We start from the raw sequence: 124,626 nt of genomic DNA, 5'->3' as shown, positions 1-124,626 counted from the left end.
TTTGTCATTGTTTAGCGGGAGGGGAAGTCCGGCCGGAAGTGGGAAGAGTCAGCCCTCCATCTCCATGGATGCAGCTCTGTGACCTTGGACACATCACTTCTCCTTTCTGGGCCTCTCTTTTCTCCTATTTATCCCTCATCCAACCAGCCTGTCCTGAGTCTCTATTCTGATTCCAGAAACGTTCTAGGTGCTGAGGACACAGCAGAAACAAGACACAGATCCCTCCCCTCGGGGCCCATGGTCCTCCAGTGGGGAGACAGGCAGGAAACAAATCGGCAAGACTATTTCAGGTAACCAAACACGTGATGAGGTGAAGAGCGGTTTGTGTGTGAGAGAATTTTTATTACTTTTTAACTGAGATGTAACTGACATCCAATAAAGTGTCCTCGCCTCAGGAACTCAGCTCCGGAGATTTGTTTTATTCTGTCACAGCTGTGTAGCCATCACTTGGAGCAGGTCAGAGACTATCAGCAGCATCCCTCACACTAGGGCCGTAGGTAGTGGGAAGGAAAGGAGGGCTCTGAGGATGGAGAGATTTAAGGGAAGACCTGGCTGAGGGCAGGGCATTGTGGACAGAGGAAGAGCAGGTGCCAGGTACCTGAGGTGGGACTGCGGTTGGCACACTCCAGCGGAAAGGAGGCCAGTGCTGTTGAAAGGGGTGAGAATAGGGAGGTAAAGGCAGGGGGAGACAGGAGCGGGTGGTGCAGTGCCTTGGAGGCAGGGAGGACTTCTGCTTTTGTCAAAAGTAAGCCGGAGCCTAAATAGGTTTGGCTCATGGATAGAGCGACGGCCTGTGGACTCAAGGGTCCCAGGTTCGATTCCGGTCAGGGGCACGTACCTTGGTTGCGGGCACATCTCCAGTGGGGAGTGTGTAGGAGGCAGCTGATCGATGTTTCTCTCTCATCGATATTTCTAACTCACTATCCCTCTCCTTCCTCTCTGTAAAAAATCAATAAAATATATTAAAAAAAAAAAAAAAGTAAGGTGGGAGCCATGGAGGGTTCTGAGCAGAGGAGGGATGGTCCTGACTCCGTGCTCACAGGCACCCTCTGGCCACTGTGAGGAGGACAGACTGAAGCGGCCCAGCGTGGGAGCTGGGAAAGCAGGGAGGCGGTGACTGTATTGGAAGCTGAGCGGTGAGGGTGGGGCCTGGGTGGGCCAGGAGGTGATGAGGAAAGGTCAGAGTCTGTTTACCTTTGGGCTGAGATGCCACAGGAGGCCTTTGGGTTTCCATTTGCCAGCAGTGTTCCTGGTCTGCAAAGGCCTGGGCTGCGAGGCCCCCACTCCCCCCCCCCCCCCCCCCCCCCCCCCGCACAGGCCCCGGATGGCAGAGCTGGATGCCCATCTCCCCACGGCTGCTGAGAACAGACTCCATGCCCTGAGTTTCCCTGCCTGCTGAAGAACCCGGGTCGGGAGGTAGGTGCGGGCAAGAGGGACGGTGGGCTGGAGGTCCTGACTCTAGGCCAGCTAAGACTCATGCCATGCCTGGCCGGCTTGGCTCAGTGGTTGAGCTTCAATCTATGAACCAGGAGATCTCACTTGGAATCCCAGATTTCAGGCTCAGTCCCTGGTAGGAGGTGTGCAGGAGGCAGCTGATCAATGATTCTCATCATCTCTCTCTCTCTCTCTCTCTCTCTCTCTCTCTCTCTCTCTCTCTCTCTCTCTCTCTCTCTCCCTCCCTCCCTCCCTCTTCCTTTCTCTTTGAAAGCAAAACAAACAAACAAATAAATAGACTGCACATCAGCTATATGGGTAGCGAGTGGTTACTTCCTTTGGGAAGCTCACAGCCCTGAATTCCAATCTGAGAGGCGAGTGCTTTTCACTCACTGTCCTCCTATGACTGATGTCTTACAAGGGTGTGTCATTGTCATGCATTACTTATCACTTGTGTGATTTTTCAAAAAGTGAAGCCCAGGCCAGCGCATCTCAGTTGGTTGGAGGGTCGTCTGATACACTGAAAGGTGGCTGGTTTGATTTCTAGTCAGGGCACATACCTCGATCCCTGGTCAGGGTGTGTTCAGGAAGCAACTGATCTCTCTCTCTTTCTAAAAAAAAAAAAGCTGAACTCGGTTTGGCTCAGTGGATAGAGCATCGGCCTGAGGACTGAAGGGTCCCAGGTTCGATTCCGGTCAGGGGCATGTACTTTGGCAGGGTGTGAGCGAGGTGGCTGATGGATGTTTCTCTCTCATCGATGCTTCTGGCTCTCTATCCCTTTCCCTTCCTCTCTGTAAAAAATGAATAAAAAAATATATTTAAAAAAAAAACAATAAAAAACTATTTAAAAAAAAAAAAGAGAGAGAGAGAGAGAAAAGTGAAGCCAACTAGACAAATATATGATTCTACTTGCAGGAGGTCCCTAGGAGTCAAATCCATGGAGACACAGAGTAGGTGGTGGGTGCAGGGCTGGGGGCGGGGGAGGGCAGGGCTAGTGCTGAATGGTAGGGGTCCAGCTGGGGAAGGTGAAAAGGCTGTGGAGCTGGTGGCGGTGATGGCCGCACAGCCATGTGAGTGTGGTGATGCCACTGAGCTGTACTCTTAAATCAGGGTTCACAGGGAAGGTTTGTGGTTATGTGTACTTCACCAAAATTAAAAATAGAACAAGTAAGAAAAAAAATAAAGAAATATAAAGGGAAGGGAGGGAGGGAAAGAGCAAGAAAAGGAAGGAAGGAAGGGAAAAGGAAGGAAGGAAAGAAGGAAGGAAGGAAGGAAGGAAGGAAGGAAGGAAGGAAGGAAGGAAGGAAGGAAAGAAGGAAGGGAGGGAGGGAAGCAGGAAGGGTAAAGAAAGAAAAGAGAAACAAAACAACCCTTTGTCAAAGCTCCCCCAGCCACACACTGAACCTTGGCTCCACAGCTTCTTGGGGCAGCCACAGCTTCAGGTTCTAGGGCAGCACACCGCCTGGGCCTCTCCCTCAGGACGCCCGCACCTGCTGCCAGGAGCTGCAGAAACCCGGGAGGAAAAGCCCACCAGGCCCCCTGGAGGCCCACGGAACTGGGCGCTCCTGTCCTGCACTCAGGACACAGGGTGCCTCGGGGCCTGCCTGCAGCCAGGTCTTCCCTCCTGGGTGAATGGATGCAGCTCTTGGTATTGGGTGCAGGTATGGGTTGGACACGGCTAGTGCCTGCAACTAGAGTGCCCTCCTTTTCTTTCTTAATTTAAAAAATGGATCATTGTGGCAAAATACATGACAAAATGTACCACCTTAACAATGTTAAGTGTACACTTCGGTAGCATTAATGAACACATTCACGCTGTTGTGCAAACATCACCACCATCCGCTTTCAGAACTTTTTCATCTTCTAACTCCCCATCCCCACCCCAGCCCCTGACACCCCCACCATTCTACTTTCTGTCTCCATCAATCTGACTGCTGTAAGCACCTCATGTAAGCAGAATCACACAGTATTTATCCTTTTGTGTCTGATTTATGCCGCTTAGCTTAATGTCATCAAGATTCACCCATTTTATAGCACGTGCTAGAATCACCTCTTTTTAAAAGGCTAAACAATATCCTGCTGGATGGATATACCACATTTTGTTTATTCATTCATCAATGGACACTTGGGTTACTTCTCCCTTTTGACTTTTGTTTTGTTAATCCTCATCTGAGGATATTTTTTTCCATTGCTTTTTCAGAGAGAATGGAAGGGAGGGAAGGGGAGGGAGAGAGAAGAGAGAGAGAGAGAGAGAGAGAGAGAGAGAGAGAGAGAGAGAGAGAGAGAGAGAGAGAGACACTGATGTGAGAGAGACACACTGACTAGTTGCCTCCTGCATGTGCCCCAATGGGGGTAGGGATCAAACCTGCAACAGAGGTAGGTGCTCTTGACTGGGAATCGAACCCTCGACCCTTCAGTGCAAGGGCTGATGCTCTGATCACTGAGCAGCCAGGCTCCCTTCTGGCTCTTTTGAATAATGCTATGAACTTGAGTCCCTGCTTCCAATTCTTCTGGGTAAATATTCAGAAGTGAAATTGCTGGGTCACATGGAAATTCTATTTTTAATTGTTTGTGGAAACTTCATACTGTTTTGTGCAACAGCCACGCCGTTTCACATTCCTTTTCTTTATTTATAGAATCCCAATCCTGTTTCAGACTATAAGGTGCCCAGTTAAAAATACGTTCCCAGAAGATGACATGATACTATATATATGGAATCCTAGAGAGTCCACCAAAAAAAACTCCTAAAACTGGTAAGTATGTAAGTACAAAGAAGTCCACAGCCTGGCTCACATGGCTCGGTGACTGAGCATTGACCCAGGAACCAGGCGGTTCTGTTTCTGATCAGGACACATGCTGGAGGTTGAGGGCTTGATCCCCAGTGTGCGGTGTGCAGGAGACATCTACTCAATGATTCTCTCTCATCACTGATGTTTTTCTATCTCCTTTCCTCTCTGAAATCAATAACATTTATATATTTAAAAATCCTATATATCCTTTGCCTAGATTTAAGGTTCAGATTAGGCCTTTCTTAATCAAAAATTAAGAATTTCAGCTGCAGCTGGGTGGTTCAGTTGGTTGGAATGCCATCCCATACACCAAAAGGTTGTAGGTTCGATTCCCAGTCAGAGCACATACCTAGGTTCGGGTTCAATCCCCAGTTGGGGAAGCATATGGGAGACAACCGATCAGTGTGTCACCCTCATGCCGATGTTTCTCTCTCATCAATTAAAAAACAAACAAACCATATCCTTGGGTGAGGCTTAAATAAAAAAGAATTTTGGATTTCATAATTGAGATAGAAAATCACTTCTAGGAGCCCTGGTCCATGTGACTCGGTTGGTTGAGTATCATCCATGCACCAAACGGTTGCTGGTTTAATTCCTCCTCAGGTCACATGCTCTGGTTCCGGCCTCAATCCCCTGTGGAAGAACTATATTTCTCCCTCCTCTCCTCTCCTCTCCTCTCCTCTCCTCTCCTCTCCTCTCCTCTCCTCTCCTCTCCTCTCCTCTCCTCTCCTCTCCTCTCCTCTCCTCTCCTCCTCCTCCCCTCCCCTCCCCTCCCCTCCCCTCCCCTCCCCTCCCCTCCCCTCCCCTCCCCTCCCCTCCCCTCCCCTCCCCTCCCCTCCCCTCCCCTCTCCTCTTCTTTCCTCTCCTCTCTTCTCTCCATCTCCCTTCTTCTTCTTCTTTTTTTTTTGAAATGATAAATGCATTTAAAAAATCATTCCTAGGAGAATTTGGTTGGTATAAATTATAATTGATAAACTTTAAAAAACTCCAGAAGTTTTCTGCTCCAATCTCTCAGATAACTATTCTATTGTCAGTAGCTGTTTTATTTCCATTTCATTTCATAGTCATACATGTCTTCATTTATAGACTTCTTCTTGAAAAAATATATTTACTATTAAACAGATTTAACAATCAAGTGTTCTAATAAAAGTGTAATGATGAGACAAAAAACAAACAACAACAAAAAAACTTTCCCATACTCTTGCTGCTGCTGGTTGGCCTGACACCCAGCTCTAACCAATGAAGCAAGTGGCAATTCCTGCCCAGGAAACATACAATCCGTGACCGTTTGTCCTGTGCCCTGTCCTCCCTCTGCTCCTGTCTGTGCATTACATTGGTGCCCGGAAGTGAGGCTGTTGTCCCGCCCACACAGAGGTGAAAGTCACACTGGAGAATGCTAAGAGCAGCCGGGGCCTGGACTGCCTGCCATGTTACTTTCAAACAATAAGACCCAGATATTTAAATCCGCTGTCCTCTCACATGCAGCTGAATGCAATCCTATCAAAAGGGTTCAAGGTAACGGCTTCAGGGACCTTCTGGAAGGGTATTTTAACTTTGCCTTGATTTTCGTTGGCAAAGAACCACACAGTCTGAACATAAACCCCGACTCTGCACTTCCTGTGTGGCCTTGGGCAAGTTACTTGCTTCTTTTGTGCCTTGATTTCTTCCTTTGTCAAACCGGATGTGCATCACGCCACTTGTTAGGACCAGCACCTGCTGGTCCAAATCAGTTAATAGTATTAGCTGCTCTTATTGTTATTATTGTTGTTGTGGGGATTCCACGAGTCCCCTGGGGAAACCAGACACCTCGTCCTGCCATTCAGGTCTCACCTCTCAGTCTGAACTTTTTAAAATTTTTTATTATAATTTACATTTATTTATTTTTTGTCGTTAATCCTCACCCGAGGATATTTTTTCCAACTGACTCTTAGAGAAGGTGGAAGGGAGAGACAGAGACAGAGAAAAACATCGATATGAGAGAAAGAAATCAATTGGTTGCTTCCTGCACACACCCTGACTGGGGAACTTGCAACTAACGTACCTGCCTTTGACCAGATTCAAACCTGGGACTCTTCAGTCCAAAGATCAATGCTCTATCCACTGAGCAAAACTGGCTAGGGCTCAGTCTAAACTCTTGTGCTGCCATTTTTCATGCTGTTCCCTCTGCCAAATGCCTTTTTTTTTTTTTTTTTTAAACTCCCCTTATCTAACCTTAGTAGGTGTTTTGTCTGCCCAGCAGCCATTCTACCTACAATACTTCTGGTAAGAGAGGGGAAGGAGGGACTGACCCTCCCTGATTCTCAGTTCTTGTGAGGAACAGCCAGTCTCTGCCTGTCAATCCCCAGGGATTGGCCACATGACTCCGACCTGACCAATCAGAATTAAAAAATCACCTTCAACCTTAGAGATTGATTCAAGGATGGGCATGTGACTCAAGCCAGCCAATGAGAGGATTGGGAAACAGGAGCTCTCTTTCCGGTGGGTTAGTTGGAGGATTGAGGGTGATGGAGCAAGGGTGTTATCTTCTCATTTGCCACCTCTCGAGGAGGACCTGCCAAGAAGGAAGCCCCCAGAGAGGAAAGAAAAGAACCAAGCACGGAGTCCTGCCCTCAGGGCTAGATATGAGCACCTAGATATAGCCATGCCTGCAGGCATCCCTTGGATTTTTTCAGTTACGTGTACCAGTATATTTCCTTTTGCATAAGCTAGTTTGAGTTGAATTTCTGACACACTCAACTATAGCTCCTAATAGGACAAACACACTCTAAGGCTCAGCTCAAGTATCATCTCCTCTCAAAAGCTCACCAACCTCCCCGCTCCATCATTGGTGACCTGAGCGTTCCTCCTATGCTCTGCCATGATTACCCATGCAGCAATATCGCCACGAGACCGGAAGCTGCTTGAGGGCAGGGACCTCATCACTCACGGCAGTATCCCCAGCTCCTAAGGGAGCTCAATAAACAATGAATGAATCAATGCTAAATGCAGCACTTTCTGAAGAAACCTTAGTAGGCAGTGGGCTTTCAATAAAGTAATCTCAAAGTCACTTAAAGAATGAGCATTGGTTATCTTTATTCATCTAAAATCTCCTGAAATGTGCATTTTTCTGGAGAGAGGGGTCCTACTTTTCATCAGATTCTCAAAGAATGAGAGGTTTACAACCTCTGCCTTATAAAGAAAAATCCGTCTAAGATGTGGAGGTCAATATGTTAATTCATTCTTAATTGTGTCCCATCTACACTAATAAAAGAGAAACATGCAAATTGGCCATACCTCCGCTACACCCATAAGCCATGCCCACCAGCCAATCAGGAGAGAGTGTGCAAATTAATCCAGCCAAGATGGCTGCAGACACAGAGAGAGCAGGAGGCTTGGGTTGTCCTTGGCTGAGTGAGAGGGGCCGAAAGAGGTTGGGGGAGGGAGAGTGTTTGGTGCCCAATTGGGCCGGCTGGCCGCTGCCACAGTGCACATCATAGTGACCAGTCATTCTAGTCATTCCAACGTTCTGGTCGCTTGGCTTTTATATATGCACCGAGTGCCCAAATTATTATAATCTCTGAACGTATTATAATCTGGCCATTCAGGATATACTTATATTATGCCTGGTGCATGAATTCATACATGGGTGGGGTCCAGCCAGCCTGGCCAGGGGGAGGGGACATGGGTGGTTGACTGGCCTTCCTATTGGTCAAAGTCCTTGTCAAGGGGACAATTTAGCCTTTTATTATATAGGATATACACTAAGTGGCCAGATTATTTTATGTTCAGAGATCATAATAATCTGGCCACTCGGTTTATAGCCCTGTCTTCCTAAGGAGAATATGGGCAAAAGCCAAAGCATTCCTTCCTCCTCTTTAACAGATGGATAAACTGAGGCACAGAGAAGGGAAGGGGTTTGCCCAAAGCCACAGAGCAGGTTGGTGGCAGAGCTGATCTCCCCTTCCTCAAGCTATGGCCCTTCCACCTTTATATTATCTGCTCAGCATCAGAATCCCTTTCCTGCATTTGGGTATCTGCCTCTCAGCTACATCCCATTTTGGACATTCCCAAGGCCAGATATTTGCTTCCCAGGTATCCACTGGAAAGAACATGAGCAAGTGGCTGGATTCAGCCAATTATGTCCTCACATCCCAGACTTTGACTCCAGAACCAGACTGCCGATCTGGCACCCATTGTCCTTTTTACTTTAAAACCACCTCATATCTGGTTTGTGAAGAACCTGCTGAATACAATGTCTATTAGATTAAAACTGAACTGAAGTAACCCATGTCTGGGGCTAGAAAAACCACTGGTATCACCTCAAATGTTTGGTCCCAGGATCTCCTACTTACAACGTTCCTCTGAGGTTGATCTGAATTTCATTTACTTTCATTGTTATCTTTGTTTAATTAGAGCAAGTACTTAAATGTAAAATCCTTACAAAGTAGAAAACTTTGAAGCTTCTGAGAAGAAAGCAATAGACACCCACAATCAATTCAATATGATCAGTTTGTATTTTGTGTCTTCTAGTCTCTTCTATGTACGTGTGTGTGTATTCTACAAATTTACATATATGCCCATTTAAATTAAATATATTTTATTTTATTTTATTTTATTTTTTAAAAAAATATATTTTATTGATTTTGTACAGAGAGGAAGGGAGAGAGAGAGAGAGAGAGAGAGAGAGAGCTAGAAACATCGATGAGAGAGAGTCATCGATCAGCTGCCTCTTGCACACCCCCTACTGGGGATATGCCCGCAACCAAGGTACATGCCCTTGACCGGAATCGAACCCGGGACCCATCAGTCCCCAAGCCGACGCTCTATCCATTGAGCCAAACCGGTTTTGGCTAAATTAAATATATTTTAAAAAATATAAACGTGTGTATTTTTTTTTTTTAAATATATTTTATTTTGTACAGAGAGGAAGGGAGAGAGATAGAGAGTTAGAAACATCGATGAGAGAGAGTCATCGATCAGCTGCCTCTTGCACACCCCCTACTGGGGATATGTCCGCAACCAAGGTACATGCCCTTGACCGGAATCGAACCCGGGACCCTTCAGTCCCCAAGCCGACGCTCTATCCATTGAGCCAAACCGGTCCTGGCTAAACGTGTGTATTTTTATGAAGTGGGATTATCTTCTATGACAATGTGGTAGTCAGTAAATGTGTTCTCTGGGTCCAAAAAGGATTGTTCTTTTTTTGTCCCCAAGTCAAGTTAGTCATGGCCATATGACTTGATTAGGCCACATATGCTTTCCTGGGTTGGCAACCTGTGGAGGCACATGTCAAGACAGAACCTCCATACACCTGGGTTGCTGAGTGACTGACTATTGCAACACAAACTCATTGTGTGGGGAAAAAAAATCACTCTTTGTTGATTTAAACCACTTAGATGATGGGGGTGTTTGTTATAGCAGCATACAACCAGCCTGTCCTGATGGACACTATTTTTTTTTTTCTACCCTTATTTTGAAATAATTATAGACTCACAAGAAGTTGTGCAAATAGTAGAGAGGTCCCCTGAGCTTCCTCCCCCATGGTTGGTAACATCCTACATAATTATAGTACTTTATTAAACCCAAGAAAGTGACATTAGTGAAGACTATAGACTTAACTCAAATTTTGTTGACTGATATAATTTTGTAGGTCCTTCCCTCCCTTCTGTCATATATAAGCCCTTCTTCACACTCATGATATGATGTTTAATGGCTGTCCTGTATCTTCTGAATGAATCCTGACAGGCACTGCCACTCCATTATTTTTTTATAATAATTATTTTTAAAAATATTTATTGTTGAAAGTATTACATATGTCCCCCCTTGCCTTGCCACTCCATTATTGAGCACTTTCATTCCCAATGAAAATAATACTCCTTCATACTTTTGTATCTTTAATGATTTCCTTAAGAGAAATTCCTGAGAAAAGGTTATAAATATATTTTTTTAAATGTTAAATTGAATTTAGAGAGAGTGTAAGTGCTTTGTTGTTCCACTCATTTATGCACTTACTGGTTACCCTTTGTTTGTACCCTGACTGTGCATCAAACCAGAAACCCTAGAAGATATTCCAACCAACTGAGCTACCTAGCCAGGGTAGGTATAACATTTATTTACTGATTTAAAAAATATAGTTTTACTGATTTCATAGGAGAGGAAGAGATAGAAACATCAATGATGAAAGAATAATTGACTGACTGCCTCTTCCATTCCCCCTACTGAAATCAAGCCTGAAACCCTGGCCATGTGGCCTTGACCAGAATCGAACCCAAAACACTTTAGTCCGCAGACACTCTATCCACTGAGCCAAATCAGCGAGGACATTTAAAATTAATCCTGTCAGATTGCCTTTAAGAAAGTCACATCCAGGAATAGTCGCTAATATGGGACCAGCCTCCCATCACCTTGCCAACACTGCATGTTATTATTTAACAAATCATTATGAATTTGCTAAGCTGAATAATAATAATAATTTCATCGCTTTAATTTGCATTTACTTGGTGGTTAATAGGATAACGTCTTTTTCACATACTGGTATTGCTTCTTTTTAAAAAATCCTCATCCAAGGATGTTTCTCATTATTATTATTATTTTTTTAGAGAGAGAGATCAATTTAAGAGAAAAACATGGATTGGTTGCCTCCCATACACATCCCTACTGGGTATCGAACCCAATACCAGGGATGTGTCCTGATCAGAAATTGAATCCACAACTTCTTGGTATAAAGGCTGATGGTCCAACCGAGTCACCAGTCAGGACCCTATTTGAATTTCTTCGTTTCGGTTCCTGAAGATAAGTAGCAAATAGAAAGAACTTAAAGTATTCAGCAAACAAGCTAACATTTTCCAGTTTCCACCAATTCCACTTTCCCATTCCCCTCCTGTTGGTTACTTATCAACAAGCCTTCATGGGTGCCCTGGAAAATGCTTTGAAAACACACCTTTTTAGGAATTTTTTAGGGAGAGCCTACATGCTTCCTCCCCTAGACTGTCTACAAAGTAAAAGGGAAGGACAATGATTTTTTAAAGTTCATCAGTGTCCACTTTCTTTTTTAATTTATTGATTGGGAGAGAGAGATTTGTTGTTGCACTTATTTATGCATTCATTGGTTAATTCTTGTATGTGCCCCAACCAGGGATCGAACCCACAACCTTGGTGCAATGGGATGACACCCTAACCAACTGCACCACCTTGGCCAGGGCAGGAGAGTGACACTGGAGATGAGGCTCAGGGGAAGATTTGCATTACGGGAAGAGGGACAGGAAGTCTGCAGTGTAAAATTTGTGTAGCTGAAGTAGATATAATTTGGCTGGAGAGATGCCAGACTCAGATGATCAGGGCCCCATGTGCACTCAGGAATGATAACAGTTTAGAAGCCTCTGGCCACATGGGACAAACAGCATGGCCAGGAACCATGGTGGAAGCTGGGGAACCAGGGAGGAGCTGAGGACACTGGTCCAGACTAGCAATGACTCGTGGTGGTGACTCAGATGAGGGCCAAGGATGGATTGAAGAATTTAAAGGCGAATGGGTTGAGAAGAGACCGACAGCTGTCAGAGGGGAGGCCGGGATGAAGACTGGGTGTAAAAGGTGAAGTGATTAAGCACAGAAAAAACCACCACCTCATAGACACAGACAACCGTATGGTGGTTACCAGAGGAAAAGGGGGGGAGGGGGGAGGTAAGAGAGGGCAAAAGGGGGATAAGTCATGATAGAAGGAGACTTGGTTTGGTGAACACACAATATACAGACGATTTATAGAATTGTACACCTGAAACCTACTATGTAATTTTTTATTAACTGATGTCACCCAAGTAAATTCAATTTAAAAATTAGGCTCTATGTTGTGATACGGAGAGCTGCGAGGTTCTAGAACTGCATGGAGGATGGAGGATGTGTGGCATTGTGTCAGGTATGCAGTCCCATAGTCTTCCTGGCTGCCCCCTCCCAGTCCCAGCTACGTCAAGGCACTCTGCGGGTTCCTTTCCTGCCGACACCTGACATTCCAGCCTTAAGCCATCCCGTGGAAGTCCCACCCAGGGCCTGCTGCTTCCCTGCCTCCCTGGACACAGAGAACCGCACCCCATTGCTCAACCGACCACCCTTTCCGTGGGGCCTTTTCACTCCGCCAGACCCAAGGCCTTTCCTCCTGACCCAGAGCAAGTCTCTGCTCCTGAGGACTTTTGTGGCCCACAAGCCTGGGCTCAAATCTGGGTGGTCTTGGCAAGCGCCTCACCCTCTCTGAGCTCCCACTTGTATCACCTGTGAGAAGGGCACAAAGTCCCCCACCCCTCAGGGTTGGTGGGAGGAAGGGGGAAGGCACTGACCAGCAGGGCAGAGATGGAGGGAGAGGCCATCCTCATAGAAGGGTGCTGAGAGCAAAGGCTGGTGGGGGTGGGAGGAGGCAGCGAACAGCTGTCACCAGGAGCCGCAGGAGTTGACTGATGGAGGCCCCTGGTTCGTGGCCAGTGTCCACATGAGCTTGGTTCCAGGACCTCAGGCCAAGGTTGACATGGCAGAGCCAGGCCAGGGGCCTGCAGCCCTGACCTCTCACCCCTACCAGAGTCCATGTGCTCCTGGGCCAGCACGACACTTGGCTTTACACATGTGGACACGCAAACCAACTCTGTCAACTCCTTTCATTTTTTTCTCTCAGAATAATTTTCCTTCTCATTGTCACAGAAAACATAAAAATGCCCGAAGTGAAAACCTTCCTGAATATGTAGTTTTCGCAGGCGTCTTCAAACTACGGCCCGCGGGCCACATGCGGCCCGCAGAGGAGTCTGATCCGGCCCGCCAGGTTTTTTGGGCAGTGAGCGCAGCCGAGGTGTTGCAGTAGGAATTAGTAGTTCATATAGTCCGGCCCTCCAGCTCTCTGAGGGACCGTGATCTGGCCCCCACTTAAAAAAGTTTGAGGACCCCTGGTAGTGGCTGAGAGATGCAGAGAGCTGCCCAAGGTCACACAGCCTGGAAGCGGCAGGGCCAGGATTCAAACCCCCCAACCACCTGGCATGGGAGGAGGGCAAACGCAGCTTGAGAAACACCTGCTCCAAGACTAGCCGTGCAGTCTAGGACAGATGCTTCTGTTCTGTGCCTCAGTTTTCACATCTGAAAACAGGATAATCATGAGGTGAGCAGTGGGCTCAGACCTCATTTCCTGGGTCTTCAGGCTTCATAAGCCTTCCCAACCCCTGGCTCCCTCCTTCCCCAGCAACAGAACCACACGCAGCAAGAGCAGGAAGGCTGCATTTCTCAGCGTCCTATGCAGCTAGGTGTGACCATTCGACTGCATCATGGCCAATAGCACATACGAGTGTGTGTCCGTTTCCACAGAGGGCCTCTGGGGGGGGGGGGGTGCCTCCTATTGACAGCTGGGAACATGGAATGAACACATGGAGCTCCTGCAGCCGCGTGGGCCAGGAGGTGACGTGGCCGCGTACTCCTGCACTGTGAGGCACCAACTCCAGACTCTGACATGAGAGAGATGAACTCGTGTCTAACTTAAGTCAGAATTCTCAAAACTATAGCATCATATTCTTCTCATTTTCCAGTTCTAAGTGTACTCTTTTCCCCTCTCAAGGGACTAATATTTTAAATTGGTCTCATCCCGAATACCATGAAACCAAGGGTTTGGTGAGGTGATTTTCTGTAAAGATTAAAATAAATTCAAATGTATTAAAATAAAGACAAAGCTATTAAGGGGAGGAGGGGGGGAACCAACGCGGGAGGAGACTTTCAAAATGAGGATCTTGGCAAATCTCATCCCTAACAGCATCAACAATGAAACTACAGTGTTGTCAAAAACCATATCAGGATTCTGGAGATTTATCAAAGGAATTTGACAAATTAACCATTTATTCAAGAAAACGGGAAGAATGACTGAGCAGTGGAGACAGTATTTTTTGCCTGGGGTTGTCTCCCCCACTTTCCCACGGGGGCCTCCCAGCTTCTGCCCACTGCCATGGAGATCCCTGTGGAGGAGGCTGACTTGATCTGGAGCTGAGTGGGAAGCCTCAGGCCCTGGGGCTGCTGGAAGTAGTAGGGATCTGAGAGGAGAAGGAATGGGCAAGGTGAGGAGGTCTCCTAACTAGCGTAAGTGGGGATCCTGGTCTCAAAAGATTGATAGTCAGACCGGAAGTCCAGGGACGAGACAGCCTCAGGTGGCCCCATACATCCGGAGGGGCTGGCCGCGCGGCTTGGGTGAGCTGGAGAGAGCCCCGTCAACCCACAAATCTATGCAACTTGCTCTCAGGGAGGCTGTGTGCATGTGCTGAGAAAATGCAAGAGGGACGGGCAGGGAGCAAAGGTCTGACTTGCAAAATGCCTGAGCCCAGGCCGCTGGCACCACCGGTGTTTGAGCACCACCTCTGAGCCACAAGCTGACCTTGAAGCTAGGCTGACCTGGTGTAATGCCGAGAGGAAGCCAGATTAAAATTAAAGAATTAAAAACAAACAAACAAACAAGAACTGAGCAACCATCAGCTGCTGCACACTGTTGGGGAGACATACACTGTAGTTAGTTCAGCAACGACTAAGCAAACAATAAACAAAACAAAACACAACTCTCCTTGGGAGGAATCGGAATTCAGAGTTGTGACAATCTGTTTTTTAAATGTCGACTTTTAGCCCTGGCTGCGCAGCTCAGCTGGTTAGAGCGTTATCCTGATATGCCACGGTTACTGGGTTCGATCCCCAGACAGGGCACATCAAGGAAAAAAAAAAATCAATAAATAAAAAATAAAATAAAATGCCCACTTTTGAACAACAAATTCCAAGACATGAAAAGGAACAAGGAAGTGTGACCAACACTGAGGACAAGGGCAGCCAATGGAACCTTCCCCTGTGGGGGTCCAGGTGGTGGACCTGAAAGCACTGACCGCGCTGTACGGCCTGCCTGTTCACGTGACCATCCCCCGGATCCCGCCGTGGCTGCAGGCAGGGCAGGAGGCTTGAACAAAGGACGGGAATGACAGTGGCACCCAGCAGGGCCCACAGCCTGAGCTTGTCCTTAGACGGTGAGGTCGGCCTCAGTGTCCACCGTGAGAGGCTCCCCGGGAGCTGCTGACAGGAGGACACGCGGCTCCTCGAGGCTGCCAGGGTTCACCGCCAATGCGCCCGGAGCGGGAACAAGTCCGCCAGAAGAAGGCAAAGGGCTGAGATTTGCTGTTGGTTTAATTTATTACTGTTTGACATCCAGTGACACTGACATACCCCCGCCGGGCCCGCGGCCCCCGGCCCCAGCGAGCGTGACCTGTCCAATAAAATACAGTACAAGGAGTGGACGGCCACACACATGCATCCACGGCTTAAACTACAGTGATTCCCAACTGCGGCCGCAACAGTACTGCCAGGAAAGGAAAAGAAAAACAGGCGTCGTGTGTTCCCCAATTCATAATTCTTTTTTTTTTTTTTTTTTTTTCCATTTTAAACAGTTAATGCTGTTAACAAACGCTACTGATGCCAGGACAGGACCAGACACAAACAGCCCTACATCTTCTCTGTCATATAAATATGGAAGATTTTTGTTTATACAGTTATACCCCACATCTGAAACTACATCTGCTGCTACCCGTTACTGCTAAGAGCTACACCGCCTCGGCTCTGGGACGAGGGGCTTGGGGTCGAGACTCTGGAATGTCCGGATTCAGTCTTCCTCGCTGCCACTTCCTGAGCGGTCCTGGAGGGGACAGGAGAAGAGAGCATGAGCTGTCTGCATCCTGGAGGGGACCCTGAGGCTGAGACGCTGGAGGAGGCAATGGGACTGCTTTTCCTGGGTGTGTGAGAGCAGCCCAGGCACTGAGACTGGAGGCAGAGCGGACTCTGGCCTCAGCCCCTTCTGCCACGCCATCTCTCGCCTGAGGACTGGCCCGTACCCACACGGACTCTTCCTTGGAATCTGGGTGTCTCACCAAGTCCTCCCTGCTTCATCCACTGCGTTTGCCCTGTCCGTGTGCCCCTGACCTTGCATTTCAAAACCACCGTGGCTGTTCCTAACCATGAAAGATCTTTGCTCCGCTGTTTAAACATTTTGAGCAGCTTGGCAAGGGCCATAAAATGCCCCGCTGGATCTGGACTGGGCAGGTGCGGCACTCTTATAGTCCAGACCTAAAGCACGGGCACACCTCCTCGTGGTCAGAGCAGCACTGACACCCTCAGAAGGTCATGCACGTCTTCAGTCAGATTTATTGCAAGGTACTTAGTTTTGCTATTATTGCAAATGGCTCTAGAAGAGCAACACCAAAATGGCGCCTCCTGAGCTTGGCCAGGAGCCTGGCCCCATAATCCAGCCTACCTCTCCGCTTCATAGAAGAGGAAACTGAGGCTCGGAAGTAAAGTGAACTAACTGCCCAGGTCAGGGAAGGGCCTGGTGTCTGGACTGGGACCAGGAGGCAAAGCTTATTTAGACCCAGCACTTGGGTCTGGTCCCACACCCCATATCCCCCAAACCGCCCTCTGTGGGCTTGACAAGCCTGCAGCTTCTCCCCAGTGTGTGGGACCACAGCCTGCAACAGGGGACATGCATCGGCGCCATTCGTGGTTTTTGCTCCATACCATTCTGTAACTGAGGAGCCAGGTCTTTTTTAACCCAGTAGCATTGTTAGGAAATCCTCCCAGGCTGGCGAGAACACAGCCCCGAGCGGAGACCCAGGCACATGGGGTTCAAGGACACTATGACAGCTGTGACTGGACGGCAAGCACTGTGTCTGCTTGGAAGGCTGAGGGGACAGGGACTGTACAGGGGCATCTCAAATCAGTGTCTCCTGCCTCAAAAAAGACCCGGCCCCACCTTGGGCCACGGCAGGACAGCCCTGGGCTCCTATGCAGACTGCTGCAGTGGGAACAGAATGGGATACCCACCCGTTTCCCGGACGCCCACTGGTGTAGAGGTGTCTAGTGTCACATGGACCTGGGCTTGAGTTACATGTCATATAATGATGAGCCCCAGCTCACCCATCTGTGGAGTGGGGATGTGAAAGCCTAACAGGTAGGTGTACCAGTTGATAATGCGGATTTTATAATAGAAAACACGATAAATTCAAGACAACATCAAGTGCTTCATTCAAAGTATTGTCCATCATTAGCTACACTTTACTCCATTTTTCAGGTAATTTGTGGATACCATCCCAATAGAACTTGTCTTGTTTTGAGGCAAATGATTCAGAGACCCAATTTTCCACTTCTTCGTACGTTCTGAAGTGCTGCTCAGAAAGTGTGTGTGTCATTGATCAGGACAAATGGTAATCTGAAGGAGCAAGGTCTAGTAAATATGTCAGTGGGTTAATATTTCCCAGGCAAGATCTTTTAACGTTTCTTTAACTGGTTTTGAAGTGTGTGATGGTGTATCATTATGAAGCAAAATTACTTTGCTGTGTCATCTGGCCCATTCTGGTCGTTTTACAATCAAAGCGTCATTCAAATTGATTATCTGTTGTTGGTAGCGATCAGTATTAACCCGTTTTAGAAGCTCACAATACACCACACCTTCCTGATCCCACCAAATGCAGAGCATTGTCTTCTTTCTGAAGCGATTTGGCCTTGCAGTCGATATTGATGGTTGACCTGGATCAACCCATGATTTTGTGCGTTTGGGATTCTCAAAATAAATCCACTTTTCATCACCAGTCACAATTTGATGCAAAAAATTTGCTTTTGTGCCGTCGAAGCGACATTTTACTGATGACTTTTCAGTTTTCCATTTGTCTTTCCTTCAGTTGATGTGGCACCCATTTTCCTTCCTTTGAAATCTTTTCCATTGCATTAAAACTATTGAAAATTGTTTGCTGAGCAACATTTAATCTTTCTGCAAGTTGTTTTTGAGTTTGACACGCATCTTCATCCAATAATGCTTGTAATTGTTGGTCTTCAAACATTTTCGGTTGATCTGGATGTTCTTTGTCTTTCACATGGAAATCATCACTTTTAAAGTGTTTAAACCAGCGTTCACAAGTATCCTGAGATGGAGCACTTTCACCATAAGCTTCCCGAAGTATACGGCAACTTTCAGCAGCACTTTTCTTCAAAATATAGGAATGAATTAAAACTTCCCCCAAATGCTTTTTTGGCACGGTATTTGACATTTTAAGCATAAAAATATCTCTGATGTTAACACCTTCAGCAAATTTGACATATTTGGCATACATATCAACATGTGTGTAACTCCATAAATTGAAAAAAATCCGCATTATTAACCGGTACACCTGGTATGGGTCCAGGAGCTGGCTGGCATGGAGATGACCCAACTGCCACTGGACCTCCTGCCTGTCCCAGGGCCTTGGGGCTTACCTCTTCCTGTTCCTCCTCACTGTCATCGTCACTCACCACCGGCTTGGCCCGGGACCCACGACTTGGCCGCCGCCGGCCCCCCTTCAGCCGATCCTGTGCCTTCTCCTTCCGGCCCAGCTTGATCTTCACTTTAACCGAGCGGGCTGGGGTGGGATCAGAAAGGGGGGAAACATCAGCTTGGGAGAGATACTGCGCTCTCCCAAGTTGGGGGCACCTGGGAGCCGGGCATGTTGTGAATGGATGGGGCACGAGACCTCTGGCTCTCTCAGGTGGGCGTGAACGCTGTGACCCTGACTATCCCAGGAAACCACCACACACCCAGACACCCCAGGACTCACACTCAGACTCCGAGCCTTCCTCCTCGCCCTCCTCCTCCTCCTCGCTCTCCTCGCCTTCGCTGTCTTCCTCTTTCTCTATTTTCTGCCGCACGCTGGTGAAAACGGACTGCAGGACAATGGAGTCTTCGTAGATCTGGGCAGAAACACGTGGGTACTGAGAGGGCTGGGGCCCAATGGAGGGGGAGGTCTGGCCAGATTGGCCCATGCGGGACAGAGGGACATCTCAACTGCCCTTTCCCCATCGGTGCCCAAGAGAACATCAGGATTATAAAATGGTTCCAGATAAAAGGTCAGGTGTGTTAGTTTAGAAATAGCTGAAGGTAAAAAAACACACACACACAACCCTCCCGCCCCCACCAAACAAAGAAACAGCTGAAGGATCCTTCCCCAGAATCACAGCGAGCACTTTTAAAGGCTCTGAGATCTGCAGTAACCAGAAATGTACATCCCTTACTTTCCCCAAATTCATGACTGTAAAACCTTTTCCAGGAGGCACCTATCCCAAACACACTTGGCAAAACTTTGCTACGCTGAGACTGTGTGTGTTAATTTCATCACAGGAAAGGAAGCATCCGTACGATTCCTTTCAAGAGTTCCCTTGTGAATTCAAAATAAAATTCCAAGATAAACAGGAGCTGTTCACAGGGCCACCTGGATGGATGGGACTGAGTCTCCTTTCTCTATTTTACTTGCCTTCATTTTCTGCCCTTTTTTTTCAGTAATGAACACATACTGCTTTTGTGATGAGTAAAATATTCCAAGTTGTTGGGAATTATTTTTACACCAGTCAATTCAAAATGGAGCGAGGGGCACGGCAGTTTGGGGCCAGCTGTGGAAGTGGAAAGGCTGGGAAGGGGCGCCTCCTCACCAGGGAGCCTTCCAGGTTGAAGGTCTGCGCGTTCTGGCACAGCAGCATGACGTCCTTCTCCAAGTCGTTGAGGCTGCGGTACTTGTGGATGCGGATGCGCTCCTGGGGGGGGGGGGGGGAACGGGAGAGCAGCCTTACCCCCAGGCTCCACCTGTGCCTGGGAACCCGGGGCTGGGAGACCCTCTGCTTGACAAGGTCACAGCCCAGTCTCGGCTTCTCTGTGCAGACTCAGAAGCCCAGATCCACTGAACACAAGAGCCACATGACTGAGGCCTGAAGTCTGGGTAACCCTGCAGGAGTCCTGAACTCTGATGGCCTGGTGACACATCTTTGGGACACTTGGGGCCACGAGGAATCCCAAGAGACAATGATCGGGTCTCTAGCCAGGGGGGCCAAGGTCCTGGGTCAGTGAGAGGCCCTCCCCCCACGCTGGGGTTACCTTAATCTTCTTGAAGTCCACGGGCTTGCGGATGAGCTCGTAATACTCGGGCAGCTCCTTGCGGGAGGGCAGCTGGATGAACACCTCGCTGAGCTGACGTCCACTGCTACTGTAAGGGAACAGAGCGGACATTACTCACAGGCCCTGCCAACTGGGGGGGCCTGGAACATTCCGGAGAGGCAACCATGCATGGAGAGGTCAGGGATGTATTTCAATCCAGGCTCTGAGCTCACTCAATTCCCCCGACCCCCTCGGCCCACGTGCCACAAAGCCAGCCTCGGCACTGGACAGATCACGATTATGCACGAGGCAAATATCAGTTTGCTCTGAGAGGTGACTGTTTGTACATGATGAGAGAGAATCATTGATCGGCTACCTCCTGCACATGCCCCACTGGGGATCAAGCCCACAACCCAGGCATGTGCCCCTGACCGGAATCAAACCTGGGACCCTTCAGTCCACAGGCCGACACTCTATCCACTGAGCCACACCAGTTCGGGCATGTTGTGTGTCTCTTGCAGGCAGCAGCTAGGAGCAGTGACCGTCAGAGAATCTGGCAAAAACCCAGGGAGAAAGATGGCCCCCAGCAAGATGTTAACGACAGATAAAAGCTGTTTTCTAGCCCCTTCCCCAGCTTGTTTTCCACAGGGAGCCGAGGAAAAATGTGGCATGTGTACGTCTCACTCCATGAGAGGCGACCGGGCCTCCTGCAGCCACTCCTGGGTGTCACTCCTGGAGAATCCTGTGCAGCAGGCCAGCAGGTTGCGCCACACCTGAGCCTGGCTCTGTACTAGGGACAGGAGCTCAGATGAGACATCATTCCGGGGAGGGAGTGAACAGGAGCTGGATTCAAGACCTGAAGGACCAAGGGAGAAGACAATGCCCCCTGCGCCAGGCTCCCTGCTGTTCAGTCAGCCTGGAGGATGGCGGTTCTGCCTCCGGGAACCTAATGTGCCCCAGGGGTTCCATCCTGCTGGGGCTCCACACAGCCAGCAGAGGCCCAGGTCATCCCGGGAGTTGGTGACCTGTTGGCAACCTTGCTCTCCCGGCCTCTCCCCCCACTCAGGCGCCCACTCATTCCAGCTGAGCTTTAACCCAGGTCCTGCTGCGGGATGTCTGACCCGCTCGGCTGGCCCACCTCCTTCTGGCTGCTTCACCACTCGGGCTTTCCAGTCACAGGAGACCGTGGTTCAGGCCCAGAGCTGCCTCTGGGCTGAGCCTTTGGCTCAACTGTTTCCCTTTTCTTTTCAACAGAATTCTCAAAGGACAGAGCAGCCTGCCCACTCCATCCCCAAGTCTGCCCCCACTCCTTTTGTTTTGGTTTACCATTCTGGAAGACAGTAGTGACACAACTGCTATTCGGGTTTTGTCGCTGGATGCCCCAATTTCATAATGGCCTTAAGGAGCAGCTTGGCCAGCACCGCCTCCCCGAGGCTGTTCCCAGTGGGATCTCTGGAGGCCTTTGTTCATCTGGGGTTTTTGTGCATCATGAGGGCCCTGGCCTGAAAGCGGCTGGAACCCGCTCCCTGCACCTTGCCTTGGACAAGTGCAGTCACTTGGGCCAGACACACTTTAACATGGGTTCTCATCACGCTGTTATTTTAATGGTTGTGATGAAGGAACTAAGGCTGAAGTTCAGCCTGCCCTGGCAGCACACAGCTCACCTCGGGCCCTGCCTTCCTCCCAGTGTTACCGAGGACACCGGTAAGTGGCTGCCTCCTGCTCTCTTTCCTGCCCTGTGCAGGGTCAGGCGCCACAGCTCCGGGAAGGCACACTTCCAGGCTGTCCTTCCCAGCCAGGGAGCTCCTCCCCGACACAAGCTTCCTTTCTCTCATGAACAGGCAGGTGGGTGGTTTGGCAACAAGCAACTGGAATTCGTTTGTGTGAACTCCAAAAGTGAGAACAGGTAACAAAACACGCAGAGCCCTCCTTTCTCACGGCAGTGTCATCCCACACTTTGGCAAGACGTTGGGGAGCATTGCATTTTACACTCTGACCCAGGACTCTCACCCACACGTGTAAAATAACAAGTTCTGTGGGGCATTATCTCCCTTACAAAGTGCAATGGACTCCGATTTCCTACTCTCTCTGAGAAACTCCAGCTGGGACCCACAAAATTCACTCCACAGCCCACTGATGGTCACGGACTTCTAGCTTGAAAAGCCCTGCTTGCAGTGCCAGGGCCGGTGGAGCCTGGCCACAAGCCCTGTCACCTGTGAAATCCATGCAGGTGGCCGGCCTCAGGGAGCATTTGGCCCTCTAGGTGGGACTTTAGTGCTGTAACAGAGCAGGAAGTTTCACAATAAGACCCCCTCTCCTCTGACAGCCAAAGAAATTGTTTGAGAGCAAAGAAACAGGGCCTCCTCTTCTAAACCTCCGGGGAATAAAGGCCCACCTGCCACCAGCCCGACAGCCCTCTCAGCTGTAATGAGCTCTGATGTCCACCTTGCCCTCAGACCTCTTAATAAAAAAGGAGGCGTGAGCTGTAAGACAAAGCCACGCATCTTCAGCATTTGGCTCCCTGAGGTGCCCAAGGCTCCTGTGAGCCTCGCTGACCTTTGACACTGGCTGAGTTTGGCTTTTTCTTGAACTTGATGTTACAGGATCACAAGAGTGAGCCCCCAGGCCTAGCAGTGCCGCTCACCACTGAGATTTACCTGTTGGTGCATGTAGCAGTTCACTGTTTAGTAACTGCTTTGTGCTCCAGAGCAAGTACCCCCTGTGGTCCACTTGTCCATCTGCTGTTGAGGGGCACTCAGGCTGTGTCTGGCTTGGGATATCATATAACAAGCGGCTGTGGACACTTGTGTCTGACTTTTCGGCTCGCATCTCTCGGGAATTTACCTGGGGCAGCAGTGCTGGGTCACGGGGCAGAGGACACTCAGCTCCGGTAGCTACTGAGCCTGTGTCCACTCCTCCAGCAGCAGGTGAGCATCCTGGTTCTGTGCAGCTGCACTCGCTCCCGTCGCTCCTCCTCGATGTGGGCGGTCTACATCCTGCTGTGCACTGTTATCACTTTGTGGTTTTAATTCACATTTCCACCTTTTCACAGGTGCACTGGGTCTGACAGTCTGTCAGGCACACCTGCTTCCCCTGGGAGTGCTCTGTTGGACATATTTATTGCAACCCCTTCTCCAATCTATGTCTTCTTACTCCCTGGATGGTCTTTTGGTGAATAGATACCAATGTTAATCAAAGTCCTAATTTATCAGTATTTCCTCTTATAATTGGCGTTTCTCCTGCCCTGTTAGAGAAATCTTTGCCTACTCCCAGGTCACAGAGATCTTTTCTAGAAGCTTGGACATTTTCACTTTTTTACATTATTAGATATGAGGCCGGTCGCCCTGGAGAGTTTCTCTCCATAGAAGTTACCATTCATCCCGCCACACCCAGAGAACGAGCCATGAGGGCAGAGGCCTTGCCTGTGTTACTCACTGCTCTGTCTGTGGCGCTTGGAACAAAGCCTAGTATGCAGCAGGTGCTCAAAACACATTTGATGAATGGAGGAAGAGAGAGCTCAGGGTGAAAACCTCAGGGTCACAGGGCAGGGCTTGAACCTGGGTGCCTCACCACCCCCAACCCCATGCGGACATTTATATACCATCCCACTACAAAAAACACTCTGGAAGCAACTACCAGGAGTCCCACTGCAGAGCACACCTCCCATCTTGTGAGACTTGCTCTGAAAAAGCTGCTGCAGACAGTTGTTCGGAACTCCACCTCCAGCCCTGAGCGTGTCCAGCAGTCCTGGCAGGGGTGGGATGGAAATGAAGGAGCCCGAAGAATCATGAAGCTGTCAGCAACAGCTCCATGACTCCAATTCAGACAGGAAGGAAGTGCCTTCTAGCTCAGGCTGTCACTGGTTTGGCAAGAGCAACCATGGCTGTTGCTGACAATCCAAATGATGATGAGAAAAATGATGTTATTCTTCCTCTAGATGTCAGCTCCCAGAGCAGGGGCTTTCCTCAACCTCGTCACTGCCCAGTCCCCGTCACTACAACAGGACACGATATGCAGGAGGTGCTCAGAGACCAAAGCCTTGTTTAATTTTACAAGCCCTTCTCCTTGGAGCTTGAACAGCCTTGGTGGGGACCCTTGTTATTTAACCTGCACAGACAGTGTCTGCCTCTCTGTGGAAAAGAGCCCGCCCCTACACTAACTTGGGGTTCTGGTGGGGCTGACCATCATCAAGCAGGACCACAGCACCAGCCAGCCAAGCAGAGTCCTGCGCTGGGATTTTCTACCAGCAGCTGGGGAAGCAGCAGGTGCTTGTGGGAGCCATGGTTCAGCCATGAGAACCATGGGAGGACTCTAGGTCCCAAGATTTAGTCTTCACTAACTCCGACATGGCCTCCAGGCCAACAAAATCCCTTCTCAGCCTGAAGGGCTTAGAACTGGGCTCCTGATGGGCAGAAGCCAAAAGTCTGAATTGACACATCCCTTTGAGTATATTATTTGGTTTAGCCTTAAAATAAAATTACATCTCCTGGAAGAGGAACAAAGAATCAGAAGTGAACAACAGAGCCCTAAAAATACAGAACCATGGACTTTCAGTATCTAAGGACTCATCGACCAGTACCCCTCGCTAAACAGATGGAAAGAACCAGAGAGGCTATGAAAGGTGGCTACAGACACACACAGAAAATTGGTGGCAGGCAGGACTTAGCCCCTAGGCTAAGTCAGCGACTCTCCCTCCTATATCATACCCCATTCTAAATCAAGGGTCAGCAATGCTTTTCTATAAACAGTCACTGTAAATACTTTAGGCTTTGTGGGCCATACCATATCCATCACAATTACTCAACTTGGCCATTGTTGCACAAAAGCAGCCACAGACTTTACAGGCGAATGGGCTCTGGCTGTTTTCCACATAAAACTTTATTTATAAACAATGAAATCTGAATTTCACATTTCACATCATAGTAGTCTTTTAATTTTCTCAAAATCATCTAAAAAACAACACCATTCTTAATTCACAGGCTATCCATACACAGGTGGTAGGCTAGACTTTTGTTTTAACCTTTATCCGAGCATATTTTTTTCCCCATTGGTTTTTAGAGAAAGGGGCAGGGGGACATCAATGTGAGAGGGACACACGGGTTGATTACTACTGCATGCACCCAAATGGGGCAGGGATTGAAACCTGCAGCTCAAGCATGTGCCCTTGACCAGGAATAGAACCACTGAGTCAAACTGGCCGGGGCAAATGGTGTCCTTACTTCCACATCTTCTGATGGGGCAGACATAAAAAAATGATCACAGCACTATCCCTTGAGCTCCCATGGCCTCAGGCAGGCTCAAGCAATTGATTGAAGATGGTGCTCAAGATAGAAGTGGTCCCAATCTGTATGGAAGGACTCCCTCAGCCCTGCCCTCCTTCCTAGAGTCCCATTCAGACAATTTCCCTCTGACATATCTCAGTGACAGCTTTTAGAACTGGACCATTTTCTCTTTTGACTCTCAACCAGTGAACTGGGCGAACCAAGGTCCTGGACATGAACAACTCAGTATTTTCAAACCTGATTTAGCAAAATATTTATATGGACCAGACTCAGAAAGTACTCGATAAACAACGTTTGAAAATGAATTGATGAAACACATTAAAAGGAAATTGTATTAGTATAGAATTATTTCCTAGTCTTAATTTTTGGACACATTACCAAGTCAAGGATATCTCAAAGATTAGAAAAGTAAGAAGTCTGGATAAATGCACTTACTTACAATATTACTAAGAGCCTCCACCAGTTGAGCACCCATCCATACTTAAAATATCTATTTGTGTTGAATTTACAGCTTTGCAGTACAGAAAAAATTCTGACTAAGCATGAGTGAGAGGGAAATTATATTCACCAGTGAGAATGGTTTGTGGGCTGCCCTGCACTCCACACACTCTTCCAGTGCAGAGAGAGGAGGGGGAGAGCTTTGCTGCAGGGTCCAAATGCCAAGTGCTACACTGGCTGTAGGTTCCGATGGTGATTGTCTAATGAGGTAATAGTTTCAAATGAGCCAAAAACACATCTGGGGTTGCATGTCTCAATCTAGTTAAAATATAAATTCCAAATCTCATTTTATAAAAATCTTGACTCCCCCCTCCAAGTAACTCAAACCGGGAAACTACTTAGTTTGAACCTGAATTTTGGAGGCAAGATCTGAGCTTTGGGGGTGAAAGACAGAAGTCCCAGGCCACAGAGCAAGCAGCAGAAGCCGAAGCCGGAGCGTAATCCAGACGAGCTCCTAGGTGTGGCATGTACTTTTGTGCTCTCTCAAGCAGGCTGTGTTGTACTGCGGCAGGCACTCAGAAGGCATTAGCTGTGGGTGAGCAGGACAAAGAACAGAGTACCCGTGACAGGTTTATGACAATGCAGAGAGCATTTCTAAGAGACCCGTGGAGGTGGTCCTGTGAGTGCAGGGAGGCCCAAGACCACATTCTGCAGAGCTAGGGGACCAGGGCCTCAAGAATTGTGCTTGATTTTCTGAATTATCAATGTCAGTATCTCCGAGTGCTGAGCAGTTAGAGGGGGTCCCAAGCTCCTTCTGAAGTGCCAAGGACTGCAAATCCCCACATTGGGAACCAAGGGCAGCGTGGTCCTCTGGTCTGTGCAGAGGATGAGGGGGCTGTTCGGGGCCAGCAGCCTGGGGAACTGCTGCTGCAGTACAGGGCTGATGGGCCACGTCCACACCTGCCTAGAGACCTCATATCCACTCCTTCTTCCTTCCCTCCAGCTAATCTTTAACCATACTTAACATATTTTTAACTAGTTTCACCTCGGAATTCAACATTTCTCAATTCATCTTTTTATTCTTTTATCCAACTGTCTCTTGGCTTAAAATTTTACCCTCTTTTGTGACTTCTCACTTACGAAACCTCATCTTTGGACCTTTGCCATCATCCTTTTCCTCTTCCTTCCTCCCCCATTCATTTCACACCTCCTGTGTTACCCGATTAGTATCTCCTATTGTCATGAACACCCCTTTTCTGTTTTCCTTGCATACAGTAGTAGTGCAAGCTTGATAAAAATGCACTGCACACTTTAGAAGGTTCTTACCTGGACAGGACTCCACGGGAGGCAGAAACGAGGGGGTCAAGGTTCAACCTGTTCACCCAAATCTACTTATTTCCAGAGTCCACGTATCTGTCCCTGTCCTGTTTGAAGCTTTATGTAATTCTAGTTTTAAGACCCTTCCAAATCTGTTTTGTTTTGCATGATAAACAGACTGGTAAACAAGACAGGTGAGCTTATTCCAGCAAATTCTATGGCAGGCTCATAACCCCAGCACTGCTCCATGAGCACCTGGCTAATCCTCCGGTGGCTCGGAGCCCCACTGGGCCCTTAGCCCGGCCTGCACCCACTCTCAGGCTGGCCCGGGGCTTGATGATGGGATCAGCACTTTTCTAAGACATCGCATTTCAGTGCCTCTCAGGTGAGACTCCGGGCTAGGTGCCCAGCAGATAGTGCTGACCCCAGACCTGGTCCCGCAGGCAGAGCCGCCTCCTCCTCTGGAGACACCCATTCTGGGCTCTGGCTCCAGATGAAGGGCCATCTGGCCTTTTGAAGGCTGAAGCGAGGGAACCCTGAGACCTCCCTGCCCCCTCAGGGTACAGCTCTCACCCTCTGCCCTCTCCCCTCCCGGGGCCCATCCTGCGGATCTTAGAGCCACCTTCAGTGACCTCTCCTAAGAACGCTTCAACCTGACAACCTGCACTGTGCTTGTTAAGTTGTCCCAATTTTTCTTGTAAATCAAGGTATAAGCTTTCAACTCTGAAGAGTCACCTTCTTTTTTATTCTAACAATGGAGGTGCAAGGGCAAAGGGAAAGTGCCTGCAGGCCTGGGCAGTTCCCATTAGATCCAGGCCTCGGCTGACGGTGCCACCACCCACTGTGGATCTGGCTGGGGCCCTTCTTCACCCACAGCAGTCTCTGAGTTGCATGCCTGGCCCATGTTCTCTCCTTGAGGGTCTCTATAACCCCACACAGGGGCTTCAATTTTTGTGCCACAGACTTGGAAACAAGCAGAGAGACACACATCAAAACCAGATCTCTGTGACACTCGCCCCACAGCCCCTACAGCGACTGCGGCCTAGGGTACGCAACAGGTTGTATGGGGCCCTCTAGGGCCTGCCTGCTGAGGCCGTGCCTCAGCAAATGCACTTCTCCAAAACCTTTCCAAAGACCCCAAGGGTATCTGCACACCTGCTAACTGGCTTCTGCAGACAGAGCTTCTGAAACCAACTGGCAGCACTCACAGCCCCACAACTAGGGACCAATCTGACTCAGGAGCCTGTGACTAACTTACTTGTATGTTTACGTTCGAAGTGCAAACTCTTAATTCCTAATTCAGATTTTGATTTTGGCTGTTGACCAGTGGAGTCTTTGATGCCATTTGAGATTTCTAATCATCAAGAGGCACCTGTGCCCTCAGCCTCCAGGCTTCTGCACACGCTGTCTCCTCTACCTCCTCCTCCCCTGGCGGGCTCCTGCTAAGTCTTCAGGCTCTGCTTATGAAGCACTTCTACCTGAGGCCACCCTGGGCCCTGGGGTCGTCTGTGCCATCACAGGTCAAAGGCACAGTACTATAGATTCTCCAGGGGCCCTACAGCGCAAAGTGCATTTCACTACAACCAATATGAGGCCAGACGCCCACACAACTCCCGGAAGTGCCACTCACAGGGAGCAGGGGGCCTTTGGAGGCAGGAGCAAGGCAGTCCTGAATCTGACACATGTGAAGGAAGCTAAGCTTACAATATAGGACATTACCTTCATATGGACAAGGATGTACATATGAAGGGAGTATTATACAAGATTGCACTGGTATTTAAATATAACTGGGGCATCAGGAAACCAACAGTGAAAAGCAACATTTGAAGTGATGCCAGCTGGCGGAAGGGCTTCCCTGTTCAGACATGCAGCAGAGGCATGGCTGAACCACTTCAGGGGAGTCACTGCATCAAGGTGCAACCCTGGCTGCCCCCCGTGGTTCCTCCACCACATGCTCCTGCTCCACAAGGCAGGTTCCTAACTGATTTCAAAAGCTGACAGTGTACTGATAACATTCTTTGGGGTCTAGGAAAAACCAAGTTGTAACAATTCATTCTCTCTCAAGCTCTAGACTGAACTCAAGTATAGAAGTTGGCTAATTATAGGGTTGTGTAAAGCAATAAAAAAAAAAATCCAAATGTTTCATTTTCTCTTTTGAAATGGAGCAATTGGAAGTTTGAGACAAGAAAGTGCAAGTTAGGCAATCTCCAATTTTATCGCACCCTAGTTCCTTGGTGTGGCACAGTGACCAGTCTTTGGAATCTTCCCGGTGTGTGACATATAGTTGCAAAAAAATTTATCCGGGCCCAGATAGTCTGAGAATGTGATTTAGGGCAGGGGCACTGGGTCATATGGTATCAGCTCAACTACACCTGGGCAGTCAGTCGTGTCTATGGGACTAAATTCCAATAAAAACCCTAGACACTGAGGATTCCCCAGCTGGCAATGCTCTGTGCCCGTTGTCTCATGATGTTGCCAGTGCTCTCTGGGACTCCGTGGGGCGAGGAAGCTCAAAGCGTGGAGCTCTCCTGGATGCTGCTCCATATACCTCTTCCTTTAGCTGGTTTTAATCTGTATGCTTTTGCTGTAATTAATAGACTATAATCATGAATATAACACCTTTCAGAGTTCTGAGATTTTTCTAGAGAATCCTAAAGCCTGAGGGTGGTCTTGGGGACCCCTGACCTCTGCAGAGGTGTCAGAAGTGAGGGTGGTCTATGGACTGTCGCTTAACCCCTCAACAGGGGTTGTTTTCCCCGTGGCTTCAAATTCAGTTTGTTAAGAACATCAGAAATATTATCCATTCAGTAGGTAAACTTTGTTTCCAAACGTCTTTGAAAGTATCTGCCAAATGAGGCAACTTTTCAACCAGGAAAACTGTCTGTTTCCCTGAGTTTATGTGCAACTCGATCTCTTCCTGTATGACCAGCAGCAAAATAGCAAGTGGACAGCCGTCTCCAAATTCGAACCAAATGCTTCTCAAGTCCAGGCAGGGCATGGTAGCTTCCTTGAATGGTCACATTTGCAATCCCCCTTGTAACTCCTTTATAGTTCTTCCTTCTCTAGTGGAGAACTCCAAGTTCTGTGACACTATCCATACGAGGGGGATGTGAGATTAAAGATAAACCATCATACCCTCTGATAAGGTGTCCTGCCACGTGGGTCTGACATCAGCTGGGAACATCAAACTGGAACTCAGAATCCTTACCAGGATCTCAGCATTCTGCAATAGAACAGTCTTTACAAGGAGGTCACTGAACCCTAAAAGCTAGTTTTCATTTATTGGCTGATTTCTCATCCAACCTTACAGATGGTGTGAGAACCACTGTTTGTTGTGGAAGCCATTTTTTGGCTTATAATATACAACTAAATGAGACTGAGAAAGGTTTTTCAGTGAGTTGTAGAATGATGACTAAGAAAGTGGACCGATATTTGACATATTTTTTTGGTTTGAAAATATCTAATGCCCCATTAACAAATTCAGGCTGCCATTTCTCTTTCTTTTCTTTCAAGATATTTTTTATTATTTTTATTTTTTTATTTTTAAATATATTTTATTGATTTTTATACAGAGAGGAAGGGAGATAGTTAGAAACATCGATGAGAATCACTGATCAGCTGCCTCCTGCATACCCCCCAACGTGGATATGCCCGCAACCAAGGCACATGCCCTTGACTGGTATCAAACCCGGGACCCTTCAGTTCCCAAGCCGATGCTCCATCCATTGAGCCAAACCGGTCCCGGCTCTTTTTTATTGATCTCAGAGAGAAAGGGACAGGGAGAGATAGAAACATCAATGATGAGAGAGAATCATTGATTGGCCGTCTCCTCCACGCTCCACACTGGGGATTGAGCCCACAACCTGGGCATGTGCCCTGACCAGGAATTGAACCATGACCTCCTAGTTCATTAGTCAACCCTCAACCACTAAGCCATGCAGGCTGGGCTCCAAGTGTTTCTTTTTAAATTGAGGTATAATCTTATACATCTTAAGTATATACCTTTATGAACATTTTCATGTATACACTCAGACTGATAAAATATTCCCAATACCTCAGAAAGCTCCCTCATGGTCTTTCATTGTCAATTCCCCATCCTGACATAACCACTATTCAATGCCCATCATTGTGAATCAGCTTCTGAACTTCATATAACTGGGAGCACACAGTAGGTACTCATTAGTTTCTGGCTTCTTTCATTCAACCAAATGTAAGAGTCTTCGAAGGAGCAGTGGTGTTTCTGGTTTTGTGGCTGTTAGAATTCTGCTGTCCAATTGGGCCACTGACACATTCTCCTGGAGGTGGACACTATTTGGGCTACTTCACTAGGGGCAGTTCTGTCTTAGCTGCTGTGGACGTACTTCCACAAGTCTTTAGGTGGACATGCATTCAGCTCTCCTGGGTTGGAGTTGCTGTGTCATAAAGTTCATCTTTATGTTGAACTTTTATGTCATTTTGAGTAGTGTGAGGTACAACCGCTCCAGACACTCAAAGGAATTGTAGTCTCTCTGTTCAGGCATCTCACACTCATTTGATGTTGTTGATGCAATGATCCCCATCACCTTTTCATATACTGATTGCTCATGGGGACATCTTCTTCCACAAGATGTGAACCTGCAATCTGGTATGTGCCCATTTTAAAATTGGGTGTTTTTTCCCAAGTCTATGGCAGTTTCACTATCATCGTGTGTCTTTAAAAAAAAAAAAAAGTTTTTATAGATATCCAGAGAGAGAGGTAGAGGGATAGAGATAGAAACATTAATAAGAGAAACATCATCCATCAGCTGCCTCTAGCACGTCCCCCACTGGGGATCAAGCCTGAAATGCGGGGCATGTGCCCTGACTGGATACCAAACCAGCCACCTCTGGGTTCATGGGTCAACACTCAACCACTGAGCCTCACCACCCAGGCAGTGTGTCTTTTGATGAACAGTTGTTCTTATTTTTCATGAAGTCTTTTATGGTAGTGACATTTGTGTCCTATTGAGGAAGTCTGCCTACTTCAAGGCCACGAAGAGTTTCTCCCATGCCTTCTTCTAGAACTTTTCCTTTCACATTTATATCAATTATTATCCATTTTAAACTAATGTATGTATAAGATGTGAGGCAGCATCAAGGTTCTTCTCCACATGGATATCCAAAGACCAGCATGACTTTCCATCAAGTCCATCTTTGCCCCGCTGACCTTCAAGAGTCTTCATTTTGGTAATTTTAAGTTTCCCTCACAGGAATATCATTAAGGAAAAAACATGGCCTCTACTGTTGTTGTTGTTGTTGTTGTTTTTTAGAATCTTTTTAATCCTCACCCTAGGATATGTCCTTTGTCATTGGTTGGCCTCCTCCTGCACACACCCTGACTGGGGATTGGACCCGCAACCTAGGCAGGTGCCTTGACCAGAAGTCCAATCTACAACCTTTTGGTGCACAGGATGATGTTCCAATCAACTGAACTAATTGGGCAGGATGGAGTCTACTGCTTTCATTGGATTTTTACACATTCCATAGTTCACCTTTTACATGTTTCTTTGTGGAGTTTCTCTCAAAGGTCAAGTTAGCAAATTAGCATCAATATTTTCTTCTCAATATTGACACTAATTACATTTTTAGGTTGAGCAGATGAACTAGCATATGCCTTTTTTTTTTAATTCATCATTTGTTCCTCTTTGGTAACTTTTTTAAAAAGTTTTTTATTGATTTTTAAAGAGGAAGGAAGAGGAAAATAGAGAAACTTTGATGTGAGAGAGAAACATCAATCGGCTGCCTCCTGTAGGCACCCCAACCGGGGACTGAACCTGCAACCTGGTATGTCCCTGATCGGAAATCCAACCGGCGACCTTTCTGTGCATGGGGCGACACTCAAATGAGCCACACCAGCCAGAGCTATAATAAGGCATTTTTTGTTGTTAATCCTCACTGGATATTTTTTCAATGGTTGTTTAGAGAGAGTGGGAGGGAAGGAGGGAGGGAGGGAGAGGGGAAGGGGAAGAGGGAGAGGGAGAGAAAGAGAAACCGAAATGAGAGAGACACATTAATTGGTTGCCTCCCACATACACCCCAACTGGGGCTGGTAATCAAACCTACAACCCAGATATGTGCCCTTGACCAGGAATGGGACCCAGGACCGTTCCATGCTAATGCTCTAACCATTGAGAAGACCGGCCAGACAATAAGGTTCTTTTTAAAGGTCAATCTGTATTTTTTATTTGGATACCAGTTGTCACCACCCCCAAAATGTCATGCTTGGTAAGAATCTCTCTAAATGTGCTAATGGTTCACACCTTGACATTGTCCACTGCTACAGATTAAAATTCCCCCTTACTTTGCTTCATGACCCACTGCAAAGCATTACTATAAAACCGAGCCGTACAACCCTTATGTTATGGAGAGTCACATGGGCTGGTATGTACCAGAAAGTGTCATAAGACACTGGAGAGCGGGAGCAAGGTGCAGGCCGTGCATCCCTACCCACCTTCTGCAGCTGCACATGCCCACCCTGCACTGGCAGAATGTGAGCATTCTCCTTGGAGGGCTGCAGGAGAACCATTATTTTCTTCTTCTTATTTAAATGGTACTTGTGCTCCACAAACAGACCCACTGAAGCTGAAAACACATACTCCCTTGTATTTGGTGCCTGTGAGGACAGGGCTCACAGTGCCTAGAGCAGTCAGCCAACACATGGCGGACCTCCAATGGCCCAGCATGAAAACTGGGCTTATCATGCAAGTATGGGGACAGGGCAGTGAGGGTGGGGTAGTCTAGAGAAGGAACAGAAAACCTTTCTGCTCCAGCAACTCTGGCTTCCACCATAGTCATGAGTGTCGGCCATAAGATAGGCACCCATCACAGCACAGAACTCTCCTTCCACCTCGCCTCATCACTAACCTCAATCTTGCCAACCACACCTCATCATCCTGGGGCCTCTCCACCTGCTTTGCCTCTGCTGGTGAACTCATTCCTAGACCTCCTTTCATCAGAGCTCCTTGGCCTCCCCACCACACTTTATTTCCCTCTCCCCATGCTGACATCACTTGTACGCTTCCTTGTTTAACCAATGGCTGTGGAATGGTCTCACAGGCACATGGGAGGAAAGGCAACCTTGAGGACCCCCGGCAGCTGCCCACCCACCCACCCCATTCCTCAGCTTACCTGTCCTTATACTTGATGACAGCGTCCACAATCTTTTTCATTTTTTTGGTGAGGTTTGGAGGGTTGGGGGAGAGCTTCTCAGCAGGTGGCCGCCCGCGCTTTTTTTGCTTCTTGCTCTCCTCGTCCTTGTCTCGACTGCGGGTGCTGGTGGTTGGGGTGGAGGAGCCGGCGTCGCTGTCCCGCTTGCGTTTTCGCGATGATTTCTTCTGCCGAACCTCCTCTTCGATCTCCTCCAGCGTGCCCTCCTCGATGGCCTTCAGGGTCAATAGTGGTAAAATAGGACAGCCAGCACCGAGGTTGACAAGCAGAGGCCGCGGCGCAAACCCGTGGGTTCTGGCTGGGGCAGGACACACACCAGGGCTCTCACAGGCTCCAAAAAGCCACAGAAGGCCAGAGCACATCCCACCCATGCCTGTCCTTCCCAACTAGAGGGTTGTACTTTAAAAATTAGTCATATCTTCACTCCCGTGTAATGGACTCCTGTACCCCTCCACCCAGAGGTGACAATGTTAACACTTCTCTGGACCCAATGCATCTTTTTAAAAAATTTGGTGAAACGGGTTTGAAGTGCGCAACTCAGTGACATTAGGTACATTCACATTGTGTGCAGCCAACCACCACCATCCAGCTCCAAGGTCTCCTTGCCCTTCCCACGTGCATGTGCACAACTGAGACACCATGGAATTGTATCCACGTACCATATTATGACTCATGTTTTTGCTTACTATATCCTGGATGCATTTCCTGTTGTTTTTCTGCAACATAATTTTTAATGCCTGTTTAGTATTTTATTGCAAAAAGGGACATAATTGTTCATGGGCATTTGGGTTATTTCCACTATTTGGGCAGGTGTGGCTATTCTACATAATGCCATGACTGACATCTGTCTTTTCTGTACAGATTACAGAAGTGAAGCTGCTGAATTGAAGGACATCAACACGTACAATGTTAATTTTAAAAGGATCCTGATTTATTCATTCTGAATAATTTGCACGTTTAAAACAAAGGGAAGGGAAGCCAGGTTTCCAGGGGAGCTTTGAATCATAAAGGGAGGGGTGCTGGACTCAAAGGGTTGTGCTGGTCATTCGTCTCTCATTTATCAAGTGACTGTGAAATGGGCAGGGGGCCTGGCACAGAAGACAAAGCACTGAACAGAGCCAGGTGGACACTTAGCAGACAGACTTCCCACAAATGTAGTGACAATCATGGGTCAAGTTCTAGGAAGAAGGGTGAGTGGTGCTGATTGTGAAGCAGACCTGTCCTACCTAGAGGTTCAGGAGAGCTTCCTAGAAGAGGTGGTACAGAAGCTAAGAACTGAAGGGGGCGGCGTGGGGAAAGGGGAGGAAAAAGACATCCAGGAGGGACTGAAAAAAGGTCAGCACAGGGGAGGGCATGTACTGCAGGTCTAGTGGGACAGATGAAATAATTGTCCCCCGCCTGGTTGGAGCATCGGCCCGAGCACCAGAGGCACAAGTTCAATTTTGGTCAAGGGCACATGCCTGGATTACAGGTCTAATTCTGGCCTTGGTTGGGGTGCATGTGGGAGGCAACCAATCAATGTGTTTCTCTCACATCAATGTTTCTCTCTTTCATCCTCTCCCCTTCCCTTCCTTTCTCTCAAAATCAATGGGAAAAAATATCTTTGGGTGAAAATTTAAAAAAAAATATATATTGCCCCCCAAAATTAATATCCAAATGGAACCTTAAAATGTTATTTTATTTGAAAATAAAATCTTTGCATATGTAATTACTTAAGAATTGAGCAAGATGAGTTCATCCTGTGTCAGGGTAGACCCAAAATCTAATGAGCGTAACTTTATGAGAGATAGAAAGGCCACACAGAGACACAGTGTAGGGCCATGTAAAGGTGGAGGCAGAGAGTGGAATGATGGGGCCATAAGCCAAGGAATGCCAGGGCAACCACAAGCTGAAAGAGGCATAGAAGTCTCCTCCCCTAGAGCCTTCGGAAGGAACAGGGTCCTGCTGACACCTGGATTTTAGAATCCTAGCCCTCCGGGACTGAGAGAATAAATTACTGTTGTCTTAAGCCACCAAGTATGTGGTAATTGTTATGGGAGCCCTAGGAATATCTAATACCCGGGTTTCTGGTCCCCTGGCCTGCAAGGCAAGAGCCAAGAACATTCTGAACGATTTTGGCACATAGAGCATAAGAGTGTCTGTCAAAAAAGTTGTGCCCATTACACATCCATTACTAAGAGAGGAGAGTGCCTGTTTTGGGCAAATATATTTATTATTAATGTAAATTTTGCTGAGTATGACATATAAAAAGCTATGTGTTCAATGGGGAAAGAAGAGTCTTTTCAACACATAGTACTAGGACCACTGGATGTCCACAGATAGAAGAATGAAGTCGGACCCTAAATTATTACTATATACAAAGTGAACTTAGAGTATCATGGGCATAAATGTAAAAGCTGAAACTCTAAAACTTGAAAAAATATATGGGGATAAATCTTTGTGACCTTGCATCTCGTGAGAGATTCTCAGACAAGATCCCAAAAGATAAGCAATAAGAGAAAAATAAACTAGACTTTATATCAAAATTGAAAACTTTTGTGCTCCAAAGGAAACCATGAAGAAGATAAACCACAGATCAGGAGAAATATTTGCAAATCACACATCTGATAAGAGACTTATAAAAAAAGATATACAAGTGGCTAATAAGCACATGAAAAGATGTTCAGTGCCATTAGCCACTAGAAAAACAGAACTCAAAGCCACAAAGAGGCACCACTTTATACCACTGGAATTATTAAAATAAAAAAGACAGATAATAACAATTATTAACAAGGATGCAGAGAAATTCCCTCATATCCTGCTGGTGTGAATGTAAAATGGTGCAGCTGCTTTGGAAAACAGGCAGCCCACCCCTCAAAAAGTTAAACATAGGATTTTACCACTTGAGACCCAGCAATTACACTTCTAGTATATACTTGAGAGAAATCAAAACACATGTCCTCACAAAACATGTACACATATGCTCCCGGCAGCATTATTCACAATAGTCAAAAAGTGGGAACAACCAAAGTGTCCATCAACTGATGAATGGATAAAAAAAAGTGATATATCCGTAGAATAAAACATAATTCAGCCTTGAAAAGAAAGAATATGTGCTACATCATGGATAAACCATGAAAATATTTTGCCTTGTGAAAGAAGCCAGACATCAAAGGATCACATGTTACATGATGCTATTTATATGTAAAGTCCAGAATAGGGTGACTGTCAAGGGCAAGGCGGAATAAAGGGAAGGAAGACAGCAAAGATGAGGATGTTCTAAAGTTGATCTGTGATGACAATTGCAAGACTGTAAATATAGTAAAAACCATTGGCTTGTACATCTTAAATGAGTGAATTCTACAGTATATAAATTATACCTCAAAAAATGGATACAAAACAGTATGGCGAAAGGCACTCACTGTCTCAAAAATGTGGGGTTGGTAATGTTCCATGGAAGCTGATACAGATCTGTAACTGGGCCTAAGTTCCCTCTCTGGAGTGTTCTTCTTGGTCCCAAAGCCCTGGGCCAGACAACAGGACACCACACCCACCCCTCACAGAAGTCTGCCTGGCTCCCTGGCATGTTTCAGTGGCCCCTCTCATGCATATCTCAGTGGGCGAGTTTCCATGTCTGGGGTAGACAGGGACCAGGTCCCAGTTAACCCAAGGAACCCTAAGATGTATGACCAGAGGCAGCACCTCTCACTCTGGGATGTGGCAAAAGCCATCACCAACCTCCTGGGAACAACTGCTTCAGGGATATTTTTATGAAACTACTTCCAGGTTGGATTTTTAATCATTACCTCTCCACTCAGAGTTCCCAAACCTGGGGAGGGGTCAGGTTTATCACTATAATCCCAGTGTACATGCAGTGGGCCCTGGGCAATTTAAGAGAGCAGGTATTTGGGGGCTGCATGTACACTGTAGTTGCATTCTGCAACTACAGCTACAGGGCTGGGTGCTGAAAACGAGTGCTGACATCACCTCTATGAGTAACTGTGGATGCGGTCTCATCAGCAGCTCACTCCTCCCCAACCTGCCTAGGAGTTCAGGTCCTAAGGGTGATGTGTCCAAAGTGGGGCTACCTGACCCCGTCAGCATTCTTGACCAGCTTGCAGGACAACTGGATGTTCACTAATCTCTGGCTGTGTTTCCTATGTATGGACCGACACTCAGGAGACCTGCACCATGCTGAGATCGGCAATGTTTTATCCTAATCTCATGAAGAGGTGAACCCTCACACAGAAGAGGCCAATTACATACAAGCAGTGAGTTTCGAACTGCTTGGGGATGGCACTGGTGCTCTTTCCTGTCTCTGGTCAGAAGGAATTGAGCAAACCTGACCCTATGCTAGAGTGTTGCTGTCGTGAATGAAAGCTAAGAACAGCTGAACGGAACCTACTCAGGCTTTGGACAAAGGCCAAGCTATCGTGGTGTGAGCCTCTCCTCCCCCAGCCCAGTTCCTCGCCGGCCATCTCTGGCATATACCTTGAGCCACTGCTTCTCCGTCAGTGAGTCACTGTAGTCCACCTCCTTGCGGTGGCGGGAACCACGGCCAAACATCTTCTCTTCTTCTTCCTCGCAGGTCAGCCGCTCCACCTCCGCATCATCCTTGATGATCCATGAGGGGAGCTCATCCTCCTCCATCAGACGTGGCTTCCGCTTGGGGTTGCGGGCTTCCTCACGCCTGCGGTCCAGATCCATGCGCTGGAAAGCAAGGAGAGGCGTCAGCACAGAGAGAGCCAGGAGGACATTCAAGGGATATTGATAAGGGGCTGCTTCTTTGTCTTAATAGTAGTTAAACAGCAGCTCTGGGTATGGATTGCTACGGCTAACGTGGCCTGGCTCCTGCGTTGGACCCTGGCTAGGGGCTCTGCTTTAGGGACAGAGAAAACTGGAAAGGACTGGCAGATTGCATAAAGGAGCTGAAATAGGGTGACAGTTTCAAGGTACAGTCTTGTCAGGAGGCACAAAGCCTAATGGGGCACACAGCCCAAACTAATACCATACTTCTCACCCAGAAGCATGAGGTATTGGTGGCCAAGGTGCTCACCAGACCCGTGGCTTTGGTCAGTATTAATACACCCTTAAAGGGAACCTCAAGGGAGCCTCAGCAAATTTAAGAGGACAGGTATTTGGGGGCTGAGGGTGTGTCCACTATCCCTCTGACACTCTTAAAACACGGAAGAAAGCTGGGTGAGTTAGGAGGCATTGTGGGGCCACCGCTGGCTCCATTATCATCCAGGGACTCCTTCTGCTCTGTTTGAAGTCATCAGGGCAGGTGTGAACCCCTCGGGGCTCCCCGTTTCATATGGGTGGAAAGTTGAGCTCCCTAAAGGTGTGTGAGGTGGAAATGCCACCTCAGCTCCCGCCTGTGGAGCTTACCATGAACAGGTCGAACTCCTCTTCGTGCCGGGCAATCATCTGATTCACAGTTTCGTCGTCGGGCACTTCATCTTCTTCCTACGAGATTTCACAGGATTAGTACAAGGGTGGAGAGGCAAGGATGGGTGGTGGCCGGGCTCGGAGGCGAGCGGCAGCGTCCATGGGAAATGAGCTGGTGGTCCCAGTCCGGCTGCAGTGGATGGCGATCTACACAGCAGCGAGAGGCACACACACACACGCACACGCACGCTCCGTGGGTTCAGGGCCCTTGCTGGCCGTCTCAGCCGAGAAGCCGAGGATTGAATGGGCATGGAGACTGAACTACCCCTCTCACCTTTAGAGGTGGCTCCTCCAAGTCGGGGTTGACGCCCGCTGGCGGAGGGGCAGTGTGGGCGAAGCTGGCACTGCCGCTGCCCGTGCTGCAGTGTCTGCTCTGTGGATAAATAGAGGACTTCAGTCTCCAGGGCTGTCAATCCAGCGTCTTTCACCAGCAGTTTAGAAAAAAAAAAAAAAAAAAAAAAAAAAAAAAAAAAAAAAACACTTCAAAGGAAAAGCAAGTACTCATCCTCTTTCCTTTCAGCCCACACTCCCTTTACTCCAAAGGGATGCAAAAAAAGAAAAATGAAAAAAAAAAGTACAAAAAAGGTAAAAAAACAAAAATGAAAGCCGCTCATGCATTCACCACTCACGCTGGGGAGGGGGTTGGAGCCAGTGCTGCCCTCACCTCGTCCTGCTCCTCGTGCTCCAGGATGGCCTGCAGGAAGGCACGCCTCTCATGGCTGGAGGACTTCTGGTCAAACATGCCAGCCTGGATCACCTTCTGATCGACATTGAGCTTATACTTGGCCGCAGCCAGAATCTTCTCCTCCACACTATTGACTGTGCAGAGGCGGAGCACGCGCACCTCGTTTTGCTGCCCAATGCGGTGGGCTCGGTCCTGCGCTTGCAGGTCCTGGGGAAGAAACACTGGTCAGTCTTGAGCAAGCACTTTAGAGTTTAAGGGGAGGTCGGCCTTGCGAAGCCATTGGGAGAGGCGGGGCCTTTTGATTATTTTGTACCTGGCTCTTGCCTGGCCATTCTGCTAGTCCCAACCAGCAGCCGCCTGGCTGGCGAGTTCAGGTACAGGATGTGGAGCCTGTGCCAGAAGATTTCATACTGAGTTCCTGCAGAAGTGCTACTTTCTATCTCAGTGATACTTGAGAAATACTCAGGAAGATAGCACAGTTTGGGAGGACAACCCCTGGGTGGTTACATCCCAAGCAGCTCCTATCACAAATGCAGGGGTCCCCTTGCCTACCCAAGGAGGAGCCTATGCTCAGTGTGACTGTATCACGGTACCATTTATAGGATGGGGGCAAAGCTGGACAGCACGTTGGCGATACCTACTTTGGTTGTGGTCCCTAGTACTTCCTTACTGTGCAACCCCGAACTCAACCTCTCTGAACCTTAGGTCTCACTCTGTTCACACAAGCCACTCTCCTGGCTTTTGTGTGCATGGGAGGAGCAAATGGCATCGAATGCTCAGTCCAGTGCCTAGTGTGGAATAAGTTATGATAAAGTGATAGCCATGACTGCCAACCTAATTTGGATCATCATCCCCAATACAGAACCAGGAAGAATCCCATGAAATATTGTGCCAAGTGGGCTGGTGCTGTTTGGGGCTGAGCTCGAAATTAGTACCTAATGGAGGACAGAGGCCACACCTGCTTGGAGACAGGAGTGTCCTCTCTTCACTACTGGGCCCCTGGCTGGCCAGCATGCTTCCTGGCAGGGCGAGCACTCAATGGCAGCCCCCTCAGGCCCTGCAGTGAGCACAGTGGCCTCTGATACTGCCCAGCATGACAGAGGGAGGACAGGGCTCCACAGGAGCTTCTCCCTGCCGCCTGTTTGCTGACAGGAGAGACACGCCCCAACCACCTCTTGGGAAACTGGCCAGTTGTCAAAGTCCAGGCAGGAACTACTCTCCAAGATGACAGTAGAAAGGGCTGCTAGCAAACACCCACAGTATTCGCCCATCAGATAAACTATCATTTTCACACTGGTTGTGGTAAGGGTATACTCACACCCCATCAGTGGGAAAGAAACCTGGGAGCCTTCTGGAGGCCACTGGAAGCCAATATCATGAAGGGGACACACCCATGAACCAAGCAATCCCACCTCTCAAGGTTGGCCTGGCTGGTGCTCTGAGAGAGCAATAATAGGGCTCGCTGAGGGGACTAGTGGTCATGCCAAACACCAGAACCCAGACGTCTGATAACTACACTTCGAGTTAAAAGTCTTAGGGCCACTATAAGCTGGGACGGCCAGCAGCTGACTAAATGCTCACACAGAGGTGAAACACCCCAGCAGCTGAAGGGAAGGGACACATCCTGGAAAATGCTGTATTTTTGTGAAAAACAGAACATACAGATTAGATGCTGGCATGTACTCAGAGAAGAACAGGATGGGTGGAGAAGGGGGAAAATGGACCCTACATTACTTTGAGTTAGTGATATTTGCCATTTTTAAGAAAAATTAAGTATTTTCAAACGATTGTATCTATAAAATCACAACCTAACCTTGCACTTACTAGCATGTGCCCCCATGGAGTGTAGACAGGTAAGAAACGGAGCAGCAGTATACAAAGTACATAAAAGATGACCTGAGTTTTGTTTACAAAAGCACACGGCCTAAACCATCACTAAAACAGCGATGATTACTGCTAGCTAATAAGAGTGGGGCCTTCTGCATTTTCTGTCCACATTTGTGTTAATACCAGGATACTTTTTAAATTTATTACAGTGAAGGGAGAGGGACAGAGAGATAGAAACATCAATGATGAAAATGATTGATTGGCTGCCTCCTGCATGCTCTCCCCCCAACCCTGCACTGGGGATCGAGTCCACAACCCAGGCATGCCCCTTGACCGGAATTGAACCTTCAGTCTGCAGGCTAACGTTCTATCCACTGAGCAAGACCATCTAGGACCAGGCTTCTTTTTATATATGTAACAATGGAATATATTTTTGTCATATCAGAACAAAAAGCTATTTTGGTTTGAGAAACAGAGAGGAATGAATACAATGTGGGCTTCTCTCCAAAAGCCTCAGGCACTGTAGGTGCTGCTCCCCCTGGGAGATTTCAAGGAGGCTTGTGGCATTCATGAGGCTCAGCAGGGTCTCCCTGTACCTCAAGCCTTTCCACCCAGGGCGCCAGGGGCTTTTACCTGGTGGGGGTTCCAGTCACTGTCAAAAATGATCACAGTGTCAGCCGACTGGAGGTTCAGGCCGAGCCCCCCGGCCCGGGTGCTGAGCAGGAAGATGAAATACTCGGAGCCGGGCTCGTTGAAGGTTTTCAGCAGCATGCCCCGATCCTCCGCTTTTGTGGTTCCTGCCAGGTACGAGGCCAACAGGGTTAGTGGGGTGACGAGGGGGAGATAGGCGGTGGCAAGGAGAGACACAGAGGAACATGTGCTTTGGAGAACAGAGACTGCACCCACTTATGACACCACTAAAAGCCATTCTCCCATCCTAGAAGGTAAGAATGAGCCCCATGAAGATGGCTGCGCCTCCTCTGTATAAAACAGGGATGCTGCAAGAACTAGACCAGGTGGGGGCTGAAGCCCAGCAAATACCCAGGCAACAAGGGCTGCCTGTCGTGCTGTTGTTACCACCAGTCCCTGCCCACCAGCTAATTTCGATAACACCGCACCCTCAAAACAAGCAACTGACCAGAGGCCAAGAGTCTGCCCTCAAATTACTGCAATGAGATTTCTTATTTCAGAGAGAATTGCCTACATGCAAGCACACAGGTGTCTTATTTCAGTGGCTCATTTCCCTTTGGGCAGGACAGGCTTCTAAGAGTTACAGGGGCTCTCAGGTGTTGGCCCAGGACAAGATCCTCAGCATCATGAGTACCAGAGGTAAGTAAGTATTCACAATGCTGTTGCTGCCAGCTTAGAGCAGAGGTGCCTTGGCAAATTCAGGAGTCATTTTTGGTGATGAAACAAAAATTAAACACTTCCTGCCACTCACCTAGAGGTCCCAATGAACAGTGCAAAGGCCTGCTGCCCTCTAGAGCCTGGCCTACAGATGTGCCAACAGCTACAACAGATCTGAGGAGGGGCTGAGGCCTCAAGGGGGGCAGGGACAGGCCCAGAAGGAGGGGCCATCTCCCCAGGTGCCTGACCTGCATCCTTGCTCTTACCACTCTGGTGGTAGAAGGTTCTATTTTTTATTTTTAAAAAAATATATTTTATTGAATTTTTTACAGAGAGGAAGGGAGAGGGATAGAGAGCTAGAAACATCGATCAGCCACTACTTGCACCCCCACCCACAGGGGACGTGCCTGCAACCAAGGTACATGCCCTTGACCAGAATTGAATCCGGGACCCTTGAGTCCACAGGCCAACACTTTATCCACTGAGCCAAACCAGTTTCAGCAGGTTCTATTTTTATACAATGTGTCATTGAGCCCCCTTTCTCCATTCCTTTTTAAAATATATTTTATTAATTTTTTACAGAGAGGAAGGGAGAGGGAGAGTTAGAAACATTGACGAGAGAGAAATATCAATCAGCTGCCTCCTGCACACCCCTACTAGGGATGTGCTCGCAACTAAGGTACATGCCCTTGACCAGAATCGAACCTGTGACCCTTGAGTCCGCAGGCCAACACACTATCTACTGAGCCAAACCAGTTAGGGCCCTCCATTCTTTACTAGAGTTTCTATCCGTTTGGCAGTGTCCATGAGAAGAACTAGGGATAAATCATGCTTAACCCACAAAATCCTCATCCTTAAGGAAATAACTTGTCATGGAAGAAAGGAGAGAAAAGGGGGAGGTGGACGGCCACTGGGGTGGGTGAAAACACGCTTTCCAAATACTGTATAGCCTGTTCTCTGGAGGGTTGGGATGGTGACACAGAAAAGAACAAGCCCTCCCTAAGGATAGAGCAGCTGGAAAAGCCAAGGCACAGAGAGAAGAGTAAAGTGAGACCCGTGATCAGATTTGTGTTTTCAGAGGTTGCTCTGGATAAAATTCCAAGAACGAGCTGAGGAAGGCAAAATTCAGGGCAGGTTCTGGGACCAATAATCAGCCCAGCAATTACCTGTCTGTGGTCCATGAAACCACAAGACGCAGAGTAAAGACAACACAGGACAGAGGTTTGGGGCATCTGACCATGGAGATGGACTTGGCAATAGGCTTAAAGATTGAGTTGTGCAGGGAAAGAAGAAACTATGGCACTCAAGTTCATTTTTCTCATGAACACTGTTCATTCTCGCCATCTGAGAGAGGATGGGGACTCCCTCTAGGCCCTCCCTGGCCAGTTGACATGTCACATCACAGGTTCTGCATGTTGTCAGCAGCTCACTGACATTGTGACACTGACACAAACCCACTGCTGCCCCGGGGTCCCATGTGGTAGGGTAAAGGCAGAAATGCAGGCCTCCCTATGAGTGCAGGGTCACAGCCACGCAGTTCCCAGAGTCTTGCTACATCCAGTTCCCTCCTCTCTTTCCCACTCAGTGCTCAAGGTTTCAGCAGGAACAAGCCTGGTTCCAGCTTCAGGCCTGATCAGTGACAGTGGCACAGTCACCTGGGCAGTGGAGATGGGCATGGGACTCACAGCAGCCTAATGAGGGCCAGCCCCTGGAACTCTGTTGGGGACACTGCACAGGCAGGGCACCTGCAGAGGATGCCGCGGACAAAGGCACCAAGAGCCCAGGAAAGCCCCTCCAGGGGCCTGGCTCAGCTGTGCCCACAGCAGGAGAACACAGCCCTCCCTGCAGCCCTGAGAGCCTGTGTGACTGAGCGTGCTGCTGCACTCACTCCTGCTGGGACACCTAGAGGCTCGGACCTCGCACACTGGCCAGAAGCTCTGACCTCGTCCTGCCTTGCAAGGGAGGGCACGCTGGCCAGAAGCTCTGCCAGCAGTGATAATGAGACCCCTTAACAAATGTCTCTCTTGGTCAGACTCACCATCGAGCCTGAGGTATTTAAAGCCGCGATACGCAAAATAATCTTCCATAATCGTCATGAGGGAGGTCATCTGACAGAAGAGTAGCACTTTATGGTTGGTGGCACGAAGTTTGGGCAAAATTCTATCGAGGAGCTCAAATTTCCCTGAGGCTCGGTACAGGTCCAGCCTGGTAAGCAGAGGGAGGAGGGAAGAATACACACAATGTTAACAATAGCACATAGTAGGTGGGCAAGGAGGCACAGTCCCGTTTCCAGGCTGAACAGAAACAGCCTACAGGGGCTGGTCATCAGGGGTAAGGGCACACAAGTGACTTCCTAGGCAGATTCCCTACCCTCAAGAAGATTAAGCAAATCCAATTAAAATACATTCAGGCCATTCTTGGCCAAGGGTGGCCATGGAATCATCATCCAACTTGGATACTTGTGAGAAGAGACGCTATTAGTAACTATGCAATGTCTCCATTTTGTTAAAGAACCAGAAGCCAAACTACCGCCAGTTTACAGATATGGAAACTGAAGCTGGGGACAGCGGTACACGGTTGCTGCAGTGCCTGAGCCAGGATTCAAACCCACCTCTGTGGGACCTCATTAAGCAATCCTATATAATAAAAGGCTAATATGCAAATCAACCAAATGGCAAAATGGCTGGTTGCTATGACGTGCACTGACCACCAAGGGGCAGACACTTAATGCAGGAGCTTCCCCCTGGTGGTCAGTGCACTCCCACAGGGGATGAGTCAGCCAGAAGCTGGACTCACAGCTGGCAAGCAGAGCGGTGGTGGTAGAAGCCTCTCCTGCCTACCATCAGTCAGACATCCCCTGAGGGCTCCCAGAATGTGAGAGAGCACAGGCTGAGCTAAAGAACCCCCCATGTGCACAAATTTTGTGCACTGGGCCGCCAGTTGGGAATAAAAAAAGACACCTTAGAAGATGGTTTACTCTTTGATATAGTGCCTCTACTCTTGGAAGTGGCTTAGTATCCCAGAGAAATGATGGTGTTAGCAAAGCTGCTGGCAATGGTGAAATCTAGATATAGCTTCCACATCAAACACCACAGGCTTAATGAAGCCTGAGCTGCACTTTATAAACAATGCCATCCATGGCAAGGTGGGCAGCACACCATACGGAGCATCTCCCTGTTGGCAGACAGAGTTAAGGCTCAGAGCGGTGAAGCAAGTTGGTAACGTTCAGAGAGCCTTGAGGGAGGTGGCAGGGTGGGGCATGGAAACCAGGTCAACCTTAGGAATTCTAATGGTGGGCAACTCTCGTGGGGAGGTTTCTATTTTCTTCGTTGAATTTGTCTACATTTTCTAAACTTTCTGTCATGAACTTAATGCCTTTGAAATCAAACCAATGTAACACTAGCAACAGGACCAATAAAACATGTGAGAAACACCACCACATGGCCCGCCTGCCCACCCCATACAGCAGGGACGCTTCTCACCCTTGGACGATGCCACCGGTAAATCCCAGGTGCTCTGAAAAGGACTCCTGCAATGGAATGAGAGACAATTCAATGGGGGTGAGGGGACGGGCAGAAGAGTGCTGCCCAGCACCATGCCTCTAAGCCCTCACACCAGTGCTTAGTGCCTGCCCACAGTGGCTCTGAAGCTACAGATGTCAACTATAGCTATTCTATCCCACCCATGTATGTCCCTTTCCCCGTGTTTTTCCAAGGAAGGAAAGGAAGTCATGATATAACACTCAACCACCAAAATGAGCACAAAAGGTGAGTGTGCACCAGAGACCATCCTGGGATTGCAAAAACAGAATCCTAGGGCACCAGGGGTATTCCAACAAACCTGAAATATTATGCCAAAACGCCAACATATTTGTGTGTGCTTTTCAGAAGCAAGAACCCAAATTCTTAAAGGGCACCATGGCCCAAAATGATATGACCCAAGACTTCCTAAAGAGGAAAGCTGCCGAAACCAGTTTGGCTCAGTGGATAGAGTGTCAGCCTGCAGACTGAAAGATCCCAGGTTCGATTCCAGCAAGGGCATGCACATTGGTTGTAGGCACATCCCGGGTAGGGGGTGTGCAGGAAGCAGCTGATCGATGTTCCTCTCTCATCGATGTTTCTAACTCTCTATCCCTCTCCTTTCCTCTCTGGAAAAAAAACAATAAAATATATATTAAAAAAAAAAAAAAAAAAAAAAAAAAAAAGCCGAGACCAGTTTGGCTCAATGGATAGAGCATCGGCTTGGGGACTAAAGGGTCCCGGGTTCGATTCTGGTCAAGGGCATGTACCTTGGTTGCGGGCATATCCCCAGTAGGGGGTGTGCAAGAGGCAGCTGATTGATGACTCTCTCTCATCGATGTTTCTGGCTCTCTATCTCTCTCCCTTCTTCTCTGTACAAAATCAATAAAATAAATAAATAAATAAATAAATAAATAAATAAATAAATAAAATTTCCCTTATTAAAAAAAGAAAAAGAGGAAAGCTGCTCAGAGTCGATACAATGACCCAGGATGGCCCCACATGTCACTGAGTAGAAAATGCTAATGCATCAGTGAACAGAGGGAGTGACCCCACAAGGTGAAAATTGACCCAGAGAAGAGTTTTCTAATAATTTGTGATTATTATAGGGTGGGCTTTCAAGGACTTCCTAGGCCCCCCCCCTTTTTTTTACACTGTTTTGATTCTTTCCCGTAAGCACTTGCAAACAGCAAACCAACAGAGAAAAATGTACAGGCATCGTCTATTAAAATATTATAAACTTGTTTTTTTGTAAGTTATCAGGGAGAAGCAATTCAGCCCTGCCTGTGGGTGCTCAGGGCAGCACCGGGGCCAGGAAAAGGGGGCCTCACCTCGATGTGCTGGAACATGTACGGGTGGTTGCAGATCTTCCTCAGCTGCATGATGGTGTTCATCAGGGTCTTGGTGCCACCTTTGCCCTGCAGAGGAAGAAAGGAGTCCCACATCGGGTCTTGTCCCAGGGTGGGGTGGGATGGGGGTTGGAAAGAGGACTGTGGAAGGAGAAGTTTTAGGGGCAGGTATGGCTTATGGCAGAGAAATGAGGAGTGAAGAACTGGCTCCTGTGGAAGCTCAGAGGCTTGGAACCAGCTCTGAGGAGAGCAGAGACTACCTGTGCACTGGAGGGATGGAAGGTGGGAAGGAAGGGAAATTAGAGTGACAGAGCTAAGGCTGAATCACAAACACTTTTTGAAACCAGTTTCACTGTGGGCATTGTGGCAAGTCTCTAGGGGTTGCAGCCAGATGGGTCATGACTTAGGAATATTGCTGGCTACAGCGTGAAGAAAGGATTCAGGAGTAAGTGGGTGCCGTGGGATAGAATTAAACCAGTAAACACACTGCTGCCACAGCTCAGGTAAAAAAGGGCCCTAACAAAACATCTAGAGGAGGAAATGGGGAGGTAGGACTAAGCTTGAGGTACTGGGTGTGGAATCAAGAGACCTGAGATGATAATTTCAGTTCAGGTGAAGGATGGGATAGGTGAGCACTAGACCTCAGAGAAATCCCAGAAGTCAGCAGCCAGCCCAGCCCCCATTCCTCTCCACTGTAACACCACCCCCTGCCCATTGTCATCTGCTAAAAAGGTGAAAGGGCTAAGTGTTCATGACTGTTGGGGCAGCTTTTTCCCAGCTGGGAAGGTGGGGCTCACTACAACTTTCTAATTCTGCGGGAATTAGTGCTGGGCCCAGTATTGCCACTGACACCCATGGCGGCTAACATTTCATAAACAAACAGGTCACTAGACAACATCTGACTTGGGAGGTTCTTTTGGCTCTAAGTGTGCCCCAGAATTGGTCCATGAGCCTCTGCTCCCGCAGTCTTACTGACACATTCATACCAGCCATGACTTAAACAATAGCTCTGCAGCGCTCTTGGGATCACCACTTCATGGGGCCTAGACCACAACAATAAGCTCCAAGGTGGAAGACCTGCAGGTTACAGTGTGCTCAACCACACACCTGGCTGCCCCGAACCCACCCGCCTTGGACACTTAAGTGGGGAAGTGGGGCCTGGGCAAACCTTCTTGTCCTTCTCAGAGCCATCGGTCAGCAACACCCCTTTGGCTTGCATGTGCCGGTACAACACACGTTGCAGAGCAGACATGTCACACTTGATGACGTATTCCACCTGTAAGAGACACACAACGTTATCAGTGGGGGTACAGGGGTCCTGAGCCTAATCCCCCACCTGAGCACATCTATCTCTTGGTAGCATCCTAGGCCCTGGGATGCTCTGATCAAGGCACACAGGGGTGATAGTGAAAAGGCCCCAACAGCTGGGGACACGGGCAAGTGAAGTACCAGGACAGAGAAACATGGAAGGGGAGTCCTGGACTGCTCTTGCCCCTACGGCATCCACTTCTCTCCCCTTCTTTCCCACTCTCAGTGCTCAAGGTTCCAACAAGAACAAAGACTAATTCCAGCTTCAGGCCCAATCAGTGATAGCTCCACAGATACCTAGGCAGTGGAGAGATGGGCATGTGGCTCACAGCAGCCTCGGAAGAGCCAGTCCCTAGAACTCTGGGGAAAAGGATGGGCTGCCTCTCTGTTGGGGTCACATGTGGCCACCTTCCAAAGGCCTCTCCAAGTATGACTAGAGGGGTAACTGTGGCCAGGAACCCCCAGCCCTGCCGGGGGGAAGGAAAGGGAGCCCTAGAGACCCACTGTGGTACTGGTTCCCTGAGCAAGAGTTCAGAGCCATTTCAAGATGGGGAAGCAGCCCTGAGAGCCCGTGGTCTCCAAGCTGAGCTTGTGACATAGTTGGGCAGGAGCTGCCCAAGCATCTGACCTACTGACAACAGGTAGGATTCTGTATTCTAATCTACCACCCCTGCCTTCTAGTGCTCTAGAGGGGGTGAGCAGCCATTCCCGGGATGGATTTACTTCGGAATGACAGGGCAAGGCCAGGACCATGAGACCATAGGCCAGCAAGGACAGGAAAGCCACCTGGCCAGGACCACCCTAGGGAAGCCCTGCACTGTGGTTTCTTCTACTTAAAATCCTGACGGTACCTTTTCAGGCAACTGAGCTTCAACCTCCTTCTTGAGCCGCCGGAGCAGGAAGGGCCGTAGCACTTTGTGGAGGCGACGAATGATGAGGATGGTCTCCTCCTCGTTTAAGTCCACCTGGCATGCCATGAGAAATGTAAAACTAAGAGTTACTTCCAAAGGGGGGGCATTTGGAGCCACCCTGTGCCCTGCCCTACCTTTTCAGAGAGCCCTCTGTTTTTAGGGGGTTTGCAAGAAACCCTTTTCTTTTGGAAAACAGGAAGGGTCTGAACTCTTCCCTAGAAATGCCAGGACATGGAGCCAAGGAGCCCAGGGCACCAGGTTCCACAGGCTTTACAAAGAGCAATAAACTGCTGAGGGAATCTCATGCCCCAGTGGATGCTTAACTTCCCATGCCCAGCTCAAATCGGGACCCGGGTAAAAGACAGAGACTTGGCTGACAGCAGCTGCTCTCTCACTACAACAAGACTTGTTTAAGTTGTCTTGTACCCATGGTATGGGGAAGTGGGTTTTTGATACCTAAATCCAGCCTACCACCAGGATTGCTCAGGGCCTATTCAAGAAGTCAAATAATCCTTTCCACTACTATTTAGATGGTAAAATAACATTGTTCTAGAGCACATGTGTCAAACACAAGGCCCGCGGGCCAAATCCATCCCGCCAGGCCTTGCAATGTGGCCCGCACCACGCTGTCATCACTGCACTCCGCTGCGTTTCCATCACAATGACAGTTTATGACTGTTCAGTAAACCATTCGGCCCGCGATTTAGGCTGGATTTTATATTTTGGCCCCTTCTCTGATTGAGTTCGACATCCCTATTCTAGAGTAATAAATTTGACAGTAAAATAGTAGACAAGTTTTCAGGCAAATTTAAATAGGCTAATTGAAATAAGCGAATATTCTAGAAAATTAATTGCACTGGACAAAAAGCTGTGCCTAAAGTGTTAACTAAAATTTTTATTGGCAGTTCATCTCATGATAAAAATCTCACAACAGGAAATGAACCTAAAGCAGTCATATTATAATGCAAAAAAATAAAATTTAAAAGCCATCAAGACTACATTATAAAATTTTCAAAAGCCTCCTAATATTTAAATAAAAAAAGGGGGAAAGTAAAAGAATATCATGTAAGGAAAAATATCCTGAAAGTAAATTACATCTAGAAAATTTGTATTTTAGAAAATTAATTGTAATGCTAACAGCAAGACACCCATGAAAAACACAGATAGTGTCAAAAGAAGCCAGAGGAAAATTATTTAGGCAAAAAATGAAAAAGGATCCCAAGTCAAATTTATAGAAAATATTTCTTTATTAACTTTTGGTCAAGAATATGTTTGTATATTTTCAGAAAACAACTTCGAGACCATATGGATTCCGGCAACAGAGAGGAATTGACAGGACTACTCCAACCATGAAGACAGAAGAGAAGCAGTCCAGAGATGGAAGTCATTGACGACGCCTTGCCATAATAGCAGTCAGCAGCTGTGTATCACAACTAGAGAGGGTTGGACCTGCATTACCACCATTTGCCTACCATCCAGAACTGAAATATTATTGCTGACATGTACACATAAGGAACTGTTTGACATTGAAATTGGGTCTCAAAAGAACTGTTGGCCCAGAAAGAAACTCACTACAGACTGATTCATGTGCCTTTCAGGATAACCATTATTGCTTGACTCATTTTTGATTCTTATAAGTATATTTCCACTAGGACATGATCTCACTCATCTAGGGGAAATGGTGAACAACGTAGACTGATGAACAAGAACAGACCCAGAGATAAGGAGTCAAGGGTCAGACTGTTGGACCTCAAAGGGAGGGTGGGGATAAAAGGGAGAGATCAACCAAAGGACTTGTGTGCATATATATGAGCCTAACCAGTGGTCAAGGACAATAGAGGGGTAGGGGCATGACTGGGGAGGGGTGGGGGATTGGAATGGGGGCTGAGGACAAATATGTGATACCTTAATAAAGAAATAATTTTTAAAAACACACAAAAAACAAAGAGCAATAAAGCAGAATAGTGCTGCTTCCCGCCAGCACATCTAAATGAAAGCTAAGTGGCATGATGGGGGCCACATTCATAGAGTGTTTGGTGTAAACCAGATGATGCTCATGGAGGGCTCTACCACTGGGAGCCCCATATCCACTCTCATTTCAGCTGGGAAGGGATGGGAGAGAAAGAAATGCTGCTCTCCCAGGGTGACTGCTACTCTGGTAAAAAATTAATTTTTAAAAAATTTTAAAAAGTGAAGAATAAGTCCTGGCAGGTATGACTGGGTTGGAGCATCATCCTGTACACCAGTGCCCACAGGTTGAGAACCGCTAGCAGGGTCGCCTAAGACCATCGGAAAATAGATATTTACATTACGATTCATAACAGTAGCAAAATTAGTTATGAAGTAGCAACGAAAATAATTTTATGGTTGGGGGTCACCACAACATGAGGAACTGTATTAAAGGGTTGTGGCACTAGAAAGGTTGAGAACCACTGCTGTACACCAAAGGGTGGCAGGTTCAATTCCTGGTCAGGGCACATGCCCAGGTTGTGGGTTCAACACCCAGTTGATCGATTTGCATGTGTTTTGTGAATGTGTGTGCATTTGTGTGCGCACACACGTGTGGGTCTGTCTCTCTTTCCATTCCTTTCTCTAAAATAAATTAAAACAATAAATGACATACTTAACAACACCAACAAAAGTTATAAGTAAATAAAGTAATACCTGAACTTTCCTTCTGTGGGTCCCCTAGAAAATCTCTTGGCAAAGTTTTTACTCAACTTGAAAATAAATGAAACTAGAGCATCTGCTTCTGTTATTGGATGGGGGGCCTGGGACTTTTGGAAATGTCTATTTTTCCTTCAGAATGGCTTCAGCCTAAGCTGGTGTCAAGGAGGGAGTACCTCACAGATGATGCTGGCAGAGGCCCCTCTGCACACATGGTGTAGTGGCCCCAGCTGTCCTGCACCTGTCTAAGGAAAACCTCATGATCAGGAACTAGTGACACTTATTACACGCTGCAGTTGTACCTACTTCCTCAGTTGTCAGGCTCTGGTGGCTTAACTGCCTTCAACTGAAATGCAGCTGGCCCACAAACACAGTTTAAACCCCAATAGCACAGCAGCTCACTCTGGAGACTGCTTAAGGAGTTCAGCAAGTGATGAGGACCTAGCCTCTTACAGCCCACATGCCACAGTCTGGTTTTCAGTCTGCCATTGCCACCCCTGGCCATTTAGGCCTTGAGATCCACCAGCCATAGAGCATTTTAAAAATGAAATACACAGCCCTAGCTGTTTTTGGCTCAGTGGATAGAGCATTGCCTGCGGACTAAAGGGTCTCAGGTCGATTCTGGTCAGGGGCACATGCTGAGTTGCGGTCGGTCCCCCACAGTGTGTGTGTGTTTGTGTTTGTGTTGGTGTGTGTGTGTGCGCGCGCAAGCAGGAGGCAGCCAATCAATGATTCTCTCTCTCTCCCTTCCTCTCTGAAATCAATAACATTAAAAAAAAAAAATGAAATACACAGAATATGACTTTACTCCTGTGACTAAAAACTTTTGGGCTTTTCACTGCCCTGAGGGTAAAACCTAAAATCCTTAAAGGGACTAACAGGTTCCTCGGGCCCTCTAGTTGTCTTTCACACCCTTGTTCTGGCCCCATAGCTCCCTCAAGGCCATTTTTCTCACTGTGCCCTCTCTGTGTCTGGAGCACAGGGTCAAAGAAGCCCCAAGTATCTTCCCAGATCTAACCTCCTCAATCACTGCTCTTCTCTAGGAACCTGACACCTACCACAGTCCCAGCCCATTGTGGTGGGTACCCACTGCACACCCAAATCCTCTGATGCTGGCCCATGACCATAGTTCCCTGCCCCATCTCACCACATGGCTGGCCGCACACACCCACCTTTTCTCCAGTCATGGCAAACGGCGCATTGAACCACTGCTCAAAGGTGCTGCAGCTCTTGAAGATGGTGGGCAGCAGGAAATTGAGGAGTGCCCAGAGCTCAGGGAGCTTGTTCTGCAGCGGCGTGCCTGTCAGCAGAAGGCGGCGGGGAGCCACATAGTGCGTGTTGAGGACCTGTGTCAGCTTGCAGTGATGGTTCTTCATGCGGTGGCCTTCATCCACGATCATGTACTTCCAGCGGATCTGCAGGCCCAAGAGCAGACATTTAGAGGAGAGGCCGCAGGGCTTCTCACAGCCATTAGGCAAGAGTGCTCCATGTAGAAGAGTTTGTTTAGATGGAGAACATGAACATGACAATGTCCCCTGACAAGGAGCCAGCTCACCGAGAGAAAGACACACAACATGCCTCTATAAAGCATGCAGTAAGCACGAACAGACAAGGAGACATGCCAGTGAACTGTTGGATGAACAAAGCAAGTTGTAGAAAAGTAGTCTGGTTTCCCTCCCAAAATTACATATGCTAGTATGTAGTACAGAAAAATCGTCAAATAGCACCTCCCCCTCACTGATCAGAGGAGTCCAATGGGGGAAGGGGTACATCTACAGGGGACACAGTGAGATAATACATAATACATTTTCCAATGTGCCTTTAAAGGTAGAGAGACTCAGGCAGATTCCGAGTATGAGCCTGCGGGCTAGGGCTGTGCTCTAGAACCTGTCTGTGGCTACACATCTAATGGATAGAGGCTAGACATTGACTATATCAGTGTGTGGCCATCCTGTACTTTAGCCTCTTAGGGACACAGTGAGTGAGGACTGAGTGACACAGAGTGTCAGAGGCAGATCTGGCTGGCGTAATACAAGAGCCTTCTCCCACGAGGAAACCCCATTGCAGAGTGTTTGCTAATTAAAGCTGCTGTCGAGTAAGCACAGATAACTTTGTACTGAGTCAGAAGGAGACCACACAATGTACATCTGCTCTCTAGGCCTCACTCTCCTCATCTGTAGGCTCAGAGATGCCTACTAAGCTATCATCATTCTGACCAAGTCCCTGAGGTGTGTTAACTTGTAAACATCTCCATCTTGGGTCAAAGACTCTATCTATCCTCTACTTCACTCTACTGAATGGTTAGTGGTGAGACCAGATGCATCATCTTCAGCCTCGACCCCTCCTCGAACCAGGAAACAAGGGATGGTGTCTGTTTTATATCACTATGTTCTCAGTAATTCACTATGGCCTAACTAAGAGCCACCTTCACAACTATGTCAGCTAAGAAGCCTGTACAGCCCCCACTGAATTTGCCAGCCCAGCAGCCCAAGACTTATGGGCCACAAAGGGCCTCAGAGAGCATCATGGGCTGGTTTCGCATGGCTATGCTGGGGGAGGCACAGTTTAAGGTCGCTAGAGACAGCTAAAGACAAGGCTGGCTTCTCCATGGCCCTATCAGAACACTGCAGGAAGACAGGTGGGTCAGGAGGCATCTTGTGTGACCAGATTCTTTGGGCAAAAGCCCTAGGAGACGCTAGCGCACATGCTTTGTAGGCAACCCCATATCTGGATCTAATCCCAGGCTAGCCTGGGAACAGAGGGGCAAACGCAAGGTCACCTTTCAGGGACCTTGCATATACACAGCAGCTATCTTTATACACATGTGCATATGTGTATATTATGGGCTTTGAGAAGATGGTAAGTATGATACACTCATAACAATCCCAGATCCGGCCGGATCACATGCTCCCTGATAGCAGTGAGTGCCTAAGGCTGGTGTTTTACATGAGGACACGCTACCTTCGCAAGGATGTGCTTGTCTTTAATGATGTACTCGTACGTTGTTAGCAAGACATTGAACTTGCCACTCCGGAGCTGGGGGACGAAAGCCCGTCTGGCTGCTGGAGAGCCCTAGGAAGAAGAGAAGACATGCACACATCAGCCTCCAGGGGAGGAGAATTGGGTGAGCTGCTGGTTCCTGTCCTCCAACCGCAATGTGCTGAGTGCCAAATGCAGGGAGCAGAGAAAGGCTCGTGGGTTCTCTGGGAGGCTTGCTGTCTGCACCATCTGCCTGAGTCCCAATGGCAAATCAGCTCCCCACCTCTTCCTGGTCTCCCTTCAGGCTTCCAAGCTGAACACCAGGGCATCCTCCTTAAAACCTCCCACTTGGGCACTGGCCACCGAGATCATTTCCTGACAGAAGCTCCAGCCTACTTGCAATTAGCAAACCTGCCCTGTCCCGCTCCCAGGTCCAAACTTCTGAACCATGACCAGAAGCCCAGTGTTCTTCAGGTTCACATTCCACACGGATTGATATCCACTGGGTCCCATAAGCTTTTGCCAGAAATACTTTTAACTCCTCAACTGTACCAAGTTTTCTCCACACATGCTGTCCCTTCTGCCAAGACCCCTCTCCTCAGCATGAGCAGAGAGCCTCACAGCACAGGGTGAAAAGCCTGGTCCCGGGCTTAACCTGTGACCAGGCATAACCTGGCTCTGCAATTAAGTGGCTGCATGAGGCCCTGTCTACCTCAGTTTCCCCACCAGGAAAACAAGTACAAGTCCCCACTTCATAGGGTGAACTGATAGAAAATAAACATTACTCCCCAAAACAAGTGACCCCAAACCTGCATTAACACCACGATCCCAAGTGTATAACATAAAAAAATGCACACACGTGCCTCATTATTAATACAAGCTGACTTCCCTATTCACTTATCTGTATTCCTTACTCCCCTACCCTATTCTCACCTATGTCCACTCCACAGGCTGTGACATACCTTGTAGGACACCTTCACCACGGAGGGAGCCCACTTGTCAAATTCGTAAGCCCAGTTCGACAGCGTTCTAGTGGAAACAAGGAAGGAACAGTCAGGTTCTAGTTCAGTCAACAATAGCTCACTGTTCACACCAATGTCCACTGGGAAGTGATGCCAGTGTGGTCGTGGTGCTCAGAGTTGGTAGGTAACTGATCATCTCCAATGGGGGCAAGTGAGGGAAGGTGCCCTGGGAGGGAGGATCAGGGACACCCGTGTGGCGACGGGTACAGGGTCAGTGAGAAGCCTGGGTCAGCCTGGACTAGAGTTGGTCGGCAAGAGAAGGCTGAACCCAAAAGTTGGACCTTAGAGACCAGTTCTCTGTCATCACTATGGTCACAACCATCTGTGAGAATAAGCTATATTCTATAAAACTGTGCCAAGAAAAACGCACAGGCTTGTGGTGCTTCATTTCAGGTTCAGAACCATGCTAGAAATCATGCTATGGAACCTGGGAGTACGGGAGACACCACCTGTATCTTTAATACCACTTCAAAATAAAAATGACAGCCCTAGCCAGTTTTGCTCAGTGGGTAGATTCTAGTCAAGGGCACATGCCTGGGTTGCAGGCTCAGTCCCCAACAGGGGGCATACAGGAGGCAGGATATCAATGATCCTCTCTCATCATTGATGTTTCTAACTCTCTCTCCCTCTCCCTTCCTCTCTGAAATCAATAAAAATATCTTAAAAATAAACAAACTTGACAGGCTTCTAAATGAAATAAAATTAAATAAAAATGACAGCCACTGAGGGCTCCTGCCCAATACAGCAAAGAATAAAGATGGAACCCGATTGGCATAGCTCAGTGACTGAGTGTTGACCTATAAACAGGAGATCATGGTTCGATTCCTAGTCAGGGCATATGACCAGATTGTGAGCTTGATCCCCAGTGTGGGGCATGTAGGAGGAAGCCAATCAATGATTCACTCTCATCACTGAGGTTTCTATCTCTCTTTCTCTGAAATCAATAAAAATATATTTTTTAAAGCAAGAGGGAGGCAGGACAAGCAAATGCATGGTGGTAAGTTCTACATCCCAACCAGTGGATGGGACAGCTGAATGCTCAAAGTCTAAAAACATTCTCTGGGGCACAGGTAGCTCTTCTGGCTCAAAGATGACATTTACAGACTGGATCCTTGTCAGAAAATCAACACATGGCAAAACTTCATTGAAGGGAAGAGGGGAAAGAAGCCGACTTAAATAACCTCGGAGAAAGGTGTTTTAACTGGAAACTAAAAGCCTAGAGATGAAAGGAAGTGGATCTGAACACAATACTCTAGGTGGTAAAGTTGGTTTGCATGGGATAACTCTTCTGAAAGCACTGTATATGTACACTGGGAATGAACAAATAAATGAGGAGAAAACCCTAGAATGAATCATATGGTCCTCACTGAGAACTGGAGACCACAGTATGAATATGTTTAGCTTTAATAGAGATACCGATGACCAGACACTATTATCTATGTTATGATATTAGATATGTGCATATAAAGCTTAGTACACATATACTTATTTTTCTAGTGCTGCCCGCTGAGAGGGCCTAGAAGTATGGATATCCCCTCTACATTCAGGTCGTGGCTTTCAATTCCATTCTCTAGTAAGATAAACCAGGCTGATTCTAGGCCTAGGTGGAAAATGTACATACTGAATTTGGAGCACCTTTGGGTGACGAAAAGCAAAGTGCTCAAAACACCACAGTGATGGGGGCATGTCAAAGGGACAGAGTAGCCAACTGAAAGAGCTCCTCCCTATGGCCATAGCTGGAATAATTTGAGCAACAAAGTAAACTAGTACTGGAGTATAACCCAAAATATTAAAAAAATATGCATGAGTCCATACTTGATAGAAATGATTAAATAAATTAACAATTGGGAGAGAAGAGAGAAATATTCTGTACAGAATTATTCCAAATAATTTATGTATCTGCTCCCTCCTTAAGGAGGTGTAGCTTAACTGCCCATCTCTTGTGTACAGGACGAGTGGAGTGACCTTACAGAATAAAGTATGGAAGAGAGAAAAAAGAGAAACTTAACAGCAGACACCTCACAAACACTACCTCAGCCATGTGATCAAGGTCAACATCAACAGTAAAAAGTCATGTTGACAGTAACTACTTTATGATCTTCTGTCCCATGTAAGCATGAGAAAAATCACCAGACAGATCCAGACTGAGGGAATCCCACAAAACACCTGAGCAGTTCTCCTTAAAAACATCAAGGTCATCAAGAATATGGAAAATCTGAGAAACGGCCAAAGACCAGGGAAGGCTAAGAAGAAGTGATGACTACAGGTAACCTAGGATCCTGGAATTAGAAACCAGACATTGGGGGAGAACTAGTGAAATACAAATAACGTCTGGAGTTTAGTGAATAGTAACATTAATGAGTTCCCGAGTTTCTGATCACATCCATGTAAGATGTCATCAGCACAGGGGCAAACTGGGGGAGTGTCTTCACATCTTTTTCCTAGTCTAAAAGCATTCTGACCCTAGCCGATTTGGCTCAGTGGAGAGCCTGTGGACTGAAGGGTCCTGGATTCGATTCTGGTTGGGGGCACATGACTGAGATATGGGCTTGATACCTAATAGGGGATGTGAAGGAGGCTGCCAACCCATGATTCTCTCTCATTATTGATGTTTCTATCTCTTTCTCCTCTCCCTTCCTCTCTGAAATCAATAAAAATATGTTTTAAAACACATGTGTCAAACACAAGGCCCGCGGGCCAAATCCATCCCGCCAGGCCTTGCAATGTGGCCCGCACCGCGCTGTCATCACTGCACTCTGCTGCGTTTCCATCACAATGACAGTTTATGACTGTTCAGTAAATCATTCGGCCTGCGATTTAGGCTGGATTTTAGATTTTGGCCCCTTCTCTGATTGAGTTCGACACCCCTATTTTAAAATATATAAAAATAAATAAGTAAATAAAAGCATTCTGAAGTAAACACCAACCACAATACAATGATGATGAGGATGTGTTAAAACCAACTGGAAGGGTCTCCCCAGGCCAAATCAGGGACAATTTAAGGAATAAAATAAATAATAATAATGTCCATTCTGGATAGAGCCCACTGTGTTGGAAAGAGAATTCTACTGCCTGGTACCTCCCACAGTAATAATCATTTCAGGTGAGACTGAACTGATGGATGCTAAAATTACTGGGAAAGTATGATGACAAATAGGATATCATATGGTTTCTAAGTGCCTTCCCACATGATACTTTTGGATTATAAAGGAAAACTCTTAAGTTTAAAACTGGAGGGGAAAACTGGCAGGTACCACATAACCAAGATCAAATTACTTTTCTCTTGTGCCTCTTGACATGAGGTCCCCAAAAGAACAAGGCATCCCTCTTAGGGGATTCTTGCCAGAATTTCAGAAATAGGCACATCACACACAATCTGAGGAATAGCTTGACCAGGATACAAGTGGAAAGATCATGAAGGACAAAGATGGAGTAGCAAGCTGTCACAGAGATGTGACAACAAAATGCAAAGTGGGATTCAGAACCAGAAAAAGGTTATACGGGGGAATAGACATTTGAGTAAGGTCTCCGGGTTCATTAATAGTATTAAGTAATTGTTCCCTTCATAGTGTTAACTGTCCTGGTGTAAGATTTGGAAGGCCAGATGTATAGGAATTCTTTACAATAATTTTGCAATTATTATGATTTTAAAATAATTTTAAAATGGGAAGGTAAAAATAAACAACCCAGGCTGCAGAACAGCACACTGAAGAAATCTGTGTGAAGATGAAGTTACACCTTGGGGAAACAAACAGGGGACTTCAGCCACTGCAGGGCTGGGAGACATTGCACAGGCTAGTGCAGTGGGAAGCTGAGAAGCAAGTTGGATCTGACCACAAGGGAGGAGGAGGCAAGGCCATCTGCTAGCCTAGGACATCTTCCTACACTGCAAAGAGTCCTCTCCACAAAGACTGCCAAGGTTGCCTATTTTATATCACCACGTGGAAAGGAAGGCAAAAAGAAGAAATAAATTTCTCCAAGTTAAATTCTTGTGGGGTTCTGAGATAGCCACCATGAGTGCGTGACCTTTGAAGGTCTGGCCTTCTTAAAGGAAGGAAGACATTAGCATTCAGCTTCCCATTTTTCCTTTCATTCACGGATCTGATGATGACATGGTCCCCACTTAGTGCTGGCCCGAAGTTAAGGGGGTTCCCCTCCATCCAGGGCTAGGCCAAGTATATACATTGGCCTGGCAACATCAGAGCAGACAATCCCCCAGGCCTGTAACTGCACTGGTGCCTGGCATGTGCCCGGAGCTGGGTCCATGAGAGGGGGCTCTGGGAGTTTTGCAAACATGCTGGGGGAGTTGAGACATTCTGTGACCCAGGCTGAGTTGAAAAGAGGGCTGCCTAGAGTGGTTGATGGGATCACGGACCCAGAGAGGTGTCTGCAAGGAGGAGGCGGCCAGTGGCGCATAGGAGTGGTGAGAACCTCCTCAGGATGCTGTCTGGGTACCCAGATCTCACTACACCTGAGCATCTGTATCACCAGGGCTGGGATGGGACTGACAGGGCTCCAGAGTCACCAGTAGGGGGTGGAAACAGTGTTTGCTCAAACGGCTCCACTCTAATCTTCTACCGGGTATGTGCCCGCAACCAAGGTCCATGCCCTTGCCCGGAATTGAACCCGTGACCCTTCAGTCCGCAGGCCGACGCTCAATCCACTGAGCCACACCGGTTTCGGCTCCACTCTAATCTTCTAACATGAGGATCCTTAGGTCCTGTGACTCACCACCCTTGTATGGAATTTGCTGGTTGTAGGCTTGAAGAGAACCTTAAGTTCCAGTGAGAGCTGCCCCAATTCAGACAATGAATAAACAGTCACCTGCCCCTTTCTGATCTTGCCCTTGAGCCATAGGCAGGCTTTTATGGGCTGAGTTGTGTCACCCTAATATCCCTATGTTGAAATCCTCAACCCCAAAACCTCAGAATGTGACTGTATTTGGAGAAAGGATTTCTAAAGAGTTGATGAAGTTAAAATAAGGTCATTAGGATGGACTCTAATGCAATGACTGGTATCCTTAGAAGTAGAGGAAATTAGGATATAGACAACACAGACGGAAGACTATGTGAAGAGATAGGGAGAAGATGACCACCTACAAGGCTAAGAGAGAGGCCTCAGGAGAAACCAACTCTGCTGATGCCTTGTTCTCAGACTTTCGGCCTCCCGGAAAGTAACACCTGTTGTTTAAGCCATAAGGCTGTGGTACTTTATTAGGAAAGACCCAGTAAACTCACACACTGAATGAGGATGGGTGTCACTGAAGCAGGGCAATGGGGTTACTTGCACTGGACACTCCTGGACCCCCAGGGTTGGGTGCACTTACGAGAGAGGTACAATGATGAGAAAGGGCCCATTGATGCGCTTGTGCTCCATGAGGTACGTGATGAGTGCAATAGTCTGGATGGTCTTTCCCAGGCCCATCTCATCGGCCAGGATGCCATTCAGGTTGTTGTTGTATAGGGACACCAGCCACTCCAAACCCTTGATCTGCAAGGAGAGAGGCAGCCAACACTGAAGCCCACACTTCAGAGATTCGAGCACAACCAGGAACAAGTTCAGCCCTTGCCACGAACTGCCCACAGCCATCTTTATTTAGAGTTTTGCTCTCCATCACCCCACTCCTCTTTTCCTTAGCCTCATCCTCAGCAATCATTCCTATGAAATCATAGGGCTGCTGTGTTAATATATGTACAGTATACAAAACTTATTTTTCAGATGAACATTTGAACTAAAGTTACAAGATCCGTCTGCCACTGTCTGACATCAAGCCATATGGTACATTGGGACAAACCTGCCCACAATCATGTGACACTCAATTTGGGAGATCATTAGGGTTTCAGGGGAACATGCTGATGAATCCGCCATACGGCCAATGACCCCCGAGCTAGCATGTCAAGATTAACTGAGAGCTTTCCAAAACTTGCAAGTTTCTGCATATAGGAACCGTTAAAGAGAAGACCGTTTTCAAATGGAATATGTTATAAAGAGAAATCTGGAAATTTTCCTAACGGATTAAGGAAGTAACTTCTGGGCACTGGAAATGTCACTGGTCACTGGCTTTGCCTCTTTGGAACTTGATACTGGCATGGAGGCTGTGAGAGTTCAAGAAAAGCTGAAGTATAAGGGCCACAAGCAAACAGAAAATCTTTGATTAAATATAAGCCAGCTGCCTTTGGGGAGCTTATAAATGAGCTTGGGATATGGGGCCATAGAAAAAGAAATTTCTACTATGGCAGCTGTAATTCTTGTCTGTTCCAGGAGGGGCCTAACGAAGAGGTTTATTGCCAGTGCTAGGTCACCTCCACAGAAGGCTAAATCCCGGAAAGGCTAGATCCCGGGCTGCCAGCTCCATACATTTGTGCCATCACTCCTCACTATCCTATACTGTACAAAACATCAGGGAACATGGACTTGTGTCTAAACCTGGATCCGGAACTGGTTTGACCACTCCCAAGCTGTAAGTTTGAGAAATCACTGCACCTTTCTGTTCCTCAGGTGCACTCACCCCTAATCCTGTGAAGTGTGGAGGATGATAGTGCCTATTTCAGAGTTGTTGGGGGATTCAGAAGCTAACAGCATAAAACACGCTGCTATCCTGCCCTGCACAGATCAAGCACCCGGCAAACGTTAATATACTACACCGTTTCATTTCCTCCTGATGGCTGACCTAACAGATCATGCTTCTACTTCACAGAAGGGGAAACTGAGGCTTAGAGAGAAAGAGTGAGGTACCCAGAGACAAGGAGTAGAATGTGAACTTGAGTCTGCCCGTCTTTAGCAGCCTCCCACAAGCTGGGAACCTATGTGTCAAGGCTGCTATGTAAGTACAGCCCCCGCCTGCCTCACCTGGTACTGTTTGAGGACGCCGTTGACCATAAGCGCTGACTGCTTATCCACTCTCTCGGTGACAGCATGAGCCACGGCATAATAGGACTGCAGGCCACGAGCAAGGGCCTGCGACACACCGTACTCATCATCAACATCTTGCTTGGCATTCCTGTAAGTGAATAGAATCACTGAGTAAAGACACACATTTCTATTTGTAACAATGTACTTCTGACACAACACTGTTAAACAGCTCTTTCTATCTGAGGACCTGTGACTCAAGCCTAAAATAAGAAAAGTGACTGGAAAGTCTAAGGACAGGTAAGGCAGCAAATATTAATCCGGGGAAGCGGGGGGGGGGGGGGGGGGGGCGCGAGAGAGGAGACAGGCACTAAGATTGAACTCCCATTTGTGGTATCACAGTGGCTTCCAGCTAGACAATGGTAAGCACCATCCAGGGAGAAGCTGGGAAGCTTACATCCTGCCAGGACCCCCATGAAGGAAGCTGGTGGAGTAGGAGCGTGTGTAGGAATGCCTTACTCAATGATGTGTCGAGCATCCACCTCAGAGACATCATCACTATCTGGATCTGGAATCTTCTTCTTCTCCTCCACAGGCAGGGTGGGAGGCTGTGCTGGCTGCGGCTGCTCCTCCTCTTCCTCCTACCAAGAGAAAAGACTGCATCAGCTCAAGACACCCCACAGGGACAGGCACAGGGATCCCAGGGGAGAACACATTTTTAGAAGAATCCAAAGTTTTACAACCCTCACACCTTCTTATCCCGGAATGTGTCATGCCTCCTCTTTGCATCTTCTTTTAATTGCTCAGCATATTATTTTTAGTTTTCCCAGCACAGAGTTCAGATACTTCTTTTTAAGGTTATCTCAGGGTACTTTGTATTTTTGTTTACTAATAGAATCTTCATGTCCCCTGCCCCCATTATACAATGTATACTATACATTTATTCCTTGTCCAACCTATTCCACCAAACTTTCACTGTAATCTCTTTGAGTTTCTCAAAATAAAACATTTAATAGATAATTTTCAATATTTGTTGCTCTTGATTTACTTCTAGGTTTATCGATATGGCTAAAATGCCTAAAATATGTCAAATAATATTGGTGATAACAGGCATCCTAATTTAGTAAGAGGTTTTCAATAAACTTATAAATTAAGTGTTGGTTTTCATGAAAGTGATTTTTCAGCATTCAGATGATAAAGGAATTTTGCATAACATATTAATAAAATACACATGAATGTATTTCCTGGTAGCAAACCATCCTTATATTTCTATAAGTGACACAAAGTCCCAGTAATTATTTTCATGTATAATGGAACTGCTAAAAAACTAAAAAAAACTCAAAAACCTAAAAATCCAATTAATCTGCTAAAAAATTCCAATAAAAAATCTAGTGGGATTTCTTTTGGGGTGTGCAAAATGATTTTATAGATCATTTGGAATATTAAACAGTTGATAGCAGCACAAATATTTTTGGTCAAAAAAAAATCAAAACTGGTACAAATTTACCCTAACTGATATTACCATATCTGAAATTAATATTGGGGTGAGACTTTTGGCTAAGTCTAAGTGAGGTTGTAGACAAATTCTCTCTTCTAAAAGATTTCAGCCCGGCCGGTGTGGTTCAGTGGTTGAGTATCAACCTATGAACCATGAGGTCATGTTTCGATTCCCTGGTCAGGATACATGCCCAGGTTTCAGGCTCGATCCCCATTAAGAGGCAGCCGATCAAAGATTTTTCCCTTATCATTGATGTTTCTATCTCTCTCCATCTCCTTTCCTCTCTAAAATTTTATGTATATATATATATATAAATATATATGAGTGTGTGTTGTGTGTATTTTTGATAATAAGAAACTATTATAAGTAACCTTTTACCAACAAAAACTAAGATGAAATGGATAAACTCCTAGAAAGATACAAACTATTAAAACTGACTCAAGAAGTAGACAAATCTAAATAAAATCTGAAAGCTAATTGAATTAGTAACTAAAAATCTTCTCACAATGAAAAGGCCAGTCCCAGATGGCTTAAACAGGAGAATTCTATCAAATATTTTAAGATTAATAAATTTCTTCTCAAACTCTTCCAGAAAGTAGAGAAGGGAACATTTTCTAAGCCCATCTAGAAGGTCAACGTTAACCTAATATCAAAGCCACACACAAAGATATCTAGAGAAAACTACTCAAAAATCCTCAACAAAATATTAGATATAATATATAAAAAAGATTGCACATCAGGACAAAGTAGAACTTATCCCAGGAATGCAAGTTTGGTTTAATACCCCAAAATTAATTTATATAATAAAGCATCCTAGTAGGGAACAGAGAAAAAAAACCAATCAACTATAGACAGAATTATAAAAACTTTCAATAAACTAGGATTAAAAGATAATTTACTCAACCTGATAAAGAGCATATGCAAAAAAACCTACAGCTAATACCAAAAAGCAGTGACAGACAAAATGCATTACCCCTAAAATCGGAAAAAAGGCAAGGATGTCTGCTCTTGACACATATACAACACTGTACTGGAGAATCTAGCCAGTGCAATATGGCAAGAAAAAAGAAATTGAAAGCATAAAGACAGGAAACTTCAGAAATAGTAAAATTGCCATTATTTACAGATGGCATGATCCTGTACGTAAAAACTGTAAATAATCCTATATAGTAATCCTATATAATAAAGGGATAATATGCAAATCGATCACACTGTGGAACGACTGATTGCTATGATGCACACTGACCACCAGGGGGCAGATGCTCAATGGGGGAGTGTCACTCAACCAGAAACAGGGCTCACACTGGCAATCGCAGTAGTGGTTGTGGGAACCTTTACAGCCTTCGCTGCAGTCAGACATTCCAAGGGCTCCTAGACTGCAAGAGGGTGCAGGGCAGGCTGAGGGATCCCCTCAAGTGTTATGAATTTCATGCACTGGGCCTCTAATCTATAATAACAATAAAACTATCAGAAATAACAATATGAGTTTAGCAAGTTCATAGGCAACAAGACCAATATTTTAAAACGTTACTTGAAAGCCTATTAAGATCCTCTCAACCCAGCTGAAGGGGGAGTGAAGATCACCTTGCTGGATGCTAACTGTGTGCAAGGAACACTGCCTACAGAAACTGCATCCTAGCTTCCTCTGAGTTATCCTTCTCAAGGAGGTGATTCACAACAGATAGAGGAGCAGGCTTTTAATCAGAGCTTTGTCAACCAGGGAAAATCTAGAAGTCACTTTAGCATGGAATAATTAAGTGATTTAAAGACTATGCATAAGCCGGCTGTGATGGCTAAGTGAATTGAGGATTATCTCATGGACCACGAGGTCCCAGGTTCAATTACCAGTCAGGGCATATGCCCGAGTTGTGGACTCAATCCCCAGTAGGGGGCATGCAGGAGATAGCCAATTAATGATTCTCTTTCATCATTGATGTTTCTATCTCTCTTCCCCTCTCCCTTCCTCTCTGAAATCAATAAAAATATATTTTAAAAAAAAAAGAATATGCATAAAAATGTAACCATTTACAGTATTTTTAATAGAGATTATAGTAAGTAAACATGCACGATTTAGTGCTCACAACTTTATAGTGATTATTTTTTTGTGCAGAAGGCTGTTAAACATTTGAAAAGTGGCTAATATGACCAAGAATGTGAGTTTTAAATTCTACTTAATTTGATTAATTTAATTTAAAAATAAAACAGTCATGTGTGGCTAGATGCTACTCTACTGGACAGCACAGCTCTAAAGCACCAACTTTTCATCAGGACTGAGGCCTTGGCTACCCTCTGCCTATCTCTTGTCCCACATGCCCAAGCAGAGTGGGAGAGTCACAGCATGCAGGGGTGACTGATACACAAGGGAGGCAGGTCACCGCTATAGAGCACCAAGGGCCTTGACAGAAGGAAATGGACTCTTACCTCTTCCTCTTCTTCTGAGCCACTTTCTTCACTATCAGATCTTGGAGCTACTTCATACCTAGAAAAAATATTAGTGTTTTATTATAAATCTCCCCCAAACCAGCATAATTCATTTACCTTAGCAAATTGGCTTGTTTCCAAATCAAGCAAAATCACCACCAGCTGCCAGCCAGCTGACTCAGGATCCTGGCTACATCTGGAATTCAAGGCCCAACTCACCCTGGGTTCATCTCAAGCCAGGCCTCCAGCTGCCCTGCTTTGGGGGCATCCGTGCCTGTGAGGATCTTCCCACTCTCCACATGGATCACTTTCACAGGAAGGTCACTCATTTGGCTGGTCTCGTCCAGAGGCTGAAAAAGATTCACATGTATGACTTTAGGTTCTGTGGTGACCATGCCTCAGATGTTCACTAACCATAGCCAACTGGGAAGTGCCCTAACAACTCTACAACCAAAACATGGCACACAACTAATGGCCAGTGGGTTTCCTACATATCAATAATTCAAGAAAAAATATAATCCGTTGATAACAGCAGTTTCTTTGAGATAACTGACATACATGTTTTTATTTTCAAATAGGTAATAGAGTCACATAGTTTAAAATTCAAGAATGTAGAGTGTGGATTCTCCCCATCCCCTGCCCCTCAGCCTGGCAGTTTCTCTTTTCATAGATGCCCACCAGTATCAGTTTTTCATGCATCCTTACCGATCAATTCCATAAATAAGAAATTAGAACTGGTTTCTCCCATTTTTACACAAATGACTGTACTATTCACATTCTTCTGGCCCTTGACATTTTTTCTACTTGTAATATATTTGTTACTTCATCAAGGGTCCTCATTTTTGTTGTTGTTGTTAAATAGCTAATTGGAATATTTGAAAAATAAAACAACTAACTTCCTCTTAGCAACACATATGAAATTCCTTGATTTCTCCTTCTGAGATATCAACATTGGATGAACAATTCCCCCTTCAAATTTCCTGAAGACTTCAGAATAAGGATGAAGTTCTTATTTTAAACCTTTGTTTGCCTTGTGAAAATTAATAAACAAAAAATTGGGTCAACTAAATTGGACACGATTAAACTAAGCTAAAACTGGCATCATGAAGGCCTGTAGAGAAGCTCTCCTACCCTACCTACCACTCAAAGTCAATTACCTCAAACAGGAAGTCAATTACACATCCCAACAGGAAGAGACCTACGTTGTACACCCAAACGGAAAATGCATCTACTGTACTACCACAGCAGGAGAAAGGCTTATCTCTTATACTGCAACAAGCCTAGCCAATTGAAAGCCAGCTAAACCAATGAGAAGCTGTCATCACCTGAACTCTTACTTTATTCCATTAAATTTTCATTTTTCTTTTGCTGACTTTCTTGATCCATCCTCGTTACCTTCCATCTTGTATAACAACAGCTGTTTGCTAGATGAGATGCTACCTACCCAATTCATAAGTCATCGGATAAAACCAATTAGATCTTCAAATGCACTCAGTTAAATTTTGTTTATTAGCAGCATCTTCCAGGAACTTATATTCCTCCCTCCCTCCAAAGTTCTGCACTACCAACACCATCCATACAGTAGAGAGAGATTAGTTTCTGTGCATAATACAACCTCACCCTCAAAGTGGCCCACCATGGTGGGGGAGGGGTGACACCCAACTCGGGAGGCACAAACCCTCAATCAATGACTTTCACCCCTGAATGTTCCATGGAGCATTTAATAGTGGTAATGCCTGCACCTGCCCACCCAAAAAAAAAAAAAAAAAAAAAAATCTGATTCAACTGCTCTAGGGTTTTATAGAAGTTTCTCAGATGACACAGACACTGGGGCTTGCCCAAGGTGGGAATGGCTGGGGGAGGGTGGATGGGAAACAGGAGACATATGTAAAATTTTAGATAATAAAAAAAAAATAAATAAATAAAAAGAATAAAAAGAAAGAAAAGTTTCCCAGGTGATTCAGATGTACAGCCAGTGCTAAGAACCACTGGCTGAGAATAAGGACAATTCACAGCCACCACTGAATGATGCTTCTGTTACAAAACAGGTCAGGAAGAGAGCCCTTACCACGGACCAACTTGCTGCACCCTGATCTTGGGTTTCCAGTCTCCATAACTGTGAGAACATAAATGTTTGTTATTTAAGCCACCCAGGCTATGGTGCTATGGTGTTTTGTTGCAGCCCAAGCTGACTAAGACAGTATCAAAAGGTGATACAAAAGGAGGCTCACTACAACAATGCATGCAAAGGAAAAAAGGCAATGGAAATAGTCACCAATAGAAGAGGAGGCAAAAGAGTTGCTCAGTGCAGGATCTCTGTAACAGCTACAAATGGGAAGCAACCTAAAGAGCTAACAGTCTGAATGATGAAACAGATTCTAACATGTCAACACAATAAAATAAAAATAGAACTAATGATGTGATATGGAAAGTGGCATAAGATATTTGACTAAGTAGGAAATGTCTAGCTAATGTCTAAATTGACCCAAATAGTCCCAAAATAAAGTAAAAAGGATACAAGCATAATGATTTCAAGAAGAATAGAGAAGATGTCACCAGGAATCAGTATGCATACCTAGGCTTCTACTTTTCATGTTAGCATTTAAATTTTTTCTAGAGGAAGGAAGTGATACATTTTAGAGAGGTTGGAAAGAATAGGCTAAATTAAAAATTGATCTGCCATTTGACCCAACAACCCTACTTATGGGACTATATCCTAAGAACCCCAAAACACCAATCAGAAAGAATATATGCACCCCTATGTTCATAGCAGTTATATGTAATAGCTAAGATCTGGAAATAGCCCAAGTGCCCACCAGTAGGTGAGTGGATAAACAAGTGATGGTACATTTATACAATGGAATACTGTGCAGCTGTAAGAAAGAAGGATGAACCTGGAAACTATTATGTTAAGCCAAATAAGCCAGAGAAAGAAAAATGTCACATGATTTCACTTATATGTCTAATGAAAAAAATAAACTGATGAACAAAATAGGTCTTGAGGTATGTATACATGGAACAGAATAATGGATCTTAGTAGGGGGATGGAGGATGGAGTGGGAGGGGACAGAAAGAGATTAATCAAAAACCATATATGCGTAACCCATGGATACAGACAATAGCATGGGGAAAACTTGGCGTGGGAATTGGGGGAAAAAGGAAGAAAATGGGAGACATCTGTAATACTATCAATAATAAAATTAAATTAAATTTTTAAAAGTAGAAAGAATATGGTAAGTGTCCATGAGCTAACATGGGGCGCTGTCTGAGATACAATGCTATATGAGAAAAAGAAAAGCTGCCCAGTGGCTCAGGCATAGAAAAGGCCAGGAGCAAACACTACATTACTCATGGTTTCCCTTTGAGAAGTGGGACAAGGAGCCGAGGAGGTACCAAAAACACTTCTTATTTACACATCCCACTTTTATATATCTTTCTCCCAAATTAGTGTATTACACAAAATAGCTGCTTTCAGGACGTGGGATGTTGTAGAAAGATGGGTGTGTAGGCACAACAACCCCTCTCTGAATGGGCCACTTTGTACGGTTCTGACTTTTGGAACAAGCTGGTGTTTCACACACTAAATAAATCAACAATGAGTAAATAAATAAAGCCAACAAAGGTGGGGGAAACTACAGGGGCATGAGGGGAGAGACAATCCAAGAAGCTTCTGTGCACAATATTTAGAGAACAGACTGTCGGAATGAAGAACTCCAAACACTAAAATATGTACACAGATAATAATTTAATAATAAAAAAATAAAAAAATAATAAAATTTAAAAAAGAACTCCAAACACACTGACCTCTAGCTAGGAGGCTCCTTGTATTTGTTTTTTGTGGTTTTTTTTTAAATTTTTATTGGAGTTTAATTTAGCCAAACTGATTAACACATGCCAGGGAGCAAAATCTCAAATACTCTAGGGGCTCCTTTTATTAGGGGGATGGGGAGGAGCACATTAGGAATTCTGAATGTACATCCTGTATATCCTAGGATTGAGCAAACAGGAAAGCATATCATGGTTAATGGCAGCCAGATTTTTCTGTTTCAATGTGGAAAAGGAAAGGACAGAAATAACCCCATGGTATTGGATTAGAACTGGTGGTGTCAGTGTGAAATCAAGATTTGTTAATATTAGTATATAAAAATAGCAATGCACATGTATACACACACATACACCTATTTCCTACATCTGTCTGCTGAGAGGGCCTAGAAGCAATGACACCAGAAGCAATCAGCACTCCTAGATTTTGAATTTAAAATATTCTTCTTTGAGAAAAGGAATCAGGGCTCCTTAGAGAAATGGCTGACTCCAGGGGTCTGGCAGGGAAATCAGAAGGTAAGGTTACACCAAAATGGTATACAAAGAAGTCAGGAAGCCCCCAAAAGATGATAGGGACACATCAAAAGGACACAGAAACCAATTTGAAGGAGCTCCTACTGGCCCAACTGTAACAATTTGAGCATGAAAATAAATACTGCCCTGGCCAGGTAGCTCAGGTGGTTAGTGTCGTTCTGATAGGCCAAGGTCACACTCCAGTCAGGGCACATATAAGAATTAACCACCATCCGACCCGCATGGATCAGTGGTTGAGCATTGGCCTATAAACCAGGAGTCATGGTTCAATTCCCAGTCAGGCCACATGCCTCGGTTGCGGATTCAGTCCCCAGTGTTGGAGGCAGCTGATCAATTATTCTCTCATCATTGATGTTTCACTCTCTCTCTTTCTCTCTCTCCTTCTCCCTTCCTCTCGGAAACCAATACAAAATATATATATTTTTTAGCCAAAACCGGTTTGGCTCAGTGGATAGAGCGTCAGCCTGCAGACTGGAAGGTCCCAGGTTCGATTCCGGTCAAGGGCATGTACCTTGGTTTTGGGCACATCCCCACTAGGGGGTGTGCAAGAGGCAGTTGATCAATGATTCTCTCTCATTGATGTTTCTAACTCTCTATCCCTCTTTCTTCCTCTCTGTAAAAAAATCAATAAAATACATTTAAAAAACAAAACAAAATATATAATATATTTTAAAAAGGAATCAACCAGACCAGCTGGGGTGGGTCAGTGGCTGAGCATTGACCTGTGGAACAGGAGGTCGTGGTTCCATTACCAGTAGGGGGCGTGCAGGAGGCAACCGATCAATGATTCTCTCTCATCATTGATATTTCTCTCTCCCTCTCCCTTCTTCTGTGAAATCAATAAAAAAATATATTTTTTAAAAAAGAATCAACCAATGAATGCATAAATAAGTGGAACAACAAACTGATGTTTCTCTCTCTCCCTTCCTCTCTCAAATCAAAAAATAAAAAAATAAATACTGACTATGAAGGATTAAATTAAATAAGAATCCATGAGTTCGTACCAGGGGGTTGCAAATTATGGCCTATGGGCCAAATAACAAATAAGAGAAAGCCTTTCCTTCCTACAGAAAGTCAACTAAAAAATAGAAGCAGGCAAAGATAATCAATGGATGTGAAACCAGTGAGTTAGAAGTATTTGGAGTTACAATATATGTAGTGTCCAGTACCTCCCACATGGTGCTTAATTACAAAAGGAAAGACAGTAACTTTACAGTGGGGTTCCTTGGTCAACACCAAGAGATCAAGGATCAAGGTCACAGCACCAGGGGCAGAACAAATCTATGCACACATTCCCAATGTGATGCCCCAAGAAGGATACAGCGTCACTTTAGTGTCTTCCTGCCAATACATATAACTTGACTTTAATCACAAGGAAACATCAGTCAAACCCAAAGCCACTGTAGGAAATACCTGTCCTATATTCTTCTTCAAAAATACTAAGGTCAGCCGAAACCGGTTTGGCTCAGTGGATAGAGCATCGGCCTGTGAACTGAAGGGCCCCAGGTTCGATTCTGGTCAAGGGCATGTACCTTGGTTGCGGGCACATCCCCAGTAGGGGGTGTGCAGGAGGCAGCTGATAGATGTTTCTCTCTCATCAATGTTTCTAACTCTCTATCCCTCTCTCTTCCTCTCTGTAAAAAAAATCAATAAAATATATATTTTTAAAAAAATACCAAGGTCATAAAAGGCAAAGAAAAAGGAAGAAGCTGTTCAAGATCAATGACGAAAGGGACTACCATTGAGTGTGACATGTGAACTGGGGTTTTCTGTTGCTGTGAAGGACAATAGAGGGACAACTGGAGAAACCGTCATAATGGTTATCAATTATATCATAGTATTCTCCCCATGTTCCTGGGGAGAGTTTTTGATCACTGCACAATTATGGAAACATATTATCTTGTTTTTAAGAAATACACACTGACGCATGTGGAGGAAAAGGGCCATGATGTCTGCATCTGATGCTCAAATGGTTTAGGAAAAAATGATGATAGTGAAAACAGGGAGTTTGAGTGAAGAGTGCACATAACTTTTCTGTATTGTTCTTACACCTCACAGGAGTCTAAAATTACATGAAAAAAACCTGAAAAGTAAATAATGTGGCACATGCATAGAAAAGGTCTGGGAGAAAACACCTAATAGTTAATGTTTTCTCTGGGCAGTGCAATCAAGGAAGAGGTGGGATGGTGGCAGGGGACAGATTTAGATTTTTACCATCATCATATTCAGCTTTTACAGTTTAAAAAGAAAAAAAAAAAGTTGGTTGGGATGTTGTCTTATACACCAGAAGACAGTGGATTTGATTCCAGTCAGGGCACATACCCAGGTTGTGTGTTCAATCCCTGCTCGGATGCATGAGGAAGGCAACCAATCAATGTTTCTAGCAATGTTCCTTCCTTCCTTCCTTCCTCTCTTCCTCCCTTCCTTCCCTTCCTTCCTTCCTCCCTCCCTTCCTTCCCTTCCTTCCTTCCTTCTTTCCTTCCTTCCCTTCCTTTCTTCCTTCCTCCCTTCCTTCTTTCCTTCCTTCCCTTCCTTTCTTCCTTCCTCCCTTCCTTCCTTCCTTCCCTTCTCTTCCTTTCTTCCTTCCCTTCCCTTCCTTCTTTCCTTCCTTCCTTTCTTCCCTTCCTTCTTTCCTTCCTTCCTTCTCTCCCTCCCTTCCTTCCTTCCTTGCCTGCCTTTCTTCCTTCCTTGCCTTCCTTCCTTCCTTCGTGTGTGTGTGTGTGTGTTTTCATCCCACCATTCCTCCTTCTGAGATCAATTTAAAGAAAGAAAAAGAAAGAAAAGAATGAAATAGACCCAAGGTCCAGGGCTGGGTTGACATTTCCACAAAAAATATACACCAAAAACCTGGTTCCTCACCTCGCCATCAGGTCCTATTGCAGGTGTCTGTCCTTCTGCATTTTCTGCCTTCTGGAAATGAAGAGAGATACAGTCACTCCCTCACAGGGATACTTAGGCAGCACAGGCCAAGAATGCCGCTCCAGTCCCAGCATACCTTCTTTTTCTTCTTCTTCTTTTTCTCCTTGGCCACCTGGGCTGCCTTGTGCTGCCGCACCAGCTCCGTGAGGTTAGCCACGTACTCGTCTGTCTGTTGCAAGAGGTAGGCCAAGCGCTTGTCCTTCTTCTGGTCAATGAGTTTCCGGTACCCTTCCTCATCTTCTGCCTGCAAAAGCATGCAGTTATGGCATTTGCCTGCAAGACATGCTTGTCCATTAGCCACCAAGACAGGCAAATCACAGTCGAGAAGTCCACTGGGAATTATTGTTAACAAACAATCAGGCCCACATTATGGAACATTGTGCTGTATGTAGGCCTTTCACATATAACTATTGTCTCTCCCTTTAGTATTTCCTCAACTCTTACCCAGAGCTAGGTAAGGACCTGGCTGCACAGACATAATCCTACCCAGAGTTATTTGTAAAGGCCAATATCAAGTTCTGTGCCATCTGTTCACAAACATACTCCAAATCGAAGCCCTTTTCTCTCCTTGGTCTAAGCAATCTCTCTCCCTTGAGGCTTTCTAAGAATATATCAGATCACATCACTACCCAGCTTATAGCCTTCATGACTCCCCATCATGTTCAGAATGAAATCCAAAGCCCTCCCTATGGCCTGCAAGGCCCCAAATGACCTGCCCTTGCAACTCTGACTTCACTCCTCTATTGCACCATTCCATTGTTGGGGTCACTTGCTGTGCCTTGCAACTGGCTTTTCCTTACCTTGGGCTCTTGACCTTGGTTCCTCAATCCCTAGGAGGCACTTCCTCCAGGTTTCTGCTCACCCTTTCAGTACCATCCTGTCAATCCCATGTGTTCATTCTCTTTAGTGCACTTTCCACCACTCAAAGCTGTTTCCCTTGGGCAATTATCACCCTTGGGTAAGCACAAGCCCCTTGAGGACAGGGTTGTGTCCTTCTCTTTACTTCTGTGGCCTCTGTCCAGACAGTAATGCCTATCAATACCTACCCAATTAGAAAATCACCCAGGAATAAATGGTCAGAAACACAGGGTGGGGATGGGGGACCAGATCACACTACTGATGACTCACAGCCAGGAGGGGCTGCACCTTCATTTTCTGGTGGACATAAAGCAGCCAGCTAACTGGCTAAGGTCATGCAGGCACTCTAATGGCTGGTGTGACCCGACAAAGGTCTGAGGCCAGTTCTTTCAGATTCTCAAACCCAAATCCTTCCACTTCTAACTATGAAAAGCAAAATGCCTCAGTGAAATACAGGGTGATGGATTCCTGGTCCCTGCACCACCCAGTACACAAACAAAGGGATAAAGTTACAAATGCAGAATTTTACCATGAGCCTCCGCATTCTCTCCTTCTCGATTCTTTCATTTTCCTTCTTCTGTTCCCGCTCTGTGTTGGCATGGTACGTGGCCACTGCCTTTGTAAGTTTTTGAATTTTGCCTGTGACAGATCGGTGATATTCTTTGAAATCCTTGGCATGCTGAAGAATGCTGTTGAGGTATTCCTACAAGGACACACAAGTCAAGACTGACTACTGTAACATTCCTTGTGATAAAACTTTAAAGACAGCTTGTTTAAAACCAAGAGGACATAATCAGACAATACTATAACATTGTTTGCCTACAAGATTACGAGATTCCATGTTCTCTATTTAAGGATAAAACTCAATGCTGGAGGGTGGTTGGAAGGGCCCTTCTTTGTATACAACAGACAGACAATCAACCTTGCTAAGACAAGCTGACAAGAACATTAACTGATTCAAAATGCTCACGCCCTCCAACCAAGTTATTCCATTGCTAGGAATTTTATTTTAAGGAAGTAGTAGAGATTGTCCAAAAAAATTTCAAGAAAAAAAATGTTTATTACAGTCCTGGCCAGATTGGATGGAGCATCATCCTGTACACCAAAAAGTTGTGGGTTCAATTCCCAGTCAGGGCACATATAGAAGGCAACCGATTGATGTTATCTCACGTCAATGTTTTTTTTTTCTCTCTCTCTCCCTTTCTCTCTCTCTCTCTCTCTCTCTCTCAAATCAATAAAAACATATCCTCAGATGAGGATTAAAAAAAAAGAAGAATGCCTATCTCAGTGTTTGATTACCTTATGTATACAGAATAAGGCTGGAAAGACATATACACACTGAATGTTGACTTTTTCTATTATTTTGAACTGCACCAGTAATAGACATTGACTGGAGAAACTTTAGAAAATATAATGAGTGAACAACAAACCTAACCTAGATCAATCCCTCCTCTAAGAGACTCCATAGCTTCCACCTCACTCAGAGCAATAGTGCAACTTGCTCCTTGCCTCACAAGGCCCAGCACGTTCTGTCCTCACCTCCTCCTACTCTCCCCCTTGCTCCACTCTGGTAGCACAGAGATCCCTGCTTTTTATAGAACACACAGCATGTATCAGCCCCAGGGCGTTCGCACCTCCCTGTCTATCTGGAAAGCTCTTGCCCACATAGCCTAGGGCTTCCTTCCCTCAGATCTCACCTCCTCAGAAAAAAACTTAACCAACCATTCTGTGTCAACAGCGACCCCAATACTGCTTCATGTTTCTTTATATCCTATCTCCTCCCAATATTTTACATCCTTGATTGTAGCCCACTCAATTTCTCCCTACCACTCAATTTTGTTCAAGAATGTATTCTTGGTGCCTTAACTAGTGTTATCACAAACAGAAAAGAGAAACAGCATGTTTACACAAAACAAAACAAGACTCAACAATGAGGGAGCTGTGAGGACCCAGGTACACTGGAAGGCCAGCAGGACAAGCTATGCAGCAGCGGGGGGCGCACCTGGTGCTTCTGCCGGCGCTTGCGCTCCTGCTCAATCTTCTGCTGCTTCTCCAGCTTCTCCGTGATGCGGGCCTCACGCAGGGACTGCCGCTTGCTTCGCTTGTAGGCCTTGGCATTGAGGGCTGTCTCAAGGGCCGTGTCCCTCCTCATGCACACCACCACTTCCTGCCGCAGCTTCAGGAAGAGGAGAAACATAGGCACACGTTGGTCATGTCCACACCAAATGCACAATTACACAGTGCAAGCTAGGTAGAACACAGCTGCCTCCAGAAGGGTCCTTGCAGAATCCCATAAGCACACATGTGTGTGCCTGTGGAGGGCATCTGATGAATGCCCAAGGGCTGGGGAGGCAAATACAGATCAGGAGACAGCTGCTTCTGGACACCCAGCAGGTCTATAGCTCTGCCTTCCCTCAAGCACACACAAAATATTTCTTATGGCTCATTCAAAAGTACAGCCCCCTCAGATATAAATCCATTTAAGTTTCCTGTTTCACTGTCTTAGGAAACATGCTTACTCACCCCCAAAAATACCCCATGTGCCACCTCATGAAGAGAAAAGAGGGTACAATGAGCTAAGTGTGGGTGGACATTGCTGCTTTCAATGGTCAAGGGACATTTATTTAATAATTGCTCAGCAAGTAATTACTTGAATCTAAGCATCAGCGTTGGCAGAAAAGGCCTGTGCCTGCACCTACCTGCCTCTGGAAGTTCAGCAGCCTGAGGGCCTTGAGCTCGATAGTTGCTTTGGTTCGCAAATCCCCGGCCAGTGACCCGGGTAGGTTTTCAAGTTCCTGAATTCGGTGAGCGATGCGAGCCTGAAGCCTGGGTGCAAAGACAGAAAAAAGGACAGGCAATGAGAGGACTGCTTTCAAGGAGCCCACCTACGCCCTTTCTTTAAAGCAGGAGCCTCAGAAGAATCCATCCTCTGGGGGAGGCAGATGGCTCAGAAAAGGATACCAGCCACAAAACACAGAGGAAGGCAGCCAGAGGACTCAGAGCTACAGCAAACAGGAAACCGGACAGGTCACAGCCGACTTAAGGCATTTCAGCAGGGTGCCAGCCTCTGGAGTCAGGCAGGCCAGGCTCTCCCTCCTAGCCCTGGGAATCTACTTAGCCTGGAAGCCTTATCAGAAATATGGGCCATAAAGGAATTGAAGAATTAAACATCCATGGCCCTGGCCAATGGTGCTCAGTGGTGAGAATGCAGGCCCGCACCAAAGGATAGTGGGTTTAATTCCCGGTCAAGAGCACATACCTGGATTGCAGGTTCAGTCCCTGGCCCCAGTTTTGGCTTGTGAGGAAGGCAACCAATTGATGTGTCTCACTCACATTGAGGTTTCTGTTTATCCATATCTCTCTCTTTCTCTCTCTTTCCTCCCTCCCTCCTCCACATTCTCTAAGAAACAATGGAAAAAATATTCAAACATTACTTTAAGGAGGCTAGAGGTGAGGGAGTAGGCAGGACCTCTATGAGGAGGTGGCCTTAGTAATGAGGTCTAAGTGAGCACAAGGAGTCATGTACCACCAAGCAAAGGCCCTAGGCAGAAATAAGCCTAACTTGTTGAATAAACAAATTGGAACAAGGAAAATAGGATAGGTGGGGACAGAGCATGAAACAGGGACTGAACAGAAGGGAGTTTACTGAACAGAATGGCAGGTTTTAACCTGGGGAATAGAATCTAGTGTAAATAAATTGTAAAAAGAGACTTCCAACTGCTGTGTGGGAAACAGGCAAGTGTGAGAGAAGGGAGGCCCCAGGCAGGAGTAGACCAGGTGGCAGTTAACAGTACAGGGGAGAACCATGTCTGGGGAGGGGAGCTGAGACAAATTGGTTCACCAAGGGGTCATGCACTACCTATGCAAAGGGGGATGAGAAAGGGGCTGCAGTGTCTGTGGCCCAATGAGCTGCTGAATAGCGGGTATATGGGAACAGAGACAGGAGGGAAAGACAGGGAAACATGAAAATATCTGGATAGGTCATTTTCAAGCTACAGGGGAGGCACATGGCTCCAAGGCATGTCACAGCTGAGACGTACTTTAGAAATGGTCATTAGGCAAAGAATTACTGATGCCTCTGGGAATACACAGTGAACAAGGCACAGCCTCTCCCTCGTGGAGCTTACGCTCACCAAGGTACGCCTGCCCTGAACAAGTTATGAATGCAATGAGGAAATGGGCAGTGCAAGATGCTCAAGGAGTGAATCTCAGGTGCCCCTAGAAGTGTGGGATGAAATATCACAGACCTACGGTGTGCCAGACATCCCACATGGTGCCCAGGAGGCCTTGGCAAAGGGGCCAGCAACTAGTAAGAAGGATCCACTGCAGAGCTCTCAGGGTTTCTTTTTTAGTGTGATGAACCAAAAGTTGGATACACTATTTTGGTGAGGACGAACACATACTTTTACTCCAACATATATCTGTATGATCTCGGTGGAGGGCACCTTTGCAGAATCTACAAAATTCCTGTGCACGGTCCCTGTACCCATTAATGCCACTTCCAGGGACTTATTCTGACTCATGTGTACACGTGTGAACTTAATAACAAATACAGAAGTGCATTTACTAAGACATTGTCTTAACGCCGGATTAGAAATAACTTAATGTGCACTCAGCCAGGGGACTGGCTGAATAAACATGTTATCTTCACTGAACAACATGAAAAAATAAAAGCTCCTTTTGGACAAACAGGGGACTATGTCTACACTATGTCATTTTGGAAGGAACAATGCATACTTCATGAACCCCTTGAGGACAATATGGCTACCTATGCCTATCTGCTTGCATATGCACACAATTTTTCGGAAGGATACATGCCAATTGGGGAGCTGGGAACCTCGAGAGAAAGGCGTAGGTTGATTTCTGGTTGCATATCTTATTGGCCTTTGGAACTGGAAACCACATCAACGTGTGTCAGGGATGACGTGGCTGGGGGTGACCTGAAGCGGCAGCAGTGCCCTCACCTGTACTCCCGCTCCTGCAGAATCTCCACAGGGTCCAGGCCCCGGGGTTTCTGGATGGGGGTGATACGGCTCTGCTTCTGATGTAGCGGTACCATGGGGGCAGGCTGGGCTGGCTGCCCTGGCGACTGCGTCTGGGGCGGCATCACAGGAGAGGCAGCGGGCGGGACGGCAGGGGGTGCCGGTGAGGGACGGCCTGTAGGCTGAGGGGGTATCAGCTTCTGAGGTGTGCTTGTGGGGGCAGCAGCATTCGCCATAGGACCTGGGGAGAGTCAAGTAGCAGGAGCACAGCATTGAGCTTCAGGTCAATTCCAAGTGAAAATAAAAAGCCTGCATGGTGCTCACTGTCCCAGTGACAGACAGACGGTCTGGGCCACACCTCCCCATCTCCCGCCTCTCACTGAACTGGCATGGCAGGCAGCTTCTCACTCAGGGGTCTCCTCTCTCCTGCCTCAGAGTTCAAGCCTCTTGCAGATCTCAGCCTACCTGCCTTTCCCTGAAGCCCTGCACTGACCCAAGTGCCAACCCTGTGTTCATTCTTCTTGGGCAGCATTTTCCTGACTTCCATCTACTACGGTTCAGATGAAATCAGATTTAAGTGATTAGCTCGTCTATGCCCATCACTAAACCTCAGGCTCTCAGAGGATAGGAAACAAATCCATTCTGTCTACAGCTTCCATCCAACAGAAGTGACCCTCAAATCCTTGCTGACAACTACATTTGACAGAAGGAAGAGAAACAACATGGTGAGGAGACAGAGCCCTGAACCACCCTGTCATTTTGCTGGCCTCCATAGCGTTGGGGGGCATCCCAGGAGGGAAGGGACGTCAGCTATAACCTACAGGCGTGGAGGCACCAGGTCCTGAAGGGTCATGTCTATGGCTACAGCTGTGCCTCCCCACAGCCTCTCCCTGGAGTCACAGTGAACTTTTCATTTTGTATTCTTCTTATTAACATTTTAAAGAGACCCCAGGGTCTCCAGGATCCAAAAGGACAGAACAAGGGTGGGCAGGAATTGTGGAGTGAAATCAACCCAAGCCTTTAGAAAATAACCAGGGATCGATAAGACACAAAGAAGACAGCAGGAATGAGCGAGGACTTGTCCTTGGCCTCTTTCTATCTGGACAGGCTCATCTCATGACATAAGTCAGGGCATAGAAATGTCACCAAGACAGAGGGTACTCACCTTCAGGCCATGGCTTGGGAGGTCCTCCAGGGGGTTGGCCCGGCATACCGGGGGGCACACCTGAAGGTCCTGGGGGTGGCATATTAGGCCCTCCCATACCTACACACAGGGAAAAACAAACAATAGGATAAAATGTGTCCTGTGTTCATCCTACACCCACCCCCACGGGCAGCCCTGTCTGCAGGGGACACACCCAACAACAAGCCCCTTAGTGTGGGCATTAAGGGAAAGCAGGGAACTGGAGAAAGAACTTTTATCCTGATAACAGCTTTGCCTGCCCGCATGAGCACTAGACATTGTGCCAGCCCCAAGGGGGAAACTTGTGGGCAGCAGAGCCCAGGTCTGCGTGACACTGTTGCCCCCACGTGGTCAGTTTGTTGAGACTTCTCCCTCCCCCAAGGGCTGGAGATAGTGGGCCTTACCATGGGGCCTGCTGTAATTTGGAGGTGCTGGTCCTGGGCCTGGTCCAGGGCCTGGTCCAGGGCCAGGGCCAGGTCCTGCTGCAGACACAGAGGGTGGAGGTAGTGTTGGCACCTGCTGCTGCATCCCAGGCATCGGTCGCTTGCCCTGCACTGCCATCTGCAGGTGGTCAGGCAGGGGTTGCCCCCTGGCCAGCATCTTGTAGGCCATGATTTGAGCTCTGAGCTGATGCAATTGGTTCTGATTAAATGGTGTTGGACCCCGGTTCTGCTGCCCCAAAGACTGAGGGTCAGTGCCATCCAGCGGGGCTCCTCCTGGTCCGGACGACATCTGCGGACCTGAGGATGGGCCACTAGCTGGAACCGGACTAGAGGCGTGCTCGGAGCCACCCAGTGGTGAGGGGTAACCTGCAGAAAACACAGATTCCAGGTCACTCGGGAGTATACATCCAGTGATTTTTAAGGCAAAGACAATAACCTTTTCACCAAGCTTACACTGGCACCTACCCTGAGACATGGCATGACCAAATTTTTTTCATTCTTGTATTCAAACAAGAGGCACCCAGAGGGTACTGACCAGCAGCCGGTGTGGCTGGTCTGGCCTACCGTCCAATAAGTTGCTGATGGTCATACTGAGAGGTTACACAGATACAGGCCTTCTCTGGAGCTCCCATCCCGTCCCTCGCCCTGTCCAGGTCCCCTCTCCTCACTTCTCTGACCTGGGGAGCCCCTGACTTTCCTGCCCTATTGACAAGAGGTCAACTACTCTCACTTTTCAAAGTTCTGGAAAAGCCACTTGGAACCCTGGGTTGAACAGCTTGGGCCCCATTCCCAAGATTCTGACCGAGCTGGTCTGCAGTGGACCCAAGAATCTGCATTTCTAATACACTCTTGGATGACACCAGAGCTGCTAACCTGAGGAGCCTGCCCTGCCCAGCTGCCATCTCACACCCGGCACTAAACAGTTCGTTCCCATTGGTATTCACTCTCCTGGGCTGCTCTGAGACAGAAAGCTCGAGCAGGGGACCAGCCAAACCTAAGCTCTACAGCCCTCTGTGGTAGGGTTTCCGCACTGCCCTATGTCCTCCCTGTCTACCTGTGGGAGACCTGATTAGGAAAATGACCTTGGGATTCCTGGGGGTGATAAACATGAGGAAAGAAGATAAACAAAACAATACCTTGGGAGTGCTGGTCCATGGGGCTCGGTGGAGGCCCCATTCCTGCATGGCCCCCTGTCCGCATCCCCATCCCCTTCATCTGGTTGTAGCGGGGGTCATCCGACATGCCCTTCTCATGCATAGATTCCATTGGCTGCAAGAGGGGGTAATAACAAGGCAGGATCAGCAAGTGGGGACAGGATGAGATGGCACAGCAAAGCACTGCCCAAGAATTCAATGTCACTGAAAACACTATGGCATTTACTGAATTGCCAACATGACCAAGCAGCTTAGGTCCAAGACATGATCGTGACAGCTACCTAGGTGTCAAGCAGATGCATAAAATAATACCAACCAATGGAGGGTGACTGCCTAGGAGACCAGTGGTTGAAGGGCAAGGGGACAACAAGACCAGGTCACTCGGCAAGAACAGGAGACAGTTTCAGATGGCCAGAATCCCACAAGGAAATGAGTGACAGCTTCTGGTCAGGGGCAGTTTTAGCTAGGACTCAGAACTCTGTCATTGTCACAAGGAAACCTTGTCACCACAAATCTTAAGATCAGGGACCCTCTTCCTTGGAAGACTGTAAATCAGGGGGACAGACAGAAACTTCTGCCCATGAGTATGGTAACAATACATCACATGTCCTCAGTGATCGAATACCGGCCTCCTGCCTGCTAGCTGCAAGGGAGGCTATCTGCCAGGACCAGGACACCTATTTTCCCTCCTAATGCTCAGCACAAACACTTCCCCTATGGAAATGGTTGTTAAAGGGGACCTTTTCTTAAGACCCTTCCAGGGCACTCCTTAGGCCCTGGTGAATGCAAATGTCCTGCTTTCTGGGATCTTAACCTAATGGGTAACCCCCCATCACCTGCAGCTCACTATGTGTCAGTGAAGGGAGGCCAAGAGGGTGCCTGGCTGAGACAGGAGGGGCAGATGTCTGCACAGGAAAAGGATAGAGCACCGTTGGGAGGCTGACAGGAGCCCTGGGTGGGGCCTTTCCTCCACGCCTCTTTCCTGGGATGGGCTTGTCTCCACACAGAGGGGAGCTCTGTACAGATAGGAGGTGCCCACCACACACACACCAGCAGACCCCTGTTCCTATGCTCTCGACACTGGGCTGGTCACACAGCAGGCCTCTGACAGAGGTTTGTAAATGTTCATGGAGTGTGCGTTAACAGTTCCAGGAGGAAGGAACAAATGGGCAGTGAGGAAAAGAGGAGGCTATGCTAAAGAAGCGGTGTTGTGTGTGGAGAGGGTAATCACCAACAACTTCCCAGGGAGGCAGTGACAAGACAGATACTGTGCCAAAGTTGACAGAAATATAGGCGACGGGGAGGCAGGGAGGGGTTCGCTTGGCTGTGCTTGGAGGTCACTGAGGTGGCACAGGCCTGGGGTGCAGGGAGCAGCAGAGGGATGAGATGATTCTACCACTAACTTGCTGAATGCCCATCTCTCTGAGACTCTGGTTCATGGTCTATGAAATGGGCTTAATACTCACCTATACCTGATGGGTGGGGATGAGGGAATGAAATGGGGAGCAAATACATGGATAGACCAGGTAGAGAGCCCAGAGGGGTTACCAAGGTCCCCTTGCCTCTGCATCTTCTACCTGCCGGCTTCCTGTGCTTTCTGAGGCTGAGGAATTGCACCCTTTCCTGCAGATGCTAATACATATAAAAGAACGGTTCCTTATTTCCTTCCAACTACCTCTCAGGAACATAGAGAAAGAGGAAATATTTGTGTTGAGAAGTTTTTCATCTCATTAGCAAAAGCAGCTCTAATCGGGTCAGGTAAGTGGTGACCCAATGAGGACAATTGCCCTGCTCTATGGGTTACATGGGTACACAGAGCAACCAAATTGCAGGAGTCCACTTGCCTTCAGCTATCTTTTAAGGATTTGGACATTTTTATTCATTAATGAAAGGCAACTTTGAAATAATGTTACTACATTTCCTACCTAGAAAAACGGGGATTTGGACATTTTTATTCATTAATGAAAGGCAACTTTGAAATAATGTTACTACATTTCCTACCTAGAAAAACGGGTGTGAGAGACACACAGGGGAAAGTTGGGGTGGGTTGGGGGGAGCTGCATGAAATGATGACTGCCAGCTCACAGCAGGGGCCAGGATGGCTCATCCTCCCGCCTCTGACCAAGTGAATCCAACCAGGCAGTGCAGTGGGCCCAGGGCTTCCTACCTTGTGCATCTGGTGCATGTTGTCTTGAGGGTACCCTCCAGGCCCCTGGCTTGGGATGGGGTGTCCTGCTGAGGGAGGCCCCGGACTGGGCCCCATCATGCTGTGGGCAGAGCCAGGGGAGGGACCTGGGCTAGGGCCCAACATGGCTCCAGGGGAGGGGCCAGGGCCTGGGGAAGGGCCTGGCCGAGGAGTTCCGCCCAGGGGTGGATCTGGAGTGGACATCTTCACAGGAGCTCCGGACAGTGGTCTCCTGCTAGAGAGAAGTCGAGGTCAGTCTGGGGGTCATGGGCTTCAGCTGGGTGGTTCAGGGCATTGTAGGAGGACCACAGTCATGTCAGAAGCACCCATCTAACAGGGAGCTGGTGCCTTTGACATGCAAACCTTTCTCCTCCAGATCTTTCTCCTCCATTCATCTGGAAGGAGGTCATACATCAGACACACAAAATCAGATAAGAGTTCCCTGAGGAAGAGGTGAAACTCAGGAGTGGGGGAGGGGGACTTCATTTCCCTTGCCATCTTTCTGATTACAGCAAAGGGTGATGCTGATCTATACTTCACACCACTTTAATGCGTGCTCACCTTCCAATTTAACAAAAAAGGAGAGTGTAACTAAGGCTCAAAGCCACTGCCAGCAACAGCTTCTGACTGGATTTTCAAAAATTCAATAAAAAAAATATTGGTGGCCAGTAATACTGGTTTTTCATTTAAGACAGTGAGATAGTTTCCTTTAAAATAAATGAAGTTTAAAAAGTAGGTTCACAAAAAAAAAAAAGTAGGTTCACTTAAAAAGAAGTATTACATAAATAATGGCACTCTGATATCTCAAATACTTCGAGAGTGATAATCAAATGTCTAAAGTTTGATGTACACTAAAAACTGACACCCAGAACTATGACTCAGAGCCTCCAAGTCCATAAATATTCAATGATGTTGATAAATTATACTTGCTAAGAAGGATCATGAGCTGATAAATTTTATAAATGCTTCCTACACTAAGGGTTCAATTTTCAAGCAACCCTTAATCAGTTATGTGGTTATATGGCCTTAAATAAAATTTTCTTTAATACAGTAACCTCTTTCATCATGATGGAGCAATACAGTCTCAGTGGTGAAATCTGGAAAACAAAAAGAATATGAAGCTTAAAATCACCCATCAACCCACTAGATGCAGAATTAGGAGCCTGCTGGTCTACAGAGAGGAAGAAGCAAGCCTGCCCTTCTGACCTTTCCCAGCAGGATTCTAGAGGAGGTGTGTGGAAACAGAGACTCCCAAGAGACCCTCAGAGCCCCCCAGAGTGGTAAGGATGAGGCTGAGACATCCAGGATGGGCCCTCTTAAGGACACAGAACGGCCCTGATGTTGTCCCTGGGGCCCTGTTACACACACACACACACACACACACACACACACACAAAACAGAATTACTCAACACATTTAGGCAAGCTTTTTTTCCTTTCTAAAAATATATTTACATTAATTTGAGAGAGAGAGAAAGGGAGAGGGCTAAGAGACAAAAACATTGGGAGAAACGCTGATTGGCTGCGTCCAGCCAGCAACCCAGATGTGTGCTGTGACCAGGAATTGAACTGGTGACCTCTTGGTCCATGGGTCAGTGCTCAAGCACTGAGCCATACCAGCCAGGCTGGCAAGCTTTTTTTTGTTTCATATAATCATACCTATGACCATTTTTGTCATTTAATAGTCTTCAAAGCATGAATTCTAGCAGCTCCACTGCATTCTCTCATTCTGTGCATCCCGAGTTACTGAAAAGCCCCTATCCTGTTGGCATGTCACAAATCTGGTTTTTGTTTCTGTGGATGTATTTTGGTTTTATAATGAGTCTCATTGCCCCTAGACTTTACTGGGTACTTCTGGTTCTAAGGAATAAATCCTGATAAGAAGTTCATGAACATTTTTAAAATAAACATATTTATTTTTTTAATCATTATATATGATTTCAGAAAGGAAAGGAGAGGAAGAGAGAGAAAATCAATGATGAGAATCATTGTTGACTGCCTCCTGCACGTCCCCTACTGGGGGCTGAGCCCACAACCCGGGCATGTGCCCTTGACTGGAATCAAACCCAGGACCCTCAGTTCACAGGCTGACATTCTATCCACTGAGCCAAACCAGTCAAGGCTCAGGAACATTTTTAATTATCTTGACTAAAAAAAGGTTAATTTGAAAGGTGGAGGCATTTTCCTTGATAATAGATCAAAAGCCCAAATTTCTTTGTTCCAGTTTCATGAGCAAATAATCAGAGCAGACAGAATCAGAAACTTTAGCAGGGCAGAAACCAGTGGTCGCACACCAGCATGACCGTGAACAGACCCTAACATGCAAGAAAATGCTCCTCCATCCTCTGAGCGCCCCAGATTTCCTCCAAAGCTCCAGGAGCCTCAGTGTTGGACCTTAAGTCAGCCTCATAAGAGTACTGGAGAACTGGTGTCTGCTCACAAGCCCTTTTCCACAAATCCAAACCCAATTAAGCAAAGTGTAAAATTAAACTTTTAAAAAATATATATACTGCCGAAACCGGTTTGGCTCAGTGGATAGAGCATCAGCCTGCGGACTGAAAGGTCCCAGGTTCGATTCTGGTCAGGGGCACGTACCTTGGTTGCGGGCACATCCCCAGTGGGGGGTGTGCAGGAGGCAGCTGGTGGATGTTTCTAACTCTCTATCCCTCTCCCTTCCTCTCTGTAAAAAATCAATAAAATATTAAAAAAATAAAAATAAAATAAAATTAAAATATATATATATATATATATATATATATATATATATATACACACACACACACACACACACACACACACACACACACACACAGCCCTGGCTGCGAGACTCAATTGGTTGAAGCATCCTCCCGATATACCATGGGTACAGGTTCAATCCATAGTCAGGGCACATTTAAGAAGTAACCAATGAATGTACAAATAAGTGGAATAACAAATGGATGTTTCTTTTGCTCTCTCCCTTCTTTCCTCTCTCTCACAAATCAATAATAAAAATGTTTAATAAAGTAAAATAAAAAATATATGCATTTGACACAAATTCATTTGGAAGCCATTCAGAAGCAAAATGTGACTTGATTCAGCTCTGTGTGAAGAGTGACACATTCTGACATGGATACAAGATCCTGTTTGATCCCAAGACTCCGTCCCAGTCTTTGCCAAGTACTCTGTATCTCCTTTGCTAAAATCCTGATTCTGGAGCCTGAAACTTCTGGTCCAGGAGTTTGTCTACAGGAGGACGCACCTGCAGTCACAATTCACAGGTGGGAAATCAAGCAACATGGCCACACTGGGCAAAGGATGATGGCTTCCCCAAGCTTCTCTTTGGCCCTTTCATGTCCACAGCCCCTCTCAGGCCCACAGAGCACTGCAGTGAGGTGCAAAAAGGAACAGTGGTTCTGCAAATCCTTAAGGAATCCTGCAGTATCCATAGGCTCAGGGTTTTTTTTCTCACTTGGAGGTCTCTATTCTAAGTCAAGCCAACTGAAACTGACAGCAAAGTAGAATCCACACCACCAAGGGAACATCAACTTCCCATCTAAAGGCAGACATGCTGGCAAGCAAACACTGGAAGTACCTTTGGAATGATGGCTCTTCTAAACGTAGTTTATACTTATCAGACCTTCTTCCCATCAAAGATGTGGTGCCTCTAGAAATTACCTGCCTCCACTGAGGAGGGCTCAATTCATCAACAACACAGCACCCACTAAAGTTACTGAAAGACATCAAAACAGACTTTTTGTGCTCGAATGTGACACTGTCCACTTTTGACACTTCTCATGACACTCTTTCAAAAATACCTGCTTCGCCGAAACCGGTTTGCTTAATGGATAGAGCGTTGGCTTGGGGACTGAAGGGTCCCGGGTTCGATTCTGGTCAAGGGCATGTGCCTTGGTTGCGGGCATATCCCCAGTGGGGGGGTGCAAGAGGCAGCTGATCGATGACTCTCTCTCATCGATGTTTCTAACTCTATCTCTCTCTCCCTTCCTCTCTGTACAAAATCAATAAAATATATTTTTAAAAATAAATAAAATAAAAACAAAAATACCTGCTTCAATCGCTTTTTGGCCTTTTAGCTAAGATCAAGTGTAGCATCTGTTCTTATCCTATATAAAAGGCTAATACACAAATTGAACGAACGGCAGAATGATCGGTTGCTATGACATGCACTGACTACCAGGGGGCAAATGCTCAATGCAGGAACTGCCCTCTGGTGGTCAGTGTGCTCCCACAGGGGGAGTGCCACTCAGCCAGAAGCCCTGAGTCAGGTTCATGGCTGGCAAGCACAGTGGATCAGTCAGACATCTCCAAGGGCTCTCGGACTACAAGACGGCACAGGTTGGGCTGAGGGGACACCCTTCCCGCCGTGAGTGCACAAATTTTGTGCACTGGGTCTCTAGTCAGTTTAATAAAATATTTGCTTCAGAAACTGCCACCTCTGAAGAGTCAAGCTGCCATGAAGCAGGTAAGTGCATGGAGCCACCATCAGAGCAAACTTGTTTCTGGAGGGAAAGCTCAGATACATGTGGGGAGTGACAGCAACAGGGACCCAAAGGAGTGCAAATACAATACAAAACCATTCCAAGCAGCACAGGGGGTAGGGCTCTGCCAAACACTGAGGAGCCCAATCAGGATGCTGGTGCCACATGTGGACAAGAACTGCTGTTGTGGAGAGAACAGGAAAATGGTACCAGTGTGGCTCTCTGGTCCTCAGTGTATACTGAGGGGATTTTTATTTTAATTACCTGTAATGATTTGTAGCATACCTAACGTGCCCTGATTGTATGTACACATGTGGATGAATCCTACATCAGACATAACACTTCCAACATTCCAGAAGGCACCCTCAGCTCCTTTCCCGGTTGAAACCACCTCCCTACGCAGAACCACTGCCCTGATTCTATCACTGCATATTAGTTTACTTGTTAGTGAATTGCATCTAAAAAGAAAATCACACGGTAGTGTGCTTTTGTTCATCTGGGAGGGACATCCATACTGTTGGGTATAGTGGTCATTTGTTTTTCTTCATTTGTCCTGTTCACAGACACTGTGCTACCAGTTTGGAGCTAGCCTGAATAAAGCTGCTATGAATAATGTCATTTAGGGAACACAGATGCTATATACACACACACACACACACACACACACAGAGGAGTGGAATTGTTATAAGAAAGGCATAAATCTAGCTTTGGTAGGTATTGCCAATTTTTCAAATTAGGAATATAATCTTACACACTGCCCTCCTAACAGTGGGTGAGTATTCCAGTTCCTCTGTATCTACACCAACACTTGGTGCTGTCTTTATTTTTTTATTTATTTTTTAATGAGTTTGCTCAGTTACAGGCGGTACAGAATTCAGGATGGAACATAATGAAGAACACACTCTGGAAAGACTTTGGCTGGGTTTACTCTGACCTCACAGGTAAGGTTGAAATCGCAGAGTGAAAAGAACTAAAGAGATGAATCACTATATGATTATTATTTTTTATAAAAGTTTATTCTTAAATGTACAACAGGCTACAAGACAACACTTCATTCAATACGTGGTAACAGATGTTGACAGGGAATCCAGATGTTCAAACAGGAATAGAATTAAGGATCACCATTGCCCCAGACACAAGTAACAGCTCACTTTTAACCAGATTTCTTTCTTTTTTTTTTTAAAGTATATATTTTAGCCGAAACTGGTTTGGCTCAGCGGTAGAGCATTGGTCTGCGGACTGAAAGGTCCCGGGGTTCGATTCCGGTCAAGGGCATGTACCTTGGTTGTGGGCACATCCCCGGTAGGGGGTGTGCAGGAAGCAGCTGGTCGATGTTTCTCTCTCATCGATGTTTCTAGCTCTCTATTGCTCTTCCTACCTCTCTGTAAAAAATCAATAAAATATTTATTTATTTATTTAAAATATATTTTATTGATTTTTTACAGAGAGGAAGGGAAAGAGATAGAGAGCTAGAAACGTCTATGAGAGAGAAACATCGACCAGCTGCTTCCTGCACACCCCCTATGGGGGATGTGGTCACAACCAAGGTACATGCCCTTGACCGGAATCGAACCTGGGACCTTTCAGTCCGCAGGCCGACATTCTATCCACTGAGCCAAGCCAGTTTCGGCATGAATATCTTATGATTTTAATTTGCATTTCTCTGTGACTAACTAAACACCTTTTCATATTCTTAATGGTCATTAAGATATCCACTTCTATAACGGCTCTACATTTCTACTAAAATTTTATTGGAAAAAAGTGGTTCAATGACCATATGCCAATTTGTGACTCGCCTTTGTGCTTTCTTAACAGTGTCTTGTGATAAACAGAAGTTCTTTTTGTTTTAATTTTTTTTTTTTTTTATTTGAGAGAGAGAGAGAAACATCAATGATGAGAGAGAATCATTGATTGGCTGCCCTCTGCATGGCCCCCACTGGGGACCAAGCCCAAAACCTGGGTATGTGCCCTTTAGTCCCCAAGTCGACATTCTATCCACTGAGCCAAACCAGCTAGGGCAGTGGTCGGCAAACTCATTAGACAACAGAACCAAATATCAACAGTGCGATTGAAATTTCTTTTGAGAGCCAAATTTTTAAACTTAAACTTCTAACGCCACTTCTTCTAAATAGACTCGCCCAGGCCATGGTATTTTGTGGAAAAGCTACACTCAAGGGGCCAAAGAGCCTAACGTGGCTCTTGAGCCGCAGTTTGCCGACCATGGAGCTAGGGCAACAGAAGTTCTTAATTGTAATATGTCTGATTATCAAATTTGTTCTTTTATGGTTAACTAGAGGCCCAGTGCACCAATTTGTGCATGGGTGGGGTCCCTCAGCCAGACCAGCAATCAGGGCCAATTGGGGCCATCTTGCCCAGTCCCGATTGAGGCCAATGGGGGCCAGCTGGCTGGGGAGAAACCTCGGGAGTTTGTCCTGCAGGCAGGGATAGTAGGAGGGCTCCAGGGGCGTGTCCAGCCTGTCTCACCCAGTCCAGATCGGCTGGATCCTAATAGCAAGCTAACCTACCTGTTGAAGCGTCTGCCCCTAGTGGTAAGTGCACATCATAGTGACAGGTAAAGTGGTCAACCAAACGATAGACCAATTGGTTGGACACTTAGCATATACCTAAGGCTTTTATATACTAGTATATAGATAATCTTGGGGTACTAAGAAATCTCTGTCTACCTGTGACATTATGATCTACCTTCTGTTCCTGACACAGAGCTTCTGAAAAAACCCTTTTAATTCATAAGGCTCTAGATCAAACATGTGATATGGGTGACAGGATGGTTTTACACAGAACTCTAAAATCCCTTAGAATTCCCTAAGTGATAGAAGTATCTTTTGTTCTAATGAGGCTTCTCTTAGTTGGCTCTTCGATGGCTTCAGGATGGAGGGGGACTAGGCGCCAGAAAGACGAAGCCATGGTTAGAGAGTTGGAATTTCAACCTTACCCTCCATCCTCCAGGGATGTCTGAGTGATGAAGCTTCCATAAAAACTAAACTACATGTTTCAGAAAGCTGCTGGGTTGGTGAACATACCCATAGACCAGGAGGGTGATAAATTCCAACTCCACAGAGGCAGAAGCTCCTGTGCCCAAGAACCTTTCAGACCTCACCTTACATATCTCTTCATTTGGCTGTTCATCTGTATCCTTTAATGTCTCCTTGATTTTATGAGCTGAACTGCAAATTTTTAAAACTTAGGAGGGAATTCTGAGAAACCCTGATTTGTAGCTTAGTTGGGCAGAAGTGTGGGTAGTGTAAGGACCCACTACTTGCAAAGAAGGCATCAGAATTGGGGGGCAGTCCTGTGGGACTGAACCATTCATCTGTGGGGTATGCAGTAATTCAGTTAGTGCCAGAACTGAACTGTAGGACCGTTAGTGACAGCAGAAACTTGCAGAAAATTGCTTGGTATGGAAAACCCACATTTGATGTCAGAAATGTGATCTGAGGAAACAGGTTTTCCTGTACTACCTCACAGTCATGGGATAGAGAATGGAAAGAGATATTTTAATATCCAAGGGGACTGTGACTTGTCCCTGTCCCTGTAATTTACAACTGTTGAGGATGTATCAGTCACAAATAAATCACAGGAAGGAAGACCCAGCCAGAGAGAGGCAGAGCTTGGGCCCATTTGGTGATAAGGACCTGGATTTATTCACTGAGTCATACCACCACACTATACAAAAGGGCTATTATTGGTCTCACTGACAGAGGTGTCCCTGAGGTTCAGAAGTCACACATCAGGTCAGTGGAGAAGATGGAGAAACAAGGCCAAGCTCACAGCGCAACTCAGACTCTGAGTGTGGACTCTGTCACCTACTAACTGCACCATGTAGGTAAGTGACTTAACTTCTCTGGGCCCGGTTCCTCTTCTGTAGGCTCAAGCAGAGATGTCCCTCAGGGGTCACAACCAGCATCGAATGAGCTAACATGTGCAAAGCATATAAGGCAGGAAGTGCCCCCACACATCTGGTGAAATCAAGGTCCTAACATCTACTGAGCAATGCGTGTCACTACTGTCCTAGAAATGTCATACAGATTAAGCACTTCCACCCTCCTCTCCCCTACAGAGATAAGTAAACTAGCCACATAGTAAGTAACCACTCTAGAGAACTTGCTTCCTAACTTTAGCTTCGCTGCAGGACAAACTTTGTCAATGTTCCCATCCTTCAGCACTCAGGACAAATATGCTTGCTTCTCCCCTCAAGAAGCAGAAGCTGCTTAAAGATCAGTATAGCCCAGAGCAAACAAGGTCCAGCCTTGCAATCAATGGGCAGGATTTGGGCTGCTGCGAACTCTCTCTTGCCTCTTGGTCATCAATGCCACAAAAGCAATTTGCTTAGCCATTCATTATCAAGTTCCTTTTAGCTAGCCAACTGAAGGGCAGGAGTGCGCCTGGCACTGCTGAGGGCTGAAGAAGGTGGAGGAAGGGGTATCACTACACTCCAATGAGATGCCTACTCAGGAGGCAAGACAGGATTAACCAGGTGAGATCTGACATCCCTCTTCCCCATTCTTTCTGCCTTACCACCAAACACCCCTGCCTTTTCTACATCAGAAACTAAAGAGTTGGCTTTTCCAGCAAATGTCTTGGTCCCCCAAGGTCGTCCTAAGGCCTGGTGGGTTCCAGGTAGCTTCCATGGTGCTGCCATGGACTCCTGCAACAAATCCCTCTCGGACAAGTCACTTGATGTCTAGGTTGGGAAAGTAAGGGCAACTTCACACACAGTGAAATCCATCCAAACAGTTCTACCTAAGCAGAGAGACAAAACAAAGGACAAGGGGATGGAGGACTAAAAATGGTGAAATTGCTAGCCTGGTGTATCTGAAAGCCTAATAGAGATGTGTCTGGGCCATGGATTAGGTGCATTTGGGGTTCCACAGAAGGGAACAGAGGTTGGGAATCCAATGGGCAATCTGATGAAATGTGACAGGAAATAAAACTACTTCCGGTAAGAATAGAAAAGCTGAATACTAAGATATTCAGGAGGCCACAAGATGAAAACAGGCTCTAGATCAAGCATGTCAAACTCAAAGGTTAACATTGACCAAATAAACAATGTTTAAGTTTATGTGGGCCACAAAAAAAGCAAAAGCTTCAATTTTCATAGAAATGTAGGTTTATTTCAAGAGACATGGTAAATACAAAGGGCTGAAATTAATGAGCAATCGTTAACATAAAATAGAACATTTTAATAAAAATTAATATATTTTCTTGAACCTTAATTTACCAGACATAAATTAATAACCATAATGCAAATAAACCTATTTTTCCTGTTCTTCGAAAGCAAAATATTTCCTGTTGCGCACACCAAACAAGTCAGTACAAGACTAATGACGTGGCAATCGGTTACTAAAATATTCGCTGCTAGTATTACTGGGGATGGTGCGCCTGCGTGTAAGGCGTGTAAGGGGAATGAGTGCAACACGATTACAGTAATCAGTCATTAGTGAACATTGTGGTTCATTATTAATAATTATGTATAACAGGATATTGTAAAAGTTAAGTCACAAAGTTTTTATTAAAACATTTCTTGCAGCCGAAACTGGTTTGGCTCAGTGGATAGAGCATCGGCCTGCGGACTGAAAGGTCCCGGGTTCGATTCCGGTCAAGGGCATGTACCTTGGTTGCCGGCACATCCCCAGTAGGGGGTGTGCAAGAGGCAGCTGATCCATGATTCTCTCTCATCGATGTTTCTAACTCTCTATCCCTCTCTCTTCCTCTCTGTAGAAAATCATAAAATATTTATTAAAAAACAAACAAATAAAAAAACACATTTCTTGCATACAATATATTGGCTAGGCCACAAAAATATTCATTGTGCGCTGTGAGTTTGACATGCTTGCTCTAGAACCCTGGACACAGGATCTGGAAGTGACTTGGCCATGTTACCTCTCCTCTATTTCTCTGAAAAGCATCCAAAATGCCAGTCAGGACCCCACACAATCCATGCTGCAGATGTTAGTGGCACCATTAAAAGTGAATAAGGGGGCTCTGTGCAAATGGACCCAGAGGATCATCCAAAATGAAGCAGGGGATGCCCTAACCGGTTTGGCTCAATGGATAGAGCATCAGCCTACAGAGTGAAGGGTCCCAGGTTCGATTCTGGTCAAGGGCATGTATCTTGGTTGGGGGCACATCCCCAGTAGGGGGCATGCAGGAGGCAGCTGATCGATGTTTCTCTCTCATCGATGTTTCTAACTCTCTATCCTTCTCCCTTCCTCTCTGTAAAAATCAATAAAATATATTAAAGCCGGGACCGGTTTGGCTCAGTGGATAGAGCGTCGGCCTGCGGATTGAAAGGTCTCGGGTTCGATTCCGATCAAGGGCATGTACCTTGGTTGCAGGCACATCACCAGTAGGGGGTGTGCAAGAGGCAGCTGATTGATGATTCTCTCTCATCGAAGTTTCTAACTCTCTATCCTTCTCTCTTCCTCTCTGTGAAAAATCAATAAAATCTAAAAAATAAATATATATATATATAGAAATATGTTTTTTTCTCTTATGATTTTCTTAACATTTACTTTATATATATATATATATATATATATATATATATATATATATATATATACATACATATATATATATATGGCTAATATGCTAAGTGTCCATCTGGGTAATGATATCACATAGCAATACCCAGCTTCCTCTCTCTAACAACTAGCCTCCCTGCAGTTTCTTTAGCCCAGGAACATGACTTGCTTTATAGCCAAGTGCAAACATTTTACACTATAATCAAATGTCTGTAAAGTGTTTTCCCATACCTCATCTCATTTGATCCTCACAGAAGTCCTGGTGTAGGTAGATAGGAGACTCAATGGAATCCTACAATATTTTATTTTCATTAACCAGAAAACGGAGATTTAGAAAGCTTAGAAACTTGATCCAACTGAAAAGCAGTAAATGGTAGACCTTGAAAATTACTTCAGGTTTTCTCACTGCGCAGAATATAGTCAAACACTGTTGCAGTTAAATATTTCACCCTTTGTTCTCCCTGCATGGTCTACAATAATTATCTGCTTCATGTTGATATTTACTGCTCTATTGCTGACAATTACCTGAAAGAGAAGTCGGGGTGCTTCACTGGGCTGGAAAAGTTTAGCTAAATCAGAAAGCAGGTCTATTTCAGCAAGTTCCTTCTATTGTATATATATAAAAGGCTAAGTTGACTTGTACATGCATGAAATATGTAAAGCTCTCACTGGCGCCAATCACAGGTATATTTCAATCTGTCATTGTCAATTGTGAATTTGGTCGACAATTCTATTGGAGAAAGGGCGAATAGCAATATTAAACTATTTCTTCTCATTAATTTACTTTCAATGTGTATGAATTCATGCACCGGGCCACTAGTCTTACTATAATATATATAATATGCAACATATGTGTTAATCAAGTGCTTATATTATTAGTAAGGCTTCCAGTCAACAGTAAGCTATTAATAGTTAAGTAGTGCCCTAACCGGTTTGCCTCAGTGGATAGAGTGTCAGCCTGCAGACTCAAGGGTCCCAGGTTCAATTCCGGTCAAGGGCATGTACTTTGGTTTCTGGCACATCCCCAGTGGGGGGTGAGCAGGAGGAGTTGATTGATGTTTCTGGCTCTATCTCCCTCTCCCTTCCTCTCTGTAAAAAATCAATAAAATACATACATACATATATATTTTAATTTTTTTAATAGTTAAGTAGCCCTAGCCAGTTTGGCTCAATGGATAGAGTAGGGGTGTCGAACTCAATCAGAGAAGGGGCCAAAATCTAAAATCCAGCCTAAATCGCGGGCCAAATGGTTTACTGAACAGTATAAACTGTCATTGTGATGGAAACGCAGCGGAGTGCAGTGATGACAGCGCGGTGAGGGCCACATTGCAAGGCCTGGCGGGACGGACTTGGCCCGCGGGCCTTGTGTTTGACACATGTGGGATAGAGCATGGGCCTGCAGACTGAAGGGTCCCAGGTTCAATTCCAACCAGGGGCACATGCCCAATAGGGGGTGTGCAGGAGGCAGCCAATCAATGATTCTCTCTCATCATTGATGTTTCTATCTCTCTATCCCTTCCCCTTCCTCTCTGAAACCAATAAAGAAATATATATTTTTAAAAAATAGTTAAGTAGTTTTTGTCATTTTTAAAAATATCTTTATTTCAGAAAGGATGGGAGAGGTGGAGAGGGATAGAAACATCGATGAGAGAGAGAGGCCGCGAATTCCGTTTGAAAGTGTCTGTGAGCTCGCTTGGACACCATGAGCAAAGCTCACCCTCCCGAGTTAAAAAAATTTATGGACAAGAAGTTATCATTGAAATTAAATGGTGGCAGACATGTCCAAGGAATATTACGGGGATTTGATCCCTTTATGAATCTTGTGATAGATGAATGTGTGGAGATGGCAACAGGTGGGCAACAGAACAATATCGGAATGGTGGTAATCCGAGGAAATAGTATCATCATGTTAGAAGCCTTGGAACGAGTATGAAGAATGGCTGTAGTTACCAGAGAAATCAATTGTTTCCACATATCCCCTCTCCACAGCACCCGTTTTCCTACAATATAGAGTCCTGTCCATTTTCACATTGAACTTTTGTTAAATAAACTTTTGTATTGATGAAAAAAAAAAAAAAGTAACATCGATGAGAGAGAATCCTTGATCGGCTGCCTTCTGCACATGCCACACTGGGGATCAAGCCTGAAATCCAGGCATGTGCCCTGACCAGGAATCAAACATGACCTCCTAGTTCACAGGTCAATGCTCAACCATTGAGCTGTACTGTAGTTAAGTTTTGAAGGAGTAAAAGTTCTGCGTTGATTTGCAACATTGTTTAACATGTATTGTACTATAGTTGCATGTTAATCCATGCATAGAAGCCAACATACACCAAACTATCAGCAGCAACAAGCAGCTTTCTCTGGATGTGTATGATGGGAAACTTCACATTTTCCACATCAGAGATTTATGGTGCGTTTTTTCTTTGTGTGTGTGTGTTTGTTTATACTAATCATCTATTACTTCCATAACCAGATTTTTAGAAATGTTTTAATTATTTTTTATTGATTATTTTAGAGAGAGGAAGGGAGAGGAAAAGAGAGGAACATGGATGTGAGAGTGATAAACAAATTGGCTGCCTCCTGCATGCCCCTCACCAGGGATCAAGCCCATAACACGGGTATGTGTCCTGACCAAGAAATGGAGCTAGCAACCTTTCAGAGCATGAGAGGACCCTCCTACCAACAGAGCCGTTTTTAAGGAAAAATACTCAGGTTTTCTTCCCAAAAATCCTCCCAGAAGAGAGGCCCAGGAAGTGCCTTTGTGGAAATAAAAGAGAAAGATGAAAGGATTTAAACTGCATCATTTTCCATCTTCTTTCAACTTCATCAAAATTATCATTTAAAATAAAATATCTCTGGCCATCAAATGTGAAACAGGAGTGCTGGAGGATCAGTCTAGTTTCTTCTTTCCTAACACCCTTGCTTTTTGTCTTATAAAAAGTACACTGATTGCCGAAACCGGTTTGGCTCAGTGGACAGAGCACTGGTCTTCGGACTGAAAGGTCCCAGGTTCAATTCAGGTCAAGGGCATATACCTTGGTTGCGGGCACATCCCCAGTAGGGGGTGTGCAGGAGGCAGCTGATAGATGTTTCTCTCTCATCAATGTTTCTAACTCTCTATCCCTCTCTCTTAAAAAAATCAATAAAATATTTATTTATTTTTTAAGTACACTGGTGGCCAGTCTCTGTAGCAGGACAAGCTGCTAACAAGCAATCTGGACCCTCTGATATCTGCTTGCTGGAATTATGGTGTATGTTTTTTCATCTTGCCAGAAAAAACAGCTTTGTCTTTCAGATTGGCCCAGAATATTTGCTGATTTTAGGGGTGTGTGGAGAAATTTGTTTACAGACACGTGTCATCAGCAGATTCAACATTACAGTCAAATCATAGCAGGGTGTTCATACCCAGCAATGCTGGCTAGGCAAAACAAGCCCATGCCTTACATTCAAATTACAAAACGTTTCCCTCCTAATAAATCTATTAAGCAAAACCCTCCGCACTTGTCCTGACGGTGTGCAGTGCTTTAGTAAATGAACCTGGAAGGCTGTTAAGGAGCAGGCATCTGTAAACTTAGGGACCTTGTGGAAATGGCTTATTCCTGGACTGTACTTCCCCATCACTGTGTCCAACAGAACTTTCCTTGCAATATAATTAAATAGCAAAACCTTGCCCTGCATTTAAAAAGGAATAAATTTTAGAAAGGAAAAGTCATGTCACAACCAATTACAATGGCTTCTCAATTCTACCTAAAAGGTAAGCATGCTGAATTGTTACCAAGTATTATTATTATTATTTTTAAATATTTTTTTATTGATTTCAGAGAGGAAGGGAGAGAGAGAGAGTATCAAGGAACAGTTGCCTTCTGCATGCCCTTTACTGGGGATCAAGCCCACAACCCAGGCACATGCCCTGAGAATCAAACCAACATCTCCTGGTTCATAGGTCATGGCTCAAACACTAAGCCACACAGGCCAGGCTATTTTTTTTTAATCCTCACGTGAGGATATGTTTCCACTGATTTTAGAGAGAGAGAGGAAGGGATGGAGGGAGAGAAAGAAACATCAATCTGTTGCCTTCCACGTGCACCTGGACCAGGGATGGAATCTGCAACTTGGGTATGTGTCCTGACCTAGAATCAAACCCGCCACGTTCCCATATACAGGACAGGATGAAACTCCAACCAACTGAGCCACACTGGCCAGGGTCCAAGTATTATTTTTAGCACTGGGAATTATGTATCATTTTATTCATTGCCCATTTGAAAAGTTTTTTCATTCACTTGACAACCCTAAAGATCACTTCCCCAAATACAACATGCCAGAAGACATGACAACTAGGTTGGTTTTCTGCCCTGAGAGTTCACACTCTAATCTGTCAGTGAGATATAGTGCCTTTACGTCAAGAACACAAACACTATCCTATTAACCATTAGATGTGTTTTGACCATGACCCAGAGTCATGACTTGGCCCAACACAAACATACACCAAGTAATTGCAACAAGCTTTACAAATCTTTCCTGACCCTGCTCTTGTCCAACCTAGTCAACCCTGGATGGATGTCATGACTCACTGCAGAGTCTGTTATGGCCTGCTATATACTCAACACTGAGCAAGACATGATCCCTGGAGAGGGCTAAAGGGAACTTCCCCAAGAAAGGAGCTGATAAAGTACAAGGAGGCATGGCACCTATACCTGCTAAGTATCACTTGGGACAGACCCTCCCAGCCACCCCAAATATCAACTGACTCTGAGTAAAGCAAGGTTCTAGGCACTGAGCATCCAGCAGAAACAGTCCCTGTCTGGTGGGACTGATAAATGAGTGACAGAAACAAACACACAAATAATATGACACGTCAAGTAGGGGGTCGAAGTGTCATGAAAAAAATAATCAAGCCCTGGCCAGTTTGGCTCAGTAGATAGACCATTGGTCTGAGGACTCAAGGGTCCCAGGGTCAATTCCAGTCAAGGGCATGTACCTTGGTTGCAGGCACATACCCAGTGGGAAGTGTGCAGGAGGCAGCTGATTGATGTTTCTCTCTCATCAATGTTTCTAACTCTCTATCCCTCTTCCTTCCTCTCTGGAAAATAATAATAATAATAATCAAGCAGAGTTAGCACTCAAGCTGACGGCAGGTGCTCTTTCAATCATAGTGGCCAGAGATGGTCTCAGTAATGGGGACATATTTCAGCAGAAACCTGAAGTGAAATAGGATCCACATGGCTATCTATGAACAGAGGGACTAGCAAGTGCAAAGACCCTGGGGTAGGACTTTGTTAGAGTGGAGCAGGTGATGGGGTTGTGGCAGATGAGGTCAGAGATTGGTGGGGAGGGCAGATCACAAGCTTTGAGGGCAATGGACGAGGTAAGGGGTCTACTCCAGGTAGATTTGTAAAATCACTACAAGGTTCTGGACAGGGCAATGATACAATTTGGTGACACTTTTAAAAGATTTCTCTGGACATGCTGATGGAACAGATAGGGTGAGAGTCAAGGTGACTAAGAGGGCCTCAGCTAGCACATGCCATTAGTTGGGACTGCCTAGCTCTGGAGAAAAATCTGGCAAAGCCCAGCCAGGATGGATTTCAGCCCCAACTTGCATCCCCTCGGTTCAGCACTGATGATTGAAAAGACTTAGGTAGGAACAGAGGATTATATGCTCAGAGAGGTTAAATCATTTGCCCAAAGTCATGCAGGGAGCCCAGCCAGTGTGGTTCAGTGGTTGAGCATCCATCTATAAACCAGGCGGTCACAGTTCGATTCCCCGTCAGGGCATATGCCCGGTTTCAGGCTTAACCCTCTGTAGGTGTACAGGAAGCAGTTGATCGATGATTCTCTCTCATCATTGATGTTTCTCTCTCTCTCTAAAAATCAATAAAAACATTTTTTTTAAAAAAGTCCTGCAGGGAGTAGAGTCCTTAAGTCTGTGTGACTGCAAGGTCTGAATAACTGATTCAGGGGACGATCAGAAGGTATAGGAGAAAGAGAGCCTGAAAGGATGTGGAGTATAGCCAAGAGAAGCCCTCCTCAGGCAGGAGCACACAGGAGGTGTTCTGTGGAGTCAAGCAAGGGTACTCAGTACACCATCAGTCCAGGCTGTGATCGGAAACAACACTTGGCAGTCACCAGGGCCATTAGCAGCTCCCAGGATATAGCAAGCGGCTTGCTGTGCTTCAGGACAGTGAGACCATACACTGTGTCACTTTACTGGCACTTATAGGGCAAGTTAGGGTGACACACATCACACCCGCCACCTCAAGTCTCCCACTGTAACAGGTGAAGCAGCAACTGCCATGTGGCCACCTGCATCCTGAGCCAGCGGGGCGTGACCTGCCAGTTAAAGGAGAACTTAAACCAGCCCAAAGAATCATTTTATTTTAAAGGCCACAGCTACTAAAAACAGAGTCAACCTTCCTTTACCACACTCATGGCTGGTGAACCTCACAGAGCAAAACTCAGACTGTTCCCAGTGACAAGTGTCCATGTGCAAAAACGAAGACATGTTCCTTTAGCGAAGTAAACCAGTCCCAAAGTGAAGCTCTGGAAACCACTTGGGGTTGCAAAGGCCAGGAAAGGGTCAGAGCAGGTTTATTCTAGCTAACATGTACCTGGTTTCTAAAGAAAGCTCCTGCCCTGAGAGAATTAAGGGGAAATCGATGCATCCCGTCCTTTTTCTCTGCCCTGTGAAATCTGACCTCCCCATAAACCCAGCTACACCTGGTGCTTTCCTTCCCTAGCCATATAGGAAGATGAGTACAGGCCAAATTTAATTTCTCATGCTCACCAAATCCATATCCTGAAAAATTAATAGCAGCAGCATGTAACTAACAGAAAATTCCAATCAAGATATCACTGGTCATATTCATGAGGCTTATACTTCTTTAAGATTCTATGTGTAAGGTCAACAGCAATGGCAGCTCTCCATTTGGCTTCAAACTCGATTCTGACATGTTTCCACTTGGACACATCCCCCCCATATTCCAGCAGCTGTTGCTTCCCTTTTATAATAGGTTTTCCATGTCCCTTTAACTCTAATTTAAAAAAAAAAAACCTTCAATTTTCTCTGAAGTGTTCCAATCAATGTTACAATTGTAAGAAAATTATAATTTTCAATCATTTTAATTAACAGTAAATGAAATTAACAATAAATGTTTGCTATTTTTCAAAAGAGATGCCACCAAACATGCTTCCTGCTTTCCAATGCCTTATGGTGAAATTGGAAAGCATAAAATTTTTAAGTATTAAGGAAAAATGGACGAGTCCATTTTTCATTACCATCTTGAATCATACAGAATGACTACAATTTGGCAAAAATATATTCTGTACCCACCAAGATGTTGTAGGAAACCTAATGACAACAGCTACCAAATGTTTAGCTCTATGCACCAGGCACCTTTGTAAGCAACTTGCATTTGTCATTTTTTGTTGTTGTTTAGTCCTTACAGCAATCTGACAAGTCGGGTACTATTACTACCCACCTTGGCAAATAAGACGACAGATATAAGCAAATCAGAACAGGGTCCTTGTCTGCCTGCTCCTGGCTGAATCACCAGCTCCCAGCAGTGCCTGGCTCATGGCAGACACTCAATACACATTTGTTTGCTATATGAATGGGGAATGAGTGGTTGGGTCACTTCTTGCACAACTCCCATTCACACTGTGCTCTGTTTGTGGCCGGTGTGAATGAGTCCCTCTTGAGCCACTTTCTTGCACAACTCCAGGGGGCGCTATAAGCATTGTGTACAGTCTTGTTAATGTAAATGGGTCCCTCTGTACATGGCAGGCAAGGAATGATGACCCGAGGCCAAAATCAGCTGGCACATCTGAGGAGTTACTATGTGTCAGGCACTGTCACTTCCATTTTTCTGAGGCACCAAGGAAAGGGGCAAAACCAGAAGTCAAACTCAGGGTGGTTGACTGGAGAGCCCGTGGTGAAGAAGCACCCACGGATGTGTTTCTTTGTCAGCAGAATGTTGTTCTCACCAGACATTTGCCCAAGATACATAATTTTTTTTTTTAAATATATTTTATTGATTTTTGTACAGAGAGGAAGGGAGAGAGATAGAGAGTTAGAAACATCAATGAGAGAGAGTCATCGATCAGCTGCCTCTTGCACATCCCCTACCGGGGATGTACCCGCAACCAAGGCACATGCCCTTGACCGGAATCGAACCCGGGACTCTTTAGTCCGCAAGCTGACGCTCTATCCATTGAGCCAAACCAGTCCCGGCCGAAATACATAATTCTTCCCGCCCTCCCCCATCTGCTCTAGGATTGCCTCCCATTATTTTGAGAGTCCACAAGGAGTGGTAAAGGGTGCAAATAAAAATGTGTATGTTTGCTTTTCAAAGACAAAGACTAGAGACCATGTACTGATAATGTCACAGTTCTGATGTCATCCCTCAGCCCTGACTCCAAAACCTGCAAGATCAAAATTATTTTAGGTGGTACAAGGAGAACTGTTATTCTCACAATTATGTATGTACTGATTTTAAAGCAAGTTAGTAAAATATATATAACCACTCATATATGCCAAGCACTTCAATGTGTTAAGTAGATACCCCCTCAATCACCATTTTGTCATACTTGTTTCACAAATGGGGAAACCCACTGGTAAGTGCTTTGCTTGAGGTCTAATTAAGAATCAGAGAGCTGGGCTCTGGTCCATATTAAGCATTGTCCTATGCACAGAAAGGTCACTGGTTCGATTCCCCATCAGGGAACATGTCCAGTGTGCAGGTTTGATCCCCAGTTGGGAGTGCATACCAGAGGCAACTGATCAATGTTTCTCTCTCACATCCATGTTTCTCTCTCCCCATTACCTCTCTCCCTAAAATCAATAAAAACATATTAAATAAAATAAAATAAAGATTTAGCGAGCTGGGTGTGAAACCAGGAGGTCTGATTCCAGAACCAGCATTCCTCACCAGCATCCCACACTACCATCCTATGTTCTCCTTCCCAGGAGAATGAAGTTTGGGAAACGATGGCCTTGAAAGTTAAAACTCAACAGCAACTAATGTTGATTGCTTACAACCACTCTGGTCCTGTGCCAAGAACTTCACACATACGTTCACTCAATCCAACCAAGAGCCCTTCATTCATTACACAGATGTTCACGAGGGCCTCCCATGTGCCAGGCCCAGAGTGCTGTGAGAGACAACCCCCAGCTCCCATGGTCCTCTGAATATGGATGTGTAATTACAAATTGAGGCAATGTGCCACTGTAGCAGAGGGAACAATGACTGTTACAGGGCAGTCAAAATACAAGACTGGACATCCTCCCGGGATTCCGAGTAAAAACCCTCTGTTCCCCACACCTTCCTGATCTCTGGCTCACCACTCCCTGGGCATCCACTGCTTTCCTCTCACAGAAAGAGTTGGGAGGATTAAATGATAGGCCAGGGGAGTTGTTCCCACATTAACCACCTGTCATCCTAAAGATCAGAGAGGGTCCTCCCAACCATCTGAAACACAGTAGGGACCCGGGGAGTTGCTGAACAATAAAGAAGCAGATTGGACCAGACAGTAACAGGGCTTCCACTTGCCAGGAACCATTTTACAGGCTTTCACCCAGCTCCATTTGTAACATTATTCTCATTTCACAAAGGAGGAAACTAAGAGGTTCAGAGAGATTAAACTATCTGCTTAATGTCACACAGCTAAGTGACCAAGCAAGTGCCAAGAATCATACAGTAATCTGGTATGTCAATTCAAACGGAAAACTTGTTTCAAATTCCTGGGAAGTGGCTCTTACACTTATCTCCTACCTTCCCAAGGATTTACTGGGGGGCGGAGAAGGAAGAGAGGGATCAAAACCAGTGTCTCCAAGACTGTCACAAAACATTCTCCTGAAAGGTCCAGGTTTTAAATAAAAACCTTAACCTGGAAAATCAACTGGTAGAAAGGAAAAGGATGTAAAAACAATACTTTCAACAGCAAACAATTCTCCCATTCGTACCCCGCTTGCTACCAACCCCACCCCTCCACACAGGACAAACATTTTAAAGTTCCTACTTGCAAGGGATGGGGCGAGTTATTTACCTTCCCTTTAAAGATCTAGAATATGTGATTTTTAAAGTAAAATATTAGGTCATCTAACCCAAGGAGGCTGCAAATGCTCGTGTCCAGGCGACACCGCACACATTAGGAGTTTTTCCTACTGAGCCGCGACAGTAACCTCGCCAAAAAGGCAACATTGGGGTCGGACCCGTTATAACACAGTCAGAAAATCCCCGACGCCTCGCTTTTGTTGCAGCCGCCACGGAGACCGCGATCGCGGCCGGAACCCTGGCCCGCCGAGGGGGCGGCAAGCTTTGTCCGACGAATCCGGCGAGAACGCGCGCGAGTGGCGCGCGGCCTCCACGCGGCACCGGCCCCCACCCCGCCGGCCCGCGGATCTCATAGCCGCCGCGACCTCGCTACACAGTAGCTTTCCTCGCGCGCGCGGTGCCGGCCGGGCTTCTTGACCCTCGGGCGCCGCCGTACCCCGGCCCGGCTCTTGAGAGCCAGCATCCCCCCCCCAACCCCCCTCGGCGCCCCGACTCCATTCAAACCGTCCTCCCAACCCCGTGCCGTTCCCCCGCGGCCCGCGTTCCTTACCGGGAGCCGCCTGCACCGTCGCCTTCTCGGCGTCGCCCCCGCCCCTCTGCGCTTTGCCGGGGACTGAGTGGGCGTCTCGCCTCTCCTCAAGAAACAAAGAAGCCGCCGCCGCCACCAAGCGAGGTTAAACCTCGTGCGCGCGCCCGCCCGCCTTGGCCTCCCCCTGCCCCCGCACACACGCCACCCGCGCCCCCGCGGCGCGCGCACTCGCCGACTCCCCTGACCGCCCCCCCCCCTCACGGAAAGGCTTCTCCCGCTTCCGCCGTCCGCCCGGCCTAGAGCGCGCGCCCGCCCGCTCTTCCGCTCCCAGCGCGCATGCGCGTTCCCCGAGCCCTGGAAGGTAGGCGGGGCCGGGAACTGCACCAGAGCCCGACGCTCCTCCCACCTCAGTCGGGGAAGGTCCTGCGCCAACGCGCAGGGGTCTTCGCCTTCCGACGCCGCGCGTACCCACGCCGCGGAGCGTGCGCAGAGCTGACGCCACTGCGGCGGTCGTGACGGCGGCGGCGGCGGCGGCAGGAGGTTGGGGGATGGGGCGGGAGGTGGTGGGGTCTGTGGAAAATGGCTGGCCAGGGGCCCTGAGACTCGTGAGGACCCGAGGCCGTGCGTCAGGCTGGACTGAAGTTGAGCAGAGTCGGCCTAGCGTAGGCTGGGAGTCGCTTTCATCCCTGGTCGGAGGAGGGTGGGGCCTGTTCGGTGGGTCCGAGGGGAACTCGGCCGTGGCTGCCTTTTCTGCTAAGCCTTGCTGTTGCTATTAATTAGTTTAGCAAGTGTTCATTGACCTGCTACTATGTTCCAGGCGGAACACAGCACGGAACAGACAAAAAAAAAAATCTCAGCCGCCGTGGCGCTCACGGTCTAATAGGGGAGGCAGGCAAGAGGCAAGAGAAGTAAGTAAAACACGTCATGTTGAGATGGAGACGTGGCGAGACATGTAGATTTTATGTATATAGAGCAATCAGGGAAGGCCCTGCTGCGAAGAAGACATTTGAGTCAAAACCTGAGGGAGAGTGTGAAGGCACAGACCCCCAGGCGCCTCTCGGCTCTGGAAGGATCTCCAGGGCCCTCCTCCGTTAGTCCCTCACCTAAGCGAGGTCCCCCAAGGTCAGGTTCCACAGCCTGTGATTGTCCCTACCCTTGCGCCTCTCAGGCCTGCCCTTCCTCATTTTTCAGGTGTCCGTTCACTCACCACCTCAGGCCTCTCCTTTTTTGTCACTGCTTTTCTCTTCATATTTCTTGGGTACCCTCTTTACATTTTCTGTCTCCCTGTCCTCAGCTTAAATGGAACTTATTAAGTGGCAAAGATGTTTATTTTACTCACTAGTGAATACCTAGCATCTAGTGTGGTGCCGCATACTAAATACTACTTTTTATTTTATTTTAATATATTTCATTGACTTTTTACAGAGAGGATGGGAGAGAGAAACATCAATCAGCCATCTCCTGCATGCCCCCCTGACCAAAATCGAACCTGGGACCCTCCAGTCCGCAGGCCAACTCTCTATCCACTGAGCCAAACTGGTTTCGGCAATACTACTTTTTTTTAATTGAAATAATAATATAGACTAACTGCCTATTGAGTGTACATTAACTCATTGAGTCTTTCCAAGCCCAAGTTGAGTCACTTGAAAGACCTGGATTTAAAACATGATTCCATTGTTGTTAGTAGCTGTGGATGCCAGGAAAGTTTATGGGACTCATTTACATTTCACCTGTAAATGGAAATCATGCCCACCTCGATAGGCTGGTTATGAGGAATCCATGACAAGCAGGCCACCTGAAAGTTCTCTAAACCTTAGCTCATAATGTTGAGTAATGCACAGAAAATGGAAAAGTGGGCTCTGAACCTTGATCTCTCTCATTCATTTAAGTAATATTTCTTAAGGGTCCTCAACATGTTGAGCACACTGAACAGATCATAGGCCTGCAGTAATGCAGTGAGAAGGCAAGGTTCCTGCCATGGAGCAGTCTGTGAGTTCAGTTAACTGCCTCCCATATCGATGAAACTAATACATCAGAGAAAATACTTTTTTTTTTTTTTTTTTTATAAGAGAAAGTTTACTTAGAAAGTTACAGAGGTGCCCTGGCTGGTGTGGCTCAGTTGGTTTAGCATCGTCCCAAGCACAAAGGTTGGTGCATACCCAAGTTGTGGGTTTAATCCTCTGTTAAGTGTGTATAGGAGGATGTTCCTCTTTTCCCCTCTCTCTAAAAATCAATAAAAACATTTTTTAAAAGTTACAGAGTAGTGGAAGTGAGCCACTGAGCTTCATAGGCTTAAAACAAGTTACAGGGCAGAAGAGGGGTCCTTGGCACTTGGGAGAAAGGTCTCTGATAAAAGAAGATGGGGAAGGGAAAGGCACAGGAGTGCGCCCCCACCCCCTTAAGCCTTGATAGGAAAATCTTAAGTGCAATGGAAGAAAAGCCTAAGGTGTGATGAGGTCATAACATGGGACCTTCCTGGGACTAAGGAGTCAGCTAGAACTCTCTGAGGAAGAGGTATTTATGCCAAGACCCAAAAGATGAACAAGAGCAAAGAGGAGGACATTAGGTAGGGGAAACAGAATTTGCTCTGAGGAGGAAAAGGGTGTGGGGAATAGATGATGGCCATGTGGCTGCACGGCTGATGTCCTTGTGGGCTGTGGTAAGGATCTTTAGCTTTCTCTGGAGCACAGTGGGAAGCAGTTGCAGGGCTTTTTGCTTTTTCTTTTTTTCTTTTATTGATTTTAGAGAGAACCATTAATAATGAGAGAGAATCATTGATCGGCTGCCTCCTGAGCCCACAACTCAAGGCATGTGCCTTTGGCCAGAATTAAACCTAGGACCCTTCTGTCCAAAGGCCAATGCTCTTTCCACTGAGCTAAACCAACCAGGGCTTAGTTGAAGGGCTTTAATCAGGAAATTCTCATGGCTGCTGGGTGGAGACTGGCCTGGCCAGGAAGGAGAGGAAGTTGGGAGTCATTTCAGGCCCTAGCAGTTATCCAGGGTGGAGAAAATGGTGGCTTGCATTAGATTGAAGATGGTAGAAGAGTTGGAGGAAGAATGGATAGAACTAGGAAGAATGAACCTGAGGTAAAGAAAGAGGATCAAGAATGAGCTCAATCATTCTCTGCAACTAGGACAATGGAATATGGAAACTGGCGAGGAAGGATCGGGAATCCTGTTTTAAGAATCAGGTATCTGTTAGGATACATTTCGAGTTAATTTTTATACATGGTATGAGGTAAGGTTGAAGTTCATGGTTTTCCATAGAGAGATTCCATTGTTCTAGACTATCTGCTTCCCCTTTGAATTTCCTGGCCTCTCTGTCTATGTGCTAAGACAACACTATCTTGATTACTGTAGCTTTATAATGTCTTGAAATCAGGTAATCCTCCAACTTTGTTATTTTAAGGATTGTTTTGGTTACTCTAGATCCTTTGCATTATTATATAAGTTTTAGCATCTTCTTGTCAATTTCTAACCAAAAAATATGATGGGATTTTGATTTGGATTGCATACCAAATCAAGGGAATTGCCATCTTTTAATACTATTAAGTCGTCCATGAATGTGATATATCTATTTAGGTATTTTCTAATTTCCATTAAACTTGCTCTTTTTGCCCTGGCCAGTATTGATTAGTGGCTAGAGCACATGTGTCAAACACAAGGCCCGCGGGCCAAATCCGTCCCGCCAGGCCTTGCAATGTGGCCCGCACCGCGTTGTCATCACTGCACTCCGCTGCGTTTCCATCACAATGACAGTTTATGACTGTTCAGTAAACCATTTGGCCCACGATTTAGGCTGGATTTTATATTTTGGCCCCTTCTCTGATTGAGTTCGACACCCCTAGGCTAGAGCATCAGCCTATGCACTGAAGAGTCACAGTTTGGATTCCTAGTCAAGGGCATGTTCTTGGGTTGCAGGTTCAATCTCAGATCTCAGGACCTGGTTGGGCCATATGTAGGAGGCAACCAATCTATGTGTCTCTCTCACACTGATGTTTCTCTCCCTCTCGCTCGCTCTCTCTCTCTCTCTCTCTCTCTCTCCCTCCCTCCCTCCCTCCCTCCCTCCCTCCCTTCCCCCACCCCTCTGTGTGTGTGTGTATGTGTGTGTGTGTGTCTTTCTGACACAATGAGAAGGTGCCCATCTATCAGAAAGAAGGTGGCCCTCACTAAAAAATGAATTTTCTCGCACTTTAATCCTAGACTTCCAAGCCTCCATAACTGTGAAAAATACATTTCTGTTTTAAAATCACCCATTTTATGGTGTTGTAGTTAACCTGAGCAGACGAATACAAGATTGATTTAAAGGAATCGGTTTAAGTGATTACAGAGACTGGCAAGTCTATAATTTGAAGATCCATTAGGAGCTGATGCTATAATTCAAGTCCCAAGGCCATCTGTCTGTTGGCAGAATTCCTTCTTGCTCAGGGAAGATTAGTCTTTTGAGCTATTCAGGCCTTCAACTGATTGGATGAGGCCCACACACATTATCTAGAGCAATCTGCTTTACTCACAGTCTACTAATTTCAGTGCAAATCTCATCCAAAAACACCCTCTCAGAAACATCTAGAATAATGCTTGATCAAATATCTGGGCACTGGAGTCTAGCCAAGTTGACACATAAAATTAACCACATCACCAAAATAGACTAGAAACACATGGGCACAGGGTGCTGTGCTCAATGAACACTCTCTGGACAACTTTGGCATGGACATACCAACAAATTCAGTTTTCATCCCCAGGGCTGTACTAGGTTACAAGGAGTATAAAATGGAAACATCTAAAATGTATCACTTCTCTTCCTTCTCTGTGGGGAAAATCATGAGGAGGAGGTATACTGTATGTCAGGGTTTAGACCACATTGAATTCATTTTTTCAAGTGTTTGTTAGAAGGCAAGGGTTCTATCTCAGGGTTCTCAACCACAGTGCCATTGACATTTTCAGTCCAATAATCCTCTGCTATGAAAACCATTTTGTGACTGCAGATTGTCAAGCAACAATCCTGGCCTCTGTCCATCACTGGTCAGCACTGAGGCCAGAGCCAGGGCTTGCTCCCAGGTGCCACCTTGGGGCTTGAGCCTTTGGCCTTCCCTCTAGGAGGTCCCTTATGGAGGTCCATGTCCTGGCCTCCTGTTCTTTGGTCCTTCACTATGACTGACCATCCCACTGTCTCACAGCTGCTCAGATGATAGTTGGTTTGGTGCAGGCCAGTAAAGAGAATTGAGTTTTCATTCCTCTCCTTCATGTCCACTCCCCACCATCAGGAAACCATTGATTGATTAAAAGACCAAAGATGGGTATACCTGATATTAATACAAAATTATAATGAATATTTTTAAAAATCCATAATAATGGGAACAAAAGGCAGCAGCCTCAGCCACAACAGGGCCCTCCAGCCTCCAACTGGGAGTCCAGGAATAGTGACTATCCTTTGAAGACATCTGCTCCCCTGCCCTGCCCTCAAGCTCCCACAATGTACAGACGTCTGCACACTGACTTGGGGACAGAGGCTGGGCCAACTGGAACTGGGACTGTCTCTACAGAGTTGATGCCCAGACTTGATCTTTCTGCAAAACAAATTAAGTTGCACAAATTCAGTAACTAGTATTTAATGCTAGTGATTGTGGAGGCTGACAAGATCAAAATCCAAAGACCCAGGATAATTATCCTATTTAATAAAAGAATAATATGCAGTTGACCATCACTCCAACACACAAGATGGCTACCCCCATGTGGTCAAAGATCCTGTCCCCATGTGGACACAAGATGGCCACCACAGATGGCCAGCAGCAGAGGACATTTGGGAGGGACCCAGGCCTGTAAGGGAGGGCAGTTGAGAGGGACCAGGCCTGCAAGGGAGGGCAGTTGGGGGCGATCAACCCTGCAGAGAAGGGCAGTTAGGGATGACCAGGCCAGCAGAGGAGGGAAGTTGGGGGAAACAGGCTGGCAGTGGAGCAGTTAGACATTAATCAGGCTGGCATGGGAGTGGTTAGGGGCAATCAGGAAGGCAGGCAGGCGAGCAGTTGGGAGCCAGCAGTCCTGGATTGTGGGATTGGGCCTAAACGGGCAGTCGGACCTCCCTCTATGGGTCCAGATTGAAGAAGATGCAGGCTGGACTGAGGGACAACCACTCATCTCTGCACAAATTTAGTGCACCGGGCCTCTAGTATATATATATATACACACTTCACTCCAAAGTCCAACATCCAGTTCCAGCCCCAAAGGGGGACAGAGTTACGTGTTTATTTGTCTGTTCTGTAGGTTTACATGTCCAGAATCCTGTTTAAGGTTTTAGGATACCTTCAATGCTTTTTGAAATAAAAATATTTCCTATTAAAAGAAAAAAAAACAACCACCCTCCCAACCCAGGGTTATGATGACCAAAAAATGTCTCCATACATGGCCAAATGTCCCTTTGAGTTTCTACTCATTCTTTCACCTCCATCTGTCATCTGAGGATCACATGACTCATCTCCTCAGCCCTGCAGCAGGGCATGGGTTGACAGAGCCAAGTGGCTGTCCCACTGGCCCCTTTCCATCAGCCTCCTCTTTACTCTCTGGTACTTTCTCCTACCTTTCTTCCACTGACCTCATTTGCAGTGCAAATTAAGCCTGGGAGTGGCTTTTGTGATTGTGGCAGAACAGGTTGTCCAACCCTGAACTGGAGAAACAAGAACCTGTCTCTGCTGGAGCTAGGATTCCATGAACCTTGCCTGCACTTGTGCTCCCATCTGCAGGGTGACCTTGGGAAAGGTGGGGCCTCAGTGACTCTGCTTCTCCTGGGGGAAAGGTCCCACTGTCCTAGGTTTCTCTGGCTGTTACTTCCCCCTGGTTCTTCATAAACCGTGATACACTTCTAGGAAGGCAGGAGCAGACTCAACACTGGAAAGTGATTACTACCTCATACCCATGAGGATGGCTACTATCAACAATAACAAGTGTTGGCAAGAATGTGGAGAAATTTAAACTCTTGTGCACTGTTAGGGGGAATGTAAATTGCTGAGGGGGAAAAATATGGCGGTTCCTCAAAAAGTTAGAAACAGAATTAACCATAAGATCTAGCAATTCTACTTTTGAGTATATGATCAAAAGAATTGAAAGGAGGGTCTTCAAGAGATATTTGTACACTGTGTTCATAGCAGTGTTGAGCCTAAACATAGAACACTTATTTTGTCAGCAAAAATTGGTTTATTCAGGAAGAGCAAAGGATTGCACTTTGGGACATGCAAACTGTGGCAAAACCATAGGCCAGTCAGTGAACAACGGGGAGGAACTGTTCTTTTATGGAGAAAAAGGGTTGTTTGGGAGGAGCTGTTATAAACAAAGCCCATGGAAGGAAATTGAGAGTTTGAAGTGTAGTGGCTTTCAGTGGCTAAGCTGTTGCCAGGGTAAGAGAAGATCGTCCTCTTGCTGGGGTAGTAGAATAGAACACATTTTCCTGTTGATGATACAAGGTCCCTCCTATAAGCTCCCCCCTAATTCAATCTTAGGTTTTCTTTTTTAATTTTCACAGCAGCATTATTCACAAGAGCAGGAGGTGGAAACAACCCCAGTGTCCATCAATAGATGAATGGATAAAAAAAAAAAAATGACCATATCCATACAATGGAATATTATTCAGCCTTAGAAAGGAAGAACATTCTAACATATACTACACATAGATAAACTTTGAGGACATTATGCTGAGTGATAAGCCAAACACAAAACAAATACCATATGATTCCACTTATAAGAGATCCTGAAAGGGGAGAGTCAAATTCAGAGACATACAGTAGAAGGTTGGATTCTCAGGGCTGGTAAAAATTTTAAATACATTTTTATTGATTTTAGAGAGGAAGGGAGAGGGATAGAGAGAGAGAAATATCAATGATAAGCCCTAGTCAGCTTGGCTCAGTGGATAGAGCATCAGCCTGTGGACCAAAGGGTCCCGGGCTAGATTCTGGTCAAGGGCATGTATCTCCATTGCAGGCTCCTCCCCAGCCCAGGCCCTGGTCAGGGCTCCTGCAGGAGGCAACCAATGGATGTGCTTTTCTCACATCAATATTTTTCTCTGTCTTTCCCTCTCCTTCCACTCTCTCTAAAAATCAATTGAAAAATATCCTTGGATGAGGATTTTTTTTTAATAAAAGAAGAAATATCAATGAGAGAGAATCATTGATTGGCTGCCTCCTGCATGCTTCCGACTGGGGATCGAGACTACAATCTGTGCATATGCCCTGACTGGGAATCAAACCTGTGACCTCTTGTTTTCTGGATTGATGCTCAACCACTGAGCCACACCCAGCCGGGTTATGATGATAAATTTTATGTTATATATATTTTACCTGAATTTTTAAGAAATTCATAAGCAGTAATAAATCCCAGTCACCCAGCTAACTTCTAAGTGTAGCCAGGACCTCACAACCAGCCCCCGGGGCAGCCTGAGGGATGTGAAGAATCTCCTAATGTGAAGCATACACTCGATAACTAGTAATTTCCTCTAGCCCTCGCCAGTGTGGCTCAGTGGTAGAGAAATATTGGTTGGCTGCCTCTTGCATGCCCCTTACAGGGGATCAAACTCACAACGTAGGTATGTGCCCTGACCAACCAGGAATCAAAGCAGCAACCTTTCAGTGCACGGGACAACCTCCAATCAACAGAGCCACATTAGCTAGGGCTTCAGAGAGAGAATTTTAATTATTTTCTGTGAAGGATTAGAAACAACCACAAAGTTTGAGGACACTAGTCCACCCAAGACTGCTCTCACTTCTGATACCAGCTGCAAGATCAGACCTCAGGTTTGATCACTCACTGGAAAGAGTCACAGAACTGACTGGAAGCTGTTATACTCATGGTTATGAATTACAGGGAAAGGATACAGCTTGAAATTAAACAACGAAAATGGAGCATAGGGCAGCACCCAGGAGAAGTTTCAAATGTGCAGCTGCTGCTGTTTTCTACCTGTGAGGTAGACGGATATACTCTCCTGGCATCAGTGAGTAATGATACACACAGAGTATGACCCATCAGGAAAGCTCACCCCAGCACAGGGTTCTGAGTTTTTATTGGGATTCCATTATGTAGGCACAATTTGTTAACTGGTCGTTTGAACACAAGTTGTCTCAGTCTCCAGGTCCACTAATACCCCGAGACCCAAAACCTCACATTGTGGGTCTTTCTAACCATTGGACAATCCAGAATGGCATCTTAGAGTTGGCCTCTCAAAAGGTGCGTACAAAGTCCAAACCTCTTCTGGGGCCAGGTTAAACTCTTCCTACATACTTTTCTAATTCATTCTTTCAGGAAATGGTAAAGTCCATGAGGGCAGAAAACTGGAGCCATCTTTGCTGTCTCCCAGTACCAGGGAGTTTGTTGGATGAAAAGGTTTTTTTTGTTTTGTTTTTGTCTTCCAGTATTGAAGCATTTAAGTCATTGTCAAGAGTTAGCGTGTCAGTGTGCCATTGATGAAGGCTGGGGTGCTCAGCAGGAATCAGGCTGCAACTTCAGAGCTTCCCCTTAGTTGTTGTACAGAGTAAAAGTTCTTCCTCTGAAGATGATCACTAAAATGGATTGAATGCTGTGTTCCCTAAAATTTATGCATTGAAATTCTAATGCCCAGTGGGATAGTAACAGGAGGCAGGGTGTTTGGGAAATGATTAAGTCATGAGCATAGAGCTCATGAGCATTAGTGCCCTCATAAAAGAGACCTCACAGCCCCAGCTGGTTTGGCTCAGTGAATAGAGCATTGGCCTGCGGACCAAAAGGTTCTGGGTTTGATTCTGGTTAAGGACACATACCTTAGTTGCAGGTTCCTCTGCGGCGAGGGCCTTGGTCAGGGTTTGTACAGGAGGCAATCAATGGATGTGCTTTCCCTGTCTTTCTCTCTCTCTAAAAATCAATGGGGAAATGCCCTCAGGTGAGGATTAAAAAAAGAGAGAGAGAGAGAGAGACCTCACAGAACACTCTGGCCTTATTTCTACTATGTGAAAATATCAGTGGACCATTATGTGAAAATACAATGATAATTCTGTATACAACCCAGAAGATGCCACACATTGTGAATACTACTACTATGAACGCAGATGTACAAGTATCTGTTCAAGACCCTGCTTTCAATTCTTTGCGGCAAATACCCAGAAGTGGAATTGCTGAATGGTATGGAAATTTTTTTTTTTAATTCTCACCTGAGGACATGTTTTTATTTTTTTAAATATATTTTTATTGCCAAAACCAGTTTGGCTCAGTGGATAGAGTGTCGGTCTGTGGACTGAAAGGGCCCGGGTTTGATTCTGGTCAAGGGCATGTACCTTAGTTGTGGGCACATCCCCAGTCGAGGGTGTGCAGGAAGCATCTGATCAATATTTCTCTCTCATCAATGTTTCTAACTCTCTATCCCTCTCCCTTCCTCTCTATAAAAAAAAAAAATAAAATCTATTATATATATAATTGATTTCAGAGAGGAAGGGAGAGGGAGAGAGAGACAGAAACATCAATGATGAGAGAGAATCATTGATCAGCTGCCTCCTGCATGTGTCTCAGTGGAGATCAAGCCCACAACTCTGGCATGTGTCCTTGACTGGAACTGAAATTAGGACTCTCCAGTCCACAAGCTGACACTATCCATTGAGCCAAACAAGCCAGGGCAGGACATGTTTTTATTGGTTTGAGAGGGAGAGAGAAGACAGACAGACAGACATTGGTCTGTTGCCTCCCATACCTGCTATCCACTGGGAATCAAACCCTCAACCTAGGTATGTGCCCTGACCCAGAATCAAACCCATAACCTTTTGGTGTACAGAATGACACTCCAATGAACTGAACCACCTTGCCAAATGTGGAAATCCTACTTTTAACCACCGTACTGTCTTCTATAGTAGCTGTCATCACATCTGTTTTCACTGTTATATTCTAATTAGAACAAGTGATGTTGGCTGCCATGAATAACAATTGAAATTTTCCTTTTAAAAAATTCAGTAGGTGAATTGGTAAACCCACTGAAACAAAACTAAAATTCTACTAAAAAATCTAGGCATAGAGACATACCTCCAGCTGCTCTGACTCTTGCAGTTTGATTTGTAGGCCAACTATGAATTTCAAGGTGGGCTTATTTTGTTCTTTGCCTTACTTGTTTTCTTTTGCATATATACTTACAACAAATAGTGCAAACAGTTCTGCTTTATACAGCTATTAATGTAGGTCAAATCTCCAACAAGGGGGTAGACTAGAAGGTCTTTCTGACTTCCTTTCTTGCAGTTTTTTATATTTCATCTTCACAGTGGTTTCAGGTGACATTCACTGATTTGTCAGTAGGAACACAAATTATCACAGCCTTTTTGGCAGTCATATATCCTAGGAGCTGCTGGCATATTAATTTCTTCACAATCTTTTTGCCATGATTGCAGCTAATGGAATCAGGCCCAGCTGTTTCTATGGTAACACTGTACTATATCAATATCATTTGCATCTCTTCAAGAACATGGTTCATAGAACAAGTCTCAATCATCTCTGTAGTAACATTGTACCTTATCAATGTCACCTTCAACTCTCCAACAACATGGTTACACAGGACCAGACACACTTGTCTCCATGGTGACATATGCTCTTTCAATGTCACCTTCATTCCTCCAAGAACATGGTCTCACAGAGCCCAAGTTAGAGCCAGGAAGGCAAAAGATACTGGTGCATTTTTTAATTGATTTCTTTTTAGATAGAGGAAGGGAGAGAGAGAGAGACATCACATCTGTTGGTTGCCTCCCCCATGTGTCATGATAGAGGACCAAACCTGCAACCTAGTTATGTGCCCTGACCGGGAATTGAACCCACCACATTTTGGTATATGAGATGACACTCCAACCAATTGGGCTCCACTGGCCAGAACCTGGTGCATTTTTTAAATCTCCAACAAAACAAATTCCATCTCTGTAAGTCACGTTACAATGCTTTAAGAGCAGAAAAGCTCATAATGGGCCTCAACTATTTTTGCAAAGTAGCATTCCAGAGGAGACTTTCATGGAGCAATGGCCTGAAATTGAACAGGTGAAGGGACCTTTCCTTGACCACATGCTTAAATGGAACAGCCTCCTAGCTATGGTTTCAAAAGCAGAGACAATTATAAAGCTTACTCTTTGCAAAAAAAGAAAGAAAAAAAAAAGCAATAAAATGGCAGGAAGCCTAAATATAATCTGTGCCCACCAGGATCTACTGCCTAGGATCCAGTAAGTGTCATTCATTGCTCAAGATTGGACAGGATTTTCCATTAGCAGAAAATCAGACTGTCATTTGAGGTCATTTCAATGCCCTCTCTGCAAACCATAATGTGCAGGATGTCAATTCATGCATTTAACTCCAAATAATGACTACCTTAATCTGTTCAGTCTTCTTCAGCAGAATACCATCAACTGAGTGGCTTATCAACCACAGAAAGTTATTTCAGCTCTGGAGACTTGGGAGGACAAGATCAGGGTATCAGTAGATTTAGTGTCTGGTGAGGGCTCAATTCTTGGTTTATAGAAGGACATCTCACTGTGTCCTCATGTGATGGGAAGGGAGGGCAAGAGAGCTCTCTGGGATTTCTTTCTTTTTAAAAATTATATTTTATTGATTTTTTTTTTTTTACAGAGAGGAAGGGAAATGGATAGAGAGTTAGAAACATCAATGAAAGAGAAACATCAATTCAGCTGCCTCCTCCACACCCCCAACTGGGGATGTGCCTGCAACCAAGGCACATGCCCTTGACCAGAATCAAACCCAGGTCCTCCCAAGTCAGCAAACTGACATTCTATCCACTGAGCCAAACTGGTTTGGGCTGGGATTTCTTTATAATAAAATAAATCTAATCCCATTCATGAGAGTTCCACTGCCATGACATAATCATATCCAAAAATCCCCACTTCCTAATAGCATCACCTTGCGGGTTAGGATTTCACCATACACATTTGGGGAGGATACAAACATTCAGTCCATAACATTGAGTGTGTACTGCATGCTGGGCACTGGAGAAGTGGTAGTGAAGAAGACAGGCAGATCCTTGCTCCTTCAGACCTTCATTCAGTGTGGGAGGTGGACAGAGAAAACATTAATGAGTATAAGCAAAGCAGGTCAAGAGGCTAGAGAGTGATCTCAGACAGGGTGGTCAAAGAATACCTTTTCATTTTTTTTTATATATATTTTATTGAATTTTTTACAGAGAGGAAGAGAGGGGGATAGAGAGTTAGAAACATCAATGAGAGAGAAACAGTAAATGCAAAAGCACTGAGGTGTGACCATGTTTTGTGTACTTGTGTTTGAAAAGAGCAAGAAACTGCATGGACTAGGGAAGAGAAATTCAGGATGAACCAGAAGGGGGTTAAAGGCTACTGTGAAGACATTGATGGTTACTAGATCATCTGTGCTACCCTCACAGGTACCTAGAAAGCATTTAGCAAGTGCTAAGGGCTGAATAAGAAGAGACCATCTTGTTTTTATCCCTCAATGTGGTATGTGTTGAAGTTTACTTCCCTTAAATTGCTTTCTGAACAAAGTAGAGAGAGGTTTTTGTTTTGTTTTGGATAGGTTAAGATGCCTGGTCTCACTTTATGGGGGATCTCTTGCCCCTTGGGCCTTATATCTCCTCAGGTAACTAACTAACCAGGAAGTTCAGGATGAGATGCACCACAGAGTTGAACTCATGTAAAATCAAGGAGGAGCAAAGTTCAAGACCTTGGGCTTGAACCTAATTACCTGAGTCTGAATTTAGATCCTGCCGCTTGCCTGTAAGATGTGGACAGCAGGACAGCAAGACTACCTGTATGAATAAGTTGGAAATATCAATAAAGAGATAGAAATTCTAAAAAGAGCTGGTAGAAGAAAAAAATCAGCAAAAAATAAAGATAGGATAATAGTAATTATTGTGTCTGAGGAACAGAAAAAGAAAAGAAAAAAAAAAAAGAATGAAGAAAAATGAACAGAGCCTGAGGAACTTATGGGAAACCATCAGTGAACTAACATACTCATTGTAGGATTTTCCAGAAAGAAAAGAGAGAAAGGGGCAGAGTGTATTTGCAGAAATAATGGATGAAAACTTCCACATTTGATTGAAGACATGAATATAAACATCCAAGAAGCTCAATGAACTTCAAGTAGAATGAATTCAAAGAAACTTTCACTAAGACGTATTAGTATAATCAAGTTGTCAAAAGCTAGAGACAAAGAAAATCTTGTAGGCAGCAAATGAGAAGCAACACGTCACATACAAAGGATTCTCAAGGTAACCAGCAGATTTCTCATCAGAAACTGTAGAAACCAGAAGCAGTGGTTTGATATTTTCATAGTACAAAATGAAGAAAACTGTTAACCAGGAATCCTATATCTTGCAAAACTGTCCTTCAAAAGTGAGAGAGAAATTAAGACATTCGCAGATAAACAAAAGCTGAGAATGTTTGTTACCACTAGGTCTGCAAGATGTGCTCAAGGGCATCCTGAAGGGGAAGTGAAGGGACAGACAGAAGACAGTAACTTAAAGCCACATGGAGAAATAAAGGGCTTGATAAAGGTAAATACATGGGCCTTTGTAAAAGCTAGCATTATTGTAACAACAGTTTGCCACTCCACTGTAAGCTTTCTACCTGATTTAAGAGATTAATACATTTTAAAAAATTGATTTCTTAGTCTAAAAGCCAGTGTTATTGTAATGTTGGTTTTAACTTCATGATTTTATACATAATTTAAGGGACTAATACATTTTAAAAATTGTTTCTTGCTCTTCAGTGAGGCACCATACAGGATCCCCAGATGCAGAGATGCAGATCTTTGTCAAAACTGATGAGCAAGACCATCCCCTTGAGGTTGAGCCCAGTGGCACCACTTAAAGTGTCAAAGCTAAAATCCAAGACAGGGAGGGCATCCCACCGGACCAGCAGCATCTGATTTTTGCAGACAAATAGCTGGAGGGTATCCATGGTCTCTCAGACTACAATACTCAGAAAGAGTCCACCCTACACCTGGTGCTTCCTCTGTGGAGAGGCATCATTGAGCCCTCCTTTCACCACCTCCCCCAGAAGTAAAACTGCAACAAGATGAGATGATGCAGGTGTTATGCCCATCTGCACCCCTATGCGGTCAAATGCCCCAACAAGTGCAACCACACCAACAACCTGTGCCTCAAGAAGAGGGTCAAATAGGGCGTCCCCACCACTCCTCCGCCTGCAGGGCAGCTTCCTGCCTAAACCCCAGCCCTGGGAGCTCAAAATTTCCCTGTCATTGACTGGAGCAATGAAGAAAAAAGGTAATTGTTTCTTGTTTTGAACATACAATGTATAAAGATGTGAATGTTTTAAACCCAAAACTGAAAGGAGTGGAGGTAGAGATGCACAGAAACACAGTTTTTATATGTTATTGACATGAAGCTGGCATAAATTCCAATTACAATGTTGTATCTTTAGGATGTTAAATGTAATCCCCATGGTAACCACAAAGGAAATAGCTATAGAATATGCACAAAAGGAAATGAGAAAGGAATTTAAATGTTTTACTATAATAAAGTAACCCCCAAAGAAAACAGTAATGCAGGGAATGAGGAATAAAAAATTTTAAAAAAGCAGAAAGGTATATAGAAAACAAATAGCAATATATAAAAGACTAAATCTCAACTTGTCATTCAGCTTTAAGAAGGGAGAAAATTCTGACAGGTGTAATAACATGCATGAACCTTGAGGATATTATGCTTAGTGAAATAAGCCAGTCACAGAAGGACACATGCTATTGTGATTCCACTTAAATGAGGTCTCTAGGGGTGTGGGAATGGGGACTTAGTGTTTAATGGAAACAGAATTTCATTAGAAAAGATGACAACATTCTGTAGGTGGTAATGGTTGCACAACTATGTGAATGTGCTTAATGCCACTCCAGAAAGGTTAAAATGGCAGATTTTATGATATGTGTATTCTATCACATTTTTTTTTAGATTGGAAAAAAAAGGGAAGAGATATCTTTAATGGGGACAGAGTTTGAGTTGGGGAAAATAAAAAGACTTCTGGAGATGGATGATGTTGATGGTTGCTCAAAATGTGAATGCACTTAATGCCATTGACCTGGACACTTAAAAATGATTATGATTGTAAATTTTTATGTTATGTGTATCTCACCATAATTAACAAAAATGTATGTGAGAAATAGAAAGAATAAGATTGCCAAACCGTGAGAAGTCATAGAGGAACCTTAAATGCATATTGCTTATTGGAAGAAGCAGCCTGGCCCTTGCCCAGTTTGCCCAGTGGTTAGAGTGTCAGCCTGTGCACACAAGGGTTTCAGGTTAGATTCCCAGTCAAGAGCATGTACCTGGGTGCAAGTTTGATCCCTGGCCCCAGTTGGGGTACCTGAGAGTGGCAACCAATCTCTCTCTCTCTCTCTCTCTCTCTCTCTCTCTCTCTCTCTCTCTCTCTCTCTCTCTTTCTCTCTCCCCCTTACTCTCTCCCTTACTCCCTCCCTCCTTGTCTCTCCCTTCCACTATAAAACTCAATGGAAAAAAATATCCTTGGGTGAGGATTAAGAAACAAAAGAAGCAGCCTGAAAACACTGCATACAATATGATTTCAACCTTAGGACATCCTGGAAAAAGGCAAAACTATGAAGACTATAAAAGATCAGTATTGCCCAACTGGTATGGCTCAGTGATTGAGTGTTGATCTATGAATCAGGAGGTCATGGTTTGATTCCTAGTCAGGGCGCATGCTGGGTTGTGGGCTCCATCCCCAATGGGGGAAGTGCAGGGGGCAGCTAATTTATGATTCTCTCTCATCATTGATGTTGTTATCTTTCCCTCTCC

The 124,626-nt window shown here is 45.9% G+C and overlaps 2 protein-coding genes and 2 pseudogenes across 12 annotated transcripts; 3 read left to right on the top strand and 1 right to left on the bottom strand.

Annotated features, from left to right (window-relative positions):
- Positions 1-15,361: 15,361 nt before the first annotated feature.
- Positions 15,362-108,077, bottom strand: SMARCA4 (SWI/SNF related, matrix associated, actin dependent regulator of chromatin, subfamily a, member 4). 11 transcript variants are annotated; one of them, XM_036459726.2, is made up of 35 exons: positions 107,868-108,072; positions 86,223-86,475; positions 84,038-84,170; positions 82,863-83,267; positions 82,441-82,539; positions 81,258-81,516; positions 78,993-79,119; positions 78,296-78,469; positions 76,823-76,996; positions 75,512-75,679; positions 75,376-75,426; positions 68,380-68,510; positions 68,161-68,218; positions 64,761-64,882; positions 64,242-64,392; positions 62,719-62,882; positions 57,333-57,399; positions 56,353-56,463; positions 54,564-54,806; positions 50,665-50,778; positions 49,674-49,781; positions 48,488-48,574; positions 47,121-47,167; positions 45,677-45,843; positions 42,925-43,088; positions 40,444-40,671; positions 40,054-40,152; positions 39,720-39,797; positions 38,823-39,041; positions 34,314-34,576; positions 20,131-20,239; positions 19,692-19,793; positions 18,824-18,956; positions 18,486-18,628; positions 15,362-15,879 (listed from the first exon to the last, which is right to left on the bottom strand). In XM_036459726.2, the coding sequence occupies exons 2-35, from the start codon at positions 86,442-86,444 to the stop codon at positions 15,847-15,849; spliced, it is 4,953 nt and encodes a 1,650-aa protein (XP_036315619.1). In that variant the 5' UTR covers positions 86,445-86,475; positions 107,868-108,072; the 3' UTR covers positions 15,362-15,846. The 11 variants fall into 11 exon arrangements, 9 of the variants coding, with proteins under 9 accessions (XP_036315619.1, XP_036315620.1, XP_036315621.1 ...); XM_036459727.2 differs by having other exon boundaries at positions 20,131-20,236; XM_036459728.2 differs by having other exon boundaries at positions 34,314-34,567; positions 107,868-108,071.
- On the top strand, positions 90,293-90,388 carry LOC118731484 (annotated as a pseudogene).
- LOC118731290 (small nuclear ribonucleoprotein G) lies at positions 98,912-99,323 on the top strand. The gene has a single exon (XM_036459792.2). It carries the CDS (start codon positions 98,965-98,967, stop codon positions 99,193-99,195), a length of 231 nt encoding a protein of 76 aa, XP_036315685.1. The 5' UTR covers positions 98,912-98,964; the 3' UTR covers positions 99,196-99,323.
- A 12,887-nt stretch (positions 108,078-120,964) lies between the features above and the next one.
- Positions 120,965-123,082, top strand: LOC123653302 (annotated as a pseudogene).
- The last annotated feature ends 1,544 nt before the right edge of the window (positions 123,083-124,626 follow it).

This window comes from Pipistrellus kuhlii, unplaced genomic scaffold, assembly GCF_014108245.1.
Source record: "Pipistrellus kuhlii isolate mPipKuh1 unplaced genomic scaffold, mPipKuh1.p scaffold_m20_p_30, whole genome shotgun sequence".
Classification (NCBI taxonomy): Eukaryota; Metazoa; Chordata; class Mammalia; order Chiroptera; family Vespertilionidae; genus Pipistrellus; species Pipistrellus kuhlii.
The sequence above is the reverse complement of the archived record's forward strand: the minus strand, read 5'-3'. Positions and strand labels throughout refer to the sequence as shown.

Coding starts and splice junctions, on each gene's coding strand:
- SMARCA4 (XM_036459726.2), bottom strand. CDS start 86,444: ATGTCCACTCCAGATCCACCCCTGGGCGGAACTCCTCGGCCAGGCCCT. Junction 83,268..84,037: donor CATGGACCAGCACTCCCAAG/GTATTGTTTTGT, acceptor TGTTTTCTGCAG/GTTACCCCTCACCACTGGGT. Junction 43,089..45,676: donor TAAATACCTCAGGCTCGATG/GTGAGTCTGACC, acceptor CGTACCTGGCAG/GAACCACAAAAGCGGAGGAT.
- LOC118731290 (XM_036459792.2), top strand. CDS start 98,965: ATGAGCAAAGCTCACCCTCCCGAGTTAAAAAAATTTATGGACAAGAAG.